Source organism: Thermobia domestica, chromosome 1 (assembly GCF_964235325.1).
Source record: "Thermobia domestica chromosome 1, izTheDome1.hap1.1, whole genome shotgun sequence".
Classification (NCBI taxonomy): domain Eukaryota; kingdom Metazoa; phylum Arthropoda; class Insecta; order Zygentoma; family Lepismatidae; genus Thermobia; species Thermobia domestica.
In genome coordinates, this window is record NC_137454.1 from 220,244,070 (window position 1) to 220,383,583 (window position 139,514).

Sequence of the window (139,514 nt, forward strand, 5' to 3'; positions counted from 1 at the left end):
GATATTTTTATGTCGCCCAGCACAAATCATTTAGAAAACAATAAGAAGGAAATTACTAAAGCAATTCTAATTTTTGAACAATTATTTCGAGTGGTGTGCCAAAAGTAAACCTGCACGCTTTTTAAAACATGTTACAGTTTTTGGTATATAAGTTGCACAAAATGCTTAAATAACCTATTTTTATTCTTTTAAAAGGTTTAATTACATTTGTTCACACCTGTTGTGTTCGGGCGAACACTACTTACTTCGCTGCATACCTTCTCTGTCGGTCTTTATTCTTGCAGTTTTTAAAATAATATAAATCATGCTTCACATTATCTAAAAATTCATATTTTTCGTATGATTCTATTAATATTATTTTTGTTTCTCTTGTCTAGGTAGCATTGTTTTGAAATTACAGCGAGAAATAAAGTTAAATGTCGTCAGGCGCTACTCTTTTCTGATTGGTAGTTGTATGGAAATCCAGAAGAAAATAGAAACTGCTTCTATTTCTTCCAAGTCAGGATCCAAATAAAGACAGCAGAAAATTTCAACCTGACCTAAGGGCAAGTAACCTCTCACACGGTCGTTAAGTAAGATCGTGAGTTTTAGATCGTGAATCGCAACCTTACTTCAGTCCCGTCTGAGACAGGCTTTAGGAAATCAGGGATATCAATATAAAAAATTTGATATTTTTAATTACTCCGACGATGTCACGTTTTTGCACTTTTTTCTTCCAAGGCTACAACTGCTCTTTAACTATTATTATTATTATTATTATTATTATTATTATTATTATTATTATTATTATTATTATTATTATTATTATTATTATTATTATTATTATTATTATTATCATCTAATCTATTCGTAGAGTTGCTTCATTGCCAAAACAATACATAATAATTATCAGTATTTACATTGTAACTCATGCTTCCCATTCCATGCTTCCCATTGTACCTCATAGCCTAGCTCATAGTAGTCTACTAGCTTTCTAATACAACCTAATTAAAAACATGGTTTATCTTTTTATAGGTAAATTCACGCATAGATGCGTGCTAGCCTATCTTGAAGAGAGACAACGGAGAGGGGAGATAGGATAGATTACTAATTTTCATATGAATGAAGAAAATTGAAGATAGGATTACAACAGCAAAGAATTTGTTGGGTTGTGAATAAAATTAGGGATATTGAGGATCTCTCTTCAACATTCTGAGTTCACCTCTATTTCTTGTAAATAAATATTGTAAATAATGAAAATTACATATTTTTGTAAGGTATCCTGCAATAATCTCTGAAATTATAAAAAATGGTTTCAGACGATGCGGAATTTTTCCTTTTAATCCTGATGCTGTGGACTACACCAAATGCATTCAAAATGCCTTACAAAATATGTATGACAGTAACCCAACTAATGGCCGACTCCACACAAGAAATCCAACAGAAGAATATTACGACGCACCAATCAAAGTCGTTAAATATTTGAAAACTAATCTTGAGAACAAACGAATGAATGTTGTTCTAATTCTTGAAGAAATTGCAAATGCAAAAATATTTCTTATTGCTGATTCTGTTATGGATGGCTCAGAAATTAAAAATCTTAAAAACCAACTGCTTCCAAAATTTAGCTGTACCATATTTATACTGAAACGTCATCTAGTGCGTTAGAAAATATGGTTGCAGAGACATGAAATATCCGCTTCTAGTTTGTTAGTAGTTACCTAGTGGGGAATATGAAGACAGAACAAGGAACCCGATCAACGACAGCGAAGAAAATGAGAACATTAACCCAGATGAAATAGGCCTACCATTATTAGACATTGTAACACATGACACGGATGTTCCATCCCATTTGGAAGAGCAAAAGATTTCTAAGAACTACTTATCTTTAACGATTGAACACCTTCCAGATTTTGAAAAAAAAAATCTCTTTTGGTCTGGACCAATAAAAGAAACAAGATACCTGCGACTTTAACTAGCAAACAACTACTAAGTGCGATTTCTTCAAGAGCCTGGAGAAACTACGAGGATTTAAAAAGACTGGCTAAGGAAAGAGCTGAAGAACAGAAAACACGTCGTAAGATGGAGAGAAACCAAAGGAGACTGGAAATGAAGAATAAATCCTAGCAATCTTCTAAAGGATGAAAACACAAAGGCCAAAGAAGCATAAATAATTTAGAAAAGGAATAATCAAACCGATCTAAAGACCATGTTAAGTGTGCAGCTTAGACCGAAGACTTAATTAGTGACGTAGAAGATGACGAACTTTAAAAAGTTTAGGATGCGACTGCTGTGAACGTTAGTATAATTTAAAATCTGCAACTATAAAGAAAATATAATAATCTATAATCTATGATAAATTATCTAATTATATAATTAAGTTATATAATTATATATTATCTAATTATATAATAATCTATGATAAATTATATAATTATCATATACTCAAGCTTCCAAGAAAGATTTTGTGTGTCCTGCGTGTGGTTAAAAAGTATGCTGATGTTACGCTTCCAAAAGTTTGTATTATTTAGAAAATTATATGAAACAGCTTCGGTACCGTACTTTTTTGAACTTTTGAGACTGTGCAAATACTAATACTTTGTTTAGCACTCTGGTTTGTTTAAGAGCCTATGCTAATTTGAATAAGTTTGCATAAACTATTTTAGAAAGTTAGTTTAAGATATACTTTTAAACGCTATTATTTAAAGTGTAATATTTTGTACTTTTATTTAAATATACTCAAAGGTTTTAGTTTGTCCTCTGTAACAGTTGAGTTTTACTTCAGTCTGTGTAGGTTATGTCGTTTATTTACGTTTAAATTCGTGATATTGAATGCGGCTGACTACTAGGGTGAATACCGGCTGACCTCTGGGTGACTGGTGGCCGACTACTGGATTTTTACAGGTGATTTTGGGAAGTTATTAAAAATTGAGTTAATACCTAGTTATATCATAATTATTGTCACAAGTGTGAATGTGAATAACACAGAGAATATTATCATGAAGGCAATTTATTTTGATTATGTTTTACATTGATATGCTGTACACCTGACGCACGAATCATTTTTCGAAATGTCCCTCCTTGGCCTTGATGCAGGCACGAAGTCTGTCCGACCACTGGTCAATGGCATTACGCACGACGTTTATGGGAAAATTGTTCACTGCTCGGGTCAAGGATTGTTTCAGACTGTCGACAGATCGATGTCGTTTATGGCAGACCTTTGCCTGAAGGACTGCCCAAAGTTTGTAGTCCAACGGGTTCAGGTCCGGGCTGCTAGAAGGCCAATCAGCGGTAGAAATGAAGTCGGGGACGTTCCGTGCCAGCCAGTCCTGGGTACTTTACGCTTTGTGACCTGGAGCGGAATCCTGCTGGAAGGTCCACCTTTCTCCAGGGAACATGGTAGCAGACAGTGGTTTCACTATAGTTGTTAGGACTGTGTCCTGGTACACCTTGGTAGATGTTTTAACACTTTGTTCACAAAAATGCAGCTGGGTTGTGCCTGAGTAGCTCATTCCCCACCAAACCATTACTGAAGCAGGATGATGTGCTCTCTGAGCCCTTGGAGCTGCCTCAGCACCTGCAGTAGATAATGTATCATACACACGGTCATTTTGGGCGTTGTAGGCTTGCTCAATTGTGAACACCTTTTTGTCAGTGAACAGATTCTTTCTGTGCAGATTGTTGGCATAACGCCGCAATAGTCTCTTTGATTTAAGGATCATCTGCGACATTAATGTTTGTGTCAGAAAGTGACCAGTCCACCTTTTATACGCCCGTAGATGTAGGTCACTCCTGAGCACACGAGACATGGAATTTCTGCTGATGTTCATTTCAGCAGCCATCACACTTTGTGTTCGAACTCGATTTCTTCGAATTCTTGCTGCGACTGCTTTCTGGAACTGAGGGGTTCGTGCCGTTCGTGGTCTGCCACTTCTTGCGCGGACAGCTGCCGTTTCAGTCTCGGTGTATCGCGGTATGGCGTGATACATGAATCTATTGCTGATTTGTAGGGGTTTCAGGAGGTTGAAAATCTCACCTGCTGTCTTCCTGACCTTGTGTAGTGCAATTCTGCTACATGATTTTCGTAATCGCCCCACTCCATCAGAACTCAGTACAATATCAATGCATGTCATGAACAAAAACACACTACATGCATCTTCCGTGTTATACACAGATGGCAGCACTGTGCCACTCCGAATGCCTAAAGCACCACTCTAAACTTTGTGACAGTGTCTATGATATAACTAGGTAGTTTATTTTCGAGCATAATCATGTTATATATTCATGTTTTAAGCTTTATTCTTTGTACTTACGCGATGTGAAGGGGACGTGATTAGAAACTCTACATGTAATAATTTTTCGAAATGGAATTCACCCCAGGCCGCTAGTCAGCCCAAAAATGTAGGGGAGCTGAAGTTAGGGGGGCCCGATCCAATCATATTATAGTTCATCACCATATTATAGTTCATTTGCAAGCCCACTGTGAACATTTTAAGGTGGCCAGCAAAAATTTAGGGTGGCCCGGCCCCCTAGACCCTCCTGGATACGGGCCTGATTCACCCTTAAAGGGCCAACTACTGGGACATTTAACCTATATATTCTAATAATAAATTCTAATAATGGAATTATACTTTAATAACTACTAGTTTCACTATATTAACAGGTAATGAAAAGAAAAGACTTAATAATCATCTACTACCACGAATACACATAATTTTGAAGAAAATATTTATGAAATTTAATTTTCCCCGGTATTTCAAGATAGGAATAAATGGTTATTTTATATACCTTGTGGAAACACATTTCGGAGTCATAGGTTACTGGATAATTTTTCTCAGCATTCTACTTTTAAATCATCTGAAGACGTGTAGAAGAAAAAGAAATTCTAACTTATTGACAGTACCTATAACCATAATGAATTTAATCTTAGGTTCGGTTCCCGGAGGTGCCAGGCAAAAGCGCCGATTTCTCTGTAACTTGGGGGAGGCATTCATAAAATATATGTATAACAATAAAAAATACTTAAAAATATATGGGGACCCGGGCTCCCTTGGCCCCACTAGGATCGGTGCTCTTGGTGCCAAGTGCCTCTTATCCAGAACAATGACACATTATCACTTTCAAAAGGTCTAAAGGCAAAACCAAGATCGAACATAAGATTTTTTCATCATAATTGGCAATTCTGCTGGAGGTAAACAGGAATAAAATAGGAAAACAACAACAACCCCGCTGGCTCTGCCCTGTATCGCCTCCTTGCCACCTTACCCTGTACTCTTCTGAATACCGGCACTCCTACACGTCTTCCCCGTCCCCGTGAACTTCCTACTGCTCCTGATCTTACCTTTTATTCCCTGCTTACTCTAGCCACCTTATATGGACTGTTACTTCCGACCCCTAAGGCAGTGATCACTTCTCCATCATTTTACATAACTCGACTTCACCTTCCTTTCCTTCCTTATCCCCTATAGGTCGCCAATATTTTACTAACCTTGATTGGTCCCTTTATTCTTCCTGCTTTGATCATTTCTCTCCGCCTCCCTCGTCCCGCGATCCTTTACATCTTTACCCTGCTTTTTGTTCTCGCCTTTCCCAGGCAGTATTACACTCCCACCCTGATCCCTCTCCCTAAATTCGTTCCTCCATTGTCCATTCTCCTTATCCTAAATGTTGGACTAGGGAATGTCAGCAATGAATTTTTCCGACGGAGTCAAGCCCTTAAAACATACCTCTCCACTCGCTCCTATTCCAATTTCCTGGTATATCAACAAACCCAAGCCACCACGACCCGTATTCTTCAACAAACCCGTCGTAATGCCTGGCGACAATTTTGTTCAAACCTAAGTTATGGTTCCTCTTTATCCTCCATTTGGAAATTTTACCGGTCCCTTCGTAACAAGACATACGGTTGTCGACTTGGTTTCAGCGTTTCTGACTGTCTGTTCTTATCTCCGATATTTGGCTTGCTTTTTCTCGTACCCTGTTTGTTTTAGCCGTATTCATTGATTTTTCTCAGGTTTATGACTTTGTTCCTCTTTATGACCTCATAGATATACTTTGGCAGCAAGGTATCCCTTCGAAATATCTCCGTATTATTTACAACCTTCTGATCCAACGTACCATGTATCTTCGCCTCGGTTCCCAACTCTCTGAAGGTCGCACCACTTCCCAAGGTCTTCCACAAGTTCTGAATTATCTCCTCTTTTGTTCAATCTCTTTCTGGCCCCCTATTCTTCCTCAAACCAGTAACACTGTACGGGTTCTTTCCTATTGTGATGATTTAGCCTTCTATATTACTTCTCCCTCCCCTCAACTTGCTATACCCCAACTCATTTCAGCTCTCACCACATTCTCCACCTGCTGTTCCAAACATGGCTTAAGTATAAACTGGAACAAAACTTACTTTCTCGTTTTTACTCGCAAACGCACTCCCGTTCTACCCTCCTTTACGTTTGCCGGTATTACCCTTCCTCGCCGTCCCTCTGTTAAATACCTTGGAATCGTCTTAGACTCTTGTTTACGTTTGACCCCCATTATGAACTTCTACATAAAAAAATCCTTCTTACGTTTAATTCGCTCTATTCCTACCTCTACTTGGTCTACAGATTTCCGTGTCCTCGTCCTACTATATAAACAGGTTTACTTACCTATTTTAACGTATGGTATTTTTTTCTATCTCGTTCTCCTTCTAGAGTCTTTCAAAAATTCCAATCCCTTCAATATACTACTCTCTGCCGTACTCTTAGCCTTCCTTCCACCACTGCTGCTACTGCGCTTTATTCTGAGACCCGAGTACCACCTTTAGCAATTCAGTTGCCACACCTCTCAAACAAATTCTGTCTTCAACGTTTCCAATTTACCAGATCCTCTCTCCTCCCCAAACTCACTCTGCTCCGACACCTTCATACAGGCCGCAAACGTTCTCCATATCTTGCATCTCTCCCTTGGATATACACCAGCTACCTAGATCTTGCACCACATCTATTACACATCTAGCGCACGTATACCCTCGCTTGCTACTTGCATGAATATCCCGTTTTTTCCCAATACTTTTCTATCATTTTCCGCAATACCCTCCCGTCCACCTTTTCACTCCCGTCTCTTACCAATATTGTTTTTTCTCATCCATTCCTCCTCTCCCTCAGCACACTGTGCATTGTACTGCGACGGTTCTGGCCAGGGCTTGCATTTGGGATCAGCCTTTTATGATTCCTCTTTTCAGCAATGTTTCAGCTTTAAACTGCCCCATTATGTCTCTACCTTTCTCACTGAAGCTTATGCCTTGTTTGCGACTCTTCAGCATCAGTATACATCTATCTGTATCGCCACTGATTCTAAATCTCTCCTCCAATCTCTACAATCTTCCCCATGGACTTCGAAATCCACCTGGATTCTTTATGAAATTCTTCTTCTATACCGCCGGACTTCCCTCAACTATACTACTTGCTTAATTTGGTCCAAAGATCATGTCGGCATCCTTGGGAATTCTTTAACTGATGCCGCAGCCGGTTTCGGAGCCCTGCACAGCACTCCCATAGATCTTTCAATCTCGCTTATTGACCTTTTTCCACGACTTATTACACTTTATGATCAACGCTGGACCCCTTATAATGCCTCATGTATAAAGGCACGTTGGTACTGGCACCATCCTTGTTCTCTTCGCTCTCCTTCTTGGTTCATTCAACATACTTTCTCTCCTTCCTACCTCCATTTTCTGTTCCGTAACAGACTTCACATTCTGTATACTCCCCAACGCTTATATCTTTTCCGCTTATATCTTTGCAACTTTGGTCCCGATACAGGCTCCATCAATCATCTCATTTTTTCTTGCCCTCTCTACCAACAATATCGCCAGCCATTTCTCTCTATTCTTCATAAATTTCACGGTTCTGGTCCATTTAATGTAGATTCGTTAAGTTTCACCTTATCCCCACCTGTTCTTACTGCCTATTATCTTTATTTACAAATATTTACGTTATTTAGCATCTTATAAGCATATCTAAAGATGCATCTCATTTCATAATATGTTTCTTTTGAAAACACCGTCTATAATTGCCGGGATAGTGATCTTTGCTGTATAGATGCATGCCGGGATAGTGCTTGTCAGGCAAGTAGTATGTGTAGAAGAAGAAGAAGAAGATCAAGAAGGAAAACAATAAGGACTAAATTCCCGATTGCGCCATAGCGAGAAAACTTTTTGAAATTGAGGTGAATGCATGGCTGGAAATAATTGAAAATACCATGAGCTTGTGCAACTGGTGCAACAGCCTATAAATTGACCAAACAGAAATATGAAGTTGGAAATTCCATTTATGCTTTTGTTCCGTAGGTGAAGTCTCTCTCCACCTGCATTCGAAGATTTTTTAAGTCAGATTCTCGCAAGGCCTTTAGAGAAAATCAACAAAGGTAAGCAAGCATCTTGACTGGTAGGGTTCACAAGTACGTGACTCACATTACGTGTAATAAATGTAAACGGTATTAAATATATCAGAACAAGAGGACTGGTAGGTAAAGTTCAATACTTTGCGTGAAGAGACATTTATTAGTAAATTTCCATACTGGTTTACTTTTTTCGCACCATCAGAAAGAATTTAAGTAATTATAATTCTTCCAGTAATATACTTCTTATTGTCCCCGAGAAGGTTTCTGCTGGGTGAGAGAATATCTCGCTGTATAGATAAAGTTAAAGAAGGCTACCAGAAGTGTTTGTTGGAAATTTACAATTCTTTTCGATTTGCATTTAATACAGCTTCCGGATGTGTAGAAGTGCAAGGAACAAACAGCATATGCTATATGGCCACTAAAGAGTGCGAATGGCATCTAACCGAGTCAGAGCAGGACGAAGCTGGTAGACCGATGCGGGGAGCATCCAAGGGGAGCAGGCGCGTAAGCGAGGGTAATGAAATGGATTTTGCCAATTATACAGGTATACTAGTTGCGCTGTACTTGTGCAAATATAAAGTACAGATTGGCAAGAGTTTACTTTGTGCCGACTGTGACTTAACTCGAGCCAAAATTTACTGTTAAGCACAAAAGGAACTTACCGAGAACACAACGCAATCAACCCCTGCGGGGCTTCCAACCCGTTCCTAATACTACTACTTGCACTATGGATCTGTATAATCGGCACAGAGTAAGCACTGTGCAGAAATATACCATTGATAGAGTCTCCTTTCAAATGCACTCACTTATTTTATCCGTCATAAATCACTTGTAAGCCGTTGAAACTAATATTACGATAATCAGTTTTTCACTACTCTTGCTTACGCATATACGCACCATCGCTGACGCGCCTGCTCCTTTCGAACAGTCTCTCGGTCTACGGCGCGGAACCACAAGCTTCGCCTTGCTCTGACTGTTAGATAGCATTTGTGCTTTATAGTTGTCACCTTGCACGGGTTGGTTTGTGTATTTTATATCATACATTCTCAAGCCGTGTTTATAACTTATATCCAAATGGTATAAAAATTTGTAATTTTTCAACAATTAGTTCTAATGCCAAGTGAGATATTTTCATGTCGCCCAGTGCAAATCTTTTAGGGGACAATAAGAGAAAAATTGGTAAACGAGTTATATTTTTTTAACGATTATTTCGAGAGCTGTGCCAAAAGTAAACATGCCCGACAAGAGGATTTAGATTAGGTTTAAAGGCAGTTAAGTTTGAGTAAAAGTGAACACTTTGAATGGGAAATATGTTTAAAGTAGGCCTTCAATAGATGGCAGGAAAATCATGAAATAAGGTAGACCGAATACAAGGTGGAAATACAAGTCACCTGTGAACATAGAGACTGTTGAAGAGTGTGGTTCATTGCTACGCAGTTGTAACATAAGGCTTATTTGTAGTGCATATCTACTTCAAGTTTGTGCTAGTTTTTCACGCTGTTATCATTTTCTGTACATACAGACAGTGTTGCCAGAGCTACCGATTTCGCAGGAGATCTCCTGCTTTCTTCACGTTCTACTGATCTACTGCGAACGAAAATGAAAAGTTAAAAATCTCCTGCTTTTTCCTCATTTCGAGAAGTTAAAGAAATATATTATTATTAATATTGAATTTTCATTTTTTTCCTTTCATAGAAAGATGAAGTTTCTCTATATATATATACAAAGATCTGTAGAAAATATAGTTACAGAGCTTTGCTGTATATAATATGAATACAAGATACAATTGTACGTCATCTTCCGTATGCATGATGGTTGGTGATCTTTATGACTTACTGTAAAATTTACGAGTACATGTTATTTAGAGTGGGACTTGGGTTGGAAGAATAGCTTATATCACTTCTCCACGATCGTTAGCGAAAAATCATCTTACGTCATCATCACGTGTGACTGTCCATATAGCTATACTATCTCTAGGTGCATGATAACCGACATTTTCGCACTCCACTTTGCTCTTTCACTACATCTTACTTCACACACATGTGTATCAATTATTAGGGACCATGATGGTCTTTCTACCTCCAAAAGATTACCTAATCATCTGCAAACATAAAATTTCAAATTTGTTTTGTATGTATTGCTTTACTTGCTTTACTTTGAAATGAAAGTAATAATGAATTCTAGACTGCTTGTTTTGAATACTGTCCCCTTAATAATGGCTTTTTTTTTTTTTTTTTTTTTCGTTGGATTTGTACTCAATGACGCCCCGTTATGTGTCTACTGCTTTCTCCTGTTTTTTATCTTCGAGTCTTCTGCTTTTCCATCTAATCGGTCTGGCAACACTACATACAGACGCGCACTATATTGGTGGCGGTCCGGTTTCCCTCTGCCGCGAACCGAACAGATGTAGGGATGTACCGATACTTTTAGACACGTTTCTTATATATTATCAAGGAATTTTCAAAATAATGAAATGATCAACATTGTAATAGGATATATTAGATGTAAGGCCAAATTTGACATACAAGGACAAAAAGGAGAATTTCGTATTAGGTTTCATACAAAAAATATATTTCCTCTAACTTTAATCTAGCTCACATAAAATAAACTAAGAACGAAAGGAAGACTTAAATGACGGTTAAGGTGTAGTTATACTTGTATAGGAGGACTTTACATTTTTATTTTTATATATTATAAACTACTTATATAGTATAAACCTAATTCTAAGAGTTAGTGATTGGTATTTAGAGCGATAATGTACTTTGGTAGTTATATTGTATTTATTAGTCCCTATTACATACATATAATGCAAACGGATACTGCCGTTACAATTTTATATTGTTTAGAAAACTATGCATGCTGAACCAGGGTTGCTGTGTATACCATTCAAGAATAAAAAAAAAAAGTTATTTAAGCGAAGTCGAAAACGATAAAACTATTAATTTTAGAACTAATTGTTTTTAACCAGTAAATAGGAGAAAATAATGACAGTGTGAGCGCCTTCTGGGTTTTTTCCATAGCATTTTCTTTTTAATCAAAACCTCTCTCGTTTATGATCCAAATTACGGGTCTGCTATATCCTGACCATGGGCGCCCGAAGGGGAAGGGGGACCTCTTGGCTCACGTAAATGTATACGTAATAAATCAAACCACCTATATTAAATACCGGACTAATATAGCAACCATGAAATGGGGCTCCCGTAGAAAATTTTCTTCCTGGCTGAGGACCTTTGGCTTTTCTTCATCACTATTTTGGCAACGAAGGACTAAAATTATGAGTTGAGTACTAGTAGTGCAAATCAAAGACGTACACATGCATAAAGAAATCGATTGTACAACTGATAATAATTTAGTTCAACTTTATAAAAGAAACCGATGAAATATAAGTGTCACTATTAATATTAAAAAAATTGAAAATAGGTCGGAAGATGTATCGGTAAATATCGGTGTCCATTTGCCGATACCGATATATCGGCACATCCTTAATGCAATGCTGTCTTAGTGACTGTCTGGGATAGGTTGATGCCAGGGACGTTGTTTGCGGTGAGAGGGAGAGCAGCCTCCCCGAGTGTGAAAAATAAATATATACGTTATATTCAGTTGCATAGTAATATGCTATTAAACAGCATGGAATTTTTATATGAATAAAGGCTAATATTCCGCAAATGCCGGCTCACGATAAGACCCTCATGAACCAGTTTTCAACGTTGTATTACTTTTTATTTGTTGTTATTTTAATATATCTTACGTAGAGTTAAACTTTTTCATTTCAATCACTTCCTCTTATTACGAAGATTTCTTGAGAACCGACCCAGTAGACAGCTTCCGTTCCCTCCTCGAGTGCTATTAATGTTGCTAACTCATACATTAAGAAAGTTACAACTGTAGTTGCATGATAAGCCTATTTCAACATCTACATTTAGTGCCACGATTACATCAACTATCATCATACAGCATTATTCACATTTTGTTTTTGTTACTATTACAAAATAAGTGTTTTGTACAAAGGTAAGCCTTTTGGTTCCCAGATGCCTTTTTCTAGAAAATCATATTCACGAAGAAATTAAATGTCGACTAAAAGCAGGGAATTCGTGTTACTATTCGGTTCAAAATTTCTTGTCGTCGCGTTCTGTCGAAGAATTTGAAGCTTAAAATATATAAAACAGTAATCATGCCTGTTGTTCTGTATGGTTGCGAAACATGGTTCGCTTACTCTGAGGGAAGAACATAGACTGAAAGTATTTGAGAACAGGATCCTGAGAAAAATATTTGGACCCAAGAGGAACGAGAATGGGCAATGGCGGAAACTTCATAACGAGGGACTACATAATTTATACGATTTACCCAACATTGTTAGGGTCGTTAAGTTGAGGAGGCTTAGGTGGGCAGGTCATGTAGCTAGAATGGAAGAAAGTAGAAATGCTTTCAAAGTCTTGACTGGAAGACCCATCGGAAAACGACCATTAAGAAGACCTAGGCGCAGATGAGAGGACAATATTAAGATGGATCCCGCAGAGATTGGAATACAAAGTAGAACCTGGATGCAATTAGCTAAGGATAGAAGTCAGTTGGGAGCTTTTGTGAACGCGGCATTGAACCTCCGGGTTCCATAGGCCATAGAGTTAGTTAGATGCCTTTTCCTAAAGGGACACCACACCTCACATATGCTTGTCAGCTGTGAGGGAGGAGGTAATACTTTCAGATAAATTTCACTCATCCTGTTTGTTTCTCCTTTCTTTGTGCTTCAGATCCAGCACAGTTTTAGCATTCGATGAACAATTAACGAAAATTCAGCAGAATCAGTTTGTACCTTACCAATGACAACGGTCAGACGAAGGCCTGCAATTGGAAGTACCCTTTCAGAACATTATTTCAAACGAAATGCTTGTCAGTACAATGTGTATATTGAATAGTAATTAGCGATTCCGCCAGACCCCCCCCCAATGGGGTATCACACCCCTAAACTTCCAATAACATCCCTCCAAACTTCTGTCGGATCCGAACCTGAATAGGAAATTTTTCAAAATTATTTCATGTTTTGTGCGAAGAAGTCCTATTTGAATCTAGAACTCTCAAACGATTGAAAGAACTTTCTTCAAGGATTTCTAATTTAAACTTTCCTGAGAAGAATATTAATGCATTATATTTCCTAATTTGTCAGCTCTGGCAACAACAACAACAAACAAACAAACAAAAAAAAAAAAAAAAAAAAAAAAGGTGGGGTTCTTTCAATCGGTACCGCTTCAGTGGAGAGATCATCTTCAACAATGAATAGAATTTTAGCTTCAGAACGGTGCCGGCTCACTCCAGAATACGTTTGATGAAGGTGTCCTTGAAAGGACCTTGTTTAGCTGATGTTTGAAGTGAAAATATAAGTGTTGAGGCTGATTTTGAAAATATTATGTTGTGCATACGAGGAATGGTTGAGTAGTCTTGTACGAGTGGCATCGGTTCAGTTGCGAAATGAGTGAATCCAAATATATGAATTTGCGTTTCAAAGGACATTATAGAACTTGGAACAGTGATTCTCAATCTTTGTAAGACACACACAAGTATGCTTGTAAATATATTTCCAATACTTTTTTTTTTTTTTTTTTTCATTAGGAACTATTAAATGAACCCGCATAAGGCATGTTTAGGTTATAAAGTGGTGTTACGATGTGTGAAAATATGAAGAAGCCTAATGACGATTCAGAGGAGAGGTCAAAATATGCATGCAGTAGTCATCAAGACTATTAACACCTTCGTGAATATATGAGTCACATGGGTGAAAAGTGCAAAATTACATTGGCTATAAATTTAAACGAATTAAATTGCCTACAATATTGCGATAAAGGTAATTATCTGCAATTAGCAATAAATGTTCCAGTATATCATGTTGTTGTTTTAGCACTTCAGATATCAGATCGAGTTCATCTAACCTAACCTAACCACTGACTGATCTCAGTCGTGAAAAAATTTTCATTTTAGGCAGAGCAAATAGAAATCTAAGAACGACAAGAGAATTGATAGATTTAGAACATCCGACGTTTATTTGTCCATGCATATATTAATCAAGAAAACTACGACTGATTTTAGTTCAACATCAGTCAAGTGAATTAATTCGTTAATACTATAACTTACCTTGATTATAATGGGTATTCACGCAAAACAAAAAATAAATAAATAAACGAAAAGAAGGTCAGTTCAACATTTTCTATTTCGTTGAAATTAGGATTTCAGTGGAAAGGTTATTGCAGAATTGTATTACTCTTTTGTGTTATTGCAGAATTTTAGGATAATACGAGAAACGTAAAAATAATAATATAAGTTTTTTAAAAGACAAGCGCTCACACCCCCTGATTTTGAAATCCTGGTGGAAACCCTGATAGTAATCAGCAATCATAAGTTCCCGTTAGCCTAGAATTACCAAATAAACATTATCGAGTGCAGGACATTCTTTCAGAAAGAGACTTAAGTTTTCATAGAACAACAGGACTTTCTTCTAAATTTTCCCCCTACCTTATAATTGGTTTGACGACGTTGAAGCTGTCCCATTTTAAACAGGAGAAACCTTTTTTGAATTGCTGTTCAGGCTTTCTTCAGTTCTAAAACAGGATGGTGACAATAATAAGGATAGTTTTAACTAGTGTTGTTCACGAGGCGAGAAATTTCTCCTATTGTTTTGTCTTCAAGATGAGAAGTACGTTTTAAAATTCGAGGGGATGACAAACATGAGGCAATTCTCGTCTCGTTTTTAAGAAGAGACAAGAAACTTCTTGGGATTTGTGGGAGAAACTAGTGCACTAAATGTGTTATAACATACTCTTCGTGGACGCGGAAGACTTCTTATAAATTCTAGATAAAATTAAGAAGACAATGAAGGTATAGATGTTATACATACATTTACGAAACGAGACTAGCAAACTTCCGAAGCGAGACGAGAAAAGCTTTCCGTGAATTGAGACGAGACAGCCTTTTTTCTCGTCTTGTGGGAAACATTAGTGATCGCGACTTGGGTATGCTTTTCACGTCACATTGGTTTGTGTGTTCAGTTATGTCTCGTTTTGCATATAAAAATGAAAGCGAACACATTCTTCATTTTTCGAAGAGTAAGATATCCGCACTAACTGAGCGCAGTATGAAAACGAAGAGAACCTGTTGATAACAAAAATGGACAATGAGAACGCGCTTTTCAAAAAAGGGTGTATCATAAAGACACGCACACACATTTAAAAAATCGATGCTGAAATATGTAATAATTTTTTTTTCGTTATACACAGCTAACACAATTTAAAACCTGCTACAGCTTTATTTAAACAATTAAGCTGTCCTTTTTGTAGCAGAATGCTGAGTATAGTGCAGAATGCGGAACACACACACCTCTGGAAAGAAGTGAGCAATGGTTCAGGTACAATTGTGATACTAGATTCTTTACTTTATATTTTCGGAGTTGATTGAACTGTGATGATTTCAAGGCCAATGAGATTACTGTCTCTCACGAAGCTACGAAATTCCCTCGGTCAATATCTCCGACCGTGCTTAGGAACTGTTATCACTATTTTGTCAGTACTATTTACATTCCTCCCCGAAGAAACGTGGTGCCATAATCTCTGAGCTAGTACTACTGCTAAAAGGAGGGTGACTGTGTACTCGCGCAAGCGTAGTGCGCTCCAGGCTCGTATCCACGGGGTGCTAGGGTGGGCCGGGCCCCCCTAAACTTTTCACGGTAGGCTTGCAAATGAACTGTATGGTTGCGTCGACCCCCCCCCCCCCTACATTTTTGGGCTGGCTACCGGCCTGGTGCGCTCGTCACGTGTTGGGCGAGCTGGATAGAGGATCTCAAGACATCGTACAATAACTGTTAATCACAAATATTTCTTATTTTCATGCTTTCTTTACAATTCACTATAGATATACCACATTGACTTGATGCCTAGTTTTCCGTTGCAAGTGCTGCTATCAGCTGAAGGAATTCCACTCGCTTTCTCTCGCTTAGCAACAGCTGAACCCTTATTAGCTCAACGCGTGTGTGTGGGAGGGTGTGAGCTTTAGTTCCCATTTTTGCCACGGCTCAAGACATTTTGGCACCACAATAGAAACGTATTCAATTGTATTACTGCACAAAATTAGTACCTTCCAGCTGTTAATTGTTGCAACCTAGCACTATAAACATAGTATTACAGTATTAGTAAATCAACTTTTAGAGGGGGGTGTTGGGAACAGAGCCCCGTATCAGATGCATATCCCTGGTTATTATAAATTACATAATTTCGTGTACTAGGTTGCCACACGAGGGGATACTTATTTCATGAGATATGACCTTTTCTTAGCAGCAAGTGCATTCTTACTGCCTTAGAAACTACTTTTTAAGAGAGAAATTTCATTAATGGGTGCAAATTGACTTTAAGAGGGCATAGTATAACTACAGTGTGTGGACGTATGACAGAAACTGCAATGCACAAAACACGATTTAACTTGCGGTTGGTGGCTACTATAAAGCACTCATACTATCCATCCGATTCAGGGCCGGAGCACAGCAGAGTGGTCCGGGCGTTAGCAAAGAGGGTGGGTGTACGTAGGGAGCAAGCACATCATCGGTGGTAGGTGTACATATAAACGAGTGTAATGTGAAGAAACATTATACGGCATAAAAATGTATGCTTTGCGTGTGCTGTAACTTCGCTACACTTCTATGATCATTTTGTACCCTGCCTTCACAAGGCACTTCACTTCATCAGGTTTTACGGAGTGCTCCGTAGCAAAGAGCACATTTCTCATTTTGTGTACTATCCTTATTATACATATTTTGATTACTTATACAATATGAAATCAAATAACATCTTTCATGGATTTACAAATTTATATTTTCATAAAATGGGATAGCACTCAAAGGTTTGCTCCATTTCACAGCATTTGGTTCAGATGCAACTTCCCTCGTACTAGTTTCTGGTCTACATTTTATATTCCCCACTATCACTGCAGCATACACATCCCAGGTTATTTAATAAGACGGTGGGTTTGGAACACCCCCATATCATACTCTATTGCCTATATACTTAATATCACATTAACACACGAACTCGAATAATCCATAACTTCGTTTTTCTCCCTAATTAATCACCCTACACTGATGACCTTTGTTACTATTATGCTTTCGTCTAATTCTGTTCATCTGTTCACTTCTCCGTTAAATATTATATATATTTCAGGGCTCAACCTGCGACAGTTAACCCTGAGTGAATAATCTGGCCCACTCTACCAAAATACGAAATTACGGTTCTGGTTAATGCATTTTTCCACAATATATTCTGTTAACTCCCGCCAGTGTATTTATTTATTTTTAACATGATAATACGTAATGGTTTATCAATAGATTGAATTACGTTAGTTTATGTTAGGTTTGGTGCAATTACTTAGTGCATAGGTTTGTCATGGCGCAACTTATAAGGATCCCCACCTCTAAACATTTATTACCTAATATTGTAGTAGGGTATTGTTTATAATCCTGGTTGGAAACTAGAAGGTAAGGATTTATTGTTTTTGTTAATCACAATTTATTGCATCCGTTCATCGTCATACAACGAAATTGGACATGCCAGTTGTATATATACCAGTATACTTAAACATGCATACTGTTATTACATATGGATTCTTATAGATTCATTAATTTACTTACTGTACATATAATTTTACGTATACGAATTATTTTGTACATATTTTTCAACCGAGTAAAAGCATTGTTCTATCAAGTACCTTTTAAGTTTGGATCTAAAGCTATTTACAGAGAGCTGATTTTTTTTATATATGATGGAAGTAGATTGTATAATAGAGTACCTTTGTGCGTAACTTATTTATTGTATATATTTGTTCTATGTGCATACAAGTGAATGTCGTCTTTACTTCTTGTGTTGTACCTGTGCATATCTTTGTTAACAATAAATTCACTACTATGTTTTTCAAATACATTAATATCTCGAACAAATACATTGAGGGAAGAGTCATCATATTAAATTCCTTAAAAATATTTCTGCAAGAAGAGTTCCAGTCTACTCCTACAAGTACTTTTACCACTTTCTTCTGTAGCCTAAAGTAAGCAATACTTTTAGGTGCATTTCCCCAGAACATCAAGCCATATTTTATTATAGAATGAAAATTTGAGTAATATGTACACTTAGCTGTTTTTACATTAATCTTATCTCTTACACATCTAATTGCTTAACATAGTTTGCTTAACTTACTTCTTAAATGTTCTGTATGTGGTTCCCAGTTGAAATTATTAGATATTTTAACTCCAAGAAAGGTAGCAGTTTCTATATATTTAACTGTCTTATTATCTATTCTTATTATTGGATTATCTTGATTATTTTTACCATTGTGAAAATTTAAGGCACATGTTTTATTTGCACTAATAATTAGGTCATTTTTAGTCATCAAACTTGAAAGTTGGTTCATTGCCGTTTGGCAGTTTGAACCTAATTCGCTTTCATCTTTCCCACTAACTATTACATTTGTATCATCTGCATATAAAGTCACACATGAACTGTTAATACTTTCAGAAAGATCATTTATATAAAGAAAGAGAAGTGACCCTAGAATTGATCCCTGTGGTACTCCACGATTAAGAGTTTCTTCACTTGATACACATTTTTGAATTTTATTATTAATTAAAATTCCTATGATTTCAGTTACTTGCTTCCGATCTTTATGGTATGATTCAAACTATTTATTTGCTAAGCCTCTAATACCATAGCAACTAAGTTTTTCTAACAATATATTATGATTTACTAAATCAAAGGCTTTTGTTAGATCTAAAAATATTCCTATAGATAATTCTTTCTCATCCAACAACTTTCTGCAGGTTTCTAGAAAATGAAAAATTGCAGTCTCTGTGGATTTACCTTTCAAGAAACCATGTTGGATATAATAGAATATTTATTAATGATATCCATTACCCGATTGAACATTATTTTTTTCCAGAATTTTACCTATAACGGGTAGTAATGATTTCGGTCTATAGTTTTCTATTTCATTGAATTTACCTTTTTTGTGTAATGGTTTAACTTTAGCAACTTTTAGTTTATCGGGAAAGGTTCCTGGGCGATTGAAATATTTGAGAGATAACATAATGGTTTAACTAAATATTTGTAACAACTTTTTATCAAACTGTTAGAGATTTCATCCGTCCCAGCCGAATTCGAATTTTTCATTTATTTTATTATGATGATTATTTCACTCTCTGTTACTGGTTCCAAGAATATAGATTTATCACATTTTTTAATTTTATGTTCCGTTAAGTTAGTTTTACTAGTTCCTTTGCTTTTAATAAGGGTTTGTCTAACTAACTAACTAACTCTATGACCTATGGCACTCGGAGGTTCAATGCCGCGTTCACAAAAGCTCTCCACTGACTTCTATCCTTAGCCACCTGCATCCAGTTTCCACTCTGTATTCCAATCTCTGCGAGATCCATCTTAATATTGTCCTCCCATCTGCGCCTAGGTCTTCCTAAGGGTTTGTCCTACATTTGTTTAATATTTATTAAAAGATGCTGCCATGTCCTTTGGATTTGTCAAGTTTACGCCCTCATAAATTATGCTACTTATATGGGTACTATGCGTTTGCATGTTGAGCTCTTTTTTTAATTATTTTGCACATTGCCTTTGTTTTATTGTGTGATTGAAGAATCTTTCTACTGTTATAATTTTGTTTCACTATCTTCAACATTTTTTTAATAACTAGTTTTGTGCTGTCTGTAAATTAATTCATTCATCCTAGTAGGGTAACGCTTCCTAGTTTTATTTAGTTGTACAATATATTTACCATGTTTGCTTTTAAGATTTCAGTTGTAATCCATTTTATTTTTTTCTTTATTTTACTAAAATTATTTTTTATTGGAAATGCTACTTCAAAACTATGCTTTACAGTATCATATATTTTCTCATATACTTCATTCACGTCGCTTAGCTCATAAATTCTAAGCTGTGTTATTTCTGAATAGTCTGTAGTTTGCAACACTTAACAGTTGGAAAGACTAATTTTGCGAAGTAACACAATACAGACGAATATGTGTCTAGCGAAGAGGAAAGAAAGTATGAAATTAAGAAATATTTGTAACTGAAAAGTTCATGTAGGTATAATCCGGGGCTCATTGTGTGCTCACGAGTAATCTTGTTATGGCATATACATTTGTGGGCATAGTATTCATTTTATGTAAGTGTGTAGGTCCCTTGATTATGACGTGTATATCTACGTAGATGGCAGCTGACAAAAATGAGTATAGAAGATATTAGCATATATTTATTGAATGAATTGTAATTTTTGGACATTGCTTTATGGTAGTGCATCTCGAACGTATCTGATGCCCAGAGTGTGGAAGGCATGTGGACATTATTTCCTCAAAGGAATGTGAGTTTCACTATTACCGGTACATAATTTTGCTATTGAATTCTTAATGTGTACAGAGGATGGAATGTAAAGTTACATAATATCTTAGAGAACAGTTACAGATGCTGAACAACTATGTTTAGAGCTTCACTGCGATTTTCATTTAGTGGTATAAGCTTATGAATCATTAGAAAATATGGAACTAATTACACTTGTAATTAGTTGTATGTGAAGAATTGGATCATGTTGTAAACACTTGTATAACCATGTTTGTTAATCTATCTTTTGCGCTTATCACATCTTTACTTACATAACGAAAGAACTCATTACGAAAAGCTGGCACAGCCATATTTCTTACTTCCTAAATTCCAATTTTTTTTTTTTTTTTTCTGGGACTCGGAATAGCTTTTAAACTGCATGTAACATTACGTCATGTCCACGAGGTTTTAGATTACACTAGTTAACAAAGGTTTTGTTATATAAAAGGAAATACCTGTTCTTAAAGGAACTTTTTGCGCTGAATTCGAATATGCACTCGGTTTTTCTCCATCACGTACGATTTTCCCGTAACAGAGGGATTTTCGGGAAAATCCCTCAAAAATTTCCCTTTTCGTTTATTTTACACCCCAAGATCTTGTCCCCTTGCATATACTAACATAGAAATTATACCTAAGTATACTTTGATTCATATTTAACAAACCCTCCAAGTTTCGTAATAATCGCTTTATTCTTTCTAGAGAAATAAATATGTTTGTATGTATACTGTGTGTACTGTTTATTGCACCTTATAGTAATGCTTTCAGATCTCTTAAGTTGAGGTAAAACGTTTTGCTTTATTACCACAAACACATATATAAAATATAATACAATATAATTTACAAGTGTGACAATTTACAATAAACAATAATACAAATGTACCAAAAGGTCATGAAAAGACAATCAAAACTGTCACAATATATGAAACTTCCATTGGGTTACAAAAACGTACACTACTTCCTTCTTTTGTAAGAAATGTTGCATTCTCTAACAAGACCCCAACAATAGTCCCCCATCATTGAAGGATCCCATCGTCCCTGGTACCTTTTCTCCATTGCCATTATATCTTGGTGGAATCTTTCCCTCTGTTCGTCGCTGAGAGCACCTAGGTTAGCAGGAAAGAAGCTGAGGTGGGAGTGCAAAAAGTGGATTTTTAAAGACATCCTACAACCCAACTCTTTGTATTTCTGTATCATGTCCTGTACGATTTCTGTGTAACTCTCAGCTTTGTTATTGGCCAGAAAGTTGCGCACAACACACTTAAATGCTGTCCAGGCAGCTAGCTCAGCACTGTTTAACTTGCTGTCAAAGCTATCATCAAGCATTAATTTCCTAATTTGGGGACCAATAAACACTCCCGCTGAAATCTTAGCATCACTCAGGTTAGGGAACTTATCTCGCAAATACTTGAAACCTTCACCAGATGTGTCCATGGCTTTGACAAAGTTTTTCATAAGTCCTAACTTGATATGAAGTGGCGGTAGTAATATCTTATTAGGATCTACCAAAGGAGCGTATTTGACGTTGCATTCTCCAGGTACGTAATTCACTCTAGGTTCCCATTCCTTCACTTCATAATGTTTGTCATCAGCTCGGCTATCCCATAAACATAAAAAACATTGGTACTTCGTGTAACCGCACTGCATTCCTAATAAAATACCAACTACCTTGAGATCACAACATATTTGCCAACAATGGTCCTTGTAATTTATAAGATTTAGCAAAGTTGACATGGTGTCATAGGATTCCTTAATCTTCACTGAGTGCGCAAGTGGTATAGAAGGTTTTTTATTTCCATTCTTTCTTTGTTTTGCATTCTGTTACATTTGATAACAAATATTGATAACCATTTCATGAACAAAACGAAAAAACTTGGAGAATTGTATATATATGTATTAAGATATACATATACTGTACGTTTAAAAAAAATATACGTTGGAAGTACATTCTATTTTTATACACGTTTCTAATTTACAGAGAGCAATACAAGTGTGTTGTTGACTATTGTAAAAATTCATTTTTATGTCTGTGTTTGTAGTAATAAAGCAAATCGTTTTTACCCCAACTCAGGAGATCTGAAAGCATTACTATCAGGTGCAATAAACCGTGCACACAGTATACATACAAATATATTTATTTCTCTAGAAAGAACAAAGCGATTTTTACGAAACTTTTAGGGTTTATTAAATATAAATCAAGGTATACTTAGGTATAATTTCTATGTTACTATATGTAAGGGGACAGGAGCTAGGGGAAAAAAATATCTGAAAAAGGGAAATTTTTGAGGGAATTTCCCGAAAATCCCTCTGTTACGGGAAAACTGTACGTGATGGAGAGAAACCGAGTGCATATTCGAATTCAGCGCAAAAAGTTCCTTTAAGATCAGGTGATTTTTCTCATGTAACAAACAAAAAGTTTAAATTTGTTAACTAGTGTTATCAACCTCAGCAAAGATCCTGATATGAAATCTTATGTAATATTAAAGATGGCGACCAGTGCTATTCAGAATTCAGACGCTGGATCTATGTTGGTTATTGTCATGGACACAACTTAAGTTCAATATTCTGCGTTTAAGTTTAACAGGTTTAGTGTTAAACTATACCAGAGATAAACATATCTTTCGTAAGTGAAATAGTATTCGTCGAACGTACCTAAAATGAATAACAAAGTACTAGCTGATCATCACTTCGTCTCCACAATAATAATTAACCTTCACTGATCAACACTTGATCAGGATTGAAGCTGAACGATAATCTATAGCACGAAATGGAATACTTATCTTCATCAGGTTCTAGCAGGTATGTCTCAGAGAAATTTGTTTGTGCTAGGCTTAACTCACTACATTAGATACTTCAGTAGTCGACACTCTAAATTAAACTCTATTTACCTTTTAGGTTTGATTCATAAGATTTTATTATTGTACCTCTCGCTAAACATCCTCAAATTAGAACCTAGAACTAGTATAAATTCATATTTCAACAAAGCGTACTTGGAAATACGACATGCTATGAACTTACAGTTAATAACATACTTCTTTAATAAAGTACATAGGCCTAGACAATACAAAAATCATATAAGAATCTGAGCAATAAATTGAGTGTCGTAGTACATTTTAAAACATAATGTTGATAGTTATTATAAAGAATCATATGGTAATATAGTGTTAAAACTTGCGTCCATGCTTACACAGCTATTGTCAAAATATGAAATAAGCTGTAGATTAGTAGTTAACAAAACACCAATTTGTTGATTATTATTTTCTTTCATAGAGTTCGTAAACTCTTGAATCAACTGAGCTACGTTCCGATGGAGCCACTTCTGAAGAAACAGAAACAGAGTACTTTGAAAATGTTTTATAAAGGTTTGTAATTCTTATTTAGTGCAAGAATGAATCACTAGTTTTATTTTGCATTAATTCATAAATAATAACTGTCCAGGTGCTTCACTTTACATACAAAGCGAATGTAGGTAAGTAATTAACGTTATCGCATTGTAATCAGGAGATCCAGAGATAGAATCCCGCAACCAATCATTTTGATATCTTTTTACAAGTTCTTCCCGTCAGTTCCACTATGCGGAATGATACCCTTAAATATACGTCTGGCAAACTTAGTCCGAAATTATCTTCCCTATTTTCATTGTTGAATGTTTGGAGCTTTATTAGTAACTGCGGTAATTTTGTTTTTAAAGCATGTAACGTGAAAAATGTGATTTCTCGCAAAGAGAACGAAAAAAAAAAATATTTTATTAAAAAGAGAATAAGTACTATCAGGGTGTCTATCGGTCACGAGAGTTATGAAAAAGTCACGAAATCAGAAAACGGTCATGAAAATAAAGAAACAGTCACAAAATTTAGCTTTTGGGTCACGATTTTTTTTTTTTTTTAAATCTTTACAAATATTGGAAAATTATGTCCAATATTGGACTGGAAAATTATGTTCCATAAATCGTTAAAATTCACCACCAAAAATGTCTATGGTCGGCTTTAGATGCTAACAAATCGCAAGCAAAGCACGCTTCTGTCGCATGCATGGAAATTCGGCCCAGTCGCACCCAAATTCGCTCTTGAATATGTTACTAAATTTTATGATTTAAAAAAGAAAAAGTCACTAAGTTTCATTTTGAATTTTAGTAGACGCCCTGACTATGAATGTAAGAATGAGAAAAGGAATTACAGCGAATATGTTCTGACATTATGAATTATTGCGGCTAGAAGTCGATGGATTGAAAAACCGTAATCTTTCCAATAGAGGTTTGGTTTAATCCACCAAACGAGACAGTATAAAATAGAACATTAGTAATCTAGTAATTCTACTTCTTTTCGTAGCTTACTGAAATGAAGCTACTTAATTGTATATACAAATGTGCGTTGGTATTATATTTGAAAATTGAATGTATTCACCGCTCCATAGGCTTGCACTAAATTCCTTGCAATATTTCGAACCTAGGAATGTTTCCACGTCCAAAGGACAAGAATAAGATAAAGTGTGGGATAAAAGTTTAATAACTAAGATATAACCACAACGAAGTTACTGTGTATAATATATATATATATATACGTATATATATATATAACGAACCTTTTTCAAAGTGGCTGCTTTTAATTTACACTATACAAGTAATTTTAAGTTTACCATATTCTCGTCTGTTGATACCTTGTTATTCCTTTTCTTACCTGAATAACTTGCATGAACACTTAAAAGATTATAACATCGTTTATTCAGGTGATAACGTTTTTATCTTCGTATTTTTAAAATTATTATTTTTTTTACATATATTCACGTATTCTTGACTGGAATTATCTGCCTGTCCTAACTAAAATAATAATCTTTTTTGTTAGACTTGTACATTCTTTACACGGTGTATTGTTTTTTTTTAATATTTAGAAAACTCTGAAGTGAGATGTTTTCTCTTAGCATCCGTAATGTCTTCTTTCACCCTACTTCTTTTTGTATATCCAGATTATAATGTGTATACCTCTTCTTACCCTCAATATTCTGTGTATAGCATCGGATATATATATATATATATTTCGTTTTCTTGTAATACGCTAAATTATTCTTAATATTTCTCTTTCGTTTACATAGGAAAGTAATACATTTGTAAAATGCTTTAATGGTTAGACAGATAGGAATACTTCGAAGAAATTTTGTTTTATATAGTAATTTAACAATTTCGAATGGGTATACTGTGATGGTTTCTTCGTTTTTATATTATCTCTTTCACCCGACATTTTATCTTCCTTTTGTCCTTTTGAGGAAGAACTATATTTGAGCTCGTAATCAAGATTAATATATTGGAAACCCGAGAAGCGATCGATTTTCATGTATTGAATTCTAGCTTTATTATTTCTTATTGTTAGCTTTATTTGTGTTCAGATCTAGAAGTTAGAGAATTAGCTAGGTATTAAATTGTATTGTGTAAACTGTGTGTTTCAGCTAGATATTTGCTTCTGATAATAACGTGGTGACAGAAGGAAATTCCTCCCGAGTGTTTTTTTAGATCCTCCCACATACATATAAGTGATCTTAACACTATTGCTTTTCGAGTTTGCTTCATCGCACGTTTTATTTGAAATCATGTATACTTTTACGTGAAGTTCGAAAGCGAATGAGAAAATGTTGAAACCTATGGATTTTGTACTATGATAGTGGACTTTTATAGTAGGTCTATATTAGAAGCCACTTTTTAGCAAAGTACAAAGAATTATAATTTTCCGTAAATATCCGAATTACTAATAAGGTCGAGTTTGCATACTATGTAATCTAAAGCATCAGTTGCCAGATTTGGTATTCTTGCAGCAAAAGATTAACATCATTTTCTTAAATGATTCTGTCAGAAAACACATATTCTTACGATTTTATTTTTTATGCGTTTTAATTAGCTGTGCCCTCACGCTGATGAATGTCACGGTAATATTTTTTCAATACGTGAGATTCGCTAAGTGATCTGCTTTGGAATTTTCCTGATACATGCTCTGCTTTTCTTTGGAAAGTTTTTTTTTTTTTTAAATCCAAAAATGTAATATCCGAGGTTTGCAATATACAATATCGATATTTAATCAGTACGTCTTTTCATGTTGATATGCTGTGAAGAATCTCTTATAATGTTGCGAGAATATAACGGTGTTTTAAAATTTTTTGAAGTTAAAGATGATATGATAATTTTATTGATCATAACATAAGCTTTATATTGGGGTATTCTGAAAAGACGTAAAATATAAACGAATCAAACGTTAATCATCTTTACCTAGGTAGGAGGGTCTGAAATAGGGAAGAGTGTCATGTGCTTCAAAAAAATAAACGGAAAAGTGGTAGTTAGGGACCCAGCTGATACAAGAATTAAGTAATATAGTAAAACCTCTGAATAATGCACACCAATGGGACATTATTATTACCTGTAATTGTAAGTTGTCTGTCACAGAGAGGTCCACAAACCGATTACGCATTATTAGGTACTGTCTAAATCCCTCCAGTAAAATACACAAAGTATCTGGTATTTTTCAGCAATATACGATTTAAATTATGCGTGCACTGCAAGATTTGAAATTAGATATTATTTTGCAGCTTTTGCCTTGCACGACTGGTATTCAAATCTTATTTTTTTTAATTCATGTATTTTATTATTTTAACACTGCATTTCAGTATCATATATAATGATGTAGATTACATAGTTTAACGTAGAATCTGAACTACTTGTTTTCCCACCGGGGATGAAACTGCATAAGTTAAATTTTTGTTTGCATTCAGCTACAAAATGTTAATATTTGTCGTATAATATAGAGAAAACTGCAACGATTAAATTACAATTTTGAAGTGAACAGTGAAATAGTGTAACCGTGATGAAATTTAATTAATAATAATAATTATTATTATTATACTCCGTACATTGAAAATAAGATGAAATAATATGTTTAATTTGACGTCCTAAGTTATGTTCTTTAGTCTAAAGGAAACCAATTGTATGAAATGAATGAAAATTGTGTGAGGATCCAAGAAAATCTACAAATTTAAGTTTTATTATATGGGCATAATTAGTAATTTTCAAGAGTTTGCTTTTAACTTTGTTCAAGTTTACTTTTTGTAGGTCATTATTGATTTTAATGTCTTTTTTTTTTCGTATTTCGTATTTACTAGGCTACTCGTTTTCCCGTAAAATCATTCAAAATAGGTAAAAAAGTACAACCAGATGTCTTTTGATGTTCGCGATAGTATCCTTTCTTCACCCGTCTTTGCTCTTCGTTGATTATTCATTAGTGACCTGAAAGCTTTATACATAAAAATAGTGTGTATGCCTGTATGAGCAATTGACCACCTCACATTGTAATAGGTGTTATATGATTCGTTATAGGTGTAGAGAAGATGAAAAAGAGTGAAAGTTCATCAAAAGAGAAAAGTGAATCTGAAAGTAATTCGTCCTCTCAAGGAGATCAAATGTCGCCTAGTTTGTTAGCAGAATTTTCTGAAGAAATTGTAAAAGTAGAAGACTCTTTAAAAGAAAGAAACAATGAAATGGTACTCGAGGAAAAAGAAGAAATGGATTATCCGTGGAAAGGAGCTACATTGGCTGAATTACAAAAAGGGAATAGTCGGTGGGGATTTTCTCAATTTCCCCCAATTGCTCCATCTTCGAGTCATACGGTTTTATTCCAGGTGAGGTGTATTCATTTATAGAGAATATAAATTTAATTAAACTACCAACTTGTTGGAAATATATTACTTGTGATATTTAATAAGATTTTCTTAAGGTTCATTGGTTGCTTTTAAAGAGAGTATAGTTGAGGTTAGTTAAATATAGGCAAAGAATAAGATATATTAATATTTTTACTTACTTTTTACTCAAATTCCTTTTTGATGACCTCCATTGTTAATTCTATACCTGTATTAAGCCTTTTTGAGACTTCTTTGTTCCCTTCAACTTCGTGACTTGGAGGAAAATTGTTGAAAATTACACTATAAAAGTTTAGATGCTAAAACTCCAAATGCTTTAACATTCTGTAAAAGTTAGTTTTAAGAGGTTTTTAAAACATGGATTGGCATTCTACAATATCCTGTATACCCTCACCCTTATCTTCCAAAGCTACTTAGAGTTGAAGTCACGTTGTAAATGTAGCAAGACATTAGTATAAGGGAAAGTCCTACTAAGTATCAAAAAACACATTATAGAAGTTGTAAGGATAATAAAATTTATCTAAAACACTTATTATATATCATGATTATTCAAAACATTTATTTCAGTAAGAAATAAAAACTATGCTTTTTTTAAAAAAGTTACTTAAAAACAGAACGAAATGATAAAGTGTAAACATTCAACTATGATCTAAGTATAGCTTAAAAATGTGCTACTACTGATTTGCTGAAAGAATATAGAGTATAATTTTCACCTCGACCTTACCTCGTAGAATTTTTGTATAATTTGATCGCTAAAGCTGTTGAGGTGATGGGTAAGATATATCAATTAAGTATTGGTTAAATAATCAAGTGGATAAAAACTGAATTGAAGAAAATTCCATGGCTCAGTTTGCATTTGTGTTACAATATCTTAGTTATCAGTAGCTACAGAGTTTAGGTGAAAGCTGCTGTCAACCTTAACTTCAGCATGGAAAACAAGAAAGAATAGTAATGACAGGAAAAAAGTTTAATGTTTCAGGTAACAAATAAATATATTTTTATATAATTATTTTCTTACTTTTTTATAGTTGCCTATTATAAAAGGAGAACCTCCCAGGCCACATCCTCAGCCTACAGTAGATAGCTGGGACAGTGATCACGTTCGAATGCCATCTTCCGTCGAAAATCTGTATCCTGTTGAAGAGGTAACTACGTGAAATCACTTTAAAAAGAAGTCCTTGTCTTTATTTTGGAAATGTTAAACAATCTGGCTACAAATTCGCACAAGTCAGATCTTATTCTAAAGTTGTTTTGAACATTTTAGTATCAGAAGATGAAACGTTTATAACAGGTATTTGTTTGGAATAAAATTGAGTTAGTATTGGGAAACTAAATGCATCAGATTGATTAAACATGTGCCTTTTATAGGATTTGTATATATTTTCCCATTAGAAATCGAATCAAGGTTTCTCATGAAGTTGGTGTCATGTATTACTTACAGATTTAAACAAATGAAAGCGAATTATAGATTGAAAGAAAATATGATAACTTTTACCTTTATTGCTTTGCAATGCCAAGTAATCACAAGCAAGCAATATAGTTTTGTCAGTTGTATTCATCGTCAGGACATACAAAAAGCTAAAAGAGCATAAATTAAAATACATTTGGAAGTATAATACAGAGAGACAAAAAGAATAAAACTAATGATATTGTAAGAGAACCTCACTATATTGATCCACGGTAATGTAAATGCTTACTAGGCAACTTTCTGAACAACATAGTACAATGGTTTGTTATTAAAATTAGAATTTTGAAATAAATTGATGAACCTTTAGCGTTCGCGTATGGTGTCACGTACATAGAACTTTTATTCATGTAATAAAAAATCCAGAGAATATTCGCAAGATGGCAGAATAATTTGGTGTGGGAAGCCAATATAAAGTTACTAGTTTTATTCTTTTCAATTTTTGTGTGTTCTGGTCATATTCCCTAATGTATTTTTGTATCGTCGTTTTTTTTCCCCTTTATATGAAAATTATCATATAGCCAAGCAAAATACGTTGATTGTGATTATTTGTTATTGAAAAACAAGAAAGTAGGAGTTTTGTTATTTTCCTATTATCTACTGTGTTCTTTATAAATTTTAACATTTGATTCTTTTAATGAAGATGGTACCTTCTTGTTTGTGTACCATACATAAGAACCAAAAGCATGTTTATGTTTCTCTTAATTTCTTCTTTAATCTTACTTCGTAAGTTTTGCTTGTAATTCATGTTTACATTTCCTTCTTCATTTCAAGGGAAACAAGAAAAGCTTACGGCTTCGTTGGGAAATAATTCAGGAATCCTTGTTAAGGAAAATCGTGTCAAGTCAGCAGTTGGAGGCCGCTATACTCTCGTACAATTCTACATACGCCAAAAGATGGGATTTCTCGGGTCTTCATTATTTCTTTGAGGAAGTGAGTATTACTTGACAGCAATTGCATTTAGTTGGAATTTCCCAACTACAGTGTACGTTGTAGAGAAATGTAATATTTTTATTAACTTATGGACTTAATTTATTTGTTCATTCATATAATTTTTGTCATGTATTGTTGGTAGAGTAATTGCATCTGAGGGAAACACAAACAGTGACAAATGAAATCAATAATGGAGTAATAAAATGTGAGAAAATTAACACAAACATGTTTCGGTGTGTTTGTAAATAAAGTGTTGGGTTTTAAAATAGTAATTGTAAGAAAGATGGCACAACTAAAGAGTATATCAAACGTGGCCGAAATTCTATTGTTGGTATAGGAAGAACACTTGTAGTAAATATCCGCAAGCAGATGCTAATAACTTACAATGGTGTCAAATCAACAGACGAATACTTCTATTTGAACGCAATTTGCTTCATTGTTATTCATCTAGTACGCATAGTTCTATGAAATGGACACACTTCTCATTTCAAGTAAGTGTTCTCATAGCGTTAATTTCACTAAATCCACGAAGGGTATAACTAATACTCAAGTCTCTACTTCAAACAAACTATCCGACATTATCTTATAGACATATATTATCTATAATTTCACTCTGTCTGTTGCACAGATGAATCATCGTGACTTAAACGCACCAACGTATGTTATCAAACCTTAAATCCATTTTCACCCAATTACTATTTTCAACATTTGCTTCACCAGTCAGTACTGCTTGGTAGTATGTGATCAAACCGGAATCGAATTCCCAACACTGCACCGCATCTCTCTCTGATTGCTGTTCAGCATACAATATTGTATTTAGTTTTCAAAAGGATAACTATATAAAATTACAATCAGAGACAAATTGAAGAAAAACTACCCAATCTAGACAAAAAATATTGATACAAAGCTTACACCATCGTAAGTTACCAGGTAGAAGCTACCAAAACGTGACAAGTTAAATGATGTAATGGTTTGAATCCCCACTCCGCAGATACGGCTGAACAGGTCATAAGATCACGAAAGTCTCTTTAGTGTCTCACATTCATTCACACAACAACAATATATTGTTTACGGACGATAAGGTCTTCAGCATTTGATGAGTCGTATAGAGCGCCAAAAATGACCGGGTATATGCACCATCTTTTAAGGAAGTAGTACGATCGGTTCCAGAGTACCCACCAACACCCCGTTGAGGTGATAATGTTGCAGGTCTCATATCATGGAGTAAAAAATTTCCACTTCTGCGAAACTGGAGTGAAAACACGTGTGCTGTGAACTACTAGTCTGATATTCTGACTCCTATAGTTGAACCTCTCAATCATATCCTCTTTGCTAATAGCCTTAGGGTGTTCCAACAGGTTCAGCTTCTGCCAATAAGGGAATGTCGACCCAGACATGATTCCAACAACATATTCCCGATATTTCTGTCACTCCAGACATATAGTTCCGACCATTACCTTTTGGACTGTGATCTACGGTCCAATGTCAAGATCTATTCGAGACGACATCCTTATATTCCTTTCCTGAAGCATTACCTTGTGTAAGCAGTAGTAGCATTTCCTTTGAAAGTGGTGCATTCTGCCATTAACGATATCTGGCCAACGTGTTTCAGGTTTGTGTGGCTACTCGCAGAGGATATTTTAGATAACACGTGCCTGTCGCTTGTGTACTGGATTAAAGTAAATAAATCTCAATATAGAATATACCAATACTCACACTTGCTTGTGCGTACCAGCTACTCTTGTTGTAGAGTAAATTGCATCTCAGTTTCGTGGCAGGCATCTTAGAGCAAAGGGCTTACAGAATTGGAACTGAGGATCCGAATTCCATGTATCTTTTGCAAATTAGATGAATAGTCTCATGGACCTACTATTAATGTGAAAGTGTTTTGAGATATTCTAGATAAATGTTGTTCACTCTACTACACTGAATTGATTTTTGTTGACAACTAGTGCTAGCTTGGAACAAAAGAAACAGGATGGTATATTGATGGATGGCATACTGCGTTTTTTGTCTTTATGTATTATATTAACTTTCAATGAAAGTTGTTTCCTTTGAAGTTCTGTGCAACAAGATAGGCGGATGATGGTAGTCGTTGCGCAACGTGCTAATTTAACCTAAAATAGAAATATCCGTGAACAAAATAAAGACAAATCAAAACCACCTATTTTTACAAAATCTTTCGAGACCGTGAATGAAGTATGCCATGATCTACTTACCATGTCAAAACTACTGAGATTTTTTCTTTTTTGTTACGACGAAGCTGAAATAATATTTAGTCCTATAAGATAGAATTTTCAGTGGGTCTCTTTCAGGCTTCCAATATCATGGAATTTCGTTGTTTACTTATGTCGTCAAGAATGAAGTTTTGGATATATGTTTAGATTATGAATATTGAAGTTAATAATTTAAATTTTGTGTTTGCAGAAGGCATTAACGTTGGTTTTCGTACCTGGGACATTCTGAAAAGTTTTCTTTAAAGAAAGAAAAAGTAAGCGATAAGGATGGTTGCCCCTCAAATTGAAATGCTTAGCTTTTGGAGATATCTTACTTAAGAATGTTAAGAAAAGAATTCATTCCTTGATCCGAGTGATGTCTAATGAAGATTCCATAATCAGTTTCTTCAGTTTAGAATATAAATTTTTGGAACCATTTTCATCTCAGCAGTGTGATGCGGCTTCACCATAGATGAAACTATTTCTGAAAGAAGAAAATAGTTTTATTTATTCTACGTTTAATCGGAAAATCCTTATTCTACATTTAAGTTGATTTTCTGCGATTCGTTTCACTCTGCTTCTCTGGAAAAATTTTAAGAAATCCGTAAAATATCGTGAAAAAAAATGCCCTTGAACTCTATGAATTTAATTCAAACCTTTTATTATTTATTATTATTGTATTTATGTTTTTAAATCGTAAGTTTGGCAAGTACGGTTTAAAATTTGCAAGGTGTTTGTCGTGTTAAAAGATTTAATTCTTTATCCAACAGGTATTGATGCCTGCAGAAGCTGATTGTTTCTTTAGGGATTTGTTACCTGAAATCATCCAGCTGGCATTGCAGCTTCCTGCGTTAGTTACTCGTCCAATTCCTTTGTTACAAAGGCATAAGACTGCGGTAATTAGTTTAAGTCAACAACAGATAGCTTGTCTCTTAGCAAATGCTTTCCTGTGTACTTTTCCAAGGAGGAATTCAACCAGCCGTCAGTCAGAGTACAGTTTCTATCCGGACATAAATTTCAACAGGTGGGTAAAAATATATTACGTACAAAGGTTTGCTTTGCATTACTTACCGAATGTTAGGTAAAACTTAAGTTTACATCCTGTGATTATGGCCAGTATGGCTAATAGAGACGATGATAATTAAATATGAATCATAGTGAACGTGAAAATCCCAAATAAACCTACTCGTACAGTTTGGTTACGACTGAGTCCACATAACAAGACATGCAGGTGACTTAGAGAACGTGGATTTTGAGGTATTGGCGTTCTTCTGTTGATTCAATACTGCTGTAATAACAAATTAGACTATTGTAACCTTAAAGTATCAGTAATGATTAATCAACCAAAAGCAGTGTTCAAATAAGGAACGATCCCAATCCGGGAGAAAGTGTACATGAGAGTGGTATTTGTAACATCTTTCCAGAATATGAGAACTAATGAAAAATTACGCACACAGTTGGGTAATGTAGATAAGAAGATTCAATGCCCAAGTAAATTGGATTGAAATATGACATATATCAAAAAGAAATGAAAAAAATGTTAACACATATCTGCATATAAATAACGTTTTGAAAAGGTTTCCGGAGACATACACACTTCAAAGTTACAGGGAATATTCTGCAGGTATCATGTATTAGAAAACGTATAAATCAAAAATTCGAAAATTTTGACCTCAAAGTCCCCGCTTTCCTCTCCAATCGTGAAATCTTCAGTTTCCATTATGCCTCCTTCATTAAACATTCACTATAAATATTGAATAATTAGGTTGACAAAGTACATCCTTGTCTGACTCCTCTTCCAATCTCCACAGTGTTGGTTTCTCCTTGATTCAAAAACAACTTCACTCGTTGTCCTATACACAGGTTATGAACGAGTCGTCGATCTCTCCAGTTGACCCCGATTTCTTTAAGTATATTCAGAAATTTGGTCCAATTGACCCAGTTGAAAACTGTTTGCCAATCGGTGAAGCACAGACACAACTCTTCCTTTCGGTCAAGAACTCTCTCATATAATTCTCATCAACCCAATAGCATCTGTGGTGCCGTTTCCTTTCTGGAATCCAAATTGATCGTCCTCCAATATCTCTCCTATTTTACTTTCTAGCCACTTGTTCAGTATGCGCGCAATAATCTTTCTAGTGTGGGAAATAAGACTAATGGTTCTATGATAACTGCACTTCTTTGCTTGCTTTTGTTGGGTAATGCAATCATTGTAACATCAAGAAAATCCTTTGGCTAATATCCGTTTAGATAGATCTTGTTAATAAGTGAAGTCAGTACTTTCATTGCATTGTCACCTAATCCCTTGAGCAAACCCACTGGTATGTCGTCGTCTTTGATGGCCTTCTTCCTTCACATGTCTTTGATGGCTTGTACTACTTCACTTTTCAATATACTGAGTCCTTTTTCTTCATCATCCACCTTTTCCTCTGCTTCGGCCGCAGTATCTATGGGGCGGTTCTTCCAGTCATACAGATCCTTCATGTATTCATCCTAGATTCCAAAGATTCTTTGATGGCCAGTGTATGCTTCTGTTAGCTTTTCCTCCTAACTCTTGTGCTTTTTGATATATCAGATCATACCTACCGCGCCGGCGAAGTTTTATTGTTTCTTACACCTGTTCCATGTACTTCTCTTTGGCTTTGCCCATCTCTCTTCTCAATTAATTATTTAGCCTTTTGTATTCTTTGACGTCTGTGGTTTTTGCCCTTCGCTGTTCCTCCATTCTCTGAACGTTGTTGTCGATGTCGAGTGTGTCTAGTAGAATCTGTTTAACTTTTTCCACGCTATTTTCTGCACTGCTTACCATATCTCCAATTGCACATAATTTTTCTTCATCACTGTCCATACTTCTTAGTCGCTCTAAGTTCCATTTTCGATTTCTTCCATTTTTCTTGATTGACTTAAACCAAGTTTGCACTTCCACGATAAGATTGTGATCCGAATCAATATTCGCTCTCGGTGGCGTCTTCATGTCTCAAAAACTATTTCTGAAACGTTTCTTGTCAAGAATGTAATCGATTTGGTAGCGTTTCTTATCTTCTGGGCTTTTCCACGTGTGCAAATTGGTTTTCCTTTTCTTAAACCACGTATTATCACCACTATATCATGGTGCATACAGAAGTCGATAAGCATTTCGCTCCGTTCGTTTCTTCTATCTAGTCCAAATGATCTCACCATCTTATTCGCAGCTCCTTTTCACATTACGCTTTGAAATCTCCCATTACTATGATGTTGATCTTACCTCTTCCCTCCTGATGCAGTATGTCACTAATCTCGTCATGTATCACTTCTGCTTCATTGTTTTCATAGGTTTTTTGCATATATACATGAATTATGAGAATATCCACTAGTTTTGCTCTTAGCTTTACAAATATGAAGTAGTCACTGCAGCATTCCACTTTGGTTACGCATTTTGTTGTTTCGTTCCTCATTGCTATTGCGACACCATTCTCGTCCTTAACACCACCGAATAGAATACTGTGTAATTTCCCGATACTATCTCACCTTTTTCTGACCATTGCACTTCCCTCAAACCCACTGTGTTTACTTTAAATTTTTCCATTTTCATTTTTAAATTTTCAGGTTTACCCGCACGACATAAAGTTCGTACGTTCCAGATTTCTATGCTGAAATGAAAGTTATTATTTTCATCTTTGATTGTTCTTCCCGGAATAGTCCCAGCTCGGAGATGTGAACGGGGACTATTTTACCTTCGGAATATTTTACCTCAAGAAGAACCATCATTATGTTTATTCTCTTCCTTCGTCTCTCCTGGGAAAAAATAATGTAATAATATCTGCATTTCCTTTCCTCATCTCGATGCCGTTGACCACCGTATGGTTCATCCGCCTTTTAGGAAAGTTTCCCCTGCTAAGGACAAGAAGAAGGTGTCCTAACTTCATCTCTACCCGCTCATCTGCCCTCCAAGAAGGCCATTGCCACTTGGTAGAGGTTAACTCCTTATCCCGGAAATCAGTCGGTCCCAACTACGTTGGCCGTCTGAGACGTTGCCCGCTTTCTCTCGCGAGGAGATGTAGGTTGGGACTTCCCATCGATTAGAATGAAACACTAAGACATTCCTCATACCTGCTTTTCCTTTAGGATATGTATTTTAATCAAAGTAATATGATAAAACACCCAGTTCGAGATAGGTGCTAACTAAATCAAAAGATTAATTTCAAACTGTTAGCCGTTTGCACGTGATTCTATCACAAACAAGATCACTTGCTTTTTTATATTAGATGAAGTAAGCCATTTTTTAATGCTACGATCTAATTAATTCTCTCGTTAAGGATTCATTGTATTTATTGTACTGTAAATTACGATAGCAAACTGTACTCTATAATTTGTATTTGTTGATTTTGAATGACAGTAATTCTTTGAATATTTGTATTACAGGCTTTTCCAAACATTTAAGAACAAGTCATCAGTTCGTGCAGTAGAGAAACTCAAATGCTTGTTTCATTATTTTCGGCGTGTCACTAACAAAGGTTGGTTAAATGAATGTATATTGATATGACATTAAGTAACAAATTTATTATGATTTCATCACGTGTACCATGTATATTAATAGTAACGTAAATTTCTAATGATTTTGCGAATCTTAGATGAATAGTAATCATTACATGAAAGGCAATTAAAGGACTGATTTGAATAGGACACATGCAAGAAATATGAAGTATTGAAGTGTTTGTGTTTTGCCTTATTTCAAATTGAACGTATACTGTCTAAAATTATAGAATACATACAAATTGGGATGAGCTACCAGTTTAAAATAAAAATGAAGATTTTCAGAAATATGTGGCAAATTCTGCATTATCACAGAACCGCGTTATATATATATATATTCTGATTCTTGTCCTTATTAAATTGTCTTGTTGTACTAAATTTTAAATAGGTAAAATTTATATTCTATAAAGGTAACCAAGAAAGTTCTGTCGTTTTTTCACCCACCACCTTCTAACATCGATATGTCACCTAGGACGTACCAGAAAGATCAAAAATATTCCCCGTCAGCATCGACGACTTTCTGCCAACGTCCTGGAAGGCCATGGATTCCATCGTGGTAGAACTTGGTGGGCCGTGAAGTGAAGAAGGTATCAAGTACATTTTGCACCTCTACTAGAGATTTGAACTAGCATCCTCTGAAGTGATGGTCCAAGGAATGGAACAGGTGATAATCGGACGGTACAATGTCCGGGGAGTGTGGCGAATGCAATAGTGTTTCCCATCCAAGATTGGTGTCCCGGGTCATCCTAGTCACGTGGTTCTTAGCGTTGTCCTGTATCAGGAGGACCCCTTTGCGATTCAGAAGTGTTGGCTCCAGAGTTTTTAGTTTTTGTTGAACACGGCTCAACTGCTGACAGTACACAGTTGCATTGATGCTCTGATCGGCTGGTAGCAGTTCCCGATGCACGATGACGCGAGCAGTCGATCGAACACACAGGAGGACCTTCTGATGCAGTGCTGGTCTCGGCTGTTTTAGAACCGTTTCATGTGCTAACCAATGATGATGGCACCATGGAGCTTCGTACAGGACCCACTTCTCATCACATGTCAACACCCAGTCTAGAAATGGCTCTTTCCTCAGATGAGACAGCAAAGAAACACAGGTGTCTGCTCACGTTGTCTTCTGTTCTAGAGTCAAATCATGTGGGACCCATCGACCCAATTTGTTGTGCTTCCCAAGTTGATGGAGGTGCTGCTGAATGGTTTCTCCGCTCACACTGAATTGTAGTCCCAGTTCCTCACATGTCTGGCCACTGTTCGCCTCAATTGCTGGCTAAAGATGTTTATTTTGTATATGTGTTGGTCTTCCGGCACGTGATGCGTCTTCCAGTGTTTCGTCACCGTCCTTAAACTTGTTAAATCACCGCTGCACCGTCCGCGTAGTCACGACATCCTCACCAAAGGCCTGATATATCTTTCGCCCCGCTGCAGCAGCGCTTGACCCCAATTTGAACTCGTACAGCATACACGCCTTTACGATGCTCTGTGGAGGTCCCATGTTCACTCTGTCCTTACGCAAGTTCACTGTGTAACTGAACTGCAACAACCAGGTGGTATGTTGATATACCCACACCAACAACTGACCTTCGCGTTATCTCCTTCGCATTCAATCACGGTGTGAGGGCCAATTGAACACAAGCCTCCACAAAAAGCGGCAGAACCTTCTTGTTATCTTATATATAAAAATAATTTATTATGTATTCACTCTCTGTTTAATTAGATATGTTAGCTATCAGTTATGTGAATGTGGCTTTGTAAGGAATTAGTCATTATTTTCGTTTTTTTTTTTTTTTTTAAATTTTGTTTGTTTGTTCTAGTTTCTATATTGGCAATTCTTAGACGAACAGTAATTTTAGATCATTGACTTTCGTCGTAACATATAGTCCCATTATCCCCTAAATTAATCAATCAACTGACAGATTGTTCGATATTGACTGGAAAAGATGATAATCTAGAAGTGTCAGATTAGGAGAATACGGTGGTGCTGTAGAATTTCTCGAGTTCTTGAACAGTAGTTTTATCTAACTAGTGACGTAGAGGGCCAAGCATTGTGTTGTGAAGAAGCACTGTTTGTTGGTCTGTTTAAATATATTGATACTTCAAACTTCCCATTGTAAATTACACCTTCCCAATTGCACAAAATACAATCTTTTCTTCTTCTTTTCATTGCATGGATGCAACTTTGCCTTGGCTCAAGTTATTTCTTGTTTGTGTGGTTTAGCAGATTTTCCTCTGCTTTATATTGACGTAAAGAAATCGCCAGTGTCAATGGGATAAAGAAACTTGTATGTTCACGAGTAGCGTGGTGTCACGCGAACAGACTGATGCGATGATGGTGTACTGGAGTCCGTTTGTTTCGTTCATTTTCATTCTTTCAGTTGGTGGAAATTTTGGTGCAACATTCCTCTCACTTTTATCGCATAGGTCGGGTTAAATATATGCTCGTTGTTGCAGTGTTTGCTTTAAGATGTGCATGGCCCCAGATTCAGACCATAACTGGGCATATAGCGCTTTGAAAATAAGTAAATCATTTTTAAAATATTCAGATTTAGCTTCATTAGAACTTGTGCTTCATATTCTTGTGTATTGCATAAGGACGTAAAAGCAGATTCCTTCACAGTACCTGCCGTCGTAGGTGTGCAAGTTGTACGAGAAGTGAAGACATGATTCTGGAGATCTTTTGTTACCGAATATTGCTACTGTTGTCGATAATGAAATCGCATCATTGTGTAAGAGGGGTAGAGTATGTCACTTTGAGGGAAATACGAATTCGGAAGCCTCTGAGAAAACGATCTTTGTATAGGTTGAGAAAGTAGAAAAACATATAAAACAGTATCTTAGTGGGGGAGTAATAAATTCTGATGCATTTGCATTAGTATCCTGTTGCAGCCATTAACCTTAAGGTATGAAGTGATTTAGTTAGTTTCATTACAAAGTTGCTTGTTTCCGCACCACAATTAAGCATGTTTCGTTTATGTTTCGGTCAGGGAAAAATTATATTGACAAAGATGTGAATCAGCACTTTAATTTCCACTGAATGAACTTAACGACGATTGAATGCAGAGGAAGAGCAACTCGACAATATGCATTTGTGACATAACATGCGAATGATCGAAGGGAAAAATGGAAAATTCCTAACCTCCTCTCGCAGATCATTTGTTCAATGGGTATTCAGCTGAGATTTTATTCTGAACAGATTTTGTAATTTGATGCTGATTTTTAATTATAGTTAGTAGTTGCTTTCCCAATGAAGCTAAAACTTACCAAGTATCTCACGTGCAGTTTTTAACCCCTTCTCCATCAATAAGATATATTTGCACAGATAATCGTTAAATGGCTTTTCACGTCGTCTCGGGCCCAAACTCCGATGGGATCAATTTCGATCATAATTACTGTTCCATTTGGTATGGAGTCAATGTCATTCAAGTTTGATCTTGTGCTCCCTTTGTACATTGTATAATATATGTTTTATCTGGAAATACTAATTATTATAATGCTACGAGCAAAATGTTATCAAAAGTTTAGATTTAACTGACGAAATATTAACAATAAATAAAATACATAATTGTGCGTTTGTTCGTTATTTGTTGTAATTAAATTCTGGTGTGTAGTGAGGGAAATTTTATTACTATTTTTTTTCTTTCTTGTTAAGTTCCTGAAGGAGTTGTCACCTTTAAAAGACAGTTCATACCTCCAAATGAAGTTCCACTGTGGGGCAGCTCGGTTAAATTGCTACCTCGACTACGGATAACAAGCACTGGGACAATTGAGGATGATGGAGATGGAATGTTACAGATGGATTTTGCTAACAGGTACTTTTTATACATACATATCTGGACTGAGCTAATACTTCCTTGACATATTTTAAGGTAGAGCGCTCACCTCTGGCCCTGGTTCGGATCTCAGATCATACCATGTGAATTGTGTGGTGGACAGTCACTTTGTAGGATTCTCGGAATTCTTCCATTTCCTCTCACTTTTCTCAATCCACAATTTCCTTCATCACCGTCTCCCTTAGCCTCGGCGCATAATCGTGGAACATTCAGTTAGAATCTTCTAAAACTACGATGAGTAAGGGAGATAGCCTTTGAATCACCGTCGGACGCCGTTGTGGGCTAAGACATCTTACCTTTTGAATCTGAAGCCACTTTAATGTGCTGAAGTTTTTTCTCCACACTGGAAAACGTCTTATAAACTTTGTATTACTTAGAAAACTTTGTAAATTTTATAAAACACTATTTTTATAATAAAACGGTGAAGCTACGCACTTTTCGCTACAAGTCCATATGAACTTTCGTATTTTGATGTGAGGAATCATTTCTTTCAGTTTATTCGTATTATTCATTAATACCTTGTATTATCCAGGGTTGTCAAAACCCAATAAAGAAAAGTTATTAGGTTTTATTGGGTAAAATTAGGTTTTATTCAACAAAACTTGATTTTATTAAATTTTATGCGTATATTTAAAGCAGTATCCTTACTTAAAATGCTATTTAAGCATTCATGTTCTATTGCACACATGAAACTTTGAGATTGCTTTGTCGCAGAAAGGGAATCCGTGAAGCTCAATCCATGTTTCGTCGCATTTTTGCACCATTGACAGCCGCTTATATTTCAATCGTCGCTAGAAAGAAGGAATTGGACAATTTTCTATAATAACAATCAATTGGGTAATTCTATACAAATAGCAGTCACTTCTACACCACGTAAAGTTTGGTTTGCATTGCATGACATTTTCTTAATATTGAAATCTAAATAATTGATTTATACAACTTACAAGATTAGAGTGCAGATGGGATATATTCTTGAAGGGATTAAATGGATGCAGCATACTGCTTTATTACTATTTTTACTCTATAGCGATCAACGTTAAAACCGGAAATTGTAGATTTCTTCCACTTCCCATTTGAATAGAGGCTTAGAAGATACATTAGTACCTACATTTTAAGTTCCTATTCTTAGAATGTTAAATCGATTCCAAAGAATATCATTTTTGCGCTATGTAGATCAATGTTGAAACAGGAAATTGCAGTGGTTTCGCATAATTTCCGTTTTTAGTAGCAAGTTGAAGATTAAAAGTATCCTTGGGACGCTTAATTGATTGCAGGAAACAGCTTCTCGCTGTCTATTAACATTTTTGTTCTATAGTGATCTACGTGAAAACTGGAAATGATTGATTTCTATCATTCCGGTTTGAATATCACGTCCATCAGTGAACTCGATTCCTAACATTTGATCCTTTCATATTGGCTAAAAGTGGTGGTAGTCCATCAGGTAATTCTTGAGATATTTTGTCTCGGACATAAACACAGAGAAAATATGAAAAAAAAAAAAAAAAAAAAAAATGGTAAACAAAATTCTTTAATAATATAGAATAGGAATAAAATCCTCAATTACACTCAGGATTCAAATCCCTGGGCCTGTCGTCCTGACTGAAGATTCCTATAGGTTCTCTCGAAGCACCTCAGCAGATACTGGGATACATCAAGGTGAACACTATCCAAGTGTAGTGTAGAGAAAATAGAGGTATGCCCTTATTAATTTCCTTTTTTAATTAAAGTGTTTTCGATTTATAGTTAACTAAAACATAGAAAAATACATTTTATTAGTTGTTTGTACTAATACAAAAATAAGAAGAATGTAGAGTCGCATTGTTATTTGTTCCAGATTACTGTTGAATACGGTTACAGTGAATTTGCTCGATCAAAAACAAAATTCGTTATATATAATTACCAATCACATGTTGTTCTGTCCTAGAGTTCTTCTCTTAATTAATACGTACTTCAAACACTTCTGAAACTGATTTTATTTTTAAAGGGGGTAGTATTGTGAGTTGTACTCAGAAAAATACAGCTGGATATTTTAAGGCTGTGGAAAACTCCAACAACCGTTATGTTTAACCAGTTTAACACTCGTTGGTGTCTTCCTCAGTAATCCACATCTCCATCCATACTAGACTTCAAAGCGTCATCTGTGTCTTGAAGAAATTGATTAAATGTGAATCATTTGAGAAACGAGTGTACAATGTATACAGAAAAACTTATATTTTTAGGCTGTCTTTTCATAGAAAATCAATGCAGAACAGATCATAGTGTTTCTGTATACTTTGTACGTTTGTTTTTCCGATGATTTGCGTCTCACTAACTTCTTCAAGACACAGAGGACGCTTTTAAGAGACTGGTATGTAACAATTTGTGTATTACTGAAAAAGACACTAGTGAGTGTTGAAATGATACAATATTAAATGTTAAGTGAATGCAGAGGTAAGGGAGACTTCATTGCTTAATGTGTATCCTACATCATGTTTAGCATCTTTATGTAAATTATTTATTTATGTTTCCATGTATTACTTCTATTTACAGTTCGATAAGATATTATGTTTGATATTTGATAAATGAAAAATTGAACCGATTTCATATTACACTGGTTCCTCTGTATGAGGGAAATCAGTGATATACAAAGAGTGAAAACAAATGCACGACTGAAATATGAATCGTACCCGAATCTCCGATTTACCATGGCAATTTCTCTACCCAGTCCGCTCCCTAAAGAGCAATACATTCTATTACTTTGGAAGTCGGTATACTATGTCAATAAGATATTCTTAATTTGATCGATTTAGTAAGTTACCTTTTAGGTTCTTGAATTATTATGAACCTTGCTATGGAATCTCTGTTATTCTTAAAACAATTTTTAATAAACCTTAAGTCCAAAGGAATGGAAATTATTTATTGAAGAGTACTTCATCACAAGATTTTTTTATTTATTTATTTTATTTTATTTAAAAAAAAAATATTTCTTTTTATTTATTTATTTATTATTTTTATTTTATTTTTTATTTATTTATTTATTTATTTTTTTGGTGAAAATTTTATGTATGTAGCATTAATGCTATTCATTTATAAGTTAATAAACATTTCACAGTTTTCTTTGAGACTCTTATAATAACAGGTTTTTCTCTTCTGTCTTTCAGATTAATAGGTGGAGGTGTATTAGGCTGGGGCTGTGTTCAAGAGGAAATACGATTCGTAATTTGCCCAGAACTAATAATCTCACGTTTGTTCACAGAGAAGATGGATTCTACTGAAGCAGTTATTATTTCTGGTAAAGAAATTGATATTTAGAATAGAAGTTACTAATTAGTAATTTAAAAAAATAGATTTCTGTCTTCTATTTTGTATTTTCACATGTGTGTGCACTTAGCACACAAGTAGTATATATTAAATGTATTTTTAATGAGACAGGCCATTTCATATTTACTTGATTATTCCACGATAGTTATAATTTTCCATAAATACAGAAGGGATTTAGGATTTAGATTTCTGGGCTTTCGGCATCTATGGCCATTTAGCCCGTCATGTACATGAGGGATGACGTCCCTCGGCGAGCACATTATCCGGGAAAAGGGAAGGAAGAAAGGATTGGGAAAGGAAGGAAGTGGCCTGGGACCTGTAAGGTAGGTACTACCTCGGCATTTACCTAATGTGAATGAGGAAAACCCAGGAAAACCTCATTCAGGGTGGCTGGCCTGAAAAAGCGTTTTAACTCTGTCGACCGAGTGCCCCCACCGGGAATCGAACCTATGGTCCGCTCGCACCAAAGGCGAGAGCGTTAGTGACTGCGTCCATAAATAGAGAGATTATTGAAGTATTTATCGATGCGTCCATAAATAGAGAGATTATTGAAGTATTTATCGAGTATTGTTGATTTATATACAGGAAAACATAATTTCTATAGTTAGAAATACGGTAGCTCAGTAGTAGAGTGTTCATCTCTGGCGCAACGGCTCCCTAGTTCGATTCCAAGCTAGGGACCTTTGTGGTGAACATTATCATGTCCGTAGGTTTTCTTGGGGTTTTCCTATTTCCCCTACATTATAATTCTATCAGTTGTTTAATAATCATTCAGTTTCGTTACTCATTCGTGTGCTTTACCTAAAAAGCATAATTGTGGGACGTAAAATTAGAAATTTTAATTTCATTTCACAATTTCTATAAAAAAACTATTTCTACAAGATAGGCCAAAAGTCAGAGTACATTTCTGACAAAGGAAAGGCTGTTGGGATTGGCGTCGGTATTGACCATAAAATGATGTTTGGGGATGAGGAAACCTCAAAAGAACAAGTGACCAGCACAACCGCCATGTTACAGAATCCACCATCTTGAATATAATTCTTTTTCAATAAGAAGGTCGAAATGCAACACATATTCTATGTCTTTCTTTTTTATTTTTAGCAGAATGTACTGCTAATGACCATTTTGTTCTATCATTAACCATTCACTAATTATGGCCTTGTTTTCCCCTGTTGATCCCTTCACAGCGCAAGTACGAAATGACCACTCTCTTCAGCTGTGGTGTGCGCCACTCACCTATTCCACTCTTCAAGCACAACTAGCAATATCTTCGGACGTACGGCAACACAGACATCCGTAATTCACTGCAACAAATGCTATAAGTTCTAAATCTTCACGGAGTACAGAATGGTCTTAAGATGGCATTACAGGTATAAGTCCAGAGGCATGAAATCCGCGATGGCCACTTTACCGGTTAACGATCCACTTCCCAGGAAACTGCTGATTCACGTAGTTTCGCACACCATGTTCGTAATGAGAAGAGACTATTCTGTTGAAAGAACGTTTGATATGAGCCATCCTCTAACAAAGATGCAGCAAGATCTTATTCAACAGCCATAGTTATAGGTTGGCATTCAGCGTGCTGTAGATAAAGACTGAACCAATGATTCTTGTGTCAAAAATACTGCACCAAGTATCATTGATGTATAAAACCAATGGATTGCTGTCAGTTTAGTAGCGGTGACTGTTTGTTTAGTTATCCTTAACATTAAAGTACACCTTATCGGAGAACAACGCCATTCAATTGAAGATCCGATTGCTTGCCATTTCCTCCTTTGCTCATTTGCAATCTCCATCCAATGGTCTAGATAGTTTTCTGTCAGATGCTGGTGCATATAGATTTCGTATGGGTGCTATTTGTTAACGAATAATGTCCTCCGTATGGACGTTCGATTCACTCCACGTTCCTGTAACAAATGCCGTGTGCTACCATTGGGGCTTTTTGCAAAAGAATGCGTGGAGAACAGTAGTGGTTGTCTCATCTGCAGACTATTTTAGACAATCACTGTAGGTATCAGCGTACAGATCCCGTTTTCCGGAATCTACTGATGAGTTTGGCCATACCGTTGTGCAAAGTGCGGTCCTTATCGGGCTTTACCCGTTAAACTCTGCAACCCACAATACGATAGCTTCGATTTTCGCAAATAAGGATTGTCTCCACATGTTTCTCGATCGGAAGCGACATTGTTAAGTTAATCTACAGCAAAAGTAAAACAGGCGATGTTCAGTGAAGAGTTAGCGATTGGACAAAACGGTCAGCGACATTGCATTCCTGCAAACTGCATATAAAACATGCCGCATGCCGACCTTCCAATTGAATATATATATATATATATATATATATTGTGGGCTCCAACATGCCGAGCATTTTTCAGATTGATTCCCACCTCCCCTCAAACATCATCTATGAGCAATGTGGACCTAAACTCGTGTCAGGATTGTCACCTGAATTTTGTCGACCCTGTATATTTAAAAACGGTATCCGAAATAGAAAATATAGTGTTTATCTATATGTTAAAATGCTAGGTTTATATGTTTGTCCCCAATCCTTTCGACTATGAGATCTCGAAAACCACACGTGTTGGGTGCCGTTTTCGCTGGTCGATTCCAAATTTTGAGTAGATTGTCCAGTTCTCATTCAAATTTTCAAAAACCGTGTCGTTATTGTTGTATTCAACATTTTAGGGGCCGTTTTGAGCCCATAAAACTAACATTGTTGCAGGCCGAAACTAGGGTGTTAGGCAACCAGTAGAGAAGTTACGTATGGCGGGCTCACGGACATTGCATGCGCTTTACTTAAATGTGATTGGCAAAACCTATTGCATGCTGGTAACTTCAAAGCATCAAGAGACGCAATGAGGCGTACTTGGACGGATATGGATTTATTAAAAAAATATTTCCACTTGATATAGTGTTACTTCTACAAATTTGCTACAAACTCACTTCAACATCTATACATAGCTATTAACTTCCTTTGTGACTCTCCTATTCTTTACTTGTGTAAGCAAGAAGATAGATACAGTAGGGAGGAGATTCATGGTCATAATAGAACGATGCTCTGAGTAGACAGCGCAGGTTCGCCTAGTCTATATATTAAAATGCTAGGTTTATACGTTTTCGTCATGAAAAGTTTATATGTTTGTGGCCAATACTTTCAACAGTGAGTTCTCGGGAACCATAGGCTCTAGAAAGATCCCATTTTCACTGGTCGATTGCAAATTTTGTGTAGATTGTTCAGTTGTAATTGATTAAAAAAAAAAACATGGCCGTTATTTCTTTATTACATTTTTAGAGGTACACTACAAGTGTTGAAATTTTAGAAAAGTAAAGCATCATATCCTACAAGTTATACATTCCAACACCACATTTTTGTTTATAGAGATTGTATATCTCTCTGGCGTTTGTTTCATGGCCAAATGATAATGAAAAAGAAAGGAAAACTATTTCTCCAGTCTAAGATAAGTCTTTATTGTCTGGAGTGTTTTGCCCAATGAACACCATATATCATTGACATTATAATTAATTGTGTGTGTAATGTATTTGCTTATTACATACTGCATACAAGAAGAAAGAAAACACTGATCATACATGAATTAGAATCTTCAGCTGGAAGTAGGCTCAAATCTTGCAAACGGTGCAAGGTGTTGAAAAGTTAATCGAAAAAAGTCTTCCCTTTATGATACCCCTTGCCGATTTTTATCAAGACGCCTTTCACTCATATCTGTAAAGGTACATGGAGAGATGTGAGGAATGACAAGGAGATTCATGCTCATATGTGAATAATGCGGTGTGTAGAGAGCGCAGTTTCAGCTAGTTTAATTAAATATTACATTAATTATCTATTATTATTATTATTATTATTATTATTATTATTATTATTATTATTATTATTATTATTATTACAAAGAATTGTTTTAAATTAAAAATTCATATTAAATAGATCATTATTTTAAAATCAATTTGTTTGGTCAAATAACAGTAATGAAAGGTAGATTATAACTGCAAATTAGAACAAATTAATATAGAATATATTAAATAAAATTAAAAGTTTTCGGTATCAAACTGTTGAAAAATGCTTCATTACACTAAGACTGTCTTGCAAATCGGGATTATATAAATAAGGAGATTATTATATACTTTAAAACTGTGCTAACTTTAGCTGTTAGTTGGAAGAATAATAGCCACTTTTCATTCAGGAGGGCCACGGTTCTCAATGATAGAGCACTTACCTCTGCTACGTGGAGTCTCTGGTTCGATTTCAAGTCAAGGAAGTTTGTGGCGAAGATCATCGTATCTGTGGATTTTCTCGAGGTACTCCCGTTTCCTTTTACATTCTGATTCTACCGATTCTTCCATCATCGTTCATTTGCTTTTATCATCTGTCTCCCTTAGCCTAAAGGGCATAATCGTGGGTCTTTAACCTAAAAGATTTCATGTCTTCTTTTTCATTCAATAGGTTGTGAAAGATACAGCAATTATGTAGGCTACGGCGATAAGTTTGAATGGGATGGCAACTGTAAAGATGAAACGCCAAGAGATTCGAGTGGGAGACGCTTATGTACAGTTGTAGCTATTGACGCACTACCTTTCAGAAATCCGAACGTCCAGTTTTCTCCAGAATTCCTTCGTCGGGAGTTAAATAAGGTATTTGATTCATTTTTTTTTTTCCTTAAGTGTGTGTTGTGCCTTTGAAGATGCAAATAATTTGGTTATATAAAGCGTTCGCTTGAATAGAAGTATATCAATTGTGACAGTAGGAGACACTGCAGTGTGGGTAGGGGCAGGTCAGCATCCGGCCTATGTAGTACATAAATTATAAATTGTCATATTGCATATTTTTTCCAATTTAAAATGTTCCGCAAACCTTTCCAGTGTCTGTAATTAATAGTAGCAAGTACACATTCACAAATAACTGTTACCTCTTCCAATAGTCCCAGATAGACATTAAATATAAAATGGCCTATCTGGTTGCAATGATGTGAACAGACTTTGGGGGAGATATCTGAAATTCAGCTCAAATATAGAAGAGACTATGTAGATACTACATTGCAAAACCAAATTGTCCTAAAATGGATGGAGCATAGTAAAAAGAAAAAAATTACGAAACATTAGCTGTTTGGGATTATTTGTGTGTTTTACAGTGAGTGTGCCTTTAGCTGGCAACAGTGTTCAAATGGCTTAACGCTTTTCTATTGTTTAGTGTGAGTGAGTGTGGAGGCAGCAAGAACATTCAGTTTGGTGGACCATATATCAGGGTCGAACATTATACAATATAACACAAACAGTAAGCCATCGAACTACAATCATTTACAATTAAAGACCTTGTGAATATGTTTATTCTCGTGTATTATTTTTCTGTGCAAACTGAAGTTGTAATCATTAAATACAGTGAATTTATGTTGGGTTGCATTCATGTGGTGTACGAATCAAGCCTTACAGTCCACTAGTATGAATATTGTTTTTAGCATGTTATTGTACTTTAGTGAAGTAACAAATATATACATTCATATTGTACATTTGGTCCTATCCGGGCCACATGAGTGCGACGATTTCTGAGAATTGTTCTGTGCTGTTGTGAAGAGAAATGTGTTTGTGTCGGCCTATATGTGGTGCTATCACGTACGTTGGACAATCAGCACGTTTTTTGTGTAGGCGGACAGCTGTTGTACCAGGACCACGCTTCTGGAGTATATTTCATAGGTAAAAAAGAAAACAAAACATCATCATCAGGTCAGTAGTTTTTTTATTCTTCATATTTCTGCGTAGCATTTAATCATGAGTGAATCACGCCAGCGTCTTTTAAGGCAAAGATCTGCATACAGAGGCCAGTTAACAAGAATAAACACTTTTGTTCAGGCCTTTGATCCAAATGAAGGCAATATAGAAGAAATACGTGCACGCTTAAAACATCTAAATAACGTCTGGTCAAAGTTGCAGGAGGTGCAAGATACTATTGAAATTGATCAAATCGAACCCGAAGCGGAAGCAGTAAACGCTCGTGCAGAAATTGAAAATGTGTATTTTTCTTTAGAGGCTCAAATGCAAGCACTTGTTTTAAAGCATGGAAATAAAGAATCAGCTGTTAATAATAGCACTAGCAGTAGCGCACAAGTTAAATTACCGGTCATACAGTTGCCTGCATTTGACGGGAACTGTAAACATTGGTTATCATATAAAGACACTTTTATATCTCTTATTCACGAGAATAAAGACATTTCCACAGTACAGAAGTTTCAGTACCTCCGAACTTCTCTTAAGGGCGAAGCGTTAAACCTAATTGAAAATTTACCAATTACCGAAACAAATTATTCAGTAGCATGGCAATTACTCGTTGACAGGTATTCAAATAAAAAGCTAATTGCTTCTTCTTACATTCACGAAATACTACAAATCAAGCCAGTGTATAAAGAAAATGTAAGTGAACTTCGCGCTTTTATAAATACAGCTACTAGCAATATAAATGCGCTACAAGCACTTGAGCCAAACGTAAACCTCACAGACGTAATTTTGACCCAACACTTTGTATCAAAATTAGACGCAACTACTAGAAAGTCATGGGAGCTTCAAAATACGAATTCTACTTTTCCTGCTTTATCAGAATTCTTTTCGTTTCTCGAGAAACGTTGTCAGGTACTTGAGAACATGAGAACTAGTATTGATGGTGTGAAGCAGGGTAGTAGCGTACAAAACAAGCAAGTAAAAGGTATTCAGTCATCAAAGACTTATTTATCAACATTTTCAAATGCATGTGAATTTTGTAATAGCCAGCATCCTTTATATTCTTGTTCGTCTTTTGTGAATGCGGCACACAGCCAAAAATTAGAGTGCATTCGTAAAAATAAATTATGCATGAATTGTTTGAAAAGTAATCATTTTTTGAAGAATTGTAAATCGAGAGGTTGTAAAAAGTGTTCCAAAAAGCACAATACATTATTGCATGTAGACGTAACAAAGGACAAATCAGTGCGTTTTCCAAGTGTAAGCAGTGCTACGGTGCAAGAGCGTAGTAACAACTCAGATTCCAGTGAAAATTTAGGGCAAGTGTCATATTGTGCATTAAAGGCTAGGCCCAACGCAAGAGTGTTGTTATCTACTGCAATAGTAAAAGTAAGGGATAATAAGGGAAATTTGGTTCCTTGTCGCGCGCTTCTAGACAGTGCTAGTCAGACCAATTTCGTAACAGAGAATTTGATGCAACAATTGAACATCAAACGGTATAGACAGTATACTCCAATTCAAGGTATAAATCAAGCGATATCTAATACAAAGTACTCTGTAGATATTAGTGTCCATTCATGTGTTAACACATTTTCATTGAATATAAGTTGTTCAGTTCTCCCTCACATTACAAGTAAACTACCGGAAGAAAGAATTAATTATGACGAGTGGAACATTCCTAAGGACATTGTTCTAGCAGATCCTACTTTTAATACGCCTGGAGACATAGATATTCTTTTAGGTGCGGAAGTATTCTACATAATTATGAAGTCAGGGCACAAAACACGGCCAGGTGATTTTCCAGTGCTTCAGGAGACAGAATTGGGATGGATCGTGGCAGGACGCATTCCTCAAGAACGTGATCCCCATATTCCATTAACAACATGTTTTGTGAAGACAAACATAGATCTACAGCAACAACTTCAAAAATTCTGGGAACTAGAAGAAATTACTGTTACACCCAGATCAAGCGAAGAGCTTGCATGTGAGCGACATTTCGTTCAGAATACAACAAGAGATCATACAGGGCGTTTCATTGTACGATTGCCTTTGCTTGAAGACCGTACAGTTTTAGGCGATTCTTATCATCAGTCATTGGTTAGATTAAAGCAATTGGAGAGAAGATTCGATCAACACCCGGATTTTGAAGCTAAATATACAGAATTCATGCAAGAATATGAAGATCTTGGTCACATGGTAAGGATAGATGAGCGTAAAAAGGAGGACGTTAGCGTTGCATACTATTTGCCACATCATGCAGTTTTTAAGCCCACAAGCTCTACAACAAAGCTCCGTGTAGTGTTTGATGCTTCAGCAAAATCTGACAGCGGAAAAAGCCTCAACGACATTCTCTTAGTTGGTCCTACAATACAGCAAGATTTGTTTTCTATCATTTTGCGCTTCAGAACTCATTCGGTAGTATTCACTGCAGATATCGCTAAGATGTATCGCATGATCAATGTTCATCCAGAAGACACGCCATTACAACGTATATTATGGAGAAGATCTAGAAATGAACCGATTCAAGTTTTTGAGTTGAAAACACTGACGTATGGTACGGTATGTGCTTCATTTGTGGCCACAAGATGCCTACAGCAATTAGCAGACGAAGAAGAGTATAATTACCCTGTAGCAGCAGAAATATTACGTCGAGATTTCTATATTGACGATGTTTGTAGTGGCATGAGCAACATACAGCAAGCTCTAGAGGTCCAGAAGCAATTGATAGAGTTACTGGGAAAGGGAGGTTTTATACTTAGGAAATGGAGTTTGAATGATCCAAGGTTATTGGAATCCATCTCGCCAGAGCTTCGAGAAGTGCAGCGTCCAATCCAGTTCCACGAAGGCCAAGGCGTCAAGGCATTAGGATTGTCATGGCATCCAGACAAGGATATATTTCTCGTTGAAAGCAAGACGTCAACAATGAAGGTTCAAGAGTGCATTACTAAACGCCAGGTTGCTTCAATCATTGCCTCTATATTCGATCCATTAGGAATAATTTCACCAGTTGTCATTTCATACAAAATATTTTTGCAAGAATTGTGGCGGCAAAAGGTTCAATGGGACGACAGTGTACCGATGGAATTGGCAAAGAAATGGACTAAATTGTACAAGCAACTTCCACTAATCAATCAGATTAAATTCGACAGATATGTACTCGTTGAAGGAAACATAGCGGAGATTCAGATCCATGGTTTTTCAGATGCTTCTCAAAGAGCATATGGAGCTTGCATTTATATGCGATCGATCAATCAACAAGGAGAAATATCAGTTAAGTTATTATGTGCTAAATCACGTGTGGCCCCAGTCAAGAAAATCACTCTCCCACGTCTGGAGTTATGCGCAGCAGTTGTTTTGGCAAAGTTAGTTCACAAGATTTTACCAATTTTAAAATTGAACATAAGTAGTGTCCATTTATGGACCGACTCCCAAATCGTGTTGGCATGGCTAGCTTCTCCGTGTAATAAATGGAAACCTTTCGTGGCCAACAGAGTGGCTCAAATTCAAGACTTAACTGACGTTAGCTGTTGGAAACATGTAACTTCTTCAGACAACCCTGGAGACTTGATTTCAAGAGGAATAGATGCAGTTTCCATAAAGGACAATTCATTATGGTGGCACGGTCCACAATGGCTTTCTAGTTTACAATCTAATTGGTCAGTGACAAGTAAGGATTCATTGCAACCAGATCAAGTTCCAGAGAGTAAGGGAACCATAACATTGACAGTCACTTTAGACAATTGGTGCAATAAAACCATAACAAGATTCTCAAAATTGTCAAGGTTAGTTAGGACAATAGCATATTGTAGACGTTTTGTTCATAACATCAGACACAAGCAAAACAAACTAACAGAAGGTCTTTCAGTACAAGAACTCCATACAGCGCTCCATGTTTGCATCAAATGGACACAAGAAATTGGGTTTCACAGCGAATTGCAGCATCTTCGTAATGGAAACATTGTTCCGTCAAGAAGTAAATTGAACAATTTACATCCATTTTTAGATAGTGAAGGCCTGATCCGAGTTGGAGGAAGATTGGAGAATAGTCAACTTCCGTTTGACGCCAAACATCAAATAGTTCTGCCTTCAAATCAACACTTAACAGAACTTATAGTTGAAGCAGAACACTTAAGATTACTTCATGCTGGACCCCAATTATTAATATCATCACTACGCCAGAAATATTGGATCATCAGGTGCAAACAGGTAGTAAAACAAGTGATCCATCATTGCTTCACGTGTTTCAAGTTAAAGGCCAGTGGTTCAAAACAACTTATGGGACAGTTGCCAGCAGCTCGTGTGCAGCAAGCCAGACCGTTCGTAAACGTAGGCGTGGACTACGCTGGAGCGTTTTACATAAAATCAGGAGCAGTTAGAAATAGATCTGTACGTAAGGCATATGTTGCGTTATTTGTTTGTTTATCCACCAAGGCAATACATCTGGAATTAGTAACAGATCTTAGTGCGCAGTCATTCATAGCAGCTTTACGCAGATTCATAGCCAGACGAGGAAGATGTCTCAATATATACAGCGACAATGGCACAAATTTCGTTGGAGCCAACAACGAATTGAAAGAATTGTATCAGTTGTTTTCATCAGATCCTTTTAGTTCTCAAGTTCATGATTTTACATCGACCGAAGGAATTCAGTGGCACTTCATACCACCAAATTCGCCGCATTTTGGAGGACTATGGGAAGCCGGCATAAAATCAATGAAATACCATCTAGTTCGTATTACAAAAGGTGCAGTGTTAACATATGAAGAGTTTGCAACATTACTCACACAGATTGAGGCCTGTCTCAACTCTCGACCACTTACAGTGCTATCAAGTGAGCCTAACGACATTAGTGTTCTCACCCCTGGACATTTCTTAATTGGAGAAACACTTACAGCTTTACCAGAGCCTAACCTCACCGATCTACGACACAACCGCTTATCTCGTTGGCAGATGGTCCCGAGATTATTTACATGGTCTTCAACAATGCTCTAAGACAACTTCACCGCAACACAATCTCAAGGTCGGAGATGTAGTTTTGCTGATTGAAGACAACGTTCCTGCATTGCAGTGGAAATTGGGCATCATTGAAAAAGTGTTCCCAGGAAAGGATTTCTTAGTTCGTGTAGTGACGGTTCGTACTACAACTGGAACATATAAACGTTCCATCAAGAAACTAGTTGCATTACCATGTAACAAGGATTAGAATTGAGATTTGTGTAAAAAAAAAAAAAAAAATAAGTACAGTTGTAATATTGCTTCAAGTTTTGTGTTCGTTTCGTTTTTTATATGTATCATTTTGTTTTATTTGGTCAGACCTTAGCTGACCAACAGGGGGGAGTATGTTTGGGATTATTTGTGTGTTTTACAGTGAGTGTGCCTTTAGCTGGCAACAGTGTTCAAGTGGCTTAACGCTTTTCTATTGTTTAGTGTGAGTGAGTGTGGAGGCAGCAAGAACATTCAGTTTGGTGGACCATATATCAGGGTCGAACATTATACAATATAACACAAACAGTAAGCCATCGAACTACAATCATTTACAATTAAAGACCTTGTGAATATGTTTATTCTCGTGTATTATTTTTCTGTGCAAACTGAAGTTGTAATCATTAAATACAGTGAATTTATGTTGGGTTGCATTCATGTGGTGTACGAATCAAGCCTTACAGTCCACTAGTATGAATGTTGTTTTTAGCATGTTATTGTACTTTAGTGAAGTAACAAATATATACATTCATATTGTACATTAGCATTAATGTCAATGGAAAATCAATGACAAACAAATAATTCCTCCACTTATCTCAGAAATCAAAAGACGAAGATGGCTGAAGTTCAGCTTAAATATAGAACATATTATGTAGATTCTACATTCAAAAAAGAAATTGTCCTAAAACATTGGAACATAGTAAAAAGTCACAATACATGAACATTAAAGTCAGTGGAAAATCAGTGAAAAAAATGAAGTCATCCACATATCTCAAAAACTGTAATAAGAATACGGCTTAAGTAGAGAAGTAATAAGTAAACTTATTGAAAAGATATAATGAAGAACTCAAAAACGATGTATAGCACGTAAGGTACATATAAATAGAACATTATCAAAAGTCAAGTAAAAATAATGGTAAAGTAGATGCATCTTCATCGAATTACGCGGAGATTACATGCTTGAAATATCTCACATCTGGATTTGGAATCTCCAGACTCGATTTAGCACGCAACGTGACTTTTAATCTGATCACGTGACACAGTCTGGTCCTTATCGCAAACTGGATAGGCCCTTTGTGAATCTTAACACATTTTCCTCCTTCCTCCTCGTGCTAGAAAAACTGCTTACTTTAGACAGTATGCTAACACACTCAGAAATTTTAACTCTATCATCTCAGAGAAGCTTTTGGTTCTCCCCTGCAGCCCTGTTCATGGTGGATAAAAATAGAAGTAAAAGAAATAAAAACATTAGGGAAATATAACAATATAGACTCAGTGGAAAATACCCACCTTCACTTGATGCATATTACACTATCACTTAACCATATTTTTCGAATAAAAAGGATTAGAGAAAAGTCAAATAATTTACTCACGGTTGAAAAAAAATATTTTTAGAAAAAATAATTTTATTGGCATTTTAAAATTTAAATCACTTGTACTTGATTTGAAAAAAAAATGAATAAAATTTAAATGACATTCCTTTCCTTAGTTGACAACCTAAGTTTTTTTGCAGATTTGTTTATTAAATCTGTTAAAATAAAAACGAAATCAGGAATTTCCCGATTTTATGTTATATCTTCTGCTAGGTGTTTCTCACACGTGACAGTTACTCAATATAAGTACAGTATTGTTCACCCAACTTCTAAGAGCGGGCGCAGTCACCGTGGTATTGCGAATTCAATTCACAACGATTGGACGAAAGAAAGATAATGTACGGTAATCTTAATTTTTCGTTACAGAGACTATAGCCTTTAAAAAAAGTGTTTTGTTTATAAATTGAATACATTTTTTTATACTTCTCTCATCATAATTGTCTCATCGTAAATATCAGTATCTTTTGCGTTAAAAGTGTAAAATGATTCAAGATATACAGTTAGAACTTGCCTGTGAACATAACTGTACATGCATATAAATATTTGTTTCAAGCTGTCTGCACTGAACACGACGAAGATAATGTCACAATATGCAAGATACTTTAGTAGTAAGTTATTTCTAATTAATAATGACTTCTTTTTTAATATTTTTCTTTTTATTTATTAAACAACTAGCTTATATGTCCGTTCTTGTGGTGCTGAGACACAGCGCTCTGACGTGAGAAGTGTTGCCACTACATTTTATCCGTCGTGTATATGTTTAAAAATTCATTTTAAACGATTCAACCTTTTTGGCACACCTGCTTATTTTCAATGAGTTTAAATACTGAGTTCCCTCTTCCTAACATCTGAGGATTGTGAGGTGCACAATTTTTGACGTAACTCTTTAACTCCCCTTCTCCTTTAAGATTCGGATTTTAATGAAAATGAGATGATCAAAACCCGACTCGAGCCAGTGCTATGTTCAGAAGTTCATTTCAAACGATTCAGCTGTTTTCCCATGATGATAGAGAGAACGGCGATGTTATATTAACGGACCCGCCTCTTCTCACCTAAGAGAAGCGGAATTTTCTAAAACGCTGGAGCACGTTGTTGCTGTTAAAAATTGATTTTCTACAAAAACTCACTAGTACTACCCATTTTCTATAGTACCAACCATTCGTTGCCATAAGAAAACCTTAACTTTTATATAATTTGTATTTCGGACTTCCATTACAAGTAGCACCAGTCAAGCAGGTCCGGATATCATGCGTGGAAGTAGATTCACAGCATTTAACAATCAAACAATAATAATACGGATTCCAAATCTTGGTTCCAAAAATTTAATGTTTATTTCAAATATCAGGATACAAGAGCTATGTTACAGCTGTCTGTTTTCAAACGATCCGGATTATAGAATACACCAGTTTCTTAGCACCCTTTTACTTCCTACAGCCAGTACATATATTATTTCAAGACAACGACATTTCCACATGACTGCGAAGCTTTATAAACAATGGCTAAGAATACATATAAAACATCCGTAACATCCATCTCGTGTTAGTACATAGGCTGTAATATTAGTTTTCTAAATTCCGTAAAATTCATATTATTTAATAAAATAATTATTGCATACAAAATCAAACTTAATAATTTAGCATTGGGAATCATCTGGGATACGAAAGTAGGCGGTGCTAAGCTCTTAGCAATTCATATTATGGTACATTTCAACGATATTCCAAAAACACGTCTTACCGTCTATATTTATTTACTGCACAAAAGAATATAAATTTTCAATATTTTATGGTAGTTTGATTAAATAACCTTATAAATTCTTTTAAACCTCAAATTAATTCGATTTTACATATATTAACTTTCACTGTTTATCTTGTATATCCATCAATCGATTAATAATTAGAAAAAGATAAAAATGCATGTCTACAGAATTTAAAGCACTTTCCGCCCAGTGATTCATTTAGTATCCCAGAAAACTATAATTTATCGACTCATTTTAATAAAATTTGTTTTGTAGATTAATGGTAACGTATTAAAATTAATAACAATAAGCTTAAAATTAAATAAACAAGTATTTAGAATAAAATAAAAGCAATCAATAATCACAATGTGAACCAAAACAAATAAGATTTGAAACGATCGGTTTTCAGATCGTTACAACGTGTCCACTTATCTGTCATAAAAAGTTTATATACGAAGTCCTATTTTCCAAACGTGAGCTGCTCTAAATTTGGCATATATTTTGAACATCCTTCCCTCCTTAGGATACGCAGTTATGAAAGTAACATGACATTTTTTTTTTTTTTTAAATCATTTCAAACGTTTCTGCCGTTTTCATGTGATGAGGTGTCAGACATCAATTTAAATGTGGAAGGAAAAAAAAATGTAAAAACTCCCCTTCTTCCCTAAAAGCGGAATTTTCGAAAGCGGTGAGATAGGTGTCAAATTATTTTTGATGTTGAGCTTATGCACCAAGTTTTAGACAAACTCCCGATCGCTTGGCAGATAAGTGCGTCATTTCGTTTCGTCTCTGTGAGCGCATGATTTATCTTCTTAACTTGGGAGGCTAACGGGCTTCTCTATTTTCAACTCATACTTCAAATCCCTTCCCCCTTTAGAATAGTCATTTTAATCAAAATGATATGGTAAAAACTCAACTTGAGGTAGGTACTAACTATGTTTAAAAATTCATCTCAAACTATTCAGCCTGTTATGTATAGTATAACGGACTAAATCGTTTGAAATTAATTCTATGCATAACGTAGACGTTTCAGTTATGGTAAAAAGGCTATAATATGAATTACCATAATATGTAGAATCCGAATTAAAAATTGTGATTATTGAATGATAAATGGATTCAAGCTTTCTTCTCAAGTCTCCTGTACAATATAAAATTATTAATTTAAGTGCATTGTCAAAAATTCATGAACCGTTAACTTGAATCTAAATAATTAGATATTTCGTTTAAACTTGCATTACACTAAGATCCCACTGTCTCATAGTATGAATTAAGTTGCTTCTTTCAGATTTACCTTCGACTAGTGTCCAGCGATCCTCAGAAATACTGCATTTTATTTCCGTTTTAAGCACGATAAATCTTTAAAAAGTCATTCTATTTAGTTCGCTTTGATTTAAAGCAATCAACCTTGATTTACATCTTATGATAATGTAAATAAGATACTGTGAACTCTACATCTGGCTTTGTATGGGATTGGAGGATAGAACAAATGCTTTATCCAGTTGATCGTCTGTTTCTTTTGCTTAAAAGATTCCATTTCATATATAGATGAATAATAATAAAGTAACGAATCATGAGTATTGTTACTACTTGTATACGAAAATACTTTAACGTAAGCTTAACATAAGCTAAGCATGCTTTAGCCTGTTCCAAAGCTTACATCGCCTAAGATGGTTAACTTATGCGCTGTTTACGTTTTTGTCAGTGAATCCTATAGAGCAGAATGGTTTTCTTTATAATGGTTATCGACCTGAACGATGTTACGTGACATTTTGTCTAGCAGATTGTTTTGTTCCAAATTTAAGTCCTTCTAACGTTATTGAGGTTTTTGTGGGTGTTATCAAGCACCTGTTTAAATCGGAGTAATACATAAGAATAAAACCATTTTTTACTTTTCAGTTTCATGTACCAAGGATAGAACAGAAGTAACGGACGAAGAAGCAACTTAAATATTTGTCGTGAGAAGTTCTGTTTCCCCAGACTTTTTTTTTTCTTTCTTTCTTTCTTGACAGAATGAACGAAATGATATCTTTGTAGAAAAAAACGTAGAGAAACACTCATACTAAAGATCATTTTTTGCGTTTAATTTGGTTAGTTCTGTCTCTAAAATTTTCTTTCATCGTCTGATGATGTTAGTTCATAGGATAGCTGTATCATACAGTTCTAAATTATTGTTAAGTTCGATATTGTGCCAATATTACGTATTTTATTTATTTTTGTTGTAATCTTAAAATTATGTCTTGTATTTTAGGCGTATGCTGGATTTTATAGTGCAGATGTTCCTAATGATGAACTTTCAGCTGTTGCTACAGGCAATTGGGGCTGTGGCGTTTACAGAGGCAATGCACGTTTGAAAGTCCTTTTACAGTTAATGGCAGCAGCAGAAACTGGAAGAGATTTATTGTATTTTACATTTGGTGATAGTACACTCAGAGATGACATACATCATATGCACGTTTTCTTGCAAAAGCACAAAATTACAGTGGGTAAGGAATTTACCATTATATCATGTATTCTTGATTTATTTATTTAACTCTTCATATGGCGATGATAGGTAGTTGTATAGATAATACGAAATGTTGGAAAACGAAAATTGAGTAACGGATTATCTCAGTTGACTTTTTCTGGCAAGTTGTTTAATTGAAGATTTTTCTTGACATACATACAACATAAATACAATTCGCGATGGGATGGTTCACTTTTTAGAAGCAAACATAACGTGAGCTACTACATAAATTCTCGGTATCGGAAGGTCATTTAATTTTGATTTCCTTAGTGAAAATGGAACTTATTCCAGGTATAGAATTCGAGATATTTACTTTACATACTGGAGGTTAACCACAGAATTGGTTGTTCTCAACGAAAAGTAAAGTGAAACTTATCATTTGCGTTAACTACTTTATTTCTATTGTGTTTCAAACCAGGTAACTTTAAAACCTTAACACATTGCACAGATATTTAGTGGTAGTGTTGATGCAAATCGACAAAGAAAGAAAAAGAAAAGTAAATTTTTGAGGTGAGGCATGTTCACATATTTTTACCTGTTTCTCTCTATATTTGCGAAGGGGTGAGGGTTCGAAACATCGTGAAAATTAGCATTGTGTATGATAATATGCTATGTTTTGTTCGTATAACCAGTATAACTTATGAACTTAACGATCACGTAATCATTCATAGGAGCTGCCTTGTCACATTAAGACTACCATTTCTGCTGTCCACAATTTCAGTTTGTTTGTTTGTTTGTTTGTTTAGTAAAGTCCTTTGAGCGTCCCTTTTGAGTACTGAGGCTGTATGAGACATGGATCAACAATTTGAGATGGAATTTTAACCATCGTAATGCGTTCAATGTTCCCTCACTGGTACCCGTACACCTTAATCGAGTGCACTACCCACTAGATTATCAGGACGGGCTTTCTAATTTCGATATTTAATCTCATCCGGAGATAATGGTGTCGCTAGTAATATTAAAAGAAAACAAGATTTAAAAAGGATAAAGAACAGTGTTATAAATAAAACCTACCAAATACATTCTTAGTTTTCAATTTGCTTATCTTTTCTTCTTTAATATTTGTGACAAGGCCAATATCTCTAAATAACATCTTAAGTTCGTGGTTGAAGGTAAATTGTGGAAGGTAGGTACAATAAGTTTTCCTTGATTAATATAAAATTCTTCTTGTGCATTGATCACTTACTTCTCATATTGAAATATCATTTTACTTTAGTCATAGGTAGGTTGTACAAAACATGTTTCCAGTAACAGCTGTTATTTCTCGACCACAAGGGCTGGTATAGGCAATAATTTAAAAAAACATAAACGTAACATAATAATGAAACTGAGGTTAATTTGTATTCTTCTACATAATAATTTTTAAAAAGTTTAAACTTGACGTAATAGATTAACGTATTTTTAATATATATGCAATTAGGCTTATATGATAATTCATTTTCAGGAGACTTGTGGAAGTTGCTGTGCACATATCACGAGAAAACTTTTGAAAATGGAAAGCCTACAATTCAACTCTACCAGTACCTTTATCATGCAATTAGTGGTGATACAGCATCGAAGAATACCCATAAACCATCCACAAGTAAGTTAGTTACCATTAAAGAAATAAAGATAACTTTCTGTGTGTTGTTTATTTTGCTTTTCTATTGAATGTTTTGTTTTCGTTTACTACTACTTTTTTTTATATTTTTTTTTAAAGAATTAAATTCCTAAGGAAAATCTTAAATTTCCTCATGTCGTACAATCCAGCTTTATTCTTCGGCCAAGCAAACATTCTCAGTGGCAGATTGTAGAGGTTCTTGAGTTATTTTTACGCTACTGTACTTGCTGTCGTCATTATCTTAAATTTTTACAAGTGTAGGATTGCAAGCGGGATTGTTACTTACTGGCATGAATGAGAATAAAATCCAGAATATAATACAAAAGGAAATTCAAGATCTTTCTCTTTGGATTGTCCTCTCTGGGAAAACGTTTCAGTAATACGAAAGCGAAACATTGAGTATAAAAAGGAAACAAACAACGCTCACAAGATTAGCCTATATTTTTTGTAAAATTATAGCATGCGCAAAAATTAGATCTTTATATATAGTAAGGAGATTTTACTTTTTATATATCATGAAATCTGTAAACTAGTTTGTTTACTCGTAAGCTTGTATTACTAATACGGGGTGAGCCTAGAAGATGGGAAGATAATACAGGGTGTCCGGAAAGCTTATGTGCACTGAAAGTAACACCATTTTAAAATTCTTTGTATAAAAAATGTTAAGAACGGACCTCTTTGGACGTACAAACATGTTTGCTTACTCGAACGTAATAGCTAAGATCTTTCTTATTATATGTACAGGATGATTATGAATGAAAGGGTTTTATTAAAGAATGTATAACACACACAATAACGAGTGATACCTGAAAATATAGAGAAACTGCCCTAAGTTTTAAACTACTGATACAAATGTTCAATGTGGCTTCATTTCGTTACACAACACACAACTCTTCTTACCACCTATTGATTTTTTCTTATAGTTTTTTTGTGTTTTAATGGCTTTATTTTTTAGTATTTTGATTAGAAGTACACTTTTAGAACTTTAAATAGATCTATAGTTTTATTTTGAATCTTTAATGTGCGGCTTTTTTCGGCCATTGGCTTTATTGTGACGGGGACAAATAACTTCACTGCTTACGTTTGCATTAAATCATAATCATTCATTCAGTTCGGCACACATTTATGCGGTAGTCCTGTGTGCTTCAGAGGCGCCTTAGCATATCCCAACGCTTGGACGTCTTGTAGTTTTACCTTTACACAGGTAACCAGTCTCCTTAAACTGTCGATACAGTCTCAGAATGCTTTGGTGACCGGGCGGTGCAGTTGCAAACTGTTTACGGAATGCACATTGTACGGTAACAGCAGAAAAAAACAGAATGGTTTCTGCTATATTTTGGAAACTATGTTTGTGCTACCATCTTTCGCCACGAGGAAGATTACGAATATGATATATTAAACTTTCAAATGTGTTCTTCCGTTTCATCATTAACACAAGCTGTTTTATTAATTTTTATCGACATATTTCACTCCAATATCCGATGATCATCTATAATCACCTGTGTGCATTCAATTTGGTTTACAAGTCATACAGTATTCACAAGAAGCATTCATTCATAGTACGCAAGTAACTTTTACCTTGTATAAATTGAGACCATCGGAAAGTAGAGTATACGTACTCTTGACACGATTGGGATTTTCACAGAAGTAGATTTAGCTCTTTTCTGTGTCAATGAACGTCCGAGTTGAAGCCATAAAATGAGTGCTAGGAGAGCGATGTTTTTTGAAGTAATGTTCATTTTTCGTAAAAGTATTTAATCCATATTTTTTACAAATACAAAACTTATTTTCAAACAAGAAATAAACCGATTCTTTCACACTGCATCTTGTAAAAACGCGAATTTAATGTAAATTCACAATGAAACAATGTGTTTGGTCTGACTGAGAAGTTTTATTGAATCCTTAAGAGGATATGATGTAAAGAAACAATGTTGTTGTACAAAGAGTTAAAGAAAAAATGCACGGCTGGACTGAGATTCGAACACAGGTCCCTGGCTTACCGTGCCGATAATTTAACCACTAAACATACATACATTCTATCACTCTTAAAGGTTATGCTCAATGATTTTATATTTCTTTAACAATATTTAGTTCAACACCACAGGCTTTCACTATTATGGACATAGGGTTGTCTAACCAGAACAGGAATTCTGGTTCAATCTGTGTTGTCGAAATGGCTGAACAGCGAGTTGAAGAGTGAAAAGGTGTGACTGGTTGAAGAGTGCAGTGCACTGGTATGGTAAACCGGAAACACTGAATTCATGTTTTTTTCAGTCCAATCGCATCTCAATCCTTATGTATATATCAATCCATAAATTCGATTTAATTGAATAAAATAGCAATGGGACAGTTACGGAATGAATGGTTGACACAAAATGATTTATTGAGATATGCTTGTTGAAGATCTTAGTTTAGGAAGGAAGAAACTGGTTCAATAGATATTTGAAGTGGTATTTGCAGCGCCGTTTTTGATGTAAATAAGAAACTTTTTTATACAGTATGTGACAATTGGCGGTACAGGTAGAGATAACTGGAAGATTATGACTTGTAGTCACAGGTTACCAAGATTATAACAATGCGAACTATTTTGAAATGAAGTAAAGCGAACAAGAAAAATTTTTGTTTTTTCATGGACATATTAGCATTTGTCTATTCTAGCTCCCTATATTAGACATGCGGTTTCTAAGTATATAACTTTTTTTTTTTTTTTTTTTTTTTTAGATGCGGCTTCATCAGCATTTAGTCATAAGAAAGAGTCTTCATTCTCCAGTCATAAGGAAAGAGTAAGCAAGAACAGGGCCGAAACAACTGACAACCAGAGACAAATGGATGTGAGCAATACGTTGGAAGAAGAAAGAGAAATAGCAAAAGTCTTGGATGAGCTTGAAGATAATGGGGACTTTCGTGATGGCAATAAGAATTCAAAGACAGAAGTAAGTGAAGTAATGGATGTAAGTAAATCAAGCGATTCAATGGACACATGTAAATCTACTGAAAGTAGACTTCTACAGTGTTTAGAAGAGGCTGACCATAGTGCGTCGCAAGATAGCACGTGAACTATTGATTAAAATTAGGTACATATATTCCTGAAATTGGCCAACAGATTTTAAGTCATAATTATTAATAGTGTTCGGTGAATTTGCCGAAAGATGTGTAATACCAGTATTACCAACGTCACGATTTCAATATTTTTTAATAAAAATATTTATGAGCACTAAACTTGGTTGGTGCGTAGCTTAAACTGTGATTTTATGTATATTTTATTGTAAATTATGTCTATTTTGTCAGTAAATTATTGTATATGACTTTTTAAAGAATAAGTTTTGTACATCAAAAATATTAATCTGAATAAAGTGTACCAGTGTAAATAGTAGTTTATCTATTGTTGTTTGAAAAGTGAAGAGATCCGTTTAAAGTACACGACTTGATAACACAACGACTCTTTTTAGTTTCTGTATTACGTGTTCTTATACAACACCAAGGTTATGAAGGACAAGACCTATTAATAGCATGGACTCCACGATCGATGCAGTTGGCGGATTACTAAATCACGCTATCGGTGTCTGATATAAATCTCTAACAAACAGGCCCTCAAGGTCATGGAAGCAAATCGACTATGCAGTCTCATCAAAAAATTCGTGTCACAGTAACAAAGTTTCCGCCTCAATCATGAGCCAAAAATTCTTAAAAGATACTTCAAGGGTCAATATTGTGTTTATATTATTACAGTAAAGTTATCAGTTTTCACCACATTACTTCGATTGACAACTGAAAACTGACAGCTGTTTCTAGTGACGTTAATGAACAAACTATACGTAATTTAAAAGTAATAAAATAATTGACATGACTTGCGTATATTCTCGTGTTTCAAAGGACAATTTCATAAACGTATACATAATTTGATAGAAAGATATGCAAAATAGTGCAAAAACGTACTTTATTATTGAAATACTTACATTGGTAACACATCGTTAATCTGAATTTTAACTTCACCCCTAACTCGAGAAACACTGAAGTACTTTTTATTTTTATTTTTTAAAAATTTTTTAAAAGAAATATAAAGGAAAGAGTTTAATACTTAAATTGCAGTATTATACTTTCTCATATGTTGTTCTGGTACTACTTTGGTCTTTTATTATTATTATTATTATTATTACCCTTCTAAATAGAACAGGTGGGCCCAAAACGAAACAAATGCTTGATTCATTTCTATTTACATCCTTTATCAGCAATGAAAGTATATAAGACGAGATGTACATTGAAAATGAGATCTGGCCACTGTAGTGTGTTCGATTTGGGACCCGATCGCAGTCCGGCCACAAAACTAAGGAAATTATATATATAAAATCCACAATAGAATTTGTGACTGTAAGCTTGTGTTGATTACACTGTTCAACAAATTTTGATCGAAAGTATGTAAATTCTTTGAAATTGCGATTTTTACATTCATTTAAGCATAATATGAAAGGAAATGATAATAGAAGAATTTTCTTAGCTCAGGTTGTGAAAAAAACCGCCCTTGTACAACAGTAGCTGTATATATAAAAATGTATTAATATTTATAGAACATTTAAGTAAAATCCTTGTAAAAACCCACATTTCAGTTTTTTTTCTTTTTTTTTTTCTATTTCACTGTGATGTGATAAGCTGGAGAGTTAAGAAGTACCCTAACCTATAGCTTTCTATACCCTTGTACTTCCTTTTTCAAAATTGCGCAAATACCAGTTTCACAGCGATACAGAAAATAAAGTAACCGTGGTCAAGTTAAACATTAACAATTCCGTAATAAAAATCAGTATTAACATCAAAACATGAAAAATATGTACAAATACCTTTTTGTGCAAGAACTACACTGCAATGTAGACAAAAGTTTCAAGTGATCCCTTGTACAGGATTATGTTTATTTTATTTTGAGCGTCTTCGCTTGGCTTGCCTTTTGTAGGTTATATCTGGAGCATCCCTTGCAATAGTCCAACAGTAGTCGGCCAATATGTTAGAACTCCACTTTCCCTCATATCTCTTCTCCATGGCTGCAATATCTTGATGGAAACGCTCACCATGTTCGCCACTTACTGCTCCACAATCTTCGGGAAAGAAGTCTAGATGTGAATGAAGAAAGTGGAGTTTCAGAGACATATTGCAACCAAGATTTTCGTAGCACAATAACAACTTTGCTACCAGTTGTTTGTAATTTGTTGCTCGGTGTCTTCCCAAGAACTGTGAACAAACACTCTTCAAGCTTTCCCACGCAGCTTTCTCCTCACCTTGGAGAATTTCGTCGAACTTGTGATCTTTGAATAGTTGCCTAATCTGTGGCCCTATGAAAACACCCTCTTAACTTTGGCATCACGTAATCGAGGGAATTGTCCTCTTAGGTACTTATAGGCCTCATCCTCTTGGTTCATGCTCTTAACAATACTTTTCATAAGACCTAATTTAATATGTAGAGGGGGAAGCAAAATTCGGTTACGATCTACCAGTGGTTCATGCTGCACATTTTTCACTCCCGGCTGAAGAGTTTCTCTGGTACTCCAATCACTTTTGCGGTAATGAGATCCACGATCTCTACTGTCCCATTCACATATAAAGCAACAATACTTTGTATACCCTAACTGCTTACCTAGCAACAGTGCTATTACTTTAAGGTCACCACAAATGAGCCACTGAAAATCGTAATATTTAATGGCTTGAAGTAAACGTTTCAAGTTTTCATAAGATTCCTTCATATGAACTGCGTAACCTACAGGAATTGAAGGGAGTTCATTTCCAATATGTAAAAGCACTGCCTTTAAACTCACCTTGGACGAATCTATAAAGGGCCTTCACTCCGTAGGTTCGTAATTAATTTTAAGTGCCGTCATGAGACCATTTACATCTGTACATGCCACAAGTGTGTCTTCCATAGTAAAAAATAAAGTGAACATCTCCCTATTCCGATACACTGAAATATTTACTTTTTCCTGCAATAAATTCCATTGCTTTAAGCGTGACGCTAAAATTTCGGCTTTGCTTCTCGAGAGGTCCAAGTCTCTGATTAGATCACTTAGTTCCTCTTGAGTAAGTCTATGCGGTTCACATGGAGGTTCTTCTACAACAAACTTATGGTCCTTCGAAGTACTTGATTCAGGAGCTTCAACTTCTTGATCATCATCAGAAAAGAGATCGTATTCTTTAGGTGGGTCAGGAACAGGTAGTCCTTCTCCATGTGGAACAGGGCGCATTGCAGAAGGAATGTTAGGATAGATCAAGGCCCGCTTCTTCGTGGAAATTCCCTTCTTGACGGAAGGAACCATACAAAAATAACAGTCTCTGATGTGGTCGCTTGGCTCCCTCCAAATCATGGGCACTGCAAAAGGCATTGAGAGCCCCTTCCCATTAATCCAATTTCTTAGATTGCTGGCACAAGTGTTACACACAATGTGGGGTGTCCAAGATTTATCTTGGTCTCCAATTTTACAACCAAAGTAATATTGATAGGCTTTTCTTATTAGTGGTGTTATAGTTTGCTTTTGTGAGGAAAATGTCACTTCCCCACACACATAGCAGAAGCTATCCGCACTGTTTACACAATTTCGCGGCATTTTTGTTTATTGAAATCCTCAAAATGTCACTTGAAATAGTTCCGACAACTATTTAAAAATATACATTCGAAATACCAGTATTTTTGCGTACTTGTAGTTGTATTTTTATGTCCTGCACTACACAAACGTCACACCCAAAACGCTGATAACTGCACTAAACCTGTCTTTTCTAACAATAGCAGAACACTACTGAGATAAGGAACACAATGAAACCAAGCGTTCATATAGTTTCTCCAGTGTTGCCGGATCAGTGTAACATTTTACCCCAAACGAAGCGAATATATTTATTTTTAAAGCGTTATTATTAGACATGCCTGTTATTTTTAAAGCGTTATTATTAGACATGCCTGTAAAACGAAAAGTAGAGCTAATATTGGAAAATAACTTTCAAATTCGTGATCAGCACCACAAAATCAATAAGAATTAGCTGATTTTGTTCAATTTACATTTTCGTTGTTGAACAGTGTTATGCATTGTGGTGGTAGAACTCGTTTTTTTTATTAGTATGTTCAAGTTTCAGTGCCTCATTCAAGCGTTTCTGCGTCAGCGTGCTTCTGCAAAATGTAACGTTAATTCTGAAATGTTATTCAGAAGATAGGAAGAAAAAGGGTTTAGGGTATCCAAGGTCTACTTAGGGAGGATGTTTCTAGATTTGTAGAAGAACCCTACAAAAAGTACACTGTATAAAACTGTATTCTAGAACAGTTTAATTTATTTCTTTAAATAAATAAGATACAACTCTTCGGAATTTATTTGTTGAGTTCGGTCTTGATAGCTTCAGGTAAAATGCTTAATTTACAACTTATAGTTGATGCATGATTATTGCGAAGATAATATTTAAGCATGCGTTATAAAATATCAAGATATACTACGTAGGTTATCAAGAAATGCTGTTGCATTGTAAATCAAGGTACTTGTAAACATTTTATCTTACATAAGGTGCGGTAAACACATTCAGATTTTCTGGGTACGCCCCTGATGTGAAATATATATGTTAATTAACCCTATATGTGAATTGTAATTAATTTCCAAGCTTCTGACGATAGTACTATTTTATTCACCCCCGTGAGTTTTTAATGAGGGTTAATTTTCTTCCATAAATATTAAGCGAGGAATTCTCCCTCACCTCCCGTACGATTTCGTACCCTGGGAGTTATGGTTGAGCGCGTCAGTTCCTTACCTACGCCAGTGGTCTATCGTATGGGTTTATGCGTATACTTTGAATAGTATGGTTGAATAAACACCAATTCAATAACAGTTCTGCCTATGCACAAGCAGCTCTTTCTTTTGTTTTATTAAATGCAACACGAGTCCATTTTTTAAAACTTTAGTTTCTACAAAGTTTTAACACATTATATGTAGTTCTTGTAATATTGGAATGCATTATTTTGTGTGGCGATTTTTTTTTTTTTTTTTTTTTTTTTTTTTTTTTTTTTTTTTTTTTTTTTGCTTCCGTTTTCGACTTCAAATCACAACAATCACTTCAACGATATTACAACAAACCAAGAAATGGACTGTATGTATTGACATTTAGTGTTGGCCAGCCTGACTTAATTCTGGCCACCCTGTAAAGTAATGCAGAAAACAGTTCATCTTCCCTCCTAACAACTCTTTCAACCAATAACACTATACAAACACAACAAGTAACTCCACAAAACGATCACAGTGACACGTCAGGTATGTATTATAAGCAAGGAATGGGGAAGAACGCCAACAGAAAGAAAGGAATGAATTTAAAGAAAAGGTGGAGCCAGGAAAAGAAAACAAACAAGTATATGTACAAATGAATAAGTTACAAAGGAGCCAGATAGAAAAAGTCTCTTACAGCTCAAAGCAGCGTTGCCACTACTCACGTGTCAAGGTTTTTTCGGTGCACCTTTAATGGTGTAAAACGAAGTGACCGTGATTAGTAACACTACCCAAGGGCTTCACTTTTCTAATACACGTGGTAAGAAACTTCAGGACTATCTCCTGATAGCTTCTCTTTTTAGTAGAAAACTAAGGATCTCCGAATAGTATATGAGACAAGGACCAATCCTAATTTTCAGAAAAAAGAACAGTCTGCGAAAGACGCTGTTACAGTGCCGAAAACTTAAAAGAATTACTTGTTACTTTTAATCTATGACTCAGTGGAGCTTGAAAGCATGGCAAGATATGGTACTCTTTTGCAAAAATTCTGTCCACGTATATGTTTGAAAAACCATACATTCTTACCTTAGATGGAATTAATTATACCGGTATTAAAGAACCGTGATTCACCTTTGCTCAGTTGAGGCATTTTTTTTTTTTTTCAAACTAAATTAGTAAGATTTCCTGCATACTGTTGCGAGGATATTGAATTTAAAAGGAAGTTACTGGTCAAGTTTTTAAATCAAGACTAGATAGGAAACTTAAATTCAGCATGAAATAGTAAATTGATAATTCTTGAGAATATAATACGAGAATTTGAAATGCTGAGTATTTCTCCTATGAATAGAAATATACCATATACTATACATACATGTGATGGAAGAAAAATTGCTTAAGGTGGATGAAAACGGCGAAAACACTATCTTGGCTGACATTTTTCAATTACAATATATTTCAGTGGGGATGGGGGAGAGGGGTAGTGGTGGTGTTAAGGAGAAATAATTTGTTGTAGTACAAAGATCTATTATTTTTTTGCCCCGTAGAAGTTACATACAGCTGTGTGTTTCTTTTCCTGCCCGCATCCTCGCAGTACTATACATATTAGGGTTCAGTTATGTAAAGGAGCTGTTTTTGAAAGAGTAGTAAAACTAGTTCTAAGCAATTTCGAGTGCATTTGAAAGACTACACGAGCTTATTTATTTATTAATTAAAAAAAGATCTGACTTATCTGGAAATTCAGATAGGCTGCAATATTTTTATATAATTTATATAACAATTGTCATACTATTAATTTCATATGCATGTGCCTAAATTGATCATTCACAATTTCAGAATCTAGTGAGCCTGAAGGGTGCTCCCATATTTCCGAAGAAATGGATTTTAGTGAAAAATTCTGAAGCTTGTTCCGTGGAAAATGCCAAGACGACATACAAAATTTAAATTTATCCCTACTGGTTCACCATTAAAAAAGAGAAGAAAAATATAAAGTGGGATCTTGGGTTATTAACATTTTGCCTAGAAAGGTATTACTGTCCTAAAAGTAATTTCTTTATCATCGAGTCCAGAAATCATAGTTTGAATGCTTAAAGGATTGCAATTAAATTTGTATAGGAGCTAAAAGTGACACTTTGCACTAGGGGTGGACTTCTATTATAAATACTGAGCCACTTGATGTAGAATTTTTGATTGTTAAAGAAAATCTTTAATATACAGCTGATTATAAAAATAATGGAAGCACAGTGGTTTGCATCACGTATGATATGTAACACTGATGATGCGTATGCAGGTGTTAGATGTGTTACGAAGAATACTTTCCTGGGTGATGACAACTACTTCTTTATGAAATTGTATCAACAAAATCGCCTGATAATGTTTCAGGAAATCCTCCGAAAAGAAACTCATTCCCAAGAGCAACTAACGTTTGTGGATTTTTTCTGGGCAAATGAGTTATGTCATATCAGGTTGTTAATGAAACATTTATTTATGAAATACGAACAACATTGTCTAAGTCGTTTTTGAGAAAATTGCCTGATAAAAACTTAAACCCGAGTAAACTACCCCGTTGGATTTTGTCACGACTATTGAGTTATGCTGTGTTGTAAGTTTATTAATGAAATATTTTATGTATGAAATATGAAAAGTCGTCTGAATCGTTTGTGAGAAAATCGCCTGGAAGTAAGTAATTCAACTCCAAGAGTAAACTAATCGTTGTGTATTTTCTGGACAAATAAGTTATGCCATATTATCAAGTTGCTAATGAAATGTTGATTTATGAAATACGAACAAAATCGCATGAGTTGTTTTTTAAGAAAATCATTTGGAAACAATTTACTCCCAAGAGTAAATATCTCTTATATATTGTGTAATGAAACCATGAACTGAGAATTTAAAAACTAATGACATACGCTAAAGGTACTGTTCAGGAATCTTTCTTCCAGTTGGTGGGGTAATGTAATGAAACCATGAACTGAGAATTTAAAAAATCATTTTTTCATAAAAATTATAATGGCAATTTGGTAGGTGAAGATGGAACTAAGTTTTCTAACTTTTGGATACATGCATCACATTATTTTTTTAAAAAATCACAAGGACAGGACTTGTAATCAAGAAATCGTTGGAAGCAGAAGCAAAATAGTCAAGAATCACCTGTAGTCAAATAACATTGCTTGTCAGTAGTAATTAACAATTCGGATAAAATCATGAAAAAGATGAAAGTAAACCTCAGGGTAAATTAAAGTTCAAAAATACTTATTTGTACATCATTAGATAACAATAATATTTTTCAGAAATTGTAATTAGGACTTTCCTAAGATTTTGTAAATTTTTATGGTGGCTTTTGGCAAAGTTAAAAGGAAAAATAATTAGAGCAAACAAGGACAATAGTCCATATAAAATGACCAAGTTTGCAACTAAAAATTCATTCTGGATTCTGCATTCTGCATTCTGGGTCCTGTATCCAGAATCGCAATGGAATGGTCTATACGAAATTACAAATGCCGCAAGAAAGTCCATTGTCCGGTCAAGACCAAGCGAATTATGCAATGAGGTAAAGTATGACTACAGGGAATTTTAACTGTCTATTTTGCATGTGGCATGAAATTAGGAGGTCTCTGAAAGTGACAGGCAGATTTGAATGTTTAAATATTTAGCGTATTTCCGTTTGGTTAAGCATAGAGTAAAATTATAATGATCTATTATACAATTAATCTGACATACTATGTCTGGTTGTGAATTCAGTACTCCTGGATGCTCACTGTTAAATAATTTATATTGTTACAAAGATATTTACTATACTACCATTGTAAGTCAATTGTTTCATTAATAAAATATTGTCATTTCATGACAATAAGAGATTGCAACCACTAGTTTAATTGCACTCTTAATTTGATTTAAGAATTCACTGTTCCTTTAGTCCTTAACTTGATAACAATTTATTTGATTTTTATTTCTTTATTTCTTTATTTTTTTTTTTTTTTGACTTACGTTACAATTGTAAGGATCCCCACATCACGACAAAAGCACATGTCAACACAACACGTGCTATTGATTGCAAACAACCTAGCAGACAAGCAGCCGACACGAAAGACGCCAAGGAAAACCGAAAGACGACGGACCTCACGGAAAGACCCGAAGAGGACAAATAAAGGGCGGACCACCAAGGGACCCAACATCAGTCGACCAACTGATCGTAACCTATCCTAAACCCTGGAGGCTGCTATGAAGCTAAGGGGATCACCTTGAGTACCAGACCTCGTGAGGGCTGCTATGAGCGGAGGTTCCTAGAACTAAATCCTTGAGACTCCCAGAGGCTGCTCTGAAGCTAATGAGTTATCCGTACAGAATACTATAATCTGTAAACCTTGGTCATTGAAGAGATACTTTATTGTCAGAACTTTTGTAAACACAAAATACTTAATTTTATAATAAAATTGGTGAACGGATAAATCTCGGTCCATTATTGACTCTACCAAAGTCATTACATGGTGATAAGCACCGGAGTTTTGCACGGGACGCTCTTTTTATTAACTTTTTAGCAGGCACAAGGTCAGTATCAAAATGTATCTAAGTTTTGCTATCAAGATTCAACTAAATTTCATATAAACTCCCTCCCTCCCATTTTTTCTTCTTCTCTCACCTTCCATAAGTGCGATTTATGCCGGAAACTAGATCAGGTAAACAAACATACAGATCAGGAGAGAATAACATAAATATGACAGAGGGTGCATCTAATATATCCTTTAACATGCTACATTTGACGAAGTATGCGGGACAAGTGCACGAGCACTCGGTCAGGTTTCTCATGCTATTCGATTATATGGCAGTCATGGTCACCGGCTAAGAAGAAGGAAATTCTACCGATATATCTACAAGACACAGCACTAGATCTCGTATTGTAGCTTAAAAATCCAAATCAATTTGATGCAATATCGTATGACGATCTAAAATCTAACTTAGTAGCATTATGTAGGCCAAAGGTTCCATCATATAAAGCAGAACAGGAATTATTTGAGGTCCAACAAGGAATGGATGAGCCCATAGACTCATACTTTTAACGTAAACTCCGAGCAATAAGGCAGTTACTACCGGAATTGACTGAAGAACAAAAGATCCATCATTTATCCTTGGAATTGCAGGGGATTTCCTTAACAAGATAGCATTAGAAAGGTTTGCATCGGTAGACGCTCTACAGACTAAATTAAACACTTTGGAAGCCGCTAATGACCTTTTAAGAAAAAGAGAGCATGCAGAGCTATCGCAAAAACTGCACATGCTATAGGGACAAAATCGTATACCTAACCCCCAGAATACATTCTATGGCTTACCAACCGAATCAAAGACAATGTATCCGGTACAACTGCTATATCACCATGCCTATCCTGTACAAACGCAACCAATCACACAACCAATGCACAATTATGTACCTGCATATCAGCAACAAATTAATCCTTCCATGGTGATTTCTCAACCTAACCATCAAGAATTTCAAACCCCAAGTAAAGAACCCAAGACCGTTCCCCACCAAGAGCAAAATCCACAAAATGACCTCTCTACTTCGGCCAATAAAATGGCAGAATTGTCGCTGGTGATAGCCCAGACGAGTTCCAGAAACCAACCGAAGAATAGAAACCAGGGAAACAGGAGGGAGAAATAACAATAATAACGGGAAGAAACAACAGGAACGAACCCAGAACATCAGCAAGCTACACTCACAGAAGATCAAATTTTGGTGTGCGTGATATGCCGGAAGCTGGGGCATGGTGCATCTGTTTGTTACAAGAGTCAAAAAACGTGTAGGGCAGCCCCTTGATAAGGGGGCTGACAGTCATCATCATTCGGAACAGGGAGACCAAAGAGAAACTGAAAAAAATTACGAAATTCCTGTAATAAAAGAACAATCAGGACAATTGGCAGAAAGACGGGAAAACATTGCATTAGAGGACGAAAATAACAGGTCGCATTTAACAGTTAGAATGCGATAATTGATACAGAGAGTACGGTATCCCTCTGGTCAGCCGATGCCGTTCCCCCTGGGAGAAGTCTCATTCCATTCCAGACAATAATAAAAGAAGTCTCGAGAAATAATATTTGTTTGAACCAAATAGCACTAATAAAATTTAAAATAGATCAAACAACAATCATTACTTTAGAATAATCGATAAGACTATGCCAATAATGATAGGAATTGACTTTCTCCAACGTTCGCATTCTAACATCGATTTAAACAAGAATACAATCTCGTTCTTTGAACGTCCAAGGAAGCCACACCTACCATTTGAGAGCAAAGAAAATACGCTGTCAGCTTTTACGACTCAGATAGTATCGCAGACAGACCACAACTGTTTATATGTGACTAAGCAAATAACATTACCTGCACGTTCTCATATATTCATACAAGTAGTAGGAAAGAAAAAAATAGCTGACAAGGAATTTCTGTATGTATCATTGCTTCCTGGAATATGCGAGAAACAGGTTAAATGCCCTCGATCAGAAGATAGAAGCAAACAAAATGACAATTTTAATTTCAAATACCAATAGCAATAGCGTCACATTAAAAAGGAATACACCAGTGGCGGTTCTTGAGGAGGGGCACGAAGTCTCTTTCAACGCCTTAGAAAAACTAAATTTTTTAGAAAAAGCGTATCAGTTTAAGACAAAAGAGGAAACGGAAGAACGCTTAAAATACAGAAAAACTTTTTTAAATAAAGACCTCTTTGACGCTATCTCCGACCTGGACAGAAAGCAAAAACAGGCAGTTTATGACTTATTGTTTAAATATAGAGAATTTTTTACGTATGCCCCTGATGACATCGGATATTATAGGGGATACGTTCATAAAATTAGGATTTCGAAGTCTGCCGTATTCCACGACCTTCCCCACCTATTCCATTACACATTAGAAACCAGGTAGATAAACAGATTCAAGACCTTATCAAGATGAATATAATCAGGCCTACAGACAATAACGAATTTTCTTCTCCACTTCTGGTGCTCAAAAAGCCTAATACGAAGGAATTTCGGATAATTCTCCATCTACAAAAATGCAACAGTCATACCAAGTACTTGTCGGTGCCATTTCAATCAACAGAGGACGTTTTAAATTTATAAAGGGGAAAACCTTCATAACTGTCGATCTCTCGAATTCATACTTCCAAACAGGGGGGCGCGGTGGCTCAGTGGTAGGGCGTTCACCTCCAGTGCTTGGGGTCACTGGTTCGATCCCAGCTCACGCCGTGTGGACTTTGTGGTGGACAAACACCGTGCTCGTGGATTTTCTCGGGGTTCTCCCGTTTCCTCCCACTTTATTTATTCATTTTTCATCATCACCGTCTCCTTTAGCCTAACCGGCATAACCGTGGGACGTAAAACTAAAGATTTCATTTCATTTTTTCATACTTCCAAATTTCGTTGCATCCTAAGAGCCGAAAATATATGACTTTCGAGCTCAATCATAGCAGAAAATCATACGAATTTTTGAGATGCAAAATGGGGCACAAGACGAGTCCCAAAGCCTCAGTGTGGCCACTTGATATAAGTAAAATTTGGCGTTTTTCACTGATTTACAACTATTCTACTGATAAAATCTATATAAATCTCAAAGTCAGAAGAGGCAATTGCCACTCCCTAATCCCCTAAATGACGCCCCTACATGTAATCTCAAAGGGTTGTATTCCATTTAGGGCTGAGTTACTCTAGTAACTTGACCCGTAAAAACACACGATTGGTTGAAAGTGGAGTTGAACTTCAGGCAATAGTTACTAACCCTGGGTGATATGCAGACTGTATTTATTTACATTGGATCTCTCGAAACATTTGAAACTTTGCCAAAAAAATTGAATAGAAACAACTTGAAATTAGAAATGCTGCTACCTCCACGTATAGAAGCATGGAGTGGATATTTGATCATAGTTTGCGCAGAAGAAAGCAGAAATCTGCAAGAGGCTTAATTGGGACGAAATTAAACAACTAGACAATGTTATTTTGCTTGAGATACCATTACTATGAGTCATCATTCTGCTTTCGCTTTGCAACTTCGGTATTTATTTGCGGCTCTACAAATGTCTGCTGTTTTCCAAGTACTATTGAATGAGGTGTGATTCAATACATGTTTCTATTTGAAAATTTAAAGTTGGCCCCTGGGCCCCTTGAAGGAGGGCCTTGGGGGTAACCACAACAATACCATGTGATGTGCCCTATGGCATTTTCCTATCTCAGTTTTTGTTTCATCTTTTTATTCTCAGCCGTTTCGGATTTATAAGCACTGCACGTTTTATCTGAAACACCCTGTATATATATATATATATATATATATATATATATATATATATATATATATATATATATGGACTATGAAATTAGGACATGTACTCGGTTCATCTCTAACAGCACAATCACATGGCAGGCATATGCCTATCATGTTGCCCAGGTACCAGTACATGAGAATTTGTCCAGTATGTGCCTTATGTACCTCTGAGAGAGAAGTCACATGGATGGCAAGTGATAGTCACAGTCTATGTCCGCCCTAAGCACATGCCTGAGAGGTACCTGAGGAACTTGCCTAGTATATTCTAGGTATGTTCCCCATGCCGTAAGCGTCAATGAACCACAAAATTACTCGCCCAAAATATGTTAAATCACCTATATGCGTAATGAGTTTACATTGAGTCAAAATAAGAACACTTAAAACAAGTAAAAATGTACCCAAGGGTGGGTGCGAACCACTAACCTCTGGATTACTGACCGCGTGCTCTTCCGACTTGGCCACGGAGCCGATGAAGTTGATATCGCTTGTAGAGGAATAAATTGTTGAGGACTTTTGAATTTGGCTGATCAGAGTGCTCCTTTAACCGCGTATATTCGACGATAATCGTGTAGGATCAGATAAAATCTGCTCGCCATGTAATTTTATAACAAAATGACGAGTATCTATTTACTTTCTTCCATATTAACTTTCAAATGATCGGTGACAGTTGACATCTAATAAAGTTGATGCGTTTGTTGCTTCTAATACACAATCGCTTAGAAAAAGAAGCAACAAATGCATCAAATGTGGAAAATGAATTTACAACACCTAAATGGCGCATGCCCCTAGCATATCTTGCGCTGTTAGGGTATCTGACACAGTATGTACTAAAGGACGTACCTAGAACATGACAGATATATGGCCCAAGTGACGACATAAAAACAAATGACTATTAGAGTGCGAAACTGAGCCAGATATATAAATGTATATTTGCGGTACATAGTTGTAAATATCAATTAGGTGTAACAAGAACCTAAAACTGTAGGTAGCTGAACTACATACTTAGCACATGAATATCATCTGTGCCAAGTGTCGGGTGCCTAAAGAGTAGCTGGGACACCTAAATGGCATATGTCTAGCACATCTTGTGCTGTTAGGGATTTTTAGTACGTGCAATGATATAAATGGATTTTTAATGTAAACATTTTAAATAATAATAATATCAGTCCTAATCTTCTCTAACTGAAAGATCAAGTATGTATCATTTGTACAGTCAACTCAAAAGTATCTTCCCCTGAGTGCTACAACACCATTAGTCTGTGTCCAAAATTTTTACTTGTATCACAAACGCCTGGACAGATGCAACACAATTTATACCTAACATTGCAACCAGGAGACGACAGTTGATAAGCCTGTAGAGCATGAAACAAGGTCATGTGTGTCATGTGTGTCAAATTGTGTCATGTGTGTTTTGCTGTGCAGTTGATCACTGGTAATGCCTCCAATTTAAGATTAATTTCTGTGTTTGGACCATGTTTCCAACAAGTGCCATATAGTTATGGCATTATAATTCGTTATGTGTGTAATATATTATTTCATTACATGCTGCATGTGAAGAGACAAAACATCATTGATCATACATGAGTTGGAAAATAATTGAAATTAACTGAAAATATCAAATCTGGAACAATTGGAGGTGCCTTCATTTATGGGCCCACAACGATTCCCCTTCAATCTCATCATTCGAACATTTATATTCTTTTCCACAGTAAATTTTACGGATCACACTGAATATGGATTGAAATTGAAGTATTTTATTTCGGACCTGTAGGGATTCGAACGTGTGCCGCCTGGATAAGAATCAAATGTGAGCCAGTTGAAAACCTTTCATGTAAGACTAAGTAGTAGGGGTCCGCGTTGGCCCGAATGACTCATCCTCACTCTCTTTTATGACCGGGATTTTTGATATTCGTTCCCTTTTACGGCTAAGATGAGTGCTTTGGTACATCGATTCTGATTGGCTGATAGAGGTCACGTGACGTTAGGCCCCGCCCACGCGGGAAATTCAAATTTTCAGGTCACGTGGTATGACGTCATGAGTCACCCCGCGGTGAAATCCCTAATTCTCTTTTATGACCAAGATTTTTGAAATTTGTTCCCTTTTACGGGTAAGATGAGTACATTGATATCTCATTCTGATTGGTTGACAGCTGTCACGTGATCTTAAGCCCTGGGACTTTTGAAATTTGTTTCCTTTTTTACGGTTAAGATGAGTGATTTGGTACCTCGATTCTGATTGGCTGATAGAGGTCACGTGATCTTAGGCTCTGGGATTTTTAAAAATTCGTTCCCTTTTACGGATAAGATGAGTGCTTTGATACCTGAGGTCACATGATCTTAGACCCTGGAATTTTTGAAATTCAGGTATCCTCTTTGATGTATACTTTGGTACCTCGATTCTGATTGGCTGATAGAGGTCACATGATTTTAGACCTACCACACGGTGAACAGATTACATGGTATAACATGGGGAAATCCCTCACGCATTTGTTTCCGTTTACAGGTAAGATGTGTGCTTTGGTACCTCGATTTTGATTGATGAATAGAAGTTACATGATCTTAGCCCATGAAGAAAATTCAATTTTTGTTTAGGTTACGTGATATGACGTCACGATATCAGTCGATCCATCCTAGACCGGGATTTTAGAATTTTGTTTCCTTTTTTGGTACCTTAAAGTTCCCATGGAGGGTTCAACCCCCTCCTTAAATAACCCTTTTCTTTTTTTGGTATCATGATATTGTACTGAAGTTTACATTAAATATTATTGTTCTCTTTGACGTATAAGATGATTACCAGCTTTCTTACCTTGATGGAGAGACCTTGTATGTTTACGTATGGAGATCCTGTACTTGAATTAGTAGTCTATGTCTCTGAAAGGAACAATAGTGAAAGAGGGGTCCATCCTTGTCACTTGTAGATTTCTTATAATGCATTGTTGTGAGTTTAAGCGATTTTTTTTAAACGCTCAGCGTTTTATTGCTCAGTAAGCGCTTCATTAATGGAAACAATGTTGCCAGATTTTTCTTACCTAAACTGCACCGATTCTTTTCGAAACCGTTCCGCAGAGTGCAAGAAATTTTAAACTAAATTTTTTTCGAACTAAAAATTTTCAAAACTAAAAATTTTTCGAACTAAAAAAAATTGTAACTAAAAATTTTTCGAACCAAAAAAAATTGAAACAAAAAGTTTCAAACAAAACATTTTCGAACTAAAAATTTTGAAACAAAAATTTCAAAAAAAATTTCGAACTAAAAAATTTAAACAAAAAAATTTCGAACAAAAAATTTTAAACTAAAAACTTTCGAACTAAATTTTCAAATCAAATTTTTCGAACTAAAAAAAATTGAAAAAAAAATTAAAAATTTAAACAAAAATTTTTCGAACGAAAAAAATATTTTAAACTAAAAACTTTCGAACTAAATTTTCAAGGAGGCGTATTTAAAATTATTTCCTTAAATTTGATAAGTACTTTGTGATCCACTTTGTTCCGTTTCAGGGGTGAACATGGATACCTTGCAATCGTACCGAGTTCGATTCTTGGTGCTAGTTTAGGAAATGTTGAATTTAACGTCCCCAGCGAAAACGATGGTGATGAGAAATGATAGGACGAAACAGGAGAAAACATCTTCCCTTTTAGAGGTACAAAATTGCCAAAATATAAACGTAAGCAATACGTTGTACCACGTGTTTGGTCTTTTGGCCCAATTTATCCTCTTGGATGAGGCCCTATTACCTTATATAGTTATATGGACGTATACAGGGGTTCATTACCTTTCATAAGATAAGGATATATTTGTGCACTCCTTTGAAATTTGGGGGGAGTACTTTGGCCCAACCCCTTCAAGTTTGGAAATTGCCCAATTTAAACATTTGGTATAATAGTATAGGACCCTAATATATATTATTATATCCTTTTTAGGGCACAAAATTACCAAATTTTATTACAACCACGTATTTGGTATTTTGGCTCATTTTATCACCTTGGATGAGGTCCTATTACCTTATATAGTTATATGGACGTATACAGATGTCCATTTCCTATTATAAGACATAGGTACATTTGTGCAACCCTTTACAATTTTGGGAGGAGTACCATGGCCAATCTTTTTAAATTTTGAAAATTTTCCAGTTTAAGCATATACTACTGGACTCTAATATGTATCATGATAAATTTGGGTGGTTCACTTCGTTCCCTTTTAGGGTACAAAATTGCCAAAAAATAAGCACAAGCAATATGTTGTACCACGTGTTTGGTTTTTTTGATCCAATTTATCCTCTTGGATGAGGACCTATTACCTTATATGGTTATATGGTCATGTATAGGGGTCTATTCCCTATCATAAGACATAGGTACTTTGTGCACCCCTTGAAATTTTTGGGAATGGTACCTTGGCCCACCCTTAAGTTTTAGAAATTGCCCAATTTAAACATTTGGTATAATAGTACTGGACCCTAATATATATTACTATAAATTTGGGTGGTCCACCTCGTTCCCTTTTAGGGGTCATTTTGTTCTGCTTTAGGGGTGAACATGGATACCGTACATGTGGTGCAATCGTCCCGAGTTCGATTCTTGGTGCTAGTTTCAGGAAATGTTGAATTTAACGTCTCCGCAAAACGATGATGATAGGACGAAACATGAGAAAAACATGAACTTACTTGATTGAGGATTGAAGCAGGGACCTCACACATTAGTGACAAACGCGGCTGGGATGGTGTGATTTTGGACCTAATTAGTAACTCTCGTTTCCGTTCATGGATTAAATAAAAATATGACTCTTTGCTTAAATCTGATTAGTTCATTGTTCGAGCGATTTTTAAACGCCCAGCGTTTGTTGATCAGTAAGCGCTTCATTGATGGAAACAATGTTGCCAGATTTTGAAAATCTAAACTGCTCCGATTCTTTTTCGAAACGGTTCCGCTGAGTGCAAGAATTTTCAGAACTAAAAACTTTTCAAAAAAAATTTTCGAACTAAAAAATTTCAAATAAAAAATTTAAACAAAAATTGTCAAACAAAAATTTTCAAACTGAAAGATTTCAAATAAAATTTTGAAACAAATTTTGAAAATCTAAAATTTTTAAAACTAAAAAATAAAATCAAACTTTCTGGAATGATTTTTTTTAAACTTAAAATTTTCGAACTCGAACCGAATTTGAAAACTAAAAAACTTTTCGAACCAAATTTTCAAACAATTTTTTTTCGAACTCAGAAAGTTTCAAACTTAAAACTTGCAAATCAAAATTTCAAACTAAAAAGTTTTCGATCTAAAATTTTGAACTAAAAAAATTCGAACTCAAAGTTCTCACTAAAAATTTTCGAACTCAGAAAGTTTTAAAATCAAAATTTAAAACTCGTTTCGAATTAAAAATATTTTCGAACTACAATTATCAAACTCAAACTTTTCGAAAATCTTAACAGAGATTGAAAGTGATCACTCGTTTCGCGAGCCGTAAGCCGTAACTTTTAGTAATGTAACATAGTTTACAGTTTAAGATTTATATTGTCTTGAGAACGATTGAGTTCGTTTATGTAATGAACCCGTTGGCCAGCCATAGCCTGATTTCACATCGTAGCTCATGAAAGCAGTCTGGTTGTAGTTGTGTAGCCGTGACCATTTTTTTTCTGGACACAGCCTGTACGATCACCAGGAATGAAATACTACTTAGTTTAGCGACCATTAAGACGTGAAATAAGATGAAATCTGAACCATCAAATGTTGACATCCTGTTATAGAACAAACGAAAATGTGTGTTTCCTTACCTGGAGTCGAACCCCTGATCGATTAGAACTTCAAGAAAAGGACATATTTCGTTTAGCACAGCGATTCATATCTTATGAGCTGGGAACTCGGACCTCAAAATCGACGTCTGCTTAGTTGTTAAAAGCAATGAACCAATTTTCCATTTACATTGCCAAACACTTTAAAATATTAAGTCAGCTTCTGTCATATTGAAATTGCATTGAAAAAAATCACATGCGAAGGCGAAGATGACGAAAGAGAGGATCGGCTTCTTGCACAAGTTTCGTAACGAAATGAATTTCATTACTTCAGTATCATAGTTTCTTTGTCATAGATGAAGAATGCAGAATTTGCAGTTTTTCTTTATAACATCATTCAGCTCTGTCATATTGCATTCTCTCTCTTTAAATTGTGTTACTGTTGCTTAGTTACTAAGATATCAGTCCTGTGTTTGTAACATTGAACTTGTCATTTACTGCAATAGTGATTACCGTGTTACCTAGTGATGGTATAATGTTGCATTGAATCCAATTTTTCTGGTGCAAGAGGTTTTCAGTTCGATTCCTTTAGAGTGCTTCCCGTCGTTCTTATAGGATTATCATGTTACTTATTTCATGAAAGATCGTGCTAGTAGTGAATGATGCTACATTGAATTCAATTTACTATGGTGGAAGAGCTTCCCTCATACGATTGTAAATGAAGAAAGAAAAAAAAACTGTTACGATACCATGGTTCGGCTTTCCTTGTGTAAAAGAAATGAACGATTTATCGTTTTGATCTCATATTGTTTTGTACCATGGTGCTGTAATTCGAGTGATTTGTATTAAATAACATTCACAAGAAGATCGATTCCGGCTGGAAAACAATTTCATAAAAGTGAACAAGTGCATCTAATGCGAAAAGGATTCTAGTTTGATCCTGCTGACGTTCACTATTTTAAGTGAAGTTTTTATACGATAAAAGTACTGCACGAACAGTCTGTGCCTACTGCTAAAACTTAATTACATTTTCATTGAAAACAACATAAGTAATATATTTGTATTTAAAAATGTAATCAGTATGTACTGTAATAAACAACATTGTGTGTTTGTGTGTGTGTGTGTCGTGTGTGTGTGTGTGTGTGCGTGCGTGATGTTAGTCTAAACAACAGTCTTTTTCATGAATGGTTTTTAAATTATTGTTGTGGTATTTGCGACTCGAGAAAAGCTGAGGCCTGCAAAATGATCTTCCTCAACTCAGTGACCTTGCTTGTTTCATGTTAAGTGTATCATTATCTGTTTTACGTCGTGATGACTCAATGACAGAGGTGTGTAAGGTCGCTGGTTCGATCTTATCTAACGCCAAGTTGCTTTGTAGTGAACAAAAAAAGCCGTGTGCGTGAGTTTTCTCAGGGTTCTCCCCACTATATTTAATCCATCATTACATTTATTTCTCATCATCATCGTCTTCTTTAGCCTAGTTAACATAACCGTAAGACGTAAAACTCAAAGATTTAATTTCATTTCTCTGAATCACCACGAGTGTTTTTTGTTCTCTTGACAGTACCGAGGACGTAAATCTTGTGTTCCTAGACTGCATAAGACGTGAACGATAAAATCTGAACCACCATAAATGTTTTATGTTGACTTAACAATATCGAGGCTGTATAGGACGTGGACCTACAGTTCAAAGTGAAATTCGAATCATCATAAATGTATCTATAAACACCAATATTTGTTTCTATTTTACGTATAAGATGGAAAGCGTTTATGACCTTAGGCTGTATAAGACTTGAACGTACTTCTGTGGGTTGTGTACCTAAACCCGTACTAATAACGCCAAAAATCGAACCTGGACTTAGTCACTGAAATCTCAAATGGACTTAAGGAAAGATTTTTTTTATTGTAATGCATTCAACCTGGAAATGCTGATTAGCACCTTGACCTTCAAGTGAGAGGAGTGAGAGGTAAGGAAATACTTCCGTGCTTGACGTCACATGAATGAAATTCTGTCCATCTTAGCATTTTGTTCGTTCTGTGTTTTGATCAGTAAGCTGTTATTCGTTTCATACAAGTTCAAGTGTTAATGTGGCTAATATTTATTAAATCACGTCTTAATGGTCGCTAAACTAAGTAGTATTTCATTCCTGGTGATCGTACAGGCTGTGTCCAGAAAAAAAAATGGTCACGGCTACACAACTACAACCAGACTGCTTTCATGAGCTACGATGTGAAATCAGGCTATGGCTGGCCAACGGGTTCATTACATAAACGAACTCAATCGTTCTCAAGACAATATAAATCTTAAACTGTAAACTATGTTACATTACTAAAAGTTACGGCTTACGGCTCGCGAAACGAGTGATCACTTTCAATCTCTGTTAAGATTTTCGAAAAGTTTGAGTTTGATAATTGTAGTTCGAAAATATTTTTAATTCGAAACTTGAGTTTTAAATTTTGATTTTAAAACTTTCTGAGTTCGAAAATTTTTAGTGAGAACTTTGAGTTCGAATTTTTTTAGTTCAAAATTTTAGATCGAAAACTTTTTAGTTTGAAATTTTGATTTGCAAGTTTTAAGTTTGAAACTTTCTGAGTTCGAAAAAAAATTGTTTGAAAATTTGGTTCGAAAAGTTTTTTAGTTTTCAAATTCGGTTCGAGTTCGAAAATTTTAAGTTTAAAAAAATCATTCCAGAAAGTTTGATTTTATTTTTTAGTTTTAAAAATTTTAGATTTTCAAAATTTGTTTCAAAATTTTATTTGAAATCTTTCAGTTTGAAAATTTTTGTTTGACAATTTTTGTTTAAATTTTTTATTTGAAATTTTTTAGTTCGAAAATTTTTTTTGAAAAGTTTTTAGTTCTGAAAATTCTTGCACTCAGCGGAACCGTTTCGAAAAAGAATCGGAGCAGTTTAGATTTTCAAAATCTGGCAACATTGTTTCCATCAATGAAGCGCTTACTGATCAACAAACGCTGGGCGTTTAAAAATCGCTCGAACAATGAACTAATCAGATTTAAGCAAAGAGTCATATTTTTATTTAATCCATGAACGGAAACGAGAGTTACTAATTAGGTCCAAAATCACACCATCCCAGCCGCGTTTGTCACTAATGTGTGAGGTCCCTGCTTCAATCCTCAATCAAGTAAGTTCATGTTTTTCTCATGTTTCGTCCTATCATCATCGTTTTGCGGAGACGTTAAATTCAACATTTCCTGAAACTAGCACCAAGAATCGAACTCGGGACGATTGCACCACATGTATGGTATCCATGTTCACCCCTAAAGCAGAACAAAATGACCCCTAAAAGGGAACGAGGTGGACCACCCAAATTTATAGTAATATATATTAGGGTCCAGTACTATTATACCAAATGTTTAAATTGGGCAATTTCTAAAACTTAAGGGTGGGCCAAGGTACCATTCCCAAAAATTTCAAGGGGTGCACAAAGTACCTATGTCTTATGATAGGGAATAGACCCCTATACATGACCATATAACCATATAAGGTAATAGGTCCTCATCCAAGAGGATAAATTGGATCAAAAAAACCAAACACGTGGTACAACATATTGCTTGTGCTTATTTTTTGGCAATTTTGTACCCTAAAAGGGAACGAAGTGAACCACCCAAATTTATCATGATACATATTAGAGTCCAGTAGTATATGCTTAAACTGGAAAATTTTCAAAATTTAAAAAGATTGGCCATGGTACTCCTCCCAAAATTGTAAAGGGTTGCACAAATGTACCTATGTCTTATAATAGGAAATGGACATCTGTATACGTCCATATAACTATATAAGGTAATAGGACCTCATCCAAGGTGATAAAATGAGCCAAAATACCAAATACGTGGTTGTAATAAAATTTGGTAATTTTGTGCCCTAAAAGGGATATAATAATATATATTAGGGTCCTATACTATTATACCAAATGTTTAAATTGGGCAATTTCCAAACTTGAAGGGGTTGGGCCAAAGTACTCCCCCCAAATTTCAAAGGGGTGCACAAATATATCCTTATCTTATGAAAGGTAATGAACCCCTGTATACGTCCATATAACTATATAAGGTAATAGGGCCTCATCCAAGAGGATAAATTGGGCCAAAAGACCAAACACGTGGTACAACGTATTGCTTACGTTTATATTTTGGCAATTTTGTACCTCTAAAAGGGAAGATGTTTTCTCCTGTTTCGTCCTATCATTTCTCATCACCATCGTTTTCGCTGGGGACGTTAAATTCAACATTTCCTAAACTAGCACCAAGAATCGAACTCGGTACGATTGCAAGGTATCCATGTTCACCCCTGAAACGGAACAAAGTGGATCACAAAGTACTTATCAAATTTAAGGAAATAATTTTAAATACGCCTCCTTGAAAATTTAGTTCGAAAGTTTTTAGTTTAAAATATTTTTTTCGTTCGAAAAATTTTTGTTTAAATTTTAAAATTTTTTTTTCAATTTTTTTTAGTTCGAAAAATTTGATTTGAAAATTTAGTTCGAAAGTTTTTAGTTTAAAATTTTTTGTTCGAAATTTTTTTGTTTAAATTTTTTAGTTCGAAATTTTTTTTTGAAATTTTTGTTTCAAAATTTTTAGTTCGAAAATGTTTTGTTTGAAACTTTTTGTTTCAATTTTTTTTGGTTCGAAAAATTTTTAGTTACAATTTTTTTTAGTTCGAAAAATTTTTAGTTTTGAAAATTTTTAGTTCGAAAAAAATTTAGTTTAAAATTTCTTGCACTCTGCGGAACGGTTTCGAAAAGAATCGGTGCAGTTTAGGTAAGAAAAATCTGGCAACATTGTTTCCATTAATGAAGCGCTTACTGAGCAATAAAACGCTGAGCGTTTAAAAAAATCGCTTAAACTCACAACAATGCATTATAAGAAATCTACAAGTGACAAGGATGGACCCCTCTTTCACTATTGTTCCTTTCAGAGACATAGACTACTAATTCAAGTACAGGATCTCCATACGTAAACATACAAGGTCTCTCCATCAAGGTAAGAAAGCTGGTAATCATCTTATACGTCAAAGAGAACAATAATATTTAATGTAAACTTCAGTACAATATCATGATACCAAAAAAAGAAAAGGGTTATTTAAGGAGGGGGTTGAACCCTCCATGGGAACTTTAAGGTACCAAAAAAGGAAACAAAATTCTAAAATCCCGGTCTAGGATGGATCGACTGATATCGTGACGTCATATCACGTAACCTAAACAAAAATTGAATTTTCTTCATGGGCTAAGATCATGTAACTTCTATTCATCAATCAAAATCGAGGTACCAAAGCACACATCTTACCTGTAAACGGAAACAAATGCGTGAGGGATTTCCCCATGTTATACCATGTAATCTGTTCACCGTGTGGTAGGTCTAAAATCATGTGACCTCTATCAGCCAATCAGAATCGAGGTACCAAAGTATACATCAAAGAGGATACCTGAATTTCAAAAATTCCAGGGTCTAAGATCATGTGACCTCAGGTATCAAAGCACTCATCTTATCCGTAAAAGGGAACGAATTTTTAAAAATCCCAGAGCCTAAGATCACGTGACCTCTATCAGCCAATCAGAATCGAGGTACCAAATCACTCATCTTAACCGTAAAAAAGGAAACAAATTTCAAAAGTCCCAGGGCTTAAGATCACGTGACCTCTATCAACCAATCAGCATCGTGGTACCAAAGCATTCATCTTACCCGTAAAAGGGAACGAATTTTCAAATATCCCAGGGTCTAAGATCACGTGACAGCTGTCAACCAATCAGAATGAGATATCAATGTACTCATCTTACCCGTAAAAGGGAACAAATTTCAAAAATCTTGGTCATAAAAGAGAATTAGGGATTTCACCGCGGGGTGACTCATGACGTCATACCACGTGACCTGAAAATTTGAATTTCCCGCGTGGGCGGGGCCTAATCAGAATGAGATATCAATGTACTCATCTTAGCCGTAAAAGGGAACGAATATCAAAAATCCCGGTCATAAAAGAGAGTGAGGATGAGTCATTCGGGCCAACGCGGACCCCTACTACTGACTAGTCCAGACACTAAGGCGTTTATAAAGAGACCACCATTAGTTAAGTTATTCATTTCCTTTCTCCCACTCAGAAGCAGATCAAATAAACCTTCCTCAATGAAAAAACTGTCTCGAAATGTTCCTCAAGTTGAAGCTGAGGTTTTAATATTGGTCCCGCAGCTTAGTAAGAAGAAAAGATGGCAGACATTCGTGTATGATTTTTCAAATTGTGTCATGCAGAAATATGAATTATGTTTCTCGATATTTTAAAGGAAAATATATTTAGCAAACTTATTACCTGCATAATTAGTGGTTTAATAGCTTTACATGAAGGACTTGCAGGGCAGTGGTGAGTGGTATCGAAAGAAACTACCAAGTGGTAGACCCGCCTTTAAGTCCTGTGATGCCAATTATTTTCTTAATAAAATTCAAACACAATAAGTAATGGCAATAGTATACCTCTGAAAATGATACTTCTGAGGCATCTGTTGGACATTTCAAAACAGACAGAATGAATGCAAAAGAGGCGAGCTTAATTCCTCTCATCTTCTATTGGACTCAAAACCTTTTTTTTTTGTTGTTGTTGTTGTTGTTGTTGTTGAAAAGAAGTTCTGTATTCATATAGTGAGAAAGCAATAGTACTTTCTATAAGAGTGCCCCTGACTCATTTATACGACTTGAACTTCAACACCAGTTCTTGAAAACAAGTTTTGGGATGTTGGCTGATTGGAATTTAAAATCCCTTTTCAGTACTGAGGCTCTATGAGACGAGGATTTACAGCTTAAATATGGGATCAGAACCACATGAGTTCCCATTGAGAGAAGAACCTTGATTACCCACGCCAAAGACACGCTCAGAAGCAATTGTATCGTGTAAAGCCAGAGTGAGCCAACTCCACTTTCCGCCGATTTGCGGATTATGTATTATTTGGGTAGTGTAGGTATGGCTCAATTTTGTAGAGGCAGAGAGAACCGGAAGAGTGTGTAAGATAGCGACATCAGGTAACGAAAATATCACCATTCGAAAACAACCTGTATTTGTTTGTGCCACACTGAACTAAGAGACGTAGAACATGGCTGGCAGCAGAGGCAATCGTGAACTAAGGGCCAAGAAACCTATCTGTAATAACATGGAATTTCAAGAAGACACGAGTGATATTAGTGTTAGTAGATCGGAATATGCTCCTAGCACTGGCGAAGGTAAGGAAAACTGATACTTACTACTTTCTTAAAAGTAATATGTAATATTACTACATTATTGCTTTGAGCTCCTCCGTGGCTAAGCGGTTAGCGTACGCGCCTTTGGCGTGGGAGTCCCGGGTTCGATTCCCGGCGGGAGCTCACGTGGTTCGGATTCCACGTTAATCAGTAGGTCCACGTCTCATATAGCCTCGCTGCTGAACGGGACGTTAAACTCAAAATCAACTCAACTCAACATTGTTGCTTTCCAGTCGCTATATGTTAAGAGCAGAATTGTGCCATAGTGAACTAAAGTAAAATTGTCCAAATAATCTGCAAATGAAGAATTTGATGCATAAAAATTGGCCAAATGCTAGAGATGAAGAGTGGATACATGACAGTGAAAGAACTTTTGGTGAACACATGCACGCAATTACTCTATGCATTAATTTTGGAGATAGTTCACTATGGCATGATAATGTTTTCTATATTAGTTTGGAGACAGTTCACTATGAAACGATAATGTATCTATCGGGCCGTTCTGTTTTCGATTCTCACATTTCGCTGGGCTATGATTCCAGCGTTGCCAAGTTGCCAAAACAGCCGAATGCTTCGCAAAGTGCTTGTTCATACCACGGAACAAAACGACCAATTATTTTCTTGTTATTTTTGTAGAAGCGAATAAATTAAACATTTGTAATGAATCAGATATGAGGTTCTCTCTGGTCCCACCTGATCTGATCCTCTGGTGTGTTTAATCAGAAATGCGGTTCCCAAACAGACATTTATGTCAGTTTATATTATTAACAATTTCTTTTCAGTATTTTACTTCATTTTTGTCTTATTGGTAAAAGAGGAATTCATTGTATTTTGATTTGAATTGTTATTTATGGCCAGTAGGCAACTAATGCTCAGGCCAAGGAAGGGGAAGGATGTGAAACGGCAGCAGTTTTGGCCATACAGCAAGGTATATAAAATAACAGGTAACCCCAGTTCACGATTAGCGTTCTGATTGGCTCCCTGTCCGTGACGTCATGTGGAGGTATCTGTGAAGATTGTTTTCGCTTGCCTGCTTGTTACACTTCGCGCTTTATTCGTAAAACTGGATTCAAAACATAATTATGATATTCCTTGTCTTTCCAAATACAAATAATGAGTTATTTCTATTCACAGATGAGACAATATAATGTAATAAATATAATGTTTACTCGCTAATTCATTCTAGAGCTTTGGATCGATTTTTATAATTTTTAGTACCGTGCATGAGTTGACCTGGCCCTTATTACTTAGATTAAAGGGCGAATCCTAAGGGGTAGAAGGGGTTCAAAATTTGTACCTAAAATACACTATCTCACGAACCTATCAAGTTAGAAAGATGAAACTAGATATATAAACTCCTCATTAAGCTTAAAGAAAAACATGTCCCATTGTTTTTGAAAATTTCCGTTTTAAGGGAAGAGGGGGCATTTTCTATTCATTCTAACAATGTTTGATTGCCAACTCTCCTCGACCAACTTTAACGATTTTTGGTACTTTAAATGCAGCCAGGACTAACTAACTTAGCCGAAATTAGTGTCCAGTCCATGCTTTTCAGGATCACTGAAATAAATAGTGACCATCCCGATGCCGTTTAAAACCAAATTCATCCTCTTTGGGCGTGGGGAAGGGGTGGCATTATGGATTTTTGTCATTGCACTTTCATTGAAACGTAAATTCTAAGGGTAGAAGGAGTTCAAATACTTTCCATAAACCAATCCTCTCAATAAGAGCATTTCATGTAATAAAATACATAAAGCAAACATTATTCAAAATTTCAGAGATTCCGGGTATGTAATAACAAATTAGGTTAGGTTGTGTTAGGATAGGTTAGGTTATGTTAGAAATCTATTCTACCCTAACCTTATATAACCGAATCTAACCTAACCTAATTTGATTAGGTTATGTTAAGTTAGGTCAGGTTAGAAATCTAACCTAACCCGTTGTATTTAGTGTGTATTAACCAAATTGTCAGAAATCGTGACAGAAAAATATTTCCTTTACATTACTAATATTTGTTTATTACTCAATATAACACATTTTACAGTATGTATTACAGGTTATAAGTTGCACAGATATCTATAGAGTGGTATACCTACATACATAAAAGAACCATTTTCACAGGGAAAAATTTGCACTTATTTGTCCTACACTTTGCCCTTCGATTCATCGGAATTTAGTTTTTGTGGCTTAGCCCCCTCTCTCGGCCAGCCCTTCAATTATAAGAATATGGTAAGAGTGCACTTTGATTAGATCAAATGATTTTGTCACACGATGTGGCATTCGAGAAGGAATAAAATCAATGTGATTTGTACGTAACAGGTACGGTTCGGTTGAACAAGATTAGATTAGGTTAGATTAGATAAAGTTAGGTAAGGTTCGGTTCGTAATAGGTTCCTATGAATGTTCTGCTCAAATGCACTTTGAACTCTTTGCTAGAATAATGTTTCAGATACTTAACAAAACTTACGAATAGCATTTAAACTAAAGAATATATGAGGGTATACATTTATATTCTCGTTGATACTCCCTTCCACTTCACTTTACGTACATAAACTCCTTAAGCTTCAGGCCCTCAGAAACAAATGTCATAAAAGTAAAATTAATATTGTTGTTACACACCTGTTTTTCAACTTGACTAGTGTCATGCCAGTTTGGTATCAATAATGAAGAAACAGCGTCAGATCTTAAACATTACTTTTGCAGGAAACTTAGAAGCTCATTTTTTCAAACTCTTTGATAATTCTCTGGTGAAAAGTGAGCAGAACATATTCGTGCGTTATCCACATTAAAATTGTTCTTTCGCTTACAGCGAGAAATCAATCTTCTTCGAAGTTAATCATTTTTAGGGAATCGATGGAACGTTATTTCGTTTGTATTGCTTCCTATGTTAATAGAATGAGCTACTGCACAAGTAAGATAACTTTTCCCCATCTTGAAGCAGTAGTGTTATTGTTTATGCAGAATTTCACTTATTTTGAAAAATACAGCGATACCTCCACGTGACGTCACCGACCGCAAAGTATCCTGGGAAAATGAGAGCAGAAAAGCTATCCCGAGAGTCCCCTGGCCATACAGAAGGTACCATTCCAACATTCGCCTGGTGGGACTGAAGAAACTCAGGGGAAACTTCGGTCAGGATGGCCTCTCGAAGCAGGATTCGTTTGCACGCACGGCACCTAGTGCTGGTTGGCAGGCAGACACTCTACAGGAAGTGAATTCGAATAAGTGCAAAGTTCCATGGTTGAAGATAAAGGAAATAAAAGTTGAAAAGTATAATCCTAGAATAACAAGACATCTTTCAATATGGACGAATATGATTCCGTCAACTTTAACAGAAATGTGAAAGATCTGGGTTCAGTACATTTATCCTCTTTGTATCCTTCTGGACATTCCATAAGTGCAGCAAAGAAGACAGATCTTCTTTATCTCCTACAGTTTGTTCCACCAGTTCACCACCCATTTTACCAGAAACTGCAATCAGTAGAAGATTGTCATGCTGAAGATCATGAACTTGAATATTACCATAATCATGGTTTCGACAATGATCATGAATTTAATATCGTATAAAGAGTTTCCGTTGTTGCATTGCTAAGGTTTGAACATTTTCTAAAACTATTTACCTGTGTCATACGACGTAGTTGAGTGCACTATGTACAAAATCGTATGTAAGTATAATGCCAAACTGAACTAACTACAAAACACTGTTTTCCGATATATTTTTCATGTTACAAAACTTGTTTTTTTTTTCATTCAAATACTTTATGTACATATTTTCGGTTCTTTTGTAAAGCAAGTTCATATAAGAAACTAATAAAATCAATGTTCAGGATTTTTCAATATAACGCCAACTTTAACCTTAATTTTCTCCATGATGAACACTCTGGTGTTTGGTTCACTCTGGTTCTATACGATACAATTAAAAAACCTCAACTGAAAGTTCAACAATTTTTTTTTCTTTTAAAGATGAGCCCGCTGCTGTATAGAATGCGAGGGATCACCTAATGCAGTGATTCTCAACCGTTTCAAGCTTAGCCACCCTTTGAGTGAAAGCGATTGTTCTGAGCGCTCCCCGTCATCTTAACTCCATGACGTCATGGATTTGAACATTTTGGTCTCCACTGCAATGGCTGCTAATGTTAGTGTTGCAGCGTTGCGCAACGACCAAAGTATTTCAAGAAAAAAATAGTAGTAAAGAACAGAAAAAATATGTTTTAATACTTGCACATATCCACTTTAAATAACATATTTTTTACTTCTGTAACTGTCCATTCCGTTAATCCGTTTTAAAAAGCGAAAAATAATCCGTCACAGAGTCTCTAATTTATATTGTGTTGCAGCGAGCATACAACGACCAGATTCCTTCAGCGCGAGAATTGGAGCAAATGTTAAGTCTTCTTTCCAATAAATCAGAAGTTAAAGGGTCTGGTCGTTGCAGTGCTTCTGCAACACAGCACGGTTTCCAGTGAACGAGAAGGTTTTTCACGCTAAATAAGATTTCTGAATTTTCTTTCACTAGCAATTAACAAATGGAATTTGTTTGTATGCATTCATATTTTTAAATTACGGGACCATACTGAAGCAAATCAATATAATGACAATTAAAAAAAGTGATTGCAGAATCACAAAATAAGAAAGAAAATATCTAGTAGAGGAGAAAACAAATGAAAGTAGACCCGCATTTACAAGTTAATTCTTAGCTTGTATTAATAATGAAGGCTTCTTCTACAGTAATTTATGAATCAAATATTAATAAGTCAGTATGTATAATCGCTCCCCCCCCCCTCTGTGGATAGTATTTTACTATAAACATATTTCTTTTATAAAATAAGTATATTTTATACTCTTGATAATTTCCACATAAAACTGTATGATGGGGAACGACACATTGAATTTGGGACTAGTTAGCAATAGTCAGGGGCATTGGGTCCGGATCTCCAAAAAATTTCGGAACTTGACTAACATTTGTAGACTTTCTTAACGAACTATACTTGTTTAACAGAGAAACGATTGATGTAAGCTAAATATTTTATTTTACGCCTCATCATGTACTCTTCTTTTCTTATAAAAATAATCGTTCTATCATTTTTTTCTAAAAATATAGATGACAGTAAGTAAGAATTGCTTATCGTCTTTTCGGGTGCAGTATAAGACAGGTTCCATATTATGTAGACGTATTGGACCTCCCTAAAATATTTTGGACCTCTCCCAGTTAACATTTCTGGGTGTAGAATTGGCAGTGCTGTTTGTTTTGATGTTCTTTGATTTTTGGCTTCTGTTACATGCTGATCCTTCATCTGGCGGGTTTCGAGGTTTCCTTTCCAGAACATATCACATTGATAAGCATTGTTTCGCCTTATGTGGAAGTATATTGTGTTCATCGTGCATTGCGTAACAAGCAAGACGGATGATTTGGAATGTAGTTTTTTTTTTTTTTAAGCACATGTGTGTGTATTGATGTATGAATATGTGACATTCGGAATTCATATGCCAGTACCTATTTTGTATCAGCTGTTTTGGTTTTTAATTATTAGGTTTAATTTTATTGTGTGTGCTTTAATTCTGTGAATAACCTACAAATTCTGAATGAATTGTATACCGTGACTTCTGTAAATAACTTACAAAAAACATTGACCAGCTTTCAACTGAGGAAAAATTTGCAATTAAAGCTTAGACAAAACAAGCAAAGGCCAATTCAGGAGAGTGTTCGAAAAAAAAAAATTCAGTTTAAATTTACAGGATATCTTATGGTAGTATGTTGTTTGCACCAGATACATTTTCTCAATTTATTTTAAATTTTCCTGGATAAACTGTGACTAAAGTGTGTTCAATGTACATTTTTTTTATGACACTAATCTCTGCTACAAACTCTCTTCAGTCAACGCTGAAGAGGAATTCGGATCACTGTCAGGGACTGAGTTTGCTAGAATGAATCGTTCGCAATAATCTAGAAAAAATATTTAGTGAATCTACAAACCTTCTGAAATTAATATTAACTGTACCTATGGCGTCAGAAGAAGACGAAAAGTTTTTTTTTCCACATGAGAAAGAATTGACACTTTCAAGGAATTGAATGTCCCAAGAAAGGTTATTATCATTGGTTATGCTTTCCATCGAAAACGACCTGAAAATAAGAATACCAGAGTTCAACGTGCATGTATTAGGCAGATTTGTTCCAATCAAAGAGAGAAGAATGAACTTACTAATTAAATAAGGTAATTAATCGGATTAAATGTTTTGCATTTTTTTAAGTTTTAAAAAACAGAATGTTATTTAATTTAACATGTCACAGCATTTTCATCTAAAGTTATGCTGATTAGTCAAGGAGTCAACTTTTTATCTTCTGTCTCTTATCGTTCGTACTGCAACACCCGAAACCACATCCACCGGCCGCCACTGCTTCACTGGTTCATCATTGTTAGGTCGTTCCTTCAAACCACACATTTTTTGATAATGTTATAAACTAGCTATTTTCATAAGAATCAATAAGAACATGCAGTGTGCCATTTTATTGGATTTAATAATAATAATAATAATAATAATAATAATAATAATAATAATAATAAATTCTGATGTAGGTGAAACATCTTTCCCTTTCCCCCGTAAGTAAAATCTGAAATAACGCTGTTGAATAACAATAATAATATGGCTAGTTGAAGCAAGTAAATGATAAATATGTGTTAAACGTTTCCAAATCTATACCGCAAAATTACTTTCTAAAGTGTATATTACTTATCTTATGCCTAACATATTATTATCTTTTTGTCCCCTTATGGTTAAACAGCTAACGCTAACAGACACATAGTTTTTGTATGTGTGGTCACGGGTTTGATTCCTGATGAGTTATAAAACCTGGAAGAAAACTCAACTGGTAATTCAACTTTAAGCAGTTGGTTCCCTATCATATAGGTAACCCAGTGATCATTAGCTACTACTCAGGCGTAGTTTTTTCGGTGTTCCTTCCTAACAAGGGCGCCCATCAGGGGGCAAGGTGAGGCGCTCACCCCCTTTCCCTAAGAGGAAATTTTACTTGGAAATATCGAAAACCCAATTGAATTTTTACATTAGTTACAGCAAAATTTGAAACTATATTTGAAACGTTGCTTTGCCCCCCCTTGGAAACCACAACATGGGCGCCCTTGCTTCCTAATAATATTTCATTCACTATATGCCCGTTATTCCTTTCTGGATACAGTTATCGAGTAACGTTGTCTCATTACACTGACTGTCAAATAATCAAACTTGTAATTACTCGTAAATATTAACGTTTATGAAAATGAAATCTTTCAATTTAACGTTTCACGTTTATGTCCTTTAGGCTAATGAAGACGAACGATTAAGGTAAGTGCATGATAATTGAAAAGTTGGTGGAATGAGAATGTGGGAGAAAACGGAAGTATCCCGAGAAAATTCATGGACACTATGTTCTTGGGCTTACTTAGCCAGCGATCAAACCAAGGATCCCATGCACCAGAGGTAATCACTTTACCACGGATCCACGTTACCCCAACATTAACGTTTTAGTTAACAAATTAAACATTTGTTAATTTAATCAATTATATTTTGAAGGAATCAACATTGAATTGATAATAGTTAAACATTTTTTTTTAAAACAATTAAAAAATTAGTCGATACTTTTTGTCGAAAACAATGTGCAATTATATTCTCCAAGAACTTTTTCTTATATAGTTTATTCCAAAAGCTTTAACGGCCGGTTCCACTGCTATTAAAGTGGATTAATGCCGTTCCCTTTTCCCAAAAGAGCCCCAATTTGCCTTGATCTAGGTCAGTTTTCAACTTTTGTTACGCGAGCCGCTTTGTAATACTTACGACAGTCTTAATCACTATGTTTTTGTGTTACGAGAGTGGAAAAGGTCGAGGCCCCCTTGTCGTCTAGGTCATGGAGTTTGTAACGATAAATCATTACTGAAGATTATTATGCATACCTCGTGTTTGGTATAACTTGGACATAGGCCTATCTATCTATCTATCTATCTATCTATCTATCTATCTATCTATCTATCTATCTATCTATCTATCTATCTATCTATCTATCTATATTTCAACCGTTTAATGTTTTTTGACATTAAATTTGCATTAATTAATATTTCCTTAATACCTAATTTTTTTAAAAAATTAAATTTTCCAACAATGCAGACAATATATTTTTATATAATGCAAGTTATTTATGAAACAATATAATTCTGCGGAAAAGTTAATAATACATTAAATCAAGAAAGTAAGACATGGAGAAAACGTGTGAAAAAAAAGTTGCGCCCAGCGTGGGGCTCGAACCCACGACCCTGAGATTAAGAGTCTCATGCTCTACCGACTGAGCTAGCCGGGCAAGTACGTACTTTCTGCAACTATGAACATTATATAAGAATTCTTTTATTAGTAATCTTATTATTCCATATTATTTAAATGAAGTATATTTTTTTTTATGATTTCTGTAATTGAGTATGATAAAATTTCATCTCAAATTATTTATTAGCTATATTGGCAATTTCATATGCAACGTTAGAATGGAATTTGTTGTGAATTCTATTATAATTACTTTATTTTTATAACTTCAACCTGTAAAGTGTTTTCTTAATTATTATTGCGCGGCTGTCTGACAGCTATGCTCTGCAATACGAAAATGATTTCGCGCGTTCGTTTGAACTAGGACGAGTAGAATTATCGATTCTGTAATATTTAATGCGCTTAAAGTTTGAAGTTTAAAGATTCAAGACAAGAACCAAGATCAAATCTAAAACAGCAACAGGAGGAGCGGTAAGCGTGATTAAGTGAATCCGCATTGACAAGTAGGTTTAATTTGCTAACTATTTGTAATACTTAGCAATAAAGAAAATTATTACCAAGATTTATATGTAGAGAATATGTTGTTAATGTACAGGCAAAGGGGTTACATGTATTTCAAAGTGACGTAAAGAAATGACTCATTTATGTCTTTGTTCCGTTAGCTTTGTTTACATTTATAGAGAATAAAATCATGGTTGTTTGTAAGTATATAAAACTCAGATATTTATATAGTTATAATCTCAATTCAGCATGGTTGTAAAATAGAAATGTTCGGACAAGATGGTGTTTTTGAAGTGAAGATTATATGTTAGTTGATCATTACTGAGTAGGTTTACATTTAAAAGAGAAAGAAAAAGAAAAAAAAAAACATTAAAAGTTTTACCTCATTCAAAGGCAGCGGCATCAATGGTGCAGTTTTATTATACGGATCCACACATTCTAAAATGTATGGAAAAATTTGGGGAAGTCTTTAATTTACCCATTTTATGTCGAGAACAGAACCCAACGAACCCTGTGGGCCTTTTAACCCGTTCCTATTCCTACCCCTATTCCTGTTACTACAACTTATACAATGGATCCGTATAGTAAAACTACACGGTACAGCAGTGACACGGTTAAGTTGGTCGTCCGTTTCTAGCAACATTTTGAAAATATACGAAGGAATCCTGATAAAAAAAAAAAAAAAAACGTTGTACTGATCTTTACATGCTTCTTAATATAACTGTCAAGAGTCATTTCAGAAGGACAAAAAGATAAACAGTTGCACAAGTGAAACCATTACACAAAATTACATATGAACAATTTCAAAGTACTACGGAGTACAGAAGAACTAATTTAGTTCAAGTTAGTTAACATCGACTTTTATTGGTCCAAATTAAAGAAATACACCGACTTATTCTGCATATCAATAAGAAAAGTGAATAAAGATACGAATTATTTGAGTCCACTTTGGCTCAAACTCATTTATACATAAATAGATACCAAAGATACTTATTTCACTAAATGCCTCTCGTGGGTTGTGTATGACCCCCCCCCCACACACACAAAAAAAAAGTATGGCATTTTCGATGTATTTTATCAATAGTAAACATTGAAACGAAACAATATTTAAAATTTTTCTTCCATTGCAATTACATAACAATAATAACAACTACAAAAAAATCACAAAATAAACATTTATAAACTTGTAAAAAAAAAAAGTTGTTTTTGTAGTATAATCTTTTTGAGTAATGAATGGGGAATTAAGGTCTGAATATAATACGAATAATATACGGAAGTGAAACGTGTAACCCACAAATTTGTGTTCATCAAGATTTTACAAACACACACTTTTACAAACATTTTTTTCTTTGTTTTTTGGTTTAAACCAGTTGGTTTTTTTGAAAAAAACAGCTGGTTTAAACCAGCCAACCTTGCTTCATTCCACCATTTCATTCATTACTCATCATCACAGTCTTCTTTAGCCTAACCGGCATAACCGTGGGACGTAAAACTCAAAAATTTCATTTTCATTTTTTGATTAATGTAAATTTTTTCTAATTTAGATTGCTTATTTTTAAACGCCTACGTTCCAAAACTAATGAAATAAGTGGGAAAACAGGAAATGAAGTGTATAAATTTTCATGGTTGGTACGCACTTACGACTGGGTTTGCCTTCCCCTTTCCTTGTGTAAAATTTTTTGTTTAGAATGTATAAAACACCGACTACAGATTAGTTTGTTATTGCGAAGTTTAAATTTAGCTGTTAAAGATTAATACACACATATATTTATTAATGTCAGTTGCTTTTGTGAGTCGGTTTTCTTTGCTAGTATCACAGTATTAAATGTACATTTTTTTTTTTTAAGACGATGGATAACAATGAAGATGAAAAGCATGCGCGGAAAGATAATGATGCCTTATCTAACAACGTAGAAGTGGATTCCCTAGCATCTGGAGACGTGGGGGATGCACTTGGCAAAGAAGCGTAAGTTGTTATGTTTGTTGTTTCAACAAATTCATAATGAATAGAAGTCTAATTGTACTCTGTTAGCTTTTGCAGCATTTTGCATTTTTTCGTTTGTATTTTATTATGCCAAAATCAGAACTTTAGTGATGCTTCAGGTATAATAAAGATTAACCAATTTGTTCGCTGGTCGTTTTTGTCACAGTAACGTAAGACTTACCGGGTGGACACATTGGCATTTTTAATCCTTATGTTGTTTTGAGAGTACACTTCACTGGTATGTACTTCGCTGATGTATTCTATTTATTTGTACAGATGTATGTGTCCAGTGGCGGCGATCATAGCACTCTAAACCATGTTGGGGGAGGGGCTACGACGAGGACCAGCTCCCAGAGCATTATTCATACATCACCGTAAAAAAAAATCTAGTTAGGTTTGTTTTTTTATAAATAACTAGCTGAATACCCATTCTTACTACGAAAATATAAGGTTTAGTCAGGATTTTTGAAAGTAAAAAAGTGAAATGGATAAATAAGGAAGAACAACATATTTGGCGTTGATATGAATCATGTGAGTGAAATAAATTTATTTATTTACAGTAGAGCGTCGATTATCCGAAGTAATTGGGGGACATGGGTGTTCGGAAAACTGGTTTGTTCGGATAATCGAACTGTACATGTTTATTTACCAAAAAGTAGTACTGTACAGTAAATTTATTCATAAAAAGAAGTGTGCTGATTGTTGAAACACAGCGACTGGCGGCTTGGCCGGTCAGCAGCGCCTTATGAAGGCCCCATTAGAAGCAATGTTCCGCCAGCGGTGGCTCAGTGCGGCGACTACTGTGGGAAACTTGGTTTGGGAGTGAGAGAGATGATGGACGGTAGGGTGGGAGAGTAACAGGTGCGAGCGAGTACACAGTTCGGTTAAGCGGTCGTTCGGTTGACCGACGTTCGGATAATCGACGCTCTACTGTATTTGTTGAACAAATTCCCAGATACAGCATAACTTTGCCATTTTACATAGGGAAATGTTAGCAAAAGAAAGAAAGAAAAAAAGACAACAATAACAACAACAACATAAAACTGTCAGAGTGTTAAATTAATATTATTCCGTCAAAACTCGTTTAATTGCTCTTTCAAACACCGGGTAGCTCGAAAAATGACTACATCAGTTGTTACTTGATTATAACAGTTTGGTATTCTGTATAATTGCCAACCTAGGACGGGCAAGATGAAATAGGTGGGTATTCCGGGTTATGCGGAAAGTGACACGTAAGGATAGTTCCTGAAGTAATATTTCGATTTTTTTTTTTTTTTTTTTTTTTTTTTTTAAAGTAACTTCATAATTGAGAAGAGCGAGTAAGTCCATTTTCTTCATCTTTGGAAGTAGCATGTCAAATGGAGTTAACAAAACTTAAATAGTTTACAAAATTTTCAGTCCAAAGATTCATAAATTCTGGTTCATTTCAAATAAAGAATTTCTTCCATTTTAGAAGGGAAGGAACTTAAAATGCTAACTGCATTATCTCACTGAATTGCTAGACTAATGCTTTGAAATAAAAATTATGCACTTCTTGGATCTCCCGTCTTGAGATTTAATTTCGATCCGATTTCCTTTAGGAATTCCCTAGCTTCCTGGCTAAAATCTCCCATGGCTTCCGTAGCAAAGGTAATGAACATATGATCTTTTAATTTGGAATATTTCGTGTGTTTTCGCTTACAGGCTGTCTCAGCAGCATTTCCAGCCTTTTTACATGATGAAGCTAAATGGGAAGGTGCAAATGTGTCTACACAGGTGACGTCCCACACCAGTCGCTGCCCCATTTTCCAAGGGATTAATGTCTTCCGATTTTAAGTTTCCATTAACTATATTCTGAAGATATTTCAGGTCAGAGATAATTCTGTGTACTTCGGGAGTCTGGATATTAAGATGTCGCAAGAGTTCCTTCTTAGATAATATTCGAAGTGCAGGAATACGAAAACGGACTATAGCAATGAAGAAATTGAGAATAGAGTCAAGTCTGGAGAGATGTGTAGGTGCTGCCATGGCCCATATGGGAGAGCAGTATTCGATCTTGGGCGCTACTAAAGTTTTATAAAAAGTTGCTAATGACGAAACAGTGCGTAGTTCAGTGAATCGAAAAAGAAGTACCAACATGCGCATTGAATTCTTAAGTATTGAGGAGATGTGGTCAGAGAATGTAAGTTTTGAATCAAAAATGACACCAAGATCATTGACTAGCAGAATGTGTGATAGGGGAATCATTAATATGGTATATGGAGGGAACAGGAGACGTTTTCAAAGTAATAGTAATACTGTCACATTTCTTACTGTTGAGTTTCAAGTGCCACATCAGCCTATAAGGTAATTTAGGTCTTCCTGTAGGGCAGTTGTGTCATGGAGACACGATATTTCTCTGTATAAGTTACAATCGTTAGAAAAAGCAGAAGGCCACTAGGTTAAGCTGATAAGTGCGTGTAGAAATCATCCATATACAGGACAAATAGCAGGGGCTCAAGTACAACCGCCTGAGGCACCCCTGAGATCATCATAGGTTGGGGGTTAGAAGTCGCCTCTGAAAGAACAACTCTCTGTTTACAGTCCTTCAAGTAGCTGCTGATTAAAGGGAGAAATTTGCCATGTACATTAAATCTAGTGGAGAGCTTATGAAGATGAATGTGACTGTCAGAATCAAAGGCCTTCGAGAGGTCAAAGTGGATAACATCTAACTGAGTATTGTTTTTCATACATTTGACTGCATAGGAAAGAAGAGTACTTAAGTTTGTGAGACTTGAGCTTTTCGGTAGAAAGCCGTGCTGAGAACTGTGGATGTAAGGTGAGGTGAATTTAAGTAGCCTATCTTTGATTATTTTTTCGCAGATAATTGATATTACAGAAAGAAGAGATATTGGCCTATAGGAGGATACATGATCTTTAAGTCCTGATTTATATATTGGGGTCACGTGAGCTAGTTTCCAACTGGTGGGATAATACCCTTCCTTGAAGCATCAATAGAATAAGATTGATAGAGGAACCGCAATAACTGAAGCAGTTTTATTGAGAAAGAGAGGACCAATGTTATCGGTTCCAAGTGATCTATGTGGAGATAACGATTGCAAGAGAGCCAGAACTTCGCCCGGAGTGGTAGAGAGGTTCGATACGGTGTCCGAACAGATGGGGCGGAGAGGGGGAAGATGGGTTGTAGAGGGAAGGGTAGTACGTTTTGCAGAAGTAATTATTAAAGAGATCGGAACCTAGATGATCATTCGTTTCAGCATTTTCATCTTGAACTGTTGCCGGTAAGCCCGGAGATTTTGATCTAGATTTAATTACAGATCAAAAGAGTTTAGGGTTGCTAGCAGTAAAATCACCATTTGAGTCCATGTGTTCAAAATACTTACGCCGTTGGCAAGGCTTCTAATTTTAGCACAATTTTTATATGTGAAGTCACTCGGATATGATTTCCATAGAGTCCAGGCAAAGTTTTTGTTTTTAAGAAGATTACGTAGTTCATTGTCGTACCAGACCGGAAACCTGTTCGATTTTGATGCTTTCACCGGCACAAAGTCCTTTATGGCTGAGTGGATAACAGATGTAAATAAATCCACAGCGTCGTCAACAGTTCCTACCTCTATAACAAACACCAAGGAAACAGTTCCATAGCCCGGCAGATGTCACCCCAGAGGGCTTTCTTCCAAAGAAACTGTGACCTACTTTTGAGGGGCTGATTTGTAGTATTGGAGAGGAGGAAATCGAAAGAAACATCCAAGGAATCGTGATCTGAGGAAAAAAGATTCTGCGTGGGACAACACAACGCGATTCTAAGTTAGAGAGGATATAGTCAAGATTACTATTTTTACGGGTATTATGCATATTATGTTGAATAAAATTGCCCAGGAATAAATTGTCGTTTCCATCTTTAGCGATGCCGTGCTTGCTGTCCTGCCATGTGATGGAAAGGCTGAAATCACCCAATAAGATGACGTCACCTTGTGATAACGCATGTAACAGTGAGTCATGGCAAGCTTCTAAGATGTGCTGGGGGTTGTTCTTGTGCGGCCTATAGAAGCACCCAATAAACACAGAGCGACGCTTTGGAATAAAACCTTCCACCCAAATAAGTTTACAATCCCGTTCGAGATCCAATCTTCTCTTGCTCTTCCACTTTTTATTTATTAATCATCACTCCACCTCCACGAGTTATGCGGTCTTTACAATAAATGGAGAAATTATTAGAACGGTTAATTTCACTGTCGTTCACTGATTCATTCGGTCACTGCGAAACAATCCAGTTCCCTTATCTCACCTAGGTTCAATGAACACTCTAGTATTTGTTTTTAATACTACGAACATTTTGTTAATATATGTTAAAAGCACTGGTGTAATCTGGACGGGGAGGGTTTACGTAATGTAACCACAAAGGAGGAGAAAACAAAAGAGAATGAGTTTTTTTTTTTTTTTGGCATATCTTAGCACAAAATCACTGGTAGTTCCTCCGTCACTATTAGCAGTACTTAAAAGAGCACATGGCGGTCCTCTTGGTATGAAGGCAGCAGTAATAAAATGGAAAGATCTTCCATTACACTTAAGTCCATGTTTCATTGGCAATACTTCACTTGGGAAGATCACAGCACCGATACTACATGAAGACAGTAGAGCACGCACATAAACCACCCACGAAGAAAGGTAAACAATAAGAGCATCACTTTGCATCGATTTCGAGCGTGACGCCATATTGGATTGCGAATAAGGAAGAGCAACATTTTTGGCATTCCCCGTGTTAATATGAGTGAAATAAATAAATAAATAACCAAGAGCACTGAATAAATGAATAACTGAGAATAACATCTTTGGCGTTGCCCCTGTCAATTCCTGGTCTAACTGACGTGTTCCCTCTTGCCTAAACTTGGGCTTAAATGTTATCAGGACTGTCATCAATCAGTTTTGTGACCTCGAAAACTAAGGATTCCTTTTCTTCCCGTAATACAGGATTTTAAAAAAAACGCTTCGACACGTACGCGTTTCTCTTGCTTTCTTGACAGAGAGTTCATATACCGAGTTTTATCTTTCTAGCTTCACGGGCTTTTTTCTTCGAAATACTCAATTTTTTGCATAAATTTTGGCCTGTGAAAATCCGACCCTCCTCCCGAACCGAAAAAGACTTTGTGCGTGATTAGATCTGGTAGAGATTTATCTGGGTGCAAAATTAGGTGACCCCTTTCCAGACAGACAGAGATATAATATTTTAGTATTATTAAAGAATTTATCAACATTAACAGTTAAACTTACCCACACTTTACTGTTACCTGATTTTAGCGTCAATCATGCTTATCCATTCAGATCAAGAAACACTGTCCACTTTTAATACTCCTCACGTCTATTGTATTTTTTCTTCAACCACAGAACAGAAGATTATTGCCATTATCTACATTTAATATCTACTTTGTTCTGACTTAAAAGATTATAAAATAATAATAATAATAATAATAATAATAATAATAATAATAATAATAATAATAATAATAATAATAATAATAATAATTGTTTCTTAATAGACTTAATTTAAATTTGCACTTCTTTGATTTTGTATTTTTTGACGTCGACGGAATACGCTTGTACACACATTGTCTGGTCTCTTATCCTCCCCACTCCGTGAGTGTTACATAAACCCCTCTCTCGCGGTAATACTTCGAGAGCATTGTTAGTCATACTGTGCTTTATGAATTCTGTGAGTTTGGACGTGTTGCCACTATTACTTCTTGGTATTGCAATTTTTACTAACAACAATGTGTGTATATCTAGGTAAATACATAATCATGATTTTCAGTTTTCATATAATAGAATTTAGATATAAGAGTGTTGTAAGCGGTGGTGACAGAGTCTAGCCAGCTAGTTGGACTTCAAGAGTTTTTTGCACTGCATGTTGTTAAGGAGCAGCGTGGCGTTTTTTGTTTATTATTTTTACATGACCAAAGATGTAGTTTTACTACGATGATCGCTGGTAGCTTTAGTGAAAATATAAAAATAATTAAATGTTAGTAAAAATGGTAGAGGAAAAACTAGGGCCAACTTGTTGTAAGTAAACACTAAAGGAGCCGCAGTGACTCAGTAGTAGAACGTTCAGTTCTGGTGCGTGGGATCCTTGGTTCGATCCCAGCTTGAGCCAGGTGTGTTTTGTAGTGAACAAACATTCTGTGCGTGGGTTTTCTAGGAGTATTCCACTTTCTGCATTCCATCATTTCATTCGTCTCCCTTAGCCTTGGAGCATAAACGTGACAGTACACTTAAAAAGTAAACACCAACACAATGTTTTCTGCATGTGGTAACCCTATAAGTAATAAGATTTCAACTTCATATATACCAAGTTATTGTGGTCGAGTTATGTGTCTCTTTAGTGAAATTTTAGTGTTGAATAAACTTTCAGTTTTGAAAGAAATAAACTTGCTGAAAGAATTAAACTGCAAGTTATAACCATCGATTGTATGATCATTGTTTTAACTCAAACAGGTACAAATTTTAATAAGTGCACCTGCATTTAGTTACGAAATTGGGCAGAACCTGGTGAACAGAAGGAATGTACGCGACTTACTGAACTAATATGATGCGTATTACATTCACGGAGCTCTCTCGTGGATAAGCGGTTAATAAGCATCTTTGGTATGGGATACACGGGTAGATTCCCAGTCGGAGCTCATATGGTTCTGATCCCACGTTAAGTTGTAGGGCCTTGTCTCGCTGCTGAAGGGGACGCTAAAATTAAAATCAAAATCTAACACTCACTGAAACATTCAAAAATACACTACTTCACGCAGAAATTTCAGCGGTGATACTGCTCTTTCCTAAATACAAATCCTTTAAGAAATTATCGTTGCTTGAAGAATTACAGCACTGATTATTTTTCCTTCAGAACAAGACAAAAAAAGCAAAGAATATACAACAGTCTGCGATAAAGGGGAAGGACATCAGTAATGTAGTAAGCAGTGGTATAATTTTTAGAGGATTCTCACTGAAGAAAGCGGAAAATCACTGTTGAAACGTCTGCATGAAGTAATTCATTCTTCATGATTCGTTGAGTGCTGAATTTACTTTTTAAATGTATTCACACGTTAGTATTCTCACCATTGATAACATACTTTGCGCACTCTGATACCAAACAATGGATTAGTTGAAAACTTTTGTCAGTGTTAACGAAGTGAATGCTCGACACTTTTCTTTGCACCTGTAGAAGTGACTGGAAGTGGGTTCCTGTTGAAACTCTTCTTTAACTGTCCAAACACACAGAAATAGCTGAACAAGATCAGGATTGTATACTGGATAGTCGATCTTCCATTAGCTATTTGAGATCTAACGTTATCGTGTAGGGGGTTGCGACACATCTTTTGGTCTTGACCTCCTGTACAGCAATACAAGGTAGTTAATGTGTATCAATCGGCATTGATGATCGCAATTCACTCCAAGAATTATGTAAATGTAGGTCCACGTTGATTTAAATATGTATCATTTTACCGACTTCCATCAAGTTTTATTTAACTGCTACTTATGCAATTCTTATCAGTAGCCGAACCTTTCAGTAATATAAGTTTTTTTTTTCTTTGTTGGTGGGAGATTCCTCTCTCTGAAACTAACTGTACACTTAGTTCCACAGTCTGGTCACTTTCCACTTCATGGTGTTAACTGTGAATTTTGGAAAATTATTAGATTAAGTTTATATATATATATATATATATATATATATATATATATATATATATATATATATATTCTTTTAATCAATTAACTTTTTTGCACTAAATGCTTTTTCTCTAAATAATAAGTTGTGTAATTTCTTTTAAGAAATATTAAAATTAGTTACTTATTCTCTTAAAGGTCATCGTCTTCCAGCAACAAAGTGGCGTACATGCCAGTACCAAGAGATGCCTTATATTACAAAATGACACATCCAAAACGCGGAATGGCTTTAATTTTTAATCACGAGATGTTTTATATTGAAAATCTCAAGCAACGCACGGGTACGACGGAAGATCGTGATAATCTAGCTGATTGTCTTCGGAATTTAGGATTTGATGTTCGTATCCATAATGACAAGTCTTTCAAAGACATACAGCGCATTGTAGAAGAAGGTAGGTTGTTCATATGAGGGTGAGTGAAATTTGAGTTTTAATTTAAGTTGCTCACTCACATGTAGATCTTCTGTCTGAAAAAAATAAAATAAAATAAAATTGAAACATAACTCTTTCTGTCAATGTTTCTTTAGGGACGTGAAAAGTGAGCAGGAGCGCGCAAGCTACTGACAGAATACCGTATTTCAGTGTACAATATGAAGTTAAAAATCTTATTGAGATTTTAAAACCAAATCTTGGTTTAAAAAAAAAAAAAAAAAATGCACTATATTGGTATGCAGAATTAAGAAATACAGAAATTTTGCCTGTTAGAAATACATATAAATTGGTATTATTATTATTATTATTATTATTATTATTATTATTATTATTATTATTATTATTATTATTATTATTATTATTATTATTATTATTCTGCCGTGCTAAGCGAAAAGGCTTTAACTCTATTTCACATACTTTCGAGAAAATAAGCAAAACTCGTTTTGGCTTAGGCTGTACGTTCAAATTTGTTGTATTTCAGTAAAACTTTATTAAATATATTTTCACGAACTAAAATTTGTGTGGTAATACAGTTAAATATTTTTGCTTATGAATTGCCACTTAAGGTCTTTTTGCTTACTTTCAGTTACAGTTTTGAATATTAGGTAAACACTCATGACGTCATTACCCCCTACCTATTGGTCAAACCACGTCAATTTCACTTTAGATAAATGCAGAATTGTACTACGAATATTCCCCTACCAATATCTCGATTTTCGAAAAATGTGGAGTTAAGGTCTTTTCGCTTAGGACGGTATTATTATTATTATTATTATTATTATTATTATTATTATTATTATTATTATTATTATTATTATTATTGACGATTTGAGAATTCAATACAACATCTAATATCGCAGAAGTGGTCAGACTAAGGCGCGTATGACGAATGAGCGAGAACGAAGAGGGGCGTTAAGTATGCAGGGTTTACGATTTGGGAAGCCAGTAAACAAGATGTAAACCTCTGCTTCATTTGTACAAGACAAGCTATTTTTCTTTTATTTCCATGCCAGTCAGGCAGGAAAAATCTGAAAGTGATAATAGCAATCCATCTACAGTATTTTAGGGTCTCCGTGCCCTGAGCTTCTTAAGTTTACTAGCAAATAGCAAATTTATGGTTTAGTACGTTTCAAAGAAAGAACATCATAAATTATGAGCTATCTAGATATTTGACAAAGTTGTTGCTTTAAAAGGGTCTTTCCTAGTAAGATAGTGAAATCGGCCCTTGATCCAAATTGGGTCGCTATTGACCCAAAAGGTTACCCTTGACCTAAAACCACCTCAATAGAAATTTTGACCCCCTACCCCTCCACTTACCGAATTATCGTATCATACATGCTGAAAATTGAATATTTTTAAATTTTGGTGGGGGTAGTCAAAAAATTTTGCAGGTTTCACAGATTGTAGATACTATATAGATGTAAATGTGCAGTTTTTTTTTTCAAAACCATAGATGCTTATTTTCTTTATTCTTTTGCTTGTTGAAAATTTCAAAAAATTGTAGAAAAATGTTTTTTGGGGGGGACACGTCGCTGATTTTTTGGTTAAAAAATTTGTTATACCATTTCGTCGGCTCCTCGTATCTATCAGTGCTTGCTTCACTGGTTGCACACAGTGGCACTCTCTACCGCGAGCTGTATAACTTAGTTGTACAAGAGTCGGTTGAACTGAAAGCACTGTTACGGAGATATATTTGGTGTTTTTATTCCGAAATGGACACAATCGAAGGAGCCGAAGAACGACAGAAGCGGAAGGGACGTAAGGGAAATGAAAATTGTGAACTTTGGCAAAGGATTGTTTGAAGGGTCCTCACCTTGAGGGGCCCTAAAATGGTGGGAAAACTGTGCAAAAAACACGTTTAAGTTTTATTTCCTGTTCCGTTTGACAATGTTGCCATCACTTTCAGGCCCAGAAAAAATGTGTGTTGTACCTAAGAGTTTAACAAATTTTTTTAACCAAAAAATCAGCGCCCAAAAATCTACATTAAAAAAACAAAAATTCAACACGCAAAAGAATAAAGAAAATACGCATTGATGGTTTTGAAAAAAATGCACATTTACATCTAGATAGTATCTACAGTCTGTAAAACTTTCAAAATTTTTCGACTACTCTCACCAAAATTAAAAAATATTCAATTTTCAGCATGTATGATACGATAATTCGGTAAGGGGAGGGAGTAGGAGGTCAAAATTTCTTTTGAGGTAGTTTTAGGTCAAGGGTAACCTTTTGCGTCAATAGTGACCCAATTTGGATCAAGGGCCTATTTCACTATCTTACTAGGAAAGACCCTTTCTATATTGCTCAATTTTATATTTATTCTATATTTCTATTTACAAAAAGAATATTTTCAAGTACAAGATACAATGTTTAAAACAGTAATGAAGAAAAACAGCTACGTATTTCATGTTTAAACTCGACACATAAACTACATATTTGTCTTGTATGTTATTCTGCTGTTAACATATAAATTTAAATTGTAGGACAATTATTTTATGCTAACATTTTTCAGTGATCGTCTAGTTCTGCAAGAATAGTTATCGTATGTTCCTTAATATTTCGTCTCAGTGTTTGCTAAGAGTGGAGGAACTTCTTGAAAAAAAGTTTCCAATAAGATATTTTCCTTTTTATTTTTTAAATCAATGTCGGGAACGGGATAGAAATCTCAGAACTCTCGTCCATCTCTCAAACAGAACAGATGACGGCTGTTGTAATTTCCTGTTTATGGTTGCTGCTTTGGAATCTGCTATATTGGAACGAGATGTTTTCAAATGGAAGGAGTAGGATTGGTTAGATGGAGTACTAGATAACATTAGAAAATTTCCCTGAATCCAGTGTGAAATTAGATTGTACATATCAGGTATAAATTGACAATTGTGAGTACTAATACTCAACAGAACTTCCACTGTTGTGCTCCAAAAGTTATTGCACAGAAAACCGACGGGACAGGCACTGAGTACGTACATGTACAGTTACAGTATGTATTCGATATGTTTTTTGTCGCATAACATAGCTACAGACATTTACCTGATAGGCCATTTTTTTGGCCCTCGGTATCCTAGAGATGCAAAAAAGTCGGCTTTTTTGACTCGATGGTTTTCTGCACATAAAAAGCCAGCTTTTTAGGGGGGGGGGGGGAAAGAGAATTTTGGAAATTTTGGCTTTTTTCATTTTCATGATTTTTCTGTTTAATTAGCGTACTTATAGTATACTCTAAAGTTAAATAAGATTCCGTGATCTAAATGCCATATTTCGCTCTGGCATTCACCATCATGATGGATGGAGCACATGGTTTATGAATTAAAGTAAACATAAAGTACGTAGTATTTGAGGGCAATTTTAGAAACTATTTAACTTTATTTTAATTTCTGAGTTATATTTTAATTTCTGAATTATCGACATATTTTTCTTCTCTAGATCATTTCTTTTTTAGTCATCCGTGTTTCACTTCTTAGAGCTTAGTACTCTAGCTTCTAGAACATAATTAAACTTATGTTTTTCAATATATCCATCAGAGCGTACGTTTTTCCGTATATCTGTCAGAGCGTACTTCCACATTTCCGTTATACTGTAGCTGTGCAATGATTTAACAATAATCTTCCGGACACAACCCTGAATACCATTTGATAGAAATAATCAGTATCGGAGTTGGAAAAATATTTGGGGGGGTTTCTGAATAATGTTCGCTTTTTCTAAAAATTCCTAATTTTTTATTTGAGGACAGCTTGAAGTTTATGAGTAAAGGCAAAACTAATATTTAGTTTGTTTTAGAAATTCCGTAATTTCGGGGTAGAGGCTTCAATCCGAAAGACATCCCCACCCTAACGCTCTTCGCAAATCCATCACTGCTGGTAATTAGTAATAACAAAGATTTAAAAACGATTAGAAAGGAAATCGGCCGGGACTCACAGTACACGCACTATCTCTACATTCACAGATGGAATTAAGAAAAACTTTTGTCAAAATGGTCGAATGCAGGGTTGAATCCTGGACTTCACGATAGAAGCGCGAAAGCTAACCTCTCACTCATGTTTGTTGTGCAGTTGTGCTTAACTTAAATGTATTCTCTCTCTCCCTCTTTCTCTATGGCCACAAAAGCTCTCCATTGACTTCTGTCCTTATCCAATTCAATCCAGTTTCTACTCTGTATTCCTATTTCTGCTAGATCCACTTAATATTGTCCTCTCATCTGGGCCTAGGTTTTCCTAATGGACGTTTCCCGATTGGATTTCCAGTTAAAACATTGAAAGCGTTCCTATTTTCTTCCATTCTGGCTACATGACCTGCCCACCTGAGCCTCGTAGACTTGATGACTCTAACGATGTTTGGCAAACCGTATAAATTGTGTAGTTCCTCTAATAATTTCAGTCTGCGTTCTTCCCTCAACGTAAGCGACCATGTTTCACAACCATAAAGCATAACAGGCTGATTATCATTTTATATATTTTAAGCTTTAAATTCCTTGACATAATTCGCGACGACAAAATATTTTGAACTGAATAATAATAAGAATTTCCTGATTTCAGTCGATATTTAATTTCTTTGTGGGTATGATTTTGATCTAGTAATACTGATCCAAGATATTTGAAAGTATCCACTTTGTCGAAAGTATTAATTGATATTTTAATGCATTCATAATTTGCCGTATTACGATCCTTGTGAACTTCCTTGTATTTAGATTTCTCTGCATTTACTCATGTCCCTGCAAGCGTTTAATAAAGCCTATTCATTTCTATCTATTGTTATCCTATCAGATTTACATCATCAGCATACACCATAACCTGGTAAATACCATTCAACTCTAGGCCCTGGTTCGTATCTTTGATTTTTCTTATAGCGTACTCAGGAACAAAGCTGAATAATAACTGCGATAACGCATATCCTTGTTTGAGGCCAATCTCGACGTGGAAGCTCGCATTTTTCTACTCGGACTTTACTCTGGGATTCATTTAAACACTTACTAAATCTAGCTTTTTCGGCATTCCAAATCCTGTAAGAATGTTGTACAGTGTTTCCATCTTAACCGAGTTGTAAGCCTTTCTAAAATCAATAAGCAGTTGATGTACTGGGTAATATACTCCCATTTCTTTTCGAGTATTTGTCGAATGGTAAATATCTGCTCGATTTCGACTAAATCCACACTGATAATCTCCAATAATTTCATCTGCGTATGGGGTCAATCTTATTAATAGAATGTTAAGAGAAATGCCTCGATAATTATTACAATCAATTTTGTCGTCTTTCTTGTGAATTGGAACAGTGGTTGATTCTTCCACTCTTTTTAAATGTATTTCATAGTTTCTCTTTCTTGAAAAAAAAAAAAAAAAAAAAATCGTAACGATATGTTCAATTTTCTTGTTAAAAATTCAGAAACCTTCAGGACTGGGCAAACTGTGATGGTGGTTATATATTCTACAGCTTAGGAAACCATATGCTCAGATGAACCGTCTATTACGTATGTGATCCATGAACAGAAAATTCGATACTTTCCCGATTATAAACAAGCTTAAGGAACAGTCAGTGCATTATAGAATTTGGAGCTTTACCGATTTTGCAGATCCGAAGCACCTGATAGGTGGTTACAGATTATTACGTATGTGATCAATTAGTGAAAAATTTGTTCGAAATATTCATACAATTATTCACCCGAATTATTCACCACAATTATACCGAATATTATACAATTATCACCACAATTATTCACAGAATCACCCGAAACGAAGCTCTTGATATGCAGATTTCTCTCATGTTTTTCTTTATTTTGCTTCAAAAAGAGGGTGTGTGATATTTTGTAGTAAAAATACTACATACAATTTTGCTAGCTATTTGTGTATCATTTTTAAAAGTAATTATTGTATATAAGAGGTTAAAATATTATTACATATATTGGTTAATCCTTTGGAATTCATAATGTAAATATGTTAAGATTTTTTTTAAAAAAATTTGAAATTCATGGTTTATTTTCGAGGTTTCATATTACGAGTATTATCTGCATCAACCACTAATTTTTTTTTCTTTTGTAGAGAAGCGAAACAAAGTCTGAATTATCAATTTAAAGCACAATTTTCAAAAAAGCCCAAAATTTTCCAAGCAAAAAAGCGAAGCAGAAAAAACCGAGTTTTTTTTTTCAAAAAAGCCGTTTTTTTTCGAGCCCTTGCATCTCTACGGTATCCATTTCAGTTAACAGGTTTGATATTGAGCCATTCACGAACCTCCGTACTACAGTCCAGTGAGACCTCAAAGGAAGTTCCCATCTTCATTTAGCAAACAAGGAAATAGTCTTTTGTATCATATCCAAGCACCCTTTAGCATTTAAAGTAATATCGAGAGAGGTATGAATGAGAGGTATGTCCCACTCTACACACCACACCATTACTTTGTCTGAAACAACCTTTTTGGATGCTTCCGGCCAGTGATGGTTACGATTACTCTTATATCTGATTCTGACGGTTAACGTTCCAATTGATTTTTTTTAAAAAATGGCTTCGTTATTGAACAAGACTGTCCCTAGAAAAGAAGGATATTCCTTTCATACTAGTGCAGATCCTGGTAAAGAACTCCATACATCTAGTGTTGTCTTCGGATAGTTTTTGCTCCATTTGAATTTTAAATGTGTACTACTCATTTGCATGCAAAATCTGTTGCAATTGGTCTGTCTGACCCCTGATTTTGGTGACAGATGGCGTGTATTGCGCGTTGCACTCTGTGAATGCTGCTAAGATTTATTGCTGATGTTCCCTCATCAAATAGTACTTTTAGTCCTACCACGAGTGGAGGTTTGTTCACAATTGACTGAATTTGACTATTAGAAATGCAATTGTGCTATATGCAATTGGTGGCCTACCTGGACAATGGTGGTTAAAATCAACAGCTCTGTTCCTCAGGTATTAGCATTTCTTCTGTTTTTCATCTCTTGTCAATGCCTTCGTTATTTACCGGTAAAAAAAAGCAAAAGCAAAGTTCTTTTGAGTGTCCGTACTCATAACTTCCCAGTGACAAAAGATACATAAAATTTGATTACATAGATTCAGGAGAACTTTCTAGTGCTATTTGATATCACAGGTGACCTCATTTTTCATTTTTTACTTTTACTTATTTACTTAAAAAAAATAGCGTCGACCTAAGACAGTGCCCATAAACCGGAACTTCGTTCTCGATGTACAATAATAAACGGGAAATAACCGACATCTCCGTTTCGGAGAAAGAAGAGCGTCCTTGGGACTTCTGGCTCAGATTGTACAGTTTTATATAAAACTAATACTGATTCTACAACTTATGCAAGACTAAAAGCTATTGGTGTATTTTAGACCAATTTCGATACCTCTTAATTAGGCTCCCATTTGCCTAACGGTGGTGAATCAATCCCGAATATTTCATTTCCTTGTCGGAATCGAACCGGATCAGGTGCACTTACCATTTGCTGTATGGAAATTCTACATAGCTTACAGTGCATGAAAATACAGTTTATCATTATTGATATTGAAATTGATCAGTTTCGTACAAATAGTTTGATCACTTTCTGACTACCTTACACTTTTTTTTTTTTTTTTAATTAATTGCTAGCATCTGAAGCTGATCATTCGAAAGCAGACTGTTTTGTGATGGCTGTTTTGACTCACGGAGAATTAGGAATTCTCTATGCCAAAGACGTACCATATAAACCTGAAAGTCTGTGGTATCCGTTTACGGCCGATCGATGTCCATCCCTCGCTGGAAAACCTAAATTATTCTTTATACAGGTATGAGTAAAATGGATACTAAAATCTGCAGTTTTTTTTCTACTTCTTTTTTCTTTTTAATTTAATTAACGAACATAAGAGTCTCTTACTGGTAACGACTTTTTTGTGTAGCCTGTCTCTCTCATAAATGAAACTTGTAGCTTAACGTTCCATTTTATGCACTGCATGATAAATGCATTAATAATGATAGAAGAATTAATGGAATAGGAAAGTGGAAGGAAAGGGGAGTACACTGAAAAAAATACACAATTTTTTCCACCAATATTAACATGTTGTCAAACTAGAGGTGATAAACGCGGTAGCGTACTACTGGCGAGGGCCATTAAAAACAATGCTAGTAGTGATTAAGTTAAATAACGCACCAAATCATTAACTTCCTGTATCATTTGTGAATTTAGATAATTTTCTAAGGTACTAATACTTACTAGTAGGCATATTTGTTTTCAATATTGTTCTAATGTCGTATTTAATGTATGTGAGTGTTATTCACTCACAGCTTGATCCAATAGGACGAATCATTGTACACGTGACTTCTTTTTTAAATTTGCGATATTTGGGAAATAAATGTGTGAGAAGAGAAACAACTATTTAGTATGGCTTCCTTATCATTAGTTTGTTTTTTAATTATTGTACATTTTATGTGAAGACATAAAAAATATTTTTTCTTCATATTCGACAAAGAAAGAATAACCCGATAATCTGTTACTTCAACTGTTATTAGAGCACTGTTTTAGATGAGTGCTTATATACTTGACATTAGTATGAGTTGCCCATCATTTTGGTAGAAGTAGCGTAGCGAATTTTTTTTAACTAATTAGTTTGTTGATGGCCATGTTTTTCTGGACACTGTGAAGAAAGGTTAACACACTTAGAAGTTTCCATGTAGATGGATCTTTAAAAAATATCTTTACCTAGTCTATCTGGTAAAATAGCATACGTATGTAATCTTTCTTTGCACTGTGTTTATCCTTCTTAAAGAGAACTGAAATGAATCATTTTCTGAGATTGAGAGAGTGTCTGCAAAGTTATTTGTATTATTCCTCCAGTTCCTGGTGACATTGCGTAGCTATTTGCCTAATTTGAAGAAGTTTCTTTGTTTTATCCATGACTGTAAATAAAGTATTTAACACTGTAAGAAAGAGCATTCAAATACTTTATATTTAATAAGATTCGTCGTGTTGTAAATTTGTCCATACAATAATTCAGAAGAGTGAGCTGTATATTAATTAGCGAACTGCATGTAGAAACTTACCAAACCAGTTCACAAAAAGCAATAGTAATTTAACTTCAGGACAAGAAGAACAGCGCTAAGAAACTTTATAGGCAGATTATTTTCGGAACAGCTATGACTTCTGGCGCGAAGCTAGTCAGCGAGCCAAAACATGACAGGGGAAATTCTGTCACGTGATGAGTTGCACACAGTGAAAGCGCTGTGTTCAGTATATGTGAGCTTGTTAGCCAATTGTTTTCGCGCTTTTGTAGAAACGTCATGCTGTGCGACCCGATTCAAAGGTTTACGTACGAATGCTCATAGCTGTTCCGAAAATAATATACTTACACCTTACAGAAGTAGTTTAAGGGAAAGGATTATGTGATAATAAGAGTTGCACTAAAGAAACGAGAAATGTCGAAAGTTGAACATCAAATAAAGAAAGGACACATGCAGAGTAAAGGAAGTGTTCCATGGGCGCAAATATAATTACAAAAGCAATAAAGGCAGAAAAATATGAACAGATTTATCATGAAGTTAAATCGGTGGAAGCAGGAGAATTACGACTATAGAAACCGAGTATAGGAGTAATATACCAGGATCCATTCGTCTTCAAGCTTGATCTCTGCCTGAGTTTTTCAACAACAATATATTTTTATGTGGGGGTGGGGCTGGGTAGCGAGTTCGGCGACAGCCCGAAGTGTCTCAACTAATATTAATTGTTTCTTTTTTTTGTCGAAGAATGAACATGTTCTCTGTTCGGCGACATTGCCAAGTTTATATATATTTTTTCTTTGGCATGAGCGTAATTTGTGCTATAACTCGTGGTTTCACCTTTATTATTTTTGGTCTTATGTTTGAGTGTGGTTTCGTGGTCGTTGAATATTTATATATTTGCTTTTCGTTTATTTTCTTAAAAATCTGGCAGATTCATCAACATGACTAACGTTAATTAGTTCCTGGAAGCTGTACCAGATCATTTTCCTCGGAAGTTCTCCATTTGAGCACAGAAGTAGATGACAAAGAGTGCTCGCGCTTCCTTTTGGATTAGTTGCGGTTCCAAGCTGCTTCCCACGTGAATTTTAGTTTATTGAACAAAATTAATTTCTAGAAGAGGGACAGGAGAGCAAGAGTTAACCGCGTAGTCTGCCTATTGAAGAGGAAAACTTAAGTAAGTGAGGATGTCAGTATACTTGCAACATTGAAGGGTCTTAAGAAAATGAAGATTGAAAACGCAACTAGGATAGATAATAGTTCATTAAGATTATGAAGAGAGAAGTGTTCCGAATCAGCAATGAAATTTGTGAAAGGAAAGTTAGCAGAAAGTTTTCTTAGAGGCAGTAATAGTTCTACGTAGACAAAGAATGCAAGAAGATACGGTGTCCATAGAACAATTATTGTTATATCAATGGAGCAAAAATTATGGTTTGATCGTGGAACAAGATGATATGGCTGAACAAGTATAAAGATCATCATATGAGAGTAAGGGGGTGATACACTAGTCATGTCATTCGTTTGCTTTAATTAATCAATAAAAGCCTTTATATATATATATATATATATATATATATATATATATATATATATATATATATATATATATATATATAAAGGAAAGACATTATGTAGTCTTCGTTTAATTACAGAAGGATTTTGATCAAGTAAGCTGAAAATTTTGCTAGGAGACTCAAGAAAGTTGCGTTGGAATAGAAACACAAACTCATAAGAAACGTGTTTTTGAAGCAAAGAATAATAGTTAGAATACAAGAAGTAACAGAGAGATGTGTAATTGGAAGAAATGTTTGACTAAGAAAGATCGTAATTGGAAAGAGGTACAAGTAGAAAGGTTAATTGTATTCTCTTTGCAGATTATACGTAAAAGGGGGGAAAATGTTAGAAAACTTGGGAAAGACTGAAAAATATGGAAGAAAATGAAATTTTAACGGGAAAATAAAAAATGACAGGATTAGCAATATAGGCCCTTAAGAAGGAAGAAAGCCTATTTTCTGGGTCTTTAAATATGTCCAGTTGAATAGACTACGAAAAGACGTTGAATGTTTAATATTGTATTCTATCATAGAAATGGGGACATTACTCAATATGTACTAGTGATCTCAGCCACGACGAATTAATGCGTTTCGAAAGAGTTTGTTGCAGAAATACACCCCTTCCAATATATCGTTGTTACAAATAAATGATGAAGTAAAAAGCTGGAGCGAAATCTACATAATTTATAATGAGTCAAGATTTCGTCCATTTTCTGCGGGAAAGCGATAAAATTTTACAGTAATACCCCCGACAAAGACATCTAGGGAATCGTATGCACGTAATTTCGATGTTTTCTTGGTAACTATTGTTGGAATAGCCTTATTTTTGCGTTATCTCATCGTTATGGTAAAAATAGTCGTCGAGAAACGATTTGAAGACATCAAAATGTGGGCATTGAGAGGTTGGAGAAAATTAGCTTATTGGATCGAAAATTCAGTGAAGAAGTGTTGAGAATAGTAGAGGAGGAAAGAGATTAATTTGAGATATTTAAAAAGTAAAAAGACACTTTTAGGGAAGATATTTGTTGTGAAGAACATGGTAGAAGGTTTAATGAGAGGAAAAAGAATTAGATGAAAGACGACTGCAATTGGTAGAAGACATTACAGTGGATAACTTGCTTGACAAGATAGCTCAGAACGGTGGTGCATAAAAGCATCTCCATTTGCCAGTGATTGTTTGATTGACGTAGTATTTACGATGCTTGCGACACTCGTCTATTCGGGAATAATAGGTATTGGTGATTTAATATATAAAGGAGTCTTAAATAGAACAAGTTTGATCAATTTTTATACTGCATCAAGGGAGCAGTGTTTCATTAGCAAAAAAGTACTAGTTAGGAGTATAAAATTAGATTTCTGTGCTTTTAGCATCTATGGCCATGTTAGCCCGTCATGTATGAAGGATGACATCCGTCGGCGATCACACTATCCGGAGAAATGGGGAGGAAAAAAGGAATTGGGAAGGAAGGAAGCGCGGCACCGCTCGCACCAAAGATGAGAGCATTCAGCGGCTACGCTAAACGGAGCCGCCAAAAATTAATAATATTTCTTTGTCACTTGTATGTTTTTTATCTATCTGTCTTCATCATTAGTATTACAGGGTGTCTACTGGTCATGAAAATCATGAAAAAGTCATATATTTTGCTTAGTAGTCATGAAAGCCATGAAAAAGTCCTTTATTTACCCAACTGGTCATGAAAATCTGAAATCTCAGAGTATATTTTTATACTTCATACTTTTATACTTCATACTGCATGTACTGAAACAGTTGTATCAGGTCAGTAATTGTGAGAATTTCCCCCACCAGTTAGTGCTGGCTAACTGGTACTTTACTGTCTTCCTAGCTGCTCCCCATTTCATCTTCTAGTCTCTGTAATATAGTAACAACTTTTTACTGTCCAACTTTCTGATCTGCTATTTCTTTACTTCTAAGAAATGTAAATTGTGTATTTTTGGGCCTTTAGACTTATGCAAATAATATTATTCGTTTGAGTTTGCAGATTTTAAATTTGATGATCTATTTTTTTAAAAACGAATTTCTTTTGTCTTTGGGCAGTTCTCTGAGTGCTTAATTTCAGACAAATTTCTGCTAGATGGATAATTATACTCAGAATTAAAACTTCAAATACAGTATAGAGTGATTCACTGGTAAGAGCAGGCCCGTATTTAGGTAAGTGCTATTCTGTGCTCGAGCACAAGGCGGCAGAATTTTAGATTCTTTCTTTAAGATTCACAATAAGTGATATTTAAGACTAGCAACCCGCATAGTTCCGATGCACCACTGATGGTAGGGGTTTATTATTACTAATGGTAAATTTTTATCGCCATGGTCATGAAAATTTGAACAAAAAGGTCATGAAAAGTCATGAAAAAGTCATGAATTTACTTTCTGGTATTCCAGTAGACACCCTGTATTAACACATTATAAAGTATTTTAGATTGTAAAATGTTATTGCGTATACTTGTACTTTGTAAATTCAACGTGATATGTGATTTTTTTTTAAAGGCTTGTCAAGGAGATAAACTGGATGGAGGTGTTACGTTAAACAAGCCTAAAACGGAAGTTGATGGCTATTCACAGAATTATAGAATACCAATCCACGCAGATTTTCTTATTGCATACTCCACTATTCCTGGTAAGTATATTAATACTAGTTGTTAGTTTTGAACTAAGTGATAAATGACTAGTGATAGTGCATTGTAGAAATGAGTGGAATATTTTAAGTTGGTGGTTTTCAGTACCTTGCCCTGATAAATTTCATCACCAACCATTAAGAATAATAGCCTCCGAGGAAACTAATACCATTTTCATGACGTTTTCTCGGAAAATTGCCTTGAAACATATTCTTCAAGTTGGAGATGGAATAACTTATATTAACCTCTCTGATATAAATCGCAAGTAATCGACTCCATTGGGTATCCTTGAAGAAAGGACACACTGTGCTTCATGAAAATCTGGTAACTTTTGGGATAGATGTATAGTTAATTATGTATTTTTCCAGGTGAAATAAAAGAGAGAAAATTCACAATCGTGCCTCTGACTAATCTTAAAGAATAGGACTGAAGAATGCAATATTCAGTCAAAAAAAAGTATACTAGAAACGAGAGAATTTCTATGTAAAATTATCGTGGAAAAATTTTTAAAATTGAAGGAGGTAATTTCTACTACTCAATCTTGACCTGCTTCAATCTAGCAGTGGGGATGATTAAAGTATTGCATCAAAATCGAATATTTTTTCGGAAGTTTTAACACATTTTTCTTCAAGATTGACTGAATTTATCCTCTTACCTTTCACTAACTTCAACTGGAAACGTTAAGGGAAAGTCGTAAGTTTTGTATAAAACTTTAGCGTGAAATATATATACAGGGTGTTTCAAAACAACACCGACAATGTTTGGGAGGTAATTCCTGACACCAAGATAAGACAAAAAGTGTAAACCAACCTGGGTGCAGAAGCTCGTCATTTCGCCGTGGAAAACATGAAAAAAATGAACTTTAACCTTTTCAGGACGGGCAGGGATTTCAAGAAAATCGTAGACCTTTACTTTGGCGGTCCTAGCACCCCTCCTAATTCTTCCATGGGTATGAATTATACCTTGTTGGAAAGCTTATGAAACAAAGATTCTAGTAAGATAACCTTTGAGGCTACCGTACCCAACCCGTAGAAGAAGAAGAAGAAAGAGAAAAGTGAAAATTTATTTTTTCCGAAATTTCTGAGAGTCTGGCAACACTGTTTCTAGTCGTACGCTAGAAAAAATATTCTGACCTGTAGGCCAGACATTGATAATAATTATACCAAAAAATGAAGGGCAAAGGTACAATAGCTAGGTAAAAAAAAAATATATATATATATATATATATATATCGGAAGATAGAATCTAGGTGAATCATCCTGTTCTTATTTTCCCGAGAAATTTTCGTCTACCCTTACGTTGGCAGGCTTGGCGACGCCCCTAAATGTCACACATAAACAAACCATACCTCGTTGGAAACTTATAGAACAGACATTTCAGCAAAGTAACTTTCGTGTCTCTCGGACCAAACTAGTAAAAGAAGAAGACGACGAAAAGCATTTCTTTTTCAAAAATACATTTCTTCAAATTTTGTCAGACTGTGGCAACGCTGTTATATACCGTACGCAAGCAAAAAAAATCTCAAATTTACGCCATACACTGGGGACAATGATATCAAAAAATGAAGGGTTTAGATTCAATAGGAATGGAGGGAAAAATTCTGAACACCGAACCTACGTGAATCATCCTGTATTTTTTCGATAGATTGTGGTATACGCTAACATTGGCAAGTCTGGTGATGCCCCTAATTGTCACAAACATATCAGCTATACCTCGTTGGAAACCTTATGAGACACCCATTTCAACAGGGTAACTTTCGTGTCTCTCGGGCCAAACTAGTAAAAGAAGAAGAAGACGAAAGTCAAAATTTTTGCGAAAAAATCTATTTTTTCCAAATTTGTCCGACTATGGCAACACTAGTATTTGTCGTACGCAAGGAAAGAAAATCTCACATTTACGCCAGACATTGGGAACAATGATATAAAAAAAATGACAGGTTTAGGTACAATAGGAATGGAGAAAAAATTGCGAACATCCAACCTACGTGAATCATCCTGTATTTTGCTCGAGAGATTGTGGTATACGCTAACATTGGCAGGTTTGGCCACGCTCCTAATTGTCACAAACATATCAGTTATACCTCGTTGGAAAGCTTATGGAACAAACATTCCAACAAGGTAACTTTCGTGTCTGTCGGGCTAAACTAGTAAAAGAGAAAGAAGACGAAAATGAAAATTTTAGGGGGAAAATCAAGTTTTTCGAAATTTGTCGGACTATGGCAACCTGTTGTTTGTTGTATGCAAGAAAAATAATTCTCACATTTATCCCCGTTATTGTAAACAATTGTGCAAAAAGTAAACCGTGTAAGTGCAGTAGGAATGCAGAAAAATGCTATCTTACTAACGGCAGAGAATAAACTCGCATTGGTTCACCTAACATTGTTCGTCGAAAGATCAATGCTTTTCTTTCCTTTTGCTTCGGCAGGAAGATTTTGGAGTTGAAAGAAATGTATTGCATATTTACGACCCTTAGGTTCAACTGATAACTATAGCTGACCTAGACCAGGCTGAAAATAGAACGGTGCGTTCTGAGGTGATAACTGTTGTCCTTTCGCTCTCTCTCTCTCTCTCTCTCTCTCTCTCTGTGTGTGTGTGTGTGTGTTTGTGTGTTTGTTTGTTTGTTCAATAAGTTACCTTGTTGGAATATCTGTTCTATAAGCTTTCCAACGAGGTATAGCTGATATGTTTTTGACAATTAGGAGCGTGTTCAAGTCTGCCAATGTTAGCTTATACCACAATCTCTCGAAAACATACAGGATGATCCACGTAGGGTCGGCGTTCCGAATTTTTTTCTTCACTCCTATTCCACCTAAACCCTTCATTTTTCTACATAGTTGTTTCCAATGTCTGGCGCAAATGTGATAATTATTTTCCTTGCGTACGACAAATAGCAGAGTTGCCATAGTCCGACAAATTTCGAAAAATTTGAAATTCCCCCCAAAATTTTCATTTTCGTCTTCTTTTTCTTTTACTAGTGTGACCCGACAGACACGAAAGTTACCTTGTTGGAATGTTTGTTCCATAAGCTTTCCAACGAGGTTTAGCTGATATGTTTGTGACAATTAGGAGCGTGGCCAAGCCTGCCAATGTTAGCGTATACCACAATCTCTCGAGCAAAATACAGGATGATTCACGTAGGTTGGATGTTCCGAATTTTTTTCTCCATTCCTATTGTACCTAAACCTGTATTTTTTATATCATTGTTCCCAATGTCTGGCGTAAATGTGAGAATTTTTTTTCCTTGCGTGCGACAAATACCAGTGTTGCCATAGTCGCACAAATTTGGAAAAATTGGTTTGGCCCGAGACACACAAAAGTTACATTGTTGGAATGACTGGTCTATAAGGTTTTCAACGAGGTATGGTTTGTGAGTCTGTGATAATTAGGAATGTCGCTAGGGCTGTCAACGTTAGCGTACATTACAGTGGATATTGAATAATATACAGGATGTGTCACGTAGGTGTGGGGTTCCGAATTTCTTTTTCCATTCGTATTGAACCGACGGGTTTGACTTTTGTGTATCATTGTCCCAGATATCTGTCGTAAATGTGAGATTTTTTTTTCTTGCGTACGATGAATAACAATGTTGTCAGAGTTCCTCAAATTTGAAATATTTTTTTTTGTCTTTATAAGAAAATATACAATAAGAAAAAGGGTAAATTCAGTACCCCTCCTATTCACCCCTCTCAAGCCCAAAAGTCATGGACTGGGTATGGCTAGTAAGTATGTTCATTTGTCTCTATGGATGCCATTTTTTATCCTTGTAGCTCCATCAGGGGGGGTACCTGCCCCCAAATTCTGAAGGGAAAGAGGGAAAGCTATAAACACCCAACTTTGCCCCCCTCCCCCTTCACGACGGGACCCACTACATAAATGATATGCACAGGATTAGAAAGTTCCATCCTTTCTGAAGAGATACATACCAAAATCTTATCTCTAGGTTAATTAGGAACTGAGCTAGAGAGGGTTGAATTGCTGGCTCAAGGGTTGAACCGTTCGTCCTGAAAAGATTAAAGGTCCATAGCTCTAATACTGTAGGACCTACCGTAGTGGGGTCAAGACTTCACTTAAAAACTGGTATGTACCCTGTCCAAATATCCATGTTTCAGAATCCGGCGGTACTTCCACAACAGTTTTTATAGAGGTAGTTTGTGACTACTTCAAATTATATGCCCGTAGCCAAACTCCCTCTATAAAAATTGCTGTTGAGTACCACAGGATTCTAAAATATGTATTTTTGGATAGCGCACATATTAGTTCCTCAGCGAAGTCTTGGCCCGACTATGGTAAGTCCCATAGTATTGGAGCTATGGACCTTTAAAAGTTCATTTTTTCAGGTTTTCGGCAGCCTATAACTTCGAAACGACTGTGCACCCAGGTTTGGTCTATAGTTTTTGTCTTATCTTGGTGTGAGGAATCACCTCCCAAACATTGTCGGTGTTGTTTTGAAACACCCTGTATATATCGAAGTATAATATATAATATTAGTTGGAAATAAATTTATCCGCTCACACTTGATCAGTTTCAACCCCAAACAGTGGAATGATTGGAAGGCTTCAAAGAAAATACAAACCATATTGCATCGAAATTAATAAATTTTACGGAAGTTAACCGAGTATTTATATGAGGAAAGTTTCAAGTCGGGAGTGAATTTACCCCATTTACCTTGACCAATTTCAACCGCAGGCAGTAGATTTATTTTCCAGGTTTATGAGAAAGCACGTGCCAAGCTTTCTTAAAACCTGGTAAATTTTACGAAAGTATCGTGGAATAGACAGAGACACACAAATATTGATTCAGTTGGATGGTAGAAGTTCGCTTATGGTAGCTTATATTAGATATTAGCTAGTATGCATTTCTTTCCTTTTTTACCGCAGATATTGCTGTAATTGTAAGTCAGCTGTTATAATCATTCAGTAAATAACTGAAGTTATAATCATTATATGTTTACCGATGATATTCGTACATCAGTTAGACTTACACGGGCGTGTAGATTTTATTTGCAATGTTTGTACATGTTATATCTATATCAATCTGTATATATCTGTTATATCTATATCAATATATATAGAAAGAGAGGGTGAATTTAATTAATGTAACAAACATCGGGCGGTAATTCCTGACCGAAATAAGCAAAAAAAAAAAAAAATCCAATGAACATATAGCATATTGGTCATATTGGTAGAGTTAATGGGTTCTCATTAAGGCCTTCTTTAGGGCCTAAGTTCCTACTGAAATTTCCATGGGAATTCGTAAATATCCATACAATTTATCCTCAACTGTAAATATAGTACATTGTCGGCTCTCTGGAGTGATAGAAATTTGATGAAAGGCTTTGACACATTCAATTTTACTTAGGAACGTTCTCTTTGCTAATGAGCTAATACATTTCCCAAGGTTAGCGAAAGGTAACAAATTTCCTCAAGATCTTAAGACTAGAATAATTTACTACGAAATGACTTAAAGAATCTTCATTACGAACCAAGAAATGCACGGCGATCATATTCTAACTTAAAAGGTTGGATCACCTTGTTTTTCAATAACTGACATAATCCTTGACACCTCTTGTTCTTGTGCTCGCGAAAATCCTCATTGTCTTTCCCGGACTCCTTCATTGGATTTAACTTGAAGTGCGTATTCAAAGTCATTGATCTTACCAATACGATGAATTATGATGGTAGAATATTTATTCAACAATTCATTAACATAATTACGCAAATTGCTATCTTGTTAAGTAATTCCGCGTCAATACCATCTATAATAGGCCTTCCTTCTTCTTCTGTTGTTGACTGTTTACTATCATTACGATCTACATTGAAAACAAAAAGCGGTCTCTTCTTCCTCAAAGCCTTCCTTAGATGCCTCATCACTTCTTAAATTTACTTTTTGTAATACTTTTTGTTGATAGCGTGACCACGTGGTACATATTCATAATAAACAAACCACAAACATCATAGAAAACAAACAATATTCACTGAACGTTTGAGCGACTTTGACGTGTCTTTTTCGGATCTCGGCAAAGATTTTTCAACCGATTGAGACGACTGTACTTTTGTTTCAGCGTCATAACTAAAGACCTAAGTGTCGTCGCTTGTTATAATGTTTTTAAGGAGCTACCGTCTTCGTTTACACCATTCAAAAGATTTTTCACAGATTTCCACACGTGTTTCTTCTTGTTCTTTGTTAGCAACCGTGAATCGAATTTTGTAGCAAAACGCTTCATGTTCTGTTTTCCAACGAAGATCACGTAACTGTATCATTTACTAATTTGTACTTCTTTAGCTACTTCGAGACCGTCAAATGACGATTTTTCCATGCATCGTCGCACACTTTTTGAACGTGAATATCATCACATGGTGTTGATGAGCGTTCAGGTTTTCCTTCGTCTTTGATGGATGTCCGTCCTCTTTTGAAACGCTGAAACCACTCATAACACTGGGTTCGGCTCTTATATTCTTCCTTGTACATTTGCTGCAACATTTTCAGTTTCTGTAAATGTCTTACCCAATCCGCTTAAAATATACAAAACGATAATCATGCCTGTTGTTCTGTATGGTTGCGAAACATAGTCGCTTACTCTGAGGGAAGAACATAGACTGAAAGTATTTGAGAACAAGATCCTGAGACGAATATTCGGACCCAAGAGGAACGGAAATGGGGAATGGCGGAAACTTCATAACGAGGAAATACATAATTTATACGGTTTACCCAACATCGTTAGGGTCGTCAAGTCTAGGAGGCTTAGGTGGGAACGCTTTCAAAGTTTTGACTGGAAGACCAATCGGAAAACGACCATTAGGAACCTAGGCGCAGATGGGAGGACAATATTGAGATGGATCTCGCAGAGATAGGAATACAAAGTAGAAACTGGATGCAGCTAGCTAAGGATAGAAGTCAGTGGAGAGCTTTTGTGAACGCGGCATTGAACCTCCGGGTTCCATAGGCCATAGAGTTAGTTAGTTAGTTAGTCTTACCCAATCCGAAACAAAATTTGATACGCACATGCTCGTCCGAAATTGACACAAGTACAAACTCAACTTCACTCGAACGTTCGCATTTTCACGAGAAAACAAGGCAGAATGGTGCTACTACCACTAAAATGCTTAGGAGGAATCCCACTACGCGGTACTGATAAGCAGAGAGTCAAATACAGTTTTATTCATCGTATTTCTTGAAAGTCCTGTTCTTTCTGGACAGCCCTCGTCAGTGTATTTTGGTTTTATACCATATATGCTCTAAAACTCTTTTATTTCTAAATAACTATTTTGTGCAACACTATTGTGTCACTCTTCTGTTGCGGTTACGTCATATAGTGTCACTTATTCTAGTTAAGAGAGAGGGAATGGATGAACTCATCATTTGATCAAGGTATCCCGCAAGCATTTTTCTGGATGAGGATGGGGAAACCAAACTATTGATGAAGGTAGAGTCAAATCAATCTACGGAATCACAAAATCTACTTCATCCCGTTCGCAGCATAACTTAAGTAATTTTCATGTGTAAAGAATGATTTTAAGATGGTGTGTGCAATGCAAAGAAATAAAAAAGACGATATGTATATATGTAACTCACATTCTAATTGTTTTAAATACTTTAACAGGATACTATTCGTGGCGGAATACCACAAGAGGTTCGTGGTTCATTCAGGCACTTTGCGAAGAGCTAAAAACGAATGGAAGAAGATTTGATCTCCTATCACTACTGACGTTTGTATGTCGTCGAGTCGCACTGGATTTCGAGTCTTGCGTACCTGGAGATCCTGTAATGAATCGACAGAAACAAATACCTTGTATTTCCACGATGATGACTAGGTTACTTCGGTTTTGAAATATAAAAGACTAACCTACTTTTGTCAAGCATAAAAGATGAACTTATTTTTGTCAGGAAAAAGTGCACTTAACTGATTTTGAATCTTGCCTGTATTAGGTTGTGAAAAATAATATAAATAGAATTAATTACGGAAATGAATCTCATTTCGCTGCACTTTTTAAAAAATGTATATTATATATTGCTTCATAGCTAGTTCCTGGATCAGATTTAATATTTTGATAATTTTTTTGTTGTAAATTGAAATCTAAGACAATCAGCACTTTGGATAATCTCTTTTTTTGTATAGCATTATGATAATGCTACTGGAACCACTACATGTACATTGTAGTGGTATGATTCTACATTTGATACCAGTTAAAGAAGTGATAGTCATATTAATATTTTGATTATTTATTTTCTAGTTTTCGTAAAATAAAAGAGTTTAAGAAAAAATACTTAGTTTTGTAGTATTTATTAATGGAATGTACCTCACAAATTGACTTAATTTACCTCTAGTGCAAAGTATCCTGGTTCGATTCCATACCATGTGAGTTTGTGATAGATACCGTTACTCCTGTTGGTTTTCTCGGGGTTTCCCGTTTCTTTTCTCATTCTCATTTCACCAATTTTTTATTATTATTCACTTTAATTAGTCATTGTCTCCTTTAGCCTAAAGGACGTAACGTGGGATGTTTCATTTTATCAAACCGACTCACTGGGGAAATATACAATGTTATACAGGATGTTGATCCGTTTATATGTGTCCGATTTGAAACTCTCACCTGCTCACACAATCGACCGATTCGAATGATTCAAACAGCAGGAAAAAGTCACATGCGCCAAGTTTGCATGTATATGGTGTGTGCATCATGGCTTCCAAGATGAACTGGTTTTGGGAAGGCTACGTCTTAGCACTTTTCTACGCCAAGTTTTCTGTGACATAGATTCAAAAACAGTGCAGGGGAAATGGATGTGCATTGGAATCAACGACTATCAAGAATATAATCGACATAAACAGAGTAGAAAGTGACTATGTACTGCGGTGACTCCACTTGTAGCTCAGAAGTTGCACCGAATGGCTCTATAGAAAAACTCTCCTACACAATCTGTGATGGCAAGACGATTATACGTGGCACAGTCAACTGTGAACTGTAACCTATGTGGCAAATTAAAGCTCGGGATGATGTTTGAAAGTTGTGGATATGTCCTTACTGTAGCCCATCAGAGGTAGAGAAAAACCCACTGCAGACGCCTCTACGAACGCCATCTATCTGGGGGAAAATTATAGTTTGTTGCCACACTCGATGAAGCATGGATTTTTTTTTTTTTTTTTTTTTTTTTTTTATCAGACTAAGTCAAAGTTCTAGCCTTAACGTACATCTCACGAGACGCGAAAAACAATCAGCAGGTGCCTAAAAACTTAAAATCAACTCTGCATTTTATCAGCAAATATCCGCACACCAATTTATAAAGATCTGCCTCGTTTATATGGAAATGCAATAAATCAAGTCCATGTTCATATCCGGTTCTACCAGATTTCTGCGAGATAACGGCAGACACCGGCATCCAGGCTATTCCCTTCCAAGAGATACATGAAGTCACCTGATGCCAGTCCTATGGATTTCTGCGAGTTTCGCCTACTGGAAAGAGCACTTGCATCTTGTGTCATCACTGTGTGACCTCTGGAAAGTCTACCAGGAAGGGTGTCTCAAGATTCTCGTTCCTGCACTTCCACGATCCTTCTATAATGGAAGTTACGGTACAACCTATTGCCAAGACACGTGGTGCTTGTATGGAGCGCAACCGATGGTGATCACGTGGTTTCTCGTAAGGCAGGTGAGATGTCGAAATCGGATGCATATAGACGGATCAACCTTTTGTAGTAGATACTCATGATGCTCATGTAGTAGAAGCTCAAGTTCTCATTCTCATAACTACATAACTCTCAAATGATGCTAACAGCCTACTCTTCCACTTTAACAACCTTTCTCATAATGGGTCCTTTAACATTGTCTTATGATCGAAACTCCCGAACCAACCCTTTGTAGGTGATGTGTACTTTATTGCGAGTAAGAGGGGTGCGGTGGCTCAGTGGTAGAGCGTTCACCTCTGGTGCTTTGGGTCCCTGGTTCGATCCCAGCTCGCGCCATGTGGACTTTGTGGTGGACAAACACCGTGCTCGTGGGTTTTCAGGGGTTCTCCCGCTTCCTTCCACTTTTTTCATTCCACGATTTCATTCATTTCTCATTATCACCGCCTTCTTTAGCCTAACCGGCATAACGTGGGACGTAAAACTCAAAAAAGATTTCATTTTTATTGTGAATAAGGAACTTTAGTTCATTTTGGCATGATTCTAATGGGAATAAGGCTTCGGTGACTCAGTGCTCAGTGGTATAATGCTCAGCTATGATGCATGATGTCCTTGGTTTGATCCCAGTCCCCCCCCCCCCCACTTGGACTTTGTGGTGGATAAACACTGTGTGCGTGAATTTTCTCGGAATTCTGTTTGGTTTATTATCATCATCACCATCTCACTTCGCTTTGGAAAATAACAAATAAAAGCTAATTGGAACATTGTCTTCTTTTGTCCTCTTAAATTTTAGAGGCTAAAGATGAGTGCGTAACTGAAAAGCTACGACCTTCACACACACAAAAAAGTTGCAGAAATTAATTTCTTCCCCAAAACGCGGAACATATGACGCTATGAGTCTTATCGATAATTCCGAGACCGTTCATAATCCCTACACTGAGTTTGGTAACATGATGCACCACCAATTATGTTACGGTACTGGACAGAAACTATATGGCCCATACTAACACTCTGACTTTACAGAAAGCACATAGCGTATTATCGGTTGCTTTCATCGGGGATTTACTTCCATTATCTGCGAGTGCTATTAAATAATAATAATAATTAAATGAAATTGCATATCGCATGTGGTGAGCCACAAGTAGAGAAATGTTCAACTCAGACGTAACTAGCGCTTCTCTCTCCTTCGTTTTGATTTTGCTGGAAGTACTCCGTTGAGCACTCCAAGCAGTTAAATGTGATTAAAAAGGAAAATATGTAGAAACTGAAGACATTCAAACAGTTATGAAAGAGCTCATGTTTATGGTCTGTGAAGAAAAGGTCACTATCACAAGGCTAAGGTGATGCACTTTGCCTCCAAGGAAAGCAAAAGGAAACTTGTTCGATTTGACATTATGCAATACTGCAAAAGGGGATTGAGTTTGCTTTGCTAGTAAGAATGTCACTGTTACTAGAATAGTGAAATACACCGAAGGAATAGAGCATTCTTTTTAAGTAGAGTAGATACTGCGATTTTTACCAAAAATTACTATCAAAATAAGTTTCGAAATATTCGTGCAGATTAAGAATATGGGAGTACATGAAAGAAAAAAGATGTGTTTCGAGTGTGAATAATTTCCTAATCCACTCTGCTCTTTAATTTCTTGGCCTCTGCCCACAAACAGCAACAGATTTACAGTATGAACACAAACTGGTATGCTATGAAAACGATTATTGAAGTGTCTACTGCTCACTTTTAATAGGTGTATTTATACGAGATTGTTTCATGACCCAAGGGAAGTGTGGGAACCGCAGAAGCAATAATAAGCAATATATTAATTAAGAATTACTGTCAATTTTGGTAGACATAAATCCCTACATAGAAAACATAAACATGGAAACTGTGTAAAACATTTGAACAAAAATATAATGCTATGTACAGATGCTAATGCGAAGTCGTCATAATGGAACAGCCTTGTAACAGACGATAGAGGAGAAAAGTGGAAGACATGATACATATAACAAGTTAATAATTATGAAGGAAGAAGTTAACTACCGACATACAGAAATAGACAGGGATAGGAATCGAATATAGGTATGACAGCAATGACTAACAATTGGTTAAAAAAAAGTAATCCTTCGCGACCATAATGTCACTATATTCGATATATTCAAACATGGAGACAGAAGAAAACAGACTACAATATAATCCAAATAATACAAAATTGAACAAATTCTAGAAGGAAATTAATCTGCCACAAGTAGAGGAAAATAGTGATTTAAATCAACTTGTAACAGACATAAAAGAGAGAACAACAGAAACAATCAAAACAACCACAAGAAATAATACGAGAGGTCAATATTGGACAGAAAAACTTAATATACTCGTACCAGAAAGAAAGGCACGAAAAGCAACAAAAATAATAACATACACTGCAGCAGTGGAGTAGGCAAGGGCTCAAGCTCCCCCCTCCCATTAGTGTTGTGATATTGAAAGTGGATTCTGCTTACATGCAGTATGTTCCATTTGTAATGTTAGGACTTTTCTTTTTAGCTCCTGGCGTAAGCGTACGCGAGCTTGTAGTTTTACTCCAGATATAATTATGTATGTGTGTGTGTATGTAGTACTTTATTCCTCCTTAATATGTGATGATCGAACTCGGCCGGTGACATACTCGGCTCGGCTTGCCTTGGATGTTGTATTTTATTTCTCGGCAAGGGTCCATTACTCCCAGTGGTAGCACTAAAATTATCCATTGTTAATTGAGTATCGTGAAGCAATTGGGATGCTATCTGAATCCAGAACTATCAAACTCCAGTCCAAAAGTAAAAAATAATGGCATCTGTGCGGTGATTGGCTAACTACGCATCACCGAGTAGATAGAGCACCATCTGATCGCCCAGAGATCTTTATGGGCTGTGGCGAAAGGAAGTTTAATACAACTTCCCTCTACCTGTAAGCAAATTTCATCTGTTTCTCAATATCGTGCAACTAAAGAAAACTGAAAATAATATTACTCTAGCCAGCCACATGGTGCACATAAGTACCTGTGATAGTGGTCAGGCTTAATTTAGTACCTAGGCTCCAACCTGGGACCACATATATGACTTCCTCTCCCCCGCCTTATATATTAAAAAATAAATTGATCTATTGTACTAGAAATATCCTGTGTGGGCGTTTCTGTATAACATATTATAATACACTGTTATCTTTTAGAATGATTCGGCCTATAAACGTGCATCCAAAGTGAAATTTTCTGCAGTTGCGACTAAATGCAGAATTCATTGTGACGACAATTTGATCATTGCAATTTCAACACAAGAACTACGAATATATTTTCTTTAATGGAAAGGGGAGGGGCTGAAGTATAGTCTTGGGTGTGAGAATATGTTCATTTGGCCCTGTACATGGTCAGTTATTCGCTTCGAATGCCATATTTCTGACTTTTTCGGACCGGTATATTTAATGATTTCTATATATTGCTTTGCTATATATTACGGGCACGCCACGAAACCTGAAGTCTGAATCCAGTAACAAGATCATAGAGTTTTATTGCAAGATATAATTTATGCAAACGTCTCCCGCCAAACTGAAATATACAGTCGCCAATGGCGACCTGGCGACCAATTTGATACATAGGCGTACATGGCTTAGCCTTAAATTAGTTAGAAGCCCGAGTCGCCATTTTGAGTCGAATTTTAGTGATAAAAACGTAAAAGTAAACGAGATCTACGCAAAGTATATGCAGTATTTTTATTTCCTCTTCATATAATTTCAGACGAGCAAGAGAGACAAGAATTGGGAGCAAAATTCTATCAGAAATTTTGCTTCATTAAACGTAGGTTTATTTGTTTTATTCTTTCTTATGTAGTAACAGTACAATAGTAACTTTTCACACATTAAAGTAAACGAAAAAGTTTCAAATTACGAAGATACGAACTTACGTGTTGTTTAAGCGAGATCGTAAACTAATTTATATGTGAGAAGAATGAGAATGGTTCAAAATCCATGGCTGGTGAACACGTAGTAAGGCACAAAACGAGTTTCTGGAATGGAATATGGACTGACCAATTTATCGAAAGTACGTACACCCATGTCCAAAATTAATGTCGCATGTCTATAAATACGATAAATAAATAATGCCGTATGTTGTTGTAGGAACATAATTTGATAACGAATTAGCCCGGTATTTCTTATAATGTTAGTATGTGTATAATCGGCAAAGACATGTATGTGACAAATTTTATGTAAACAGAGCAGTAAATAAGAACAATAAAACGAAAATAAAACTTTCTTGTCCATTTAGCAACATTTTGTCTTACTCATTCTAATTTTCGTATTTATAATTCTTTTCCTATGAAATTTACCACAAATATAGACTTCCCGATTATACACATAGTATCAGTATTAAAAGTACCCTGCAAAATCATTATCAATTTACATTCTTACAAGAAGACAAATCTTTGAGTTTTACGTCCCACGGTTATGCCGGTTAGGCTAAAGGAGACGGTAATAATGAGTAATGAATGAAATGGTGGAATGAAGAAAGTGGGAGGAAACGGGAGAACCCCGAGAAAACCCACGCACACGGTGTTTTTACAAGAAGACAGTTATAGATATGCGACAATCGTTTTGGACATGAGTGTACATTGGATATTGTCATGGATTTGCTTGTGTAATTGGATTTACCCTGCAGTTGAAAACGTTAGAAGTATGCTCTTTCCTTAAACGTGTTTGGTCAAATTCAGAAAGATGTGGACGATATGAAGAAACTGGAAAATGAGGACTTAATTTTCCATCACAAAGAATAGATAGGCCCACGTACAGTGCCGTACCGTGGAAAATCAGCGCCCGGGGCGAGAGTATACGACGACGCCCCCATACATATATTCCAAGTAATTTTTCCTATCTTTTTTCTCCCGATTTTTTACGCCCCCTTCGGCACCCGGGGCTGTCGTCCCGCTCGCAACCCCCACGGCACGGCCTTGCCCACGTATCAAAGCTGATTGTGCAGATCGCGAGAAGATTCGTGAACTTTTGTCAACATGCATTGACCCCCTTGTTAGCAAAAGCCATCCTTCTATGAGCTTAGTTAATCAAAATTTGCGCGAAAGTGTGCTAAACGGAGAAGACGCTGTTAAAAGTGGGAACACAGCACCTGACTGGCTCTGTGTGTAAATGGCCTGGGAGTTTTCACCAAAGTATTTCCATGAGAACTAAACTAAGTTAGACGTTACGAAATCAGTGAAGTTAGTCTCAAGTGATAATTGCCCACAGTATTATTTATGCTCGTACAATGAGCCTGCTCGTATCGTATCGTTATATTGGGCGCGGGGGCTCATTGGTAGAGCGTTCACCTCCACTGCTTGGGGTCCCTGTTTCGATCCCAGCTCGCGCCGTGTGAACTTTGTGGTGGACAAACACTGTGCTCGTGGGTTTTGTTCAGGGTTCTCCCGTTTCCTCCCACTTTCTTCATTCCACCACTTCACTCATTTCTAATAATCACCGCCTCCTTTAGCCTAACCGGCATAACGTGGGACGTAAAACTCAAAGATTTAGTTTTTTCGTTTCGTCTCGTTATATTAATGTGGATGATGTACTTGACCATGAATTAGTTCCAATTCCAACTGCTCTGTTTAATGAGAAGGGCGAAATGCGAGAAACCCCAAAAGGTTTGCTTTAACACAAACTTGCCGTAAAGAAATCAGCAAGATCGTTAGTAAGCACCCATCAAATTGTCATTCTTGAAGGTTGTGCAATGCTTTGGCATTACAGCTCACAGATGACGAGAAGAACCCTAGCAGAAGTAGTGTGACGTAGATATGGGCTCGCCCACTTTTCGCACGGGGGTTTCAAATGACACCACGGAATAGCACACAGATAACTACGGATGATGATACGGATGTAGTAGTGCTGCTTGCATATCATGTATATTTTCAAAAGCTAACTACAACAATCGTAATGAAAAAATGTGCTGGATCCAGAGAAGTAATTGACATAAATGAAGTTGTAAAAGTGCACAGTCCGTACATGGTGAATATTCTGCTCTAACTGGCTGCGATACTACTTCATCTCTTTCTGGGATTGGTAAAGGCC

At 35.6% G+C, this 139,514-nt stretch overlaps 2 protein-coding genes and 1 non-coding gene across 6 annotated transcripts; 2 read left to right on the top strand and 1 right to left on the bottom strand.

Moving 5' to 3' along the window:
• The first annotated feature begins 8,092 nt into the window (after window positions 1–8,092).
• On the top strand, window positions 8,093–66,188 carry Parg (Poly(ADP-ribose) glycohydrolase). 2 transcript variants are annotated; one of them, XM_081770293.1, is made up of 13 exons: window positions 8,093–8,382; window positions 24,030–24,121; window positions 28,111–28,412; window positions 29,459–29,575; window positions 30,670–30,828; window positions 33,815–34,068; window positions 37,446–37,537; window positions 41,209–41,368; window positions 44,530–44,660; window positions 49,146–49,333; window positions 60,966–61,200; window positions 62,665–62,802; window positions 65,542–66,188. In XM_081770293.1, exons 2-13 carry the CDS (start codon window positions 24,067–24,069, stop codon window positions 65,874–65,876), a joined length of 2,166 nt encoding a protein of 721 aa, XP_081626419.1. In that variant the 5' UTR covers window positions 8,093–8,382; window positions 24,030–24,066; the 3' UTR covers window positions 65,877–66,188. The 2 variants fall into 2 exon arrangements, with proteins under 2 accessions (XP_081626419.1, XP_081626422.1); XM_081770296.1 differs by lacking the exon at window positions 24,030–24,121.
• Window positions 66,189–100,058: 33,870 nt separating this feature from the next.
• Window positions 100,059–100,131, bottom strand: TRNAK-CUU (transfer RNA lysine (anticodon CUU)). Its single transcript has one exon. It is a non-coding gene; the product is annotated as a tRNA-Lys (tRNA).
• A 309-nt stretch (window positions 100,132–100,440) lies between these two features.
• LOC145694189 (caspase-1-like) lies at window positions 100,441–131,846 on the top strand. 3 transcript variants are annotated; one of them, XM_081770305.1, is made up of 6 exons: window positions 100,441–100,591; window positions 102,437–102,555; window positions 110,401–110,654; window positions 118,254–118,429; window positions 123,693–123,822; window positions 131,420–131,846. In XM_081770305.1, the coding sequence occupies exons 2-6, from the start codon at window positions 102,440–102,442 to the stop codon at window positions 131,644–131,646; spliced, it is 903 nt and encodes a 300-aa protein (XP_081626431.1). In that variant the 5' UTR covers window positions 100,441–100,591; window positions 102,437–102,439; the 3' UTR covers window positions 131,647–131,846. The 3 variants fall into 3 exon arrangements, with proteins under 3 accessions (XP_081626431.1, XP_081626444.1, XP_081626438.1); XM_081770318.1 differs by having other exon boundaries at window positions 100,541–100,559; XM_081770312.1 differs by lacking the exon at window positions 100,441–100,591 and adding an exon at window positions 100,645–100,789.
• The last annotated feature ends 7,668 nt before the right edge of the window (window positions 131,847–139,514 follow it).

Bases quoted from the DNA above. Each gene is read 5' to 3' on its own strand.
- Parg (XM_081770293.1), top strand. From the start codon at position 24,067: ATGGAGCCACTTCTGAAGAAACAGAAACAGAGTACTTTGAAAATGTTT. The intron at 24,122-28,110 runs GTTTGTAATTCT...GATTCGTTATAG, and splicing joins TTTGAAAATGTTTTATAAAG to GTGTAGAGAAGATGAAAAAG. The intron at 30,829-33,814 runs GTGAGTATTACT...TTTATCCAACAG, and splicing joins TTCATTATTTCTTTGAGGAA to GTATTGATGCCTGCAGAAGC.
- LOC145694189 (XM_081770305.1), top strand. From the start codon at position 102,440: ATGGATAACAATGAAGATGAAAAGCATGCGCGGAAAGATAATGATGCC. The intron at 110,655-118,253 runs GTAGGTTGTTCA...ATTAATTGCTAG, and splicing joins ACAGCGCATTGTAGAAGAAG to CATCTGAAGCTGATCATTCG. The intron at 118,430-123,692 runs GTATGAGTAAAA...TTTTTTTTAAAG, and splicing joins CTAAATTATTCTTTATACAG to GCTTGTCAAGGAGATAAACT.